Source organism: Macrotis lagotis, chromosome 6, assembly GCF_037893015.1.
Source record: "Macrotis lagotis isolate mMagLag1 chromosome 6, bilby.v1.9.chrom.fasta, whole genome shotgun sequence".
In the NCBI taxonomy this organism is placed as follows: domain Eukaryota; kingdom Metazoa; phylum Chordata; class Mammalia; order Peramelemorphia; family Peramelidae; genus Macrotis; species Macrotis lagotis.
In genome coordinates, this window is record NC_133663.1 from 40,300,786 (window position 1) to 40,444,964 (window position 144,179).

The 144,179-nt window shown below is 38.7% G+C and overlaps 4 protein-coding genes across 4 annotated transcripts in view; 3 read left to right on the forward strand and 1 right to left on the reverse strand.

Moving 5' to 3' along the window:
- The first annotated feature begins 30,943 nt into the window (after window positions 1-30,943).
- On the forward strand, window positions 30,944-62,080 carry ACTL6A (actin like 6A). The gene is made up of 14 exons (XM_074190988.1): window positions 30,944-31,051; window positions 40,133-40,209; window positions 41,876-42,050; window positions 44,170-44,270; window positions 45,626-45,723; window positions 46,863-46,957; window positions 47,290-47,396; window positions 47,511-47,600; window positions 50,110-50,171; window positions 50,542-50,656; window positions 50,801-50,881; window positions 54,690-54,785; window positions 56,107-56,193; window positions 57,571-62,080. The coding sequence occupies exons 1-14, from the start codon at window positions 31,027-31,029 to the stop codon at window positions 57,649-57,651; spliced, it is 1,290 nt and encodes a 429-aa protein (XP_074047089.1). The 5' UTR covers window positions 30,944-31,026; the 3' UTR covers window positions 57,652-62,080.
- Window positions 58,281-72,317, reverse strand: MRPL47 (mitochondrial ribosomal protein L47). The gene is made up of 7 exons (XM_074190989.1): window positions 72,180-72,317; window positions 70,894-71,039; window positions 68,586-68,646; window positions 66,792-66,888; window positions 63,539-63,669; window positions 62,447-62,542; window positions 58,281-58,545 (listed from the first exon to the last, which is right to left on the reverse strand). Exons 1-7 carry the CDS (start codon window positions 72,263-72,265, stop codon window positions 58,431-58,433), a joined length of 732 nt encoding a protein of 243 aa, XP_074047090.1. The 5' UTR covers window positions 72,266-72,317; the 3' UTR covers window positions 58,281-58,430.
- A 217-nt stretch (window positions 72,318-72,534) lies between these two features.
- NDUFB5 (NADH:ubiquinone oxidoreductase subunit B5) lies at window positions 72,535-84,324 on the forward strand. The gene is made up of 6 exons (XM_074190990.1): window positions 72,535-72,707; window positions 72,804-72,892; window positions 75,783-75,849; window positions 78,039-78,100; window positions 80,708-80,814; window positions 84,099-84,324. The coding sequence occupies exons 1-6, from the start codon at window positions 72,572-72,574 to the stop codon at window positions 84,217-84,219; spliced, it is 582 nt and encodes a 193-aa protein (XP_074047091.1). The 5' UTR covers window positions 72,535-72,571; the 3' UTR covers window positions 84,220-84,324.
- A 38,853-nt stretch (window positions 84,325-123,177) lies between these two features.
- Window positions 123,178-144,179, forward strand: part of USP13 (ubiquitin specific peptidase 13) — a 148,298-nt gene continuing 127,296 nt past the window's right edge. The window contains exon 1 of the mRNA XM_074190991.1: window positions 123,178-123,369. Coding sequence (XP_074047092.1) covers window positions 123,178-123,369 — 192 coding nt within the window. The remainder of the gene's footprint in view (window positions 123,370-144,179) is intronic.

The following is a 144,179-nucleotide window of genomic DNA, read 5'->3' on the forward strand; positions in this document are numbered from 1 at the left end:
TGCTTGGACAAAGCTTCTTCCTCTTCCTAAACATTCTGCTCTGGGCAGAATCTTAGGAGGAACAGCAAGGGAAGTTATCCAAGCAGTCTGGGCCTCTTTGGTTCTCACTATCTTCATGAATAAAATAATGGTACTAGACAGATTAATCTTTGAGGTCCCTTTTAGCTACAGGTTCAAAATCATATTCATCAATCAATAAACATTCATTCAATGCTTAGCATTGTGCTAAAAACTGAAAATACAAAAAAACCCAGATAAAATAATCTGCTCCTACACTTAAATAAAGATTATTTGTCCAGCACTATTATTTTAAGCAAGAAGAAAGGGCCTGAGAAGAGGAAGAATCTCAGTCTAGAAATGGGAAATTATAGCCAGAATACTATCTTCTTAATTTCATTGGAGCCATCATTTACTGGACCAACAAGATTGTTATTTTATTTTTTAATTTTTAAATTTAAATTTTTTTTTTAAGGCAATGGGGTTAAGTGGCTTGCCCAAGGTCACACAACTAGGCAATTATTGTCTGAGACTGGATTTGAACTCGGGTCCTCCTGAGTCCAGGGCCAGTGCTCCATCCATTGTGCCACCTAGCCGCCCTAGATTGTTATTCTTAAGAATGGAAAGAAGACTGGGAAAGTCTATAATGAAAGTTGGTGAATGCATAAAAGACATGAAATGAGCCTGGACTGGTGGAACAAGGGTCACCACCTTATCTCCCTGCCCTTGAAGGGGTTTTTTTTGTTGTTGTTTTTTGTTTGTTTGCCAGGCGATGGATTTAAGTGACTTGCCCAAGGTCACACAACCAGGTAATTGCTACATGTCTGAGGTTGAATTTGAACTCAAGTCCTCCTGACTCCAGGACTCTATCTACTGCACTACCAACTTTTTTTTTTTTTTTTTTTTTTTTTTTTTAGTACAAATAAGAATACTACACCACATAGTTGGTAGCAAGCTCATGGAAAGTTTTTCTTTCACCCAAGAGATGGCACATCTGAAAATAGAAATAGTTTCCCAAAAAGGTTAGAGTCAGGCATGACTGATCTATGATGAGTTATAAAAGGAACCTAGGGATGTTTTGGAAGCATATCCTGGCCTTTGGCTCCTGATGTCATTAAGGGCAAATGTGCCCCAGTACAAGACGTCCCTTGGTGCATTTCTTATAGAAAGTGAGTTTTCAATATGTTCTTTCAGGGCAGATTTTCTCAGACATTAATTCTCATCTTTGATGTAGGAAGAGGGAAAAAGCTAGTTTTAAGGTTTAAAAACATGGTGACCTAAAAGGATATGAGTTCGTAATGGTAACACAAACTATACCACCTATTTAGCTGCCAGGAAGTAGGCAAGTTGACCTAATTCTTTATTCATATGTTTCTCTATTTTAGGAAAGCACTAAATTAAGCTTTTATAAATATGATGGGATTCCCCCTTCCCCCACTCCTGCCCTGCCCTTACTCTTCTTTTGCAGCATATAGAATACAGAGACCCTGGGTAGAATTCTAGCTCTAGTCCTTATTAGTGGCATCATTTTAGGCAAACACTTTCTCTTCCTAGGTCTCAATTTTCTCTTAAATATTATTGGCCATAACCATGTGGGTTACTATGTTGACCAAAAGATTCTTTGTTTTTGTTTTGAGAACTTAGAAATATTGGCAAACAAGTCAAAATAGGCCCTGATATTACAAACAGTAAATCTTCATTGGACACATTTTGATCTCACAAAAGGTAACTCAAGGAGATATCCGAAGATGAGAATACAGATGGGAAGGTAGAGATAATAAGGGAAAGTGACCCCCAGATTTCTTTGACCCATTTCAGGAAGAGAAAAGGATTTGAATTTTGCTGAATTAATCTATCAATAAAGCATTTATTAAACTCCAACTCTGTGCCAAATGTTATGCTGGGATACAAAGACAAGAATGAACTAGTCCCTGCCCTGAAGTAACTTACATTGAGGAAGACATGAGCAAAGATAATATTAATGAATATGGTAGAAAAAGTAAATGTGAAGTAATGTCTGGAGAGGAAGACACTCCCAACTTGGTTGGAGGGGAAGGGTCAGGATAGGTTTTGGGTAAGAGGTAGGACTTGGTGGTGGTGGTGATGTTTGGTGGTTGGTGGTGGTGGTGGTGGTGGTTGCCCTTAATTTTTGAAGAGGAGCAGAATGACATCACCACATTAGAGTCAAAGTACAGTGTGTCGATTATGGTTGATTAGACGATTATAATCTTGTAAAGCTCTATCAGATAGGAAACAAACAGTCTATGTGAACTTGGATTGAATCATAAAGGAAGTTAGAGATTCTAAGAGGCAAAGGTGAGGAGGGAAAGCATTCCAGGCATGGAGAGATAGCCACCAAAAGGGCAGAAAATGAACTGAATGATGGAAAGAACATAGTAGCCGAACTTGGTGAGAATATAGATAGTGTGAAGGAATTTAATGTCCAACAAACCTGGAGAGTTAGGCAGCAGTTGGATTGGGAAGGTCTTTTATTGACAAATATAGGAGTCTGTATTTGATCCTAGAGGCAAAAGGGAGATATAAGAACTTCCTGAGCAGAGGAGTTAACATCTTTGAATCTGTGTTTTAGTATGGCATCAGTTTAGATGGATAGGAGAGGGGAGGGATTTGACAAGAGATGAGAGGTCAATAGGAGGCTATTGCAATAGTTCAGATGAGAATTGAGAGAGTGCTGAGGTTGGGTGATGGCCATGTGAATGTAGAAAAGGCAAAGGATATGAGAGATGCTATGCAAATAGAATTGGCAAGCCTTGGAAAATGATCAGCTATGGGTCTGTGGAGAGGAGAGAAGAGTTGAAGATGAACTCTAAGACCGTGAACTTTGGTGAATGGGAGTTTGGCAGTGCCCTCAACAGAAATGGGAAATTTTTGTTTGTTGTTAAGTTTAAAATAAAAATGAATTAAAAAAATAGAAATGGGGAAGTTAGGAAAAGGAGAAGTTTAATGTGAATGATTCATTTTGGGCACATTGAATTTGAGATGACTCTGGAACATCCAGTTTAAAATGTGCAATGGGCAGAATGGATCTCAGGAGAGAGGAAAGGACTGAATATATAGATTAAGTAAAAGGAGAAGAGTTTAGGGTAGGAGGGATTATAGAGTCAAATGAAGATTTTTTTTTTTAAGAATTAGGAGAAACAAAAGCATATTTTAGGCAGCAGGAAAACAGCAGATGGAATCAAATTGAAAATTAGAGACAATAATCTGAATGAATGCTCCAAATCATTAATAATAATACATATCAAAAACAATCCTAAAATTTTTGCTTCATAAATTGGCAAAGATGACAAAAGATGAGAATAGCTAATACTGAGGGACTATGAGAAAATAAGTAACAACAACATTACTGGTAGAGTTATGAATCATAGACATTTTGAAAACCAATTTGAAATTTTGCAAATAAAGTGACTAAAATGTGACTTTGACCCAGAGATTCCATTACTTGGTTTATATTACAAGGAGATCAATGATAAGAAGAAAGTTCCCATAAACATCAAAACATTTTATAGCAGCCTTTTTGTATATGTGTACAAAAAATTATAAACAAAGTAGATGTCTTTCAACTGGGGAATAGGCAAACAAGTTGTAATAAATGAATGTAATGGAACATTACTGTAATAAGAAACTGAATATATTAAACACAGAGAAGCTTGGAAAGATGCAGAATGAAATAAGGAGAGACAAGTAAATAATATACACAATGTCTACAACAATGTGAATAGAAAGAAAAAATAAGAAGTTAAGGTTGAAAAATCATAAAAGAGGCTGCTAGGTGGCCCAGTGGATAGAGCACTGGCCCTGCAGTCAGGAGATTCTGAGTTCAAATCCAGCCTCAGACACCTAATAATTACTTAGCTGTGTGGCCTTGGGCAAATCATTTAATCCCATCACCTTGCAAAAACTAAAAAAAAAAATTATAAAAGAACAGGTAGGGCTCTAAAGAAAAGATATGAAAAGATATCTCTACTCCACTGCATTTCAGATGTGGGATATCTACCAGTATTGTACATTATGCATATTTTCAGACTTGCTTGATATATATTGATCAGCTAGGGTGATTGTCTTTCTGTTTTGTTTTTTAAAAATACTGTTCATTATATAAGGTGGCTCTCTGGGAGGCAAAGGAAAGTTGAAATTCTGACAACTTTTAAAAGACATTTTTTTTTTAGGTTTTTGCAAGGCAAACAGGGTTAAGTGGCTTGCCCAAGGCCACACGGCTAGGTAATTATTAAGTGTCTGAGGTCGGATTGGAACCCAGGTATTCCTGACTCCAAGGCCGGTGCTCTATCCACTATGCCACCTAGCCGCCCCCCAACATCTTTTTTAAAGAAGGAAATAAAAACTTTTTTTTAAGAAGGAAAATGAGAGATAGAAATAGAATGGCAGAGTCAGAGATGGATACAGAGGAACAAACCAAGAGGGGAGACAGAATAAGGGATGGAGAAAGGGAGAGAGGGAGAGAGAGAGACTGAATAATTGTAGGGAAAGTTGCCAGAGCATTTAGGAGGTATGAAATAAAAGATAAAAGGAGAAGAGTTGGCCTTGGTGAGGCACTCATCAGAGACTGAAGCAAAAGTGGAGAAGTTAGAGAAAAATATCAAAGACTTTTGAGATATAGAATAACAGTAGAAGGAATTCACAAACAATGACCTGCTTCCTCAGTGAATCAAGCAGTGAAAATATCTACTGGGAAGAAGGTGGAGTGGAAAGCTTGAGGAGAAAAGCAAAGGATTGGAATGACCATTGTGGGGATGGTCCTGTGGAAAAGCTGCTCATCAGCCTCATTACTTCTAACCTGAGCTATTGGGTCATTCTTCTTTCATTCCTAATCAATGAGGGAGACATCTAGGATCATGCATTTTTCACCAGAGTAGGAAGTCAATCTACCCATGCCACTGCCAGTCCATCCACTTGAAAACTGACCAAGACTCAGGGATTGCATATGGAGAGGCAGGGTCTTAATCAGGTACGTGTGTTTGGTTTTCCACCTTTGATGTCACAGGTGGGAGTTTCTAATGAGCAAACTTACATGAGGCATGAAAGTTTCTAGCACAGCAGATATATGGAAGGATTCCAGCAAAAGAAGTGGGTGCTAGGTAGGAGGAAGGATGTGTCTAGGACAGAGATAGGCTGTTGCAAAAAAACCCAAAAAGACCCAAGAAAGAAACTGAGGTTAGTTTCTGGTTACAAGTCCCTAGATTTTATTTTATTTTTAAATCTGGACTTTCTAACTTCCTCTCAAGCTAAAATATTCAGTATTTCATTCTGTTCTGAACAAAACACTGGAAAACCATATCAAGTAGTCTTTGAATTAATAGTATTCCAGAACTAGATTTGGGATAGATCTCAGAGGCTAATTGGCTTTCTTTTACAGGTGAGGAAACTGAGGTTCATGGAGCTAAATGATTTGCCCATTGTTTTAGCCCAAACTAACCTAATCTCATAACTATATGAGATATATCTGGCTAATTTGGGGGATTCTTCCACAAACCAACAATGAAAATAGAAATATCTATATTATATTCCGAGTAGAAAAGCCAATCTATTGAAAGTAAGGAGTATTTTCCATATTAGCATTAGATTTTCTGTTAACTGGAAAGTTCTAATCCTGATGGTGTGATGAATTTTAAACATATGTGAAACTAAAAGGAACAAAAAAATGAGGCAAAGTGGGGGGGCAGGAATCTATCTGTCTTTTCTTGCAAGCTTATTGCTAGGCACAAGTAGCCATTACCTTGGCAACCCTTACAAATGGCAAATGACGTCAAGAAAGGGGGGAAATACCACTGAGAGCAAAAGTCACCATGCATTAGAGATAATTCTGGGCATTTCAGCTCCTGTGTTTGCTGGCTAAAAATGAGCAATACTTTGCATTTCAAAAAATGCTGGGCAATATGTGTAAGAATTTTTTTTTTTTGCATGGTAGGGAAGAATCCTGGTGTTTTAAATTGATATAGAAATAGGAGCTCTTGCAATCCTGATGAATAATTCAGCTTACATCTTCCACGGTCTCCTTACTGCCACAGCAAAATTCATTAAAATAGTTGACACTGGTAAATCTCTTCTGACAGGAGAAAGTTGCATTTGCCTTTAAATATATCTTTAAGATTTAGCTCAGGGCTCCTCGTTTCTAGGATGCCTTCTTTGATTGAGTAAAGGAGATGTTGGTCTGTTTTTCAATTTAAAAGGAAGGAAACACCATTTTTTCCCAGTATTTAATGGAATTCTTTGACACAGTGGAAAGAGTGTTGGTTTGGGACCCATGAGAGCTGGATTCAAGTCTTGGTCTGGCCATTTCTATCTATCTAATTTTGTTCAATTTACTTAACCCTCTCTATGCTATGGTTTTCTTTACCATAAAATAAAAGAAATTGGGCTCAATGACAATAAAGACTCCTTTTTGGTACTAACAGCTGGTCTCATGTAGGAGGTAGTATCTGAGATGCACAGGTAAGAAGGGAGGGCATTCCAAACCTGGAGGCCATAAATGTAAGACCCAGAAGTAGGAGATGAAATGTCTTTAATAGCAATGAAGCAGCAGTTCTCCTCCTTGAAACATTGTGAATGATTGTCTCATCAGTCCTTGAAAGACTTTGGCAAAAGACAGTAATATAAGAACTGGTATTTGTATTTACAGTTAACATTTGGATTTGTATAAAGTGTTTTCCTCAGGGCATCTAGATGGCACAGTGGGTAGAGCATTGTTCCCTGAAGTCAAGAGAACCTGACTTCAAACCTAGTCTCAGACATTTAATAATTACCTAGCTGTGTGATCTTGGGCAAGTCACTTAACCCCATTGCCTTGCCAAAAAATAAAATAAAGTGTGCTCCTCTAATTTGAGGGAAATATTCCTTTCTTTCTACATGTTGGGATTTCTAGTCTGAATATCATATAGATATTTCTATTTTCCTTCTTGGGGCCAACTAGGTGGTTCAGTGCATAGAGCAATGTCTCTAAAGTTAGGAGGACCTGAGTTCAAATGCAACATCAAACACTTACTAGCTGTATGACCCTAGGGAAACCACTTAACCATCATTGCCAAAAAAAAAATGATTTGCCTTCTTGGTTTGTGGAAAATACTCCTCCAATTTAGCTCAGAACCCTTTGAGATGGAGTATAAGTATGATCAATCCATGTCCATTCACAGTGAGAAAACAGACACAGAGAGCCTAAATGATTTGCCCCTTGTCTCCCAGTCAGTTAAGGACTAGAATCAGTTATTTGAAGTTGTAGCTACAAGATTTCAGAACAGTTAATCAGTTCAAAGAGAAAAAAATGCAATTAGTGTAAATAAAACAGTTGACTTATTCAATGTTTTACTTTTAAGCTAGACGTTTTTTTCTCTTCAGAATATGCAGCTAGATTTAAAAAAAAAAGAAATCACATTTTATGTGAATGTTATTATCTTCTCTTTCCCTAGGGTCTCAGTCTTCCCTCATGACTGTGCATGTAATCTAATTTTTGTTAATGTTAGAATGGAGATGACTGCATCTTCTCATCTTTTCCCCTACCTTCCCTTTAGAGGGTTTTTCCCCCCTTGCTTTTTCTCTGTAGTCTTTTATACTGTTTCCTCTTCATCAGTTACAGGAACTAGGAATGTTCATCCTGAAGAAGGGAAGCCTCAGGGGGAACATGAGAGCTGTCGTTATTTGAAGGGCTGTCACAGGGAGAGATTAGACTTTTTCTATCTCACCCCAGAGGGCATAAATAGGAGCATTGGATGGTAGTTGCAAAAAGGTAAATTTAGTCCAGACGTCAGGGAAAAACACCCAAAACCCAAATGCATAACAATCTAAGCTGTCCAAAAGTAACATGGACTTCCTCTGGAGATGGTGGCTGTCTCCTCTTGGGGAGTCTTCAAACAGAGGCTTGCTAAGTATGTTATAGTGAAGATTCCATTCAAGCATGAATTGGATGAAATGGATGCTGAGATGTCTCCCAACTCTCAAATTCTGCCATTTCTTCTCAAGTGACCATTTTATCCCCAGGAAGCAAAAGAAGCTAGAGATAGTGTAATTTAGTGAGAAGAGTACTGGGACTTAGGAGAACTAGGTTCAAATTCCCTTCTGTTATTTGTAGTTATATCATCTGGGCCAGTTATTCCTTCTCAGGGTCTTAAAGTTCCTTCTTCTACAACAAAAGGTAGGCTCATTAGATGATCCCTAAGGCTGCTTTCTAACATTCTGAGATGGGTAGATGTCAGTTTCTGATTTTCCTATGTAGCAGGCATATTTGGTAACTTGCTTATTTCCTACTTTGGACCAAATGTCCCAGAATATTCTGGAGCAGAAAGCACTAAAATGCTAAAAAAAAACCCAGTGATATTCAAGGGATCTATGCAATCATGATGGGGGAGTGAGTATAAGGACTATAAAGGTGAAGGTCAGAGAGAGATGGTGATCAGGATTTTGGTCAGAAGAGGGAAAGCAGCTAACCACTTCCACAACTTCCCTGCTGAGAAGGCATGGACTAGACTCTGGCATAAGTAGTAGTAGTGGTCATAGCAGAATGATTGAGTATCTGTTCTGTGGAACCAATGAAAGAGAATCATTGATAACCTGTGAGTGTGGTGGTTCCATCTGAATAGAGAAGTCTACCCCTTATCTAATACTGACTTTCATAACTTATTGACACAGCCCCTATGTGAGTCAGGAGACTTGCTTTAAGATTCTGAACTTTTTTTCACCCTATAGGGATATCCAGTCCTGTAAATGGGAGGAAATTGAGATGGTGGTTGCTTCTGAGGATTTTTTATTGGCTTTTATTATGCATTAATTTAATCCACTTAAACCAATTAGTATAGTTATAACCCTTACAAAAGGATTTTGATTGACTTAGCATGCTGGAAAGAATGAAAGGAGAGTGGTTAGTTGGATGGGGAATAATCCACTGAATAATCCATTGAATAATCCACATAAGAAAATCCCAGGGGATGAGGTAGCAGTATAATAGCAACAATAATAATGTTTTTGTCCTTCATTTTCGAAGAAGACCAGGACATCAGGAGTGTGAAGCCATGATAAGCACATGAAAGAACTGATGGACATTTATTCTGGTCCATGGTCCTGTTTGTTTATCCCAGCTACACCATACTGCTAGTTATTTAGGCATTTTCCTGGCTTTCTTTGCACTCATGAGAACACCTTATAATGAGAAAAGAGTTCAGTAGTATTCATCTATGCTCCCTCAGGGATCAGAGACCTTGTCTCTGTCATGAAATGTCAGAGATTTGGTGATCTCTCTCCTCAGGAGAAAAAGGTTGCTTGTTAATTTGGCTACAGAATGTTAATCTAACAAGCCCAGGGACTGGATAATCTGCTTCTCCATTACTCACAGAGGAAGGCAAAACTAAGTGCCTTTCATCCTTTTCATGACAATATTGGAAATAATGTCCAAATGTGGAAGGAAAAAGAATAGAACCTAAGAATCTGCTTCAGATTTATCTCTTTTGACTATAGCAATCCCTATAAAATAAAATACTTTGAGAAGACTTGCCTTTGATTCCCTGAACTTCTTTATTATTAATAGGTCCCAAATGACACTTTTGAGCCTTTGCTAATGCACAACCTTCAATATTCCATCTCTGAAGAAAAAAAAAACCCACCAGAATTGTTTTGAGAAATGATGACGACATCTACTCTATCGAAGCAAATGCATTGACTTGGGTCATTCGGGCTTTGGTGCCAACGGATGTTAGTCTTGTACTTCCAATAACAATCTCCTTTGTTTGTAAATGAGAAACTGCCCTTCACTGATGTCTTGGTGCCATTCCCTGAAAGCATGCTCTGTTTGTAGGCTAGTTTCTGCAGAGGCTAATCGTTGTTATATGAGCAGGGATCTAGTGTGATTGACTAATGTCTCAATCCTTCCCCTCTAGTATCAGAAACAATTTTCATCATTTATTCTACATTTTTCATTTTAATATTATACAAAATTCACATTTTAGCACCAATATTCTTTTTGGTGATATTATATAGCACTCAGATTTCTAAAGCACCAAAACTATGGGTGACTCCAGCAATAACAGAGAGATCTATAGGTGGTATAAACAAAATACAGCACATTGTCAATGATGACAAGTATGAAAAGTGAAGTAAAAGATATTATTAATCAGGAATTGTAAAGTGAGGGAGGGTGAGGAGATGCGATGGTTCTGTAACCAGAATAAAAAGTAACAAATGAATAATTCACTCTCTTGCTGTGATACCTATTGAATGTTAAAAGGCAGTAAAAAATTAAAACTTAAAAAAAGAGACTAAAGGGTGACCACCAGTTCATTGGGTATATACTTAACAGAGGATATAGGGGAAGATATGAACCAGATTCCCAGAAGATGAAGTATGTTTTTATGGGTTTTGATATGTACATTATAGAGAGTGTTTACATGGAAAAGAAATATTGACAGATATATTGAAGTTAAGGCTCACTGGGTGGGTGTGAGAGTAAAGCCAGAATTGACTTTAATGTAAAAAAATCAATAAAACTTTTAAGATATAAGGGTTTCTTTCCCATCATTCAGTTCTCTGCTCTTTTTTGTAACAGATTCTGAAAAGGTTGAAATTTAAGCTAGATAAGAAAGAAGTTAATGCCTAATAATGGGAAGAGAGATATATTACCCTAGCTTTGTTGTTTCTATAAAATGAACATATTGGAAAAGTGCTTATCATATATAAGAGCTATCCAAATAGCATCATTCCAAATCTTTAAACATGATACCAAAGACAAATGATGTGACTGAATACGACTTTCAGAACAAATAAGTTCAAGTATCTTTGACATCCTTTTAGATCTGGTGGCATAATGGAGACACCCTGTGTTCTCATCACTTTCTGAATTAGCTTGGAATGGATTCCAGGTTCTAGGCAGATCTAGATTTCTAAGAGCATTCAAACTTTTGGACCGATTATAGGACCACCAGCCTTGAACTGCTCTGAACCAGAGATAACTCAAGATCAGGACAGTGTCTGCCTTGAATTGTCCACAGGCTAAAATCATTCTTCTAGGCCTCCAAAAGGCCTCCCATTATAGAATGAATGTGATATAAAAACAAAAGCTTTAATAAAACCTTTTTTAAAAAATCTTCCCTTGTTGTTCTTTTCAGTCATCATCCTTTATTTCTTCTCCTTTTTTTTTTGTAAGGCAATGGGGTTAGTACTCATTAAGTGTCTGAGGCCAGATTTGAACCCAGGGACTCCTGACTCCAGGGCCGGTTCTCTATCCACTGCACCACCTAGCCACCCTTTTTCTTCTCCTTTTTATAGCCAAATTCCTGGAAAAGATTGTCTGTATTCATTGTCTCCATTTTTTCATTTCCTACTTACTTGTCAATTCTGGGAAATTTGGCATCATTGGATTGAAAACTGTTCTCTTCAAGTTTACCCATCATCTCATAACTGCTAAATTCAATGATCTTTTCTCAAGCTTTAAGCTTCTTGATCTTTCTAGGGCATTTTCATTTTATTCCTGACATTCTCCATCTCCTGGATGCTCTTTACTATCTGAGTTTTTCTGACAGTGCTGTCTCCTGGTTCTCCTCCTAACTGGATGCTCCTTCTCAGTCTACATTATTTGTATCCCACTGTCTATGTATAGATGCATTCTAGGGCTCTGTCCTTGGTCCTTTTTTTTCTTCACACTGTGATCTAGTAAGCTCTCATGTGTTTTAATTATTATTTCTATGTTGATGACTTCCAAATATACATTTCTATATATCATCTCTCTCATGAGCTCCAGTTCCATCTCATCAACTACCTAATAGACAACCCTATTTGGATATTCCATAGTTAGCTCAAAATTCAACATTTCCAAAATGAGATTCATTTTCTTTCTTGAAAGCTCCTCAAGACCAAGGGCTATTATCTGACAGATAAGGTGCAAATGAGAGGGATATTTCAGGTGCTAACTCCTGATTAGACCATTTATAACTTAATTAAACAACAAAGATTTTTTTAAGTGTCAAATAATGGGTTAGTGTTGGGGCCACAAAGACAAAAATGAAATAGTCCCCAAATAACCACAAGATAGTTAAAAATAGGCAACTGGTTGAATGGTGGTGGCACTTTACAACCATATACAAAATATGTATAGACAATATTGTTATGTTCCCTCATGTGTTTGATCAAATGGAGACTCCTTTCTTTTTACAAGTTCCTATTTTAAAATGCAAATCAACTGTGACCAGAGGTAGGCTTATTAATAATCAGTATCAGAGGATGAATTATTTTGGTTAATTAAATTGTTGTCTTCTTAATACTTAGCTGACTTTGAAGAAGAAAGGTGTTTTTTGATCAAGGGGTAAGAAGAGAGCAATGTTGGTGAACAGAGGCATTTTTTGGGGGGAAGCAAGGCCCCCCCATGGGGTCTTTGAAAACTAGAGGGACATCATGACAAATATTGCATAACTGGAGGGAGAAGAAGAAGAGGGTGGCAGTGACAAAGGCAAATGTTATTGACAGGGTTCCAAGGATGACAACTTTCCCATATGCCACTTAAAATTCTTGACCTTGTAACCAGTCAATGACCGATGCCTCCTTGCTCCAATCCATTTTCCGCTCAGCTGCCAAAGTGATTTCCCTAATTTCAAGTTTGACCATGTCACTCTCCTGCTCAACGAGTCCCCTATTTTCATAAAAGATCAAATATAAAATCTTCTGTTTGTAGTAACCTACCCTACTAGTATTCTTGGCACTTGACTCTTTTTTACTGAGTCTATAATATAGCCTATCTGCTGTTCTTTTTTTTCCTCTGCTATTCTTCATATCTGATTCTCTTTTGTCTCATTTTCTTTACACTGACCATCCCCCTGTTCAGAATGTTCTCCTTCCTCATCTATATCTCTTACTTTAACTGGCCTCCTTTAGGACTAAGCTGAAAGCCTACCTTCTGCAGGAAGTCCCTCCAACTGCTAATATCTCCACTTTGATTATGTATAGGTACAATAATTTACATGTTATATTCTCCACTGGACTGTAACCTTCTTCAGGGCAGGGACTGTGTATTTTTTCCTTCCTTTTGATTCCTACCTAATAGCAGCTAGGTAATATAGTGGATAGAGCACCAGCCCTAGAGGCAGGAGGATCTGAGTTCAAATCTGGTCTCAGACACTTGATATTTAATAGCTGTGTGACCTTGGGCAAGTTGCTTAATCCTGGGTGCCTCCAATCCAAAGCCATCTTCAGTTATCCAGATTCATATCTGAACCCTGGACCCAGATGACTCCGGAGGAGTCCTAGCACAGTACCCTTTCTCTCAAATCCAGTTCACTTTCTTGTCAGGGCATCATCTCTCTGATGTCATAATCTTTGAGTAGGAAGGGCAAACATCATCCCAATAGCATGGTGCCTGCTATTGGTCTGAGTTTGGGGGTTGTAATTGTGCAGGTCTCAAGGTGGGAAAGAATCTCCCCTCCCTAGCCCATGCTCCTAGGTTAGCTTTGGGACAGGGCTTGGAAAAGGAACACATACTTTAGTTTTAGGCTCTGTTTTAGCTTTTGGCTTTTGGCTTGGCTAAGAGGGAAGTCAGCAGGAAGCCCATCCCAGATTTCTCCAGGCAGGCAGCGGATGTTGCTGAAGAACCTCCTATGGGGACCGTCTCCTAAGCATTCATAGGAAGCACTTAGGAAACTCCATTAACCAGTGGCTTCAAAGGCACTTGGCTAACAGCTGAGGAATTTCTTCAGGAAACAGGCCTACTTCAAGCTGAGTTACAGGGGATAGGACTGGCCCAAGGCAGGACTGTGAAGTTGTTAAAGTTTTTCTTTGATGACTACTTCCCTTCCTGACAGTGCCCCTCTCTGAAGACAGGTTGATACTGCTCTAATACTGTTTCTTGTTAGTATCCCTCTTACCCCTAGCTCATGATGCCTATCCTCCCTGGTCTGCCCTAGAGAGGGGCCTAGAAGCCCAAGTAATTGAAGACCAAGGTCACCCAGGTGGTAGATCCAGGATTCAAAACCAAGCCCTAAGACTAACTCTTTCCATTATAACATGCTGCCCCTCAAAGGAAAAATTTGGAAGGGTTTTTCCCCATCATTTCAATATTTTATTGTATATATTTTAATTCATATTGATAAATGTTTTAATGTTGCATTTATTTCCAAATGTCTTACTCAGAGAGCTATCCCACAAAGAATAAAAAGGAAATGAATAAGTTCAACAAAAGAAATGAACACAAAACCCAAACCTGCCAGAAATAGGCAATACTCCATATTCATTCCCTCTCTAAAGAAGGGAGGAAGGCATCTTTCTCATCTCTTCTTCAGGTTCAGGTTGGCCATACTGTTGCAATACTATAGATACAGTATTCTCTTTTAGAATTTTTTTTCTCAAAGATGCAGTCTTCACTGACTTTTACTCAGAATTACAGTTATTCAGATTTGATATCTCCAATGCTTAAGACCTCAGGCAGTTTACAATACAGCCCAATTCTTATGATTTTCTTCATAACCAACAAAATGAGAGAAACAAAAGCATAGCCACACAGAAAAGACCACTTCAGAAAACTAGACTATGCAGTCATACAGATCAGCTCAAAGATCTCTGGTTTGGACTTTTTATTTTCCCTCCTTCCAAAACAATTAGCACTACAGTAACAATATATGGGCAAGTTTAGGAGCACCAGTCCAGAGACTTATAATCTCCCCATTTTTATGTCACTTATTATACAGTGTAAGAGCACTTGATTCCCTCTTCCCCCACAATTAGGATTATTTGACAGCTGCTACTATTTTCTGTTGATTTAACTCCCTAATTGTGCTAGAAGTGGAGATCAAGGATAGGAACCTGATTCTTGGAAAGAGTGATAAAGAGGAGCCAGGATATTAAAACATTGTGAAATAAAAAGAATTGAATTGAGTCACAGGACCTGAGTTTGAATCCTGACTCTCTTACTGACTAGTTCTAAAACTTGGGATGTGTTGCTTAATTTCTGTGACCCTAGTTTCTGGATCTGTATGTTAATACAGACAATACATATTAATGGGGTTGGGCTATATGACTTCTGGTTCCATATCTACCATGCTATGACCAAGGCAGGGATATGGTTACTGAAATAAGAATATAATTATGGACTACAATTTGACAAGTAAAGAAACATTGTCTGTCACATTCTAGATCTATCAAAGAGATTCATTTTGAAGGAGAAACTGTAATTTTCTGTGGGTTATCAGTTGTTAGATCTTTGGTAAACATTTATCTTAAGGAAAAATAAAGATTTTTTTCCCCCTACATCTATACATACATCCACACATACATACATGCATACATATATGTATATATAGTCATGCAAAGCAAATTTCCTCATGTTCCTAAAAAAAAGGAAGAAAAATAACAAAAAAATTTGCTTCAGTCTTCACTCTGTGTCTATCAGTTTTCTATCATCATAAATTCTTTAGATTTGTCCTGGGTTATTGTATGGATCAGAGTAAAGGCAGAGATTTCAAACAGGACCAGGGCTTGTCCCCACTAGCCTCTCCTTCTGGTAAACCAAAGGTGTGCTTCTCCTAAGAGGCAAGGCCTACAAAGAATGCCTTGCCAGTCTATTTCTGGGCACTGGTGAAGGGAGAGTTAGAAAGTTTCAAAAATAAATGGAATATAAAATAAGTTTTATATACCACATGAAGACACTTGCTGCTTCAGGTGCCAGCTTCCAGGTCTTCAGATATTCTTGAAACATATCTTTCAAGAAGAAGTAGGAATTTAAAAAAAAAGTCTGACTTTGCCATTATTAATCTCCTTCTCTGTATACCAAAGAGAAGGATAAGAGCAATTAGAGTAATTCTTTTATATAGTCAATTTACAGAGATAGCTAGATGGTACTGTGGCGATAGCACTGAACCTGAGTTTGAATCCTGTTTAAGACATTTACTATGTGACTTTGGGATAAGTCATTTGACTTCTCTTGGGTATATTTTTCTCACCTATAAAGTCAACCAGTAAACATTTATTAAGCACCTTCCATGTGTTAGGCTTTGTGCTAAGACTGGGTATACAAAAAGAGGCAAAAGACAGTCCTTGGCCTCAAGGAGTTTACAATCTAATGGGATACACAAACAAATATGAAAGAAGCAGATCAGATACAGATAATTAACTGAGGGAAGGCACTTAATTAAAAGGGTTGGCTAAAGCTTTCTGTAGAGGGTGGGATTTGATTTGGGACTTAAAGAAAGCTGGGGAAGTCAGTAGTCACAACAAAGGAGGGAAAACATTCTAGGCAAGGGGGAACAGCCCCAAGGAAAGAGACAAAGTTCCTTACATGTGGAACAGCCAAGAAGAGATTGGTCTCTAAGATCCCTTTTAGTTCTTAACCAATAATCTATAATATATACTATGATAAAGAAAAATAAAATGATAATCTATTAAAGCAAAGCATTTTATCTCTATACAATAATCTAAAATCTATAAAATAATCAATAATCTATAAAATAAATTAATCTACAAAGTCAAAACCTTTTACTCTATACAATAATCAATAATATATAAAATAATCACTGATCTATAAAATAAAATAATCTATAAAAGCAAAGTTGTCTTGATGTTTGTTGACAACATTTTTTCTTAGGTTGACAACAAATATCTTAGGTGCATGGCAGAAGAGCAGCCTCATGAATGCTGGCACTGGAATGAATATCCTTGTAAGCCACTGCCCCCGTTGTAGGCAGCTAGCTAGTATCTAATGTCTGATCTGGCTGATCTTCTCATTTTAGCTAAGGGAAATCGAGATGATCTAGGGGACTCCATTCCCTTTCTCAACAGGATGAGCATATCAGAGTGGATGCTCCAAGGCATTTCTGTAGTGTCTGGGCTCCCTAACTGAGCTGACCTTATACATGAATCTGTATAACTCCCTCTGTATCAGATGTTCAGGAGTGCTTAAAAAAAAACCCCAAAACAAGAGCAAAAGCAAAAAAAGTGAGACATGGCTTATCTGTGTTTCTGGTAGAGTAAGGACTCCTAGATAGAGACTCGTTCATTTGTGTCTCTCTTAGTCTTAGGAAACAATCTGGCCTGAGCTGGTCAAATTATCAGGAATGACAGCCTCTGATGATATCTGGCCTAAGGATGGGTTAATTAGAGCTCAGTTAGCATCTTGAGCATGTGGCTCTCAAAACCCTTCTCAATCTACTTCCAAGGACCAACACTTGGGAAAGAAGACAGTCCCCTTATATTCCTTGGCAATTCCAGTTATATATATCCAAGGGGTATCTACGTCAACTTTAGCCTGGGCCAGGCCTTCCCAAGAGGGTTAAATGCTCCAACCTGGGGGAACTGGAAGATGATAAGAACAGAAAACCAAACCAGTCTTCATACTCAAACTTGGAACTTTCATGGGCAGTCTAGCATAATGAACTGAATCCACATGGCTGGTCTTATAATCAGAAGTATTTACATTTGGATCTCACTCTGGCACTTATGAGATCTATAACCATAAGGCCTCTCAGATCCTCAGAGCCTCAGCCTCTTCCTCTGTTCACATCCAAGGGAGATAATAGATATCTATTATTTTTGAAAACTTTAAAGTGTGGAGAAGTGTTAATTATAATTATTATTTTCTGTTCTCTTCCCTATCACAATCTGTTCTCCCTGATTTTAGTATGGCACCTGCACACAGAAGACTCTTAATAATTGCTTATTGATTGATTTGGAAATACCCCCTCCCCAAATTCATACTATCATGAGAATGACTGATATTAGCTTAACATGAGCTCCCCTTCATGTGCATCTTTGTACTCTAACAATGACTTAAACAAATGCCTAGAAGCCTTAATAGAATTCCAGGAATGGGCCAGGAAATAGGGAGCTTTCTTGGAGACCCTAGAGTTATTCATTGTATAACTATTCATAGGCCAGCAATGATGACAGTATTTTTCTTCCCCTTGGAATAATAACTATTGGATCCCAATCGTTATTCATCATATTTTAAAATAAACAGAGTCATTAGAAGCAGCCTGGTACTGTAGGCAAGAGCTAGCCTAGCAGTCCAGTAGATCTGGGTTCAAATTCTAGCACTTAGCCCTTGTTGTGTCTTTCTTGACAAGTCATTTCGCTCCTCAGTAATCTGACAAACTGACTCCAGTACTTGGCAGAATAAGTTTTAAACTCTTAGCCAAATGGACTTTTTGACTGTTCCTCATATTTGGTATTCTATCTTCAGACTCTTTGCTTTTCTGGTTTCCTTCAAGCTTCAGTTTAAAGCTGACCTTCTGGAGGAGCTCTTTCTTTGTCTCTCTAGTTCCTAGTGTCTCCTTTCTATTCTACTGCTGTCTCCTAGTTTCAGATTAACTTCTATCTACTCTGTATATATATCTTGTACCTAGTTATTTATAGATTGTCTCTTCTGTTAGAAAATAACTCTTTGAGGGCAGAAACCATATTTCTTTTTCTTTGTTTTCCCAATGGTTAGCACAGGGTATGGAATATCATAAGTACTGAATTATTTCCCATCAACTGATTGGTTGACTAAAATATTTAATCAGATCAGAAATGAATAGGAAGATCATTTCATGCACATTCTTGAGTGAGCATACCTTCATTTCTCCTTTCCCCCAGAGAAATGGGAAAATGATCTTCTCTAAGATTAGTAGCCAGGGTAGGCCACAGTTTGGATCTTGCTTAGGGAAATCCAGATGATCTAGGATTTCTCAACCTTGCCATTGCTTACAAAGGGATACTTGTTGGTGTCTCTCCAATTGCTTTTGTTCTTTAATTGTCAGCCAGTCTGTAGTTATCTTAGTGATGTCTTGCTTATGTCTTTGTCCTTGGGGTCTTGAAATTTGGAAGTGGCTACATGCTTCCTCATTCTCGGCCATCACCCTCATGATGTAGTCACCCTGTGTCACAGGCACAGTCTCAGAGGAACTGAAGTCCTGGGAACATGGCCTGGGAGTTATCATACTGTGACTCAGGCATTCTGGGAAATGTAGTCCTTATTTTAGAAAAGCCTATTATATTTACTTCAAATTCACACTCATCTCAGGGAAGTCAGCATTGATACCTCACTGAGAATCCTTCCCCAGTACATGTAATAGCACAGGGGTCATTTTAATTTGTGAGGGAAGATGATGGGATGCATCACAGGGGAAATTTGTAAATAACCTTCCTGGTTTTTCCCCAAATACCATTCTCACAACTGTAAAATACACTTAATACTGTTGGTACAAATGGTAGTAGCAATGAACAGTACCAACAAAAGTAATTTATTTGGAACAGAATAAAATGATCCTTATTATTACTGACAAAATAGAATCTGTATCATTGGCCTGAGCAGGGACATAATATTATATGTTATATTGAATATGTTAGAGTAGAAAGAACTCTTACCTGAGATTTAAAAGATTTAGATTAGGTTCAAATCTCATTGACTAGTTATATGAATCTGGGCAAGTCACTTCCCCTCTGTAAAATGAGACATTTGGATGAGTTGACTTTTCAATCCTCTTTTGGCTTTAAAGTCTAGAAATTGCCATTTGGATCCAGACAGCTAATGATGATTCTTCTATGATTTTTCTCCATTTGGGTTATGTGGAATAATGGACATTATTAGAAATGCTTTAATGAGAAATCACCAGACAGATTTGTAGTTACAGATATGATCTTCCTTACTCTTCATTTAGCTGGAAACTGAAGCTGACAAGAATATCATTTAGATTCAACAAACATTTATTAAGTGTCCATTTTATATACAAGGCAGCCAGGTGATTTGGTGGAAAGAACCCTGAACCTGGAATCAAGGAGACCTGGAGTCAAATCCAACATTATATATTTACTGTATGATCCTGGGCCTATCTGCCTCAGTTTCCTCAACTGTAAAAATGGGGAAAATAATAACACCTACTTCTCATAAAATGAGATATTATTTCAAAAATGATTTTCAAACCTTAAAGTATAAACATTAAGGTTATCATTATTATTGTATTAGTTTCTGGGGATATAAAGTTCTTTTATAAGGTCAATGCATGACCAAAGTCTGTAGGTTATAAGTGACCTAATAAAAGATCTTATCAAATAATGAGGCTAGTGCTTTCCTTGATGTACCGAGGAAGAGAACAGTAATGGAGAACTAGTGTCTTAGCCTTATTGAAGCAAGACCTTATGGAGGATGAGGGATGGGGAGATGGGTATCCCTAGGATACTAAATCTAGAGCTGGAAGGAACCTTATAAGCTATTAAATCTGACATTCTTTTTTTTATTGATGAAGAAACTGAGGTCCAGGGAAGTTGAATGACTTGACCAGGTAGAATCAGAAGTAAGACTATTATGGGGAATAGTTTAATAGTTAAGTTTGAGTCCAACAGGAATTATGTAAAAGGTAATGTAAAATCAGACTGGGAAGGCACCAGACCAGTTTTTCATTTAGTTGACTAGGAATGCCTCTGATTAGTGAGTTTTCTTTTTAAATCTCTGGTTCCTACAAATATTTTCTTTCCTGACTCTCTACACTCTTCTTCTAAATAAATACTCCCCATTAAAGAGATTTTATATGTTGTGATTAGAATATGACTGCTAAGCTCAGAATGAGTCTGGGTCATACATTAATTTATTCGAGAAACACATTTTTAAAAATTATTTTTTTAGAAGGCAATGAGGTTAAGTGACTTGCCCAAGGTCACACAGCTAAGTAATTAAATGTCTGAGGCTGGATTTGAACTCAGGTACTCTTGACGCCAGGATCAATGCTCTATCCATTATGTCACCTAGTTGCCCCCCTCTTCCCCACCCCACGCCCTTTAAAAGCCTATTTTGAACAAGGGACTCTGTTGGGCTTCGGTGGAAATATAAATTAGATGAAACAGGTTTCCTGCCCTCTTGGAGTTTATGGTCTAGTCGAAAGATAAGACATCGACACAGGTAAAACAGCATACCATGCTACATGATAAGTGGATTCATTTTTTAAATCTAGATGATGGCTTTAAAAATATTTTCCTTTTTGTTATCATGAGTTTAACAATATCAACAAACATGAACATTTACAAGAAAAAGGAAGAACAAAAAAGGGGACCACATGTGAAACCAGAAGCAGACATGTATGTATATATTGCTTGGATTTTTCAAATATTTAAAAATTTTAATACAATGGTTGCCATTCTCAAATCAATAGCATTCATGTTTGTTTGGCACTTTGTCAAATATCAAATATCAGTCTCTGCTCTCAAGACAGCAAGAAAGTCTCTCTATATAATCAAGATAGAAACAAGCTAAATTGGAAATGAAGTTGGAAGGCAGACAGTAAGATTAAGGATGACTGAGAAAGGTTTCTTGTAGAAGGTAGGACTTTAGCTGAGACTTGAAAGAAACCAGAGATGCCAGGAGGCAGAGCTGAGAAGGGAGAGTGTTCCAGGGAAGGAGGATACCCGGTGAAAATGCTTAGTATTCAGGTGGCTAGGTGGCACAGTGGATAGAGCACTGGCTCTGAAGTCAGGAGTACCTGAGTTCAAATCCGACCTCAGACACTTAATAATTACCTAGCTGTGTGGCCTTGGGCAAGCCACTTAACCCCATTGCCTTGCAACCCCCCCCCCCCCCCCCCCAATGCTTGGTGTCTAAAGATGGAGTATCTATCATTTGGGAGGAACAGCAAGGAGTGAACACTTTAATTTTTTGGTGTCTTCCTAATGAGTGACAGTAAATCTTCTATATCTGTTGGCTCTGAGTTTTAAACAGGAGTAGAGGCTATACATTTGAAGTACTAGCTCATAGGATAAGACTATGAAAGTCTAAGACAGAAAGAAGACAAGTAGAATCATAGACATTATGGATGATGGCTGAGAGTTCCATGACCCATCTATTTTTTTTTAGCAGCTGAATTAGTGGAAATTTGGGGTTTATACCAAGAGTGGGCTGGTAAGTATTTAACAACTGGCTTTAGGGGTTGCGGGAATACAGGCAGTACTCATTTTCAAGTTTAATATGCATTAACTTTTCCCCATCACTTTCTTAATTCTAGACAATCAATGAAATAATAAATCAAGCTCTGTTTTGTAGTGTTTACTGATTTCAGAAAATTGAATAATCAACTCTTTTGAGCTGGTTCAATCTGGCTCTCATTCATCCCTGGTTGAACTCCAAGAAACAATATATAAGTAATCATTCCTGCAATGCATAGGAATGATCATAACCTGAGGACTGATGTGACAGATGTTTCTTTTGATGATGTGATCTTTTGAAAAGATATTCTAATTCGTAATTTATAAAAATCATTATTATGAATTAGGAAATGAAATTGATCTTATTTCAGAATTACTACAAGAGTTCTATATAGCCAGTGTCCAAAGCAGCGCTCTGACTTCTAGCACCCTGTACCTCCAAGGTTAGTGTTGATATTTCAAGCTGTGGCTGACATTGCCAGGACAAATGTCAACAGTTCATCTACTAATGAGATATTATCTGAACCTGGGCCTGCCTAGTAATTATCCCTATATTTAGCAAGATGTCACTTGACAAGGATGCTTACTTGAACATTAGAGATTCTTTGTCATCTAATAGGTATGATGTCACATAGACTAGAAAGTTAAAGCTAAAGTGTACATTGTTTTAGGACTCATGAGGACCCACTGCAGACATGAATTTGACATGAATGCAGTTCATTGGATTCCAAATTAGGAGGCTGAATTTAAAAAAAAATTACATTCTTTAAAAGAAAAAATTTCTTTTTCCAAATCCTCTCCATCCTTCTAGCCTTCCTCCTACCCCTTGTGCAGACAATCAATATGGTATAAATTATACAACATATATTTCCATATTAGTCATTAGTCATGGTGAAAAAAGAAAAGAAAATCAAGAAAAATGAAGAAACATAAAAAGTGAAACAATATACTTCAGTCTGCAAATCATAAATTCTTTCTCTAGAGATGTATAGCATTTTTTAACATGAGTCTTTTGGAATTTTCTTGGATCATTTTGTTGATCAGAATAGCTAAATCTTTCAGTTGATCCTCATTACAATTTTACTATTACTGTGTATAATGGTCTAGTTCTCATTTCACTGCATCAATTCATATAAGTCTGAATTTTCTGAAACTATTCTGCTTGCCATTTCTTACACGAAAATAATTTTCCATCTCATCCATATACCATAAGTGTTCAACCATTCCCAAATTGGTGGGCACCCTAATTTCCAATTATTTGTCACTGTAGAAAGAGCTGCTATAAATATTTTTATACATGTAGGTCCTTTCTTTTCTTTTTTTGATCTCTTAGGGATGTGGACACATTTTTAAGGCTGAACAAATAAGTCATTTTATTTAAAAAAAATTTGAACCAAGAATTTACATAATCAAATCTATGTATAGTAAAAATAACTTTTGAATAATAATGATTAGAAGGTTAGCTGGTCTTGGAATCAGGAAGACCTCGGGTCAAGGCATGTCTCTGTCACATACTAGCTCTGTGATAATAGGCATATCATGTAATTTCTCTGGGCTCCAAGCAATTCACAAAGACTATGAAGTTATAGATGAGTTGCTGGTTTGTATCAGGGGTGGAAATTTCCATACCTGGAATTTCCCACACCAGAGAAGATACAATTTTTATTTTATTTTACTCCTTGGAACATTTCACTCAAATGATGGGAGAGAGAAAGCATTGCCTAGTATATGAATGCTTCACCACTGTCCTATTATAACAAAGTAGAAGAGATGTGGGGCTCTACCTCATATTACAACTGGCAGAAAAATCAATAGAAACCTTAGATTTTAAACAGGAAAGAAAAAAATTCAGTTCTGGTCTCCTTTCTCTCTATTTTGCTTGCTTCTGATATTGTATCTCTATAGTACTTTGAAAGTATTCAATCCTTCAGGAAAGTAAATGCATATAAACCCCTGGCTTCTCAGAGTTTGTCTCTCCCATCCTTTCCCTTCTTTGCATTCATAGCAACTCCACTCTTGTTCAGGATTCGTCCCCAGGACTGCTTCAACCTCTTCCTAATTGATCTCCCTGCCTCAAGTCTCTCCCTACTCCAATCCTTTCTCCATATAGCTGGCAAAGTCACTTACCTAAAGCAGAGGACTGCTTACCTCACTCCTCTGCTCAGGTTGCTTCAGTGACTCCCTTTGGGCTCTTTAATAAGGTATAAATTTCTCTTGAGACATTCAAAGTCCTCTACTATTTCACTCTAAGCTATCTGTAGGAACTGATTTCATATTACCACTCTTATCTCAATTCACTTGCTACTTTCTCACAAGCAGCTTTGCCCATGTAGAGACATCTCCATTCTGAGATCTGCTCTTCTGATTGCTGAGTTCCTGGCTGGGTCACCATTTTATGACGGGTTAAAGTCGTGGTTCACTTCACTCCCAGTTTGACTCACTCTACTGACTGCTCCATCTTCTCACCAGTAGCCTAATGCCTCATGCCCTTCTACTCTCCCCACCATCATTTTCTAGTTTGCTTTTATGTAACCTTCTTGGTAGTAGGGACCATTTTGTTTCCTTATTTTTGTGTCCCCATTGCTTAGCACAGTATCTGGGAAGCTCTCTGTCTCTGTCTTTGTCTCTCTCTCTCTCTTTTCCCCTTCCTTCCTTTCTCCCTCCCCCTCTTCCTTCCTTCCTTCCTTCCTTCCCCTTTCCTTTCTCTCTCTCTCTCTTTCTCTTTATCTCCCCCACTTATTCAATTCCAACCAAACTGGTCTACTTGCTGTTCCCCATAAACAACATTCCAACCATCTCCTACTTCTACACCTTTGCATAGGCTATCCTCCATCCCTTCTCACCTCTGTATCTTAAATCCCTTAACTCCTTTCAAGGCTCAACTCAAGTGCTATGTCCCATAGGGAGATTTTCTTGATCCTTTATTCTGTTAGTGGGTCCTCTGGCCACAAATTACTTTGAATAATTTTGTATTTACCTACCTAGGTTTTCTCTCAGTAGAATAAATACTGCCTGAGGACAGGGACCACTTTCCTTTTTTACCTTTGAACATCAGCACCAAGGATAGTGTCTAGCATATAACTTTTAAAGGAAAGTTTACTGAAACTTCTTAGTTGAACACTCCCAAATACATCGATCCAAATGGATTTGTTTGACAATGCTCAAGGCCATTTACATGATCTTGCTTGATAATGGTTAATGCTATATGCTTCCCAGCAAGAAATCCAATCTCTCTAAGTGTAACCGGATGAGCTGTGTGTCTTTTTCTCTTGGCTCCAGCTGGCTGCCAGCTCCATGTGATGATTGATTATCCCTGGCATCTGAACCTTGTTTACATTAATGGCTGTTTCCAAATTGAATCACAAAAAAGCTTTCCTTATTTCAACTATGAACTTGGTAGAACTGGTAGAGGCAGCCAGACAGTGAAGTCAGTGGCCCATTATTGGGACTGATCTGGTCTCATAGTTCAAATGCTGGCATAGCTTTTTAGAAGGATAGTGATGGTGCTGGTATTCAGCAGATCCCAAAAGTTGGAGGCTAGCAACTCAATGAAGCAATTAAAAAAAAAACTTGCTGGGGAGAGAGAGAGAGAGAGAGAGAGAGAGAGAGAGAGAGAGAGAGAGAGAGAGAGAGAGAGTTGTGTATGTATGTAATACTCATTTGCAGGGGATTTTTGGAAAGGCAAAATATTATTATAATTATTCATTTTTATAACTTTAGGTATTTTTCACTTTTCTATTTAGATTGAAATTTTTAATAGCAATCTAGAATCATACTCCCCAAATAACCTGAAAGTCAGTGAATAGAACACAATTTAAGACTACAAACAAATAAAATAAAAACTGAAAGACCCTGGGGTTTCTGTCTGTGATGGTGGAGAGACTATGTGCTATGGCTGATGGTATGACTTAACAGGGAGGCCAGAGTGCATACCCTACCTCAGACACTAGATGTGTGATTCTGGGTAAGTCAATCCTTAAGTGTTTCAGTTACCTTATCTGTCAAATTCATGACCTCGAAGATTCCTTCCAACTCTAAATCTATGTGTCTATGATACATTAAGATGTTAGAGAATAAGTTGTGCAAATGTCCACCAAGAAGATATCATCATAAACACCATCTCCTTTCTTTTTGCAGAATAGATTGCTGTATTTGTATCACTTTACTTCTGCCTTTATACAAGTCTGGAATGCCCTTCCTCTTTACCTTAAACTCTTGAGAAAAATGGAGACTTGGAAAAGATCTTAATTTAAAAAGTCCAAGGTCTCACTGCATCCAAGGCCATCTCCAGTCAGACTGATACATATTTGACTACTGGACCCAGATGGTTCTGGAGGGGAAAGCAAGGCTGGTGGACTTTGCACACCCTTCCCTGCCCAACTTAAATCCCATTCACTTACATATCATGACATCACATCCCTGATGTCATGGTCCTCTTTGAGAACAAGGATAAGCAACAACAAAACTTAGAATTCCTAGCTTCCTTTCAAGTTTAACTCATCTATTATCTCCTCCACAAGAACTTTCATGATCTCCCTTACTCCCCAAATTGTTAGTGCTTTCTTCTTTGTGAATTTAAATTGTATATACTTTACATTTACTAATTTTTGAATATATCATATTTCTTCCCTACCTTAACCCACCCCTCAGTAGTAAGAAGCTTTTTGAGGGCAGAGAAAGGTTTTTTTTTTTTGCCCCCAATACTTAACACAGTGTCTGCTGTATAGCAGATGTGTAACAGGTGTTTGTTTAATCGAACTGAGTTTACCATGTCACTTTACATGGAAATGGCAAAAAAATAAAAAATAAAACATAAGATCAATGAAAAGTTAAAATGACTATTTCACCATTAATGAAATGCAGCAGACTCTTTAGTTATTATTTCCCATTAATGCTGAATAAATTCTTACTATAAACCCTTCCACTACTCCATTGCAAATAATTTCATTAGAGTCACATTTTTATATGGAGAATGTAGGAAAGCCCTAAGAGTGCACTTTTATACCATCTGACATATTACAAATCACAGCAGGCTGAATTTCTTGGTTATAACTTAATTTCTTTTGCTATCTCTTCTAATAGCATAACCCACCCTGCTCAGTCGGAGCATTTAAGCTCCATAATGCGTCAAAAAGCAAAATGACCAGAAACTGTGGAAGAATTTTCCAAATGAGAAGAGCATGTCAGTCAGAACACTATATATATCAAATGGGAGAAAACACTTACCTTAAAAGCAATTCTCTCCTAAGGTGGATTTACTGTAGCTGCAATTTACAGCTCTCTCTCTCTCTCTCTCTCTCTCTCTCTCTCTCTCGGTTGTGAGATTGGAATTTCCTCTGGGCGTACCAGTCTTGCTGTGAAGGGAGAAGGCTCAATTGAAGCTTATTCCTACATTTGCTTGTCTGCAGTGGTGCAGCTGGCTGAAAGATGAAGTCTGAAACACGCCCTCTAAACCAACTTTTCTTTCTAGATAAAAGACTGCTAGTGGAATCTGGAATGATTTGAATGTATAAATGCTCTCATTTTAATTTTTATTTACCTTAGTTTCTTCAACTGTAAAATGGGAATAAAAATTGCACCTACCTCCCAGGGTTGCTGTGAGGATAAATTAAGAGAATATTTGTAAAGTGTTATAAATACCAGTTATTATCATCATCATCATCATCATCTATGTAGTGTGTTCCTGGGTTATATTTTTTTCCTAAACATTTTGATAAAAAAAATGCAGAGATTGGACAAAAGATAAGGAAATATGAAAGATATAAACAATCATACAATCTCTATCTATTGGCATTATTATAATAAATAATTGATAATTATAATAAATTATAATACATAAATAAATGATATTATGATTATCCTAATATTCCATGTCTGGAAAGTTCTTTCTCTTTGCATCTGATCTCTTAAAATCCCTCCTTTCAAGCCTCAGCTTTAATACTCCTTTCTTAATTGTCCTAGTTATAATCTCTCCCTCCTACATATTTGTATATATATTTTATATTGTATATCTTTGTATATTTTTCTGTGTACCTGTTGTTTCCTTCAAGTGATAAATATAAGTTCCTTTAGGTCAAGGACCATTTCATTTTTTGTTCTTTGTTTTCACCAGCACCTAGCCTAGTTCAGGGCACAAGAATAGGTCCTAAATAAATACTTTTTAAATTGAATAATTAAAATCAGAATGTAGCCTTTTTCAGGTGATGGGATTTTTGTACATATAAGTTTCTGAGGCAGGAGAGATGCTAAGTGTCTTGTGTCTGTTTCCCATCATTATCACTTATTTTGCTATGCTGTTCAGTTAAATGTCTTACTTTGGCCAGATAGATCTTCTTGTTGGTCTAGTAAAAGTAATCATGTCATAAAGTCTCATGGTGAAGATCGCATGGTCTTATAATTGTCTATGGCTATCTTGTCCAGTAGAGTCTATTTTGTACCAGCTCCAGATTTGTCCATTGACCTGAATGTCCAAAATCATTGACTGGAGACTCCACAGCCATAGATTAGTATATATTGGATAGTCATCTGCTTTTTTTTTTTTTTTAGGTTTTTGCAAGGCTATAGGGTTAAGTGGCTTGCCCAAAGCCACACAGCTAGGTAATTATTAAGTGTCTGAGGCCGGATTTGAACTCAGGTACTCCTGACTCCAAGGCTGTGCTCTATCCACTGTACCACCTAGCTGCCCCTGTCATCTGCTTTCTTGACTCTGGGGTTGGATCAATAGTGGTCTGGCCTAACACTTCATTTTGAAGTTCAAACTTCTGCAAAGTTCTCTCTGGAGATTGAAACTTGTATCCTTGAGGGCCACACCCTCGTATCTTTGGCTGCAGCTTTATTTCAAAATTTGTATCGTGCATTTGTCATCTAAGAAGAAGCAAGGCAAGAATCTTGATTCTACATAATAAAATTCATGTCCCCTGAGGGTCCAGTGACTGGTGGAAGTCTTAAACATTCAGCTATGAGACCACAGCTAGTGGTCCTGCAACCTATGTATTACCCATCACCTTAACCCTTTTGGAAGACTGTCCTTTCCATGGCTGTTGACAAATAGTCATTGCAATAGTTTGCTGCCGGTGTGTCTCCCGTCCTCAAATCTGTCTCCAGACTATGCTCAGTTCAGTTGTCAAAATGATTTTCCTAAAGCAAGATCTCACCATGTCACCACTCACTCCTACTCAACAAACTTCCACGGCTCCCCATCACCTTCAGAATCAAACTCAAAAATCCTCTAGCTGACTTTCAAAGCTGTCCATGAAACGACTCCCTTCTTATTTTTCAAAATCTTCTTAGACCTTAGACCTTACTCCCTGTTCATACTTTCTACAACTCCATTTGCATGTCATGGCATTACTACCCTGACAGTGTCATGGTCTTCTTTGAGAATGAAGGACAGACAGCAACAGGATCCCAGGGCTTAGTACAGAAGAGATGATTCCATGATATATGCGTGAATTGGATTTGAGTGAGGGGGTGCTGTGCTAAGTCACCGGCCTTATTTTTCCTCCAGAGCCATCTGGGTCCAGGGACCAGATATAAATCAGAAGGAGTGGAGATGGCCCTGGAATCACGGCAATTGGGGTTTGTCTTGACCTGAGTCTTCCCCGATGATGGCGCGTTCTTAGCTCCTGACTGTCATCTCTGCAGGCAGCCTCCAATTTAGACTGGATTACGTCAGTCCATTGTTGACTGCTCATATTTGAAAATGATCTCCATGCCCAGTCTCAAGAACTTGTCCAAGCTGGCCTTCCTCAAAGCCAAGGACTCCGATGATTACATAGAACAAGTTTCATTACTAGGAAGCCCTCTACTGGCAAATGCAACGAGTTTCTGTATCCCGTTACTCTGCTGCTAGAAGATTGCTCCCAGGCTTTCTTGGGTGGCTTTTGCAGGTTAACATAGACGTTGCCTTGGCTCTGCCGGTACCAACACGGGTGCTTGGGAGACGCACTTGACCGACTGGTTTCTTTAGCTATTTGCCTGGAGACGCAATCCTTCTAATGTCACATATATGATATATAACATCTGTTTCTAATAAACCAGGGGCTGTTTCCTTCTTATCTTTGAGCTCAGAGTGCCAGGCCAGCAGTAGGTGCTTAATAAGTAAGAATATGGGGAGTCAGGAGGACCTGGGTTCAAATCCGGTCTCAGACACTTAATAATGACCTAGCTGCGTGGCCTTGGGCAAGCCACTTAACCCCATTGCCTTGCGGAAAAGAAACCCTAAAAAAAGTAAGAATATGGAACTTTCTTTGTGTGCGTGTGTGTTATAGGTCTGATTTTGCAGCTTGTCCTGTGCCCCACGAAAGGCAAATCAGCGCTTTCCTGGCCAGGTGGCAGCTCCAAGAGCCAAGGGAGGTTGCCCGGGGGCGCCCCACGAGCTGTCCGGGTGGCAGCCTGGGTCCAGTTCGGGGAGCATTGCCCGGGCCCTCCCGCTTGGAGCCGCTCTGAGGCTGGGAGTGCAGGGGGCGCCCCCCGAGTCTGCCTGCGGGTGGGGGGCTGGAAGGGAGCTAGAGCTCGGGGGCCCCCCACGAGCTGTCCGGGTGGCAGCCTGGGTCCAGTTCGGGGAGCATTGCCCGGGCCCTCCCGCTTGGAGCCGCTCTGAGGCTGGGAGTGCAGGGGGCGCCCCCCCAGTCTGCCTGCGGGTGGGGGGCTGGAAGGGAGCTAGAGCTCGGGGCCCCCCATGGGCGCGGGTTCTGGAAGGCGAGGCGGGGCCCTGTGACGTCAGACGAGCCGCCGGCTCTCGGGCCGGGGGCGGGGCCGGGGCGGGGCCGGGCGGCCTGGGTGGTCCCGGGGCTCCCGCTCCCTACGAGCCCCGCCCCCGCCGCGCAGGCCCCGCCCCGTCCACGCTGCAACCTAGCCCGGTCGCTCCTCCTCTCCCTTCCGCCGCTGGGCCGTCTCCCCGCCCCCCCGAGACGTTCTATTGGCCGGGCGGCCGCGGGCGGGGCAGCGTCTCTCCCGGATTGGTGGAGGCGGAGGCCCGGCCGCTCGCCATTGGCCCGCGGCGCGGCGGCAGCAGGTGCGGCTGCGCTCCGGCCCGGACGGCGCTTTGTTGCCTCAGGGGGAGCCGGGGGGCGGGCGGCGGTTGCTGGAGCCCAGGAGGCGCCGGGGCCGGGCGGGCCAGGGCCGGCGGCGGCGGCGGCAGCAGCCATGAGCGGCGGCGTCTACGGAGGAGGTGAGCGCGGGCCGCGCCGGGAGCCGGGCCGGGGGCCCCGCGTGTCGGGGGAGGCGGGAGCCGCGGGGACGGGGCGCCCGAGGCCCGGGCCTGCCGGCGCGGGCGGCGCGGGGCTCGGGGAGCCGGGCAGAGGCCTCGCCCCGCCCCCGGAGCGGGGCGCCCCGACCTGCCTGCGCCTCCCTGAGGAGGGGGTTCGGCCTTGCCAGGCCGCGGGGCCCGCGCGGGGCCGCAGTGTCTGGGGCCCTCCTGGCCCCGAGATGACGCCCTTCCTAGGAACTCTTCTCCGCCCCCCAGGCCCCGTTTCGGCGGGCGCCCCGGCTCCTCCTGCCGCGCCCGGCCGTCCACTCTGCCCGATGGCGGTGGGGGCACCCCGAGACTGGGCATGGGGGTGGCTGTGAAACCAGCGGCACCTTTGTGCCCCTGGTAGGCCGGGCTGCCCGGAGGCGTGTGCCCAGTCTCTTAATGGCACAGCACGCCCACCCGCTGCCCTCAGGGCAAACAGGCGAACATTGCACACACACACCGCGTTCACCCTATTTACACATTAGTCATATTTTTTAGTTTTTTTTTGCAAGGTCACACAGCTGGGTCATTAGTAACTGTCTAAGGTGGGATTTGAACTCAGGTCCTCCTGACTCCAGAGCTGGTGCTCTAGCCGCTGCACCCACCTAGCCACCCCAGGAGGAGAACTTTTAAAAAAACTGAATGTGGTATTCATTCAAATTCTGTAAGTTTTTGTTTTTGGTTTTGTCTTGTTTTTCTTTCTCTGGATGGGGACAGCATTGTCCATAGCGGCTCTCCCAGGGTTGTCCTAGCGTAAGGATAAATTTCTACATGAAGTTTTACAAGATTGGGTATGCAAGTTATTATTTTAATTAAGAAAACATACTTACAGGCATCCAGCTATTTTTCAAGCTCTAACAGTTTGTATAGGTGTAGTGTAATCCGATGGAAAACAATTTCCCAAAGTTCCTGTAACCACTATGTTAACAGCAAAAACACCCCACAGATAATCCTTTTGTCTATTTCTGGATAATCTATTCAAAAATCATTTTAAAGTAGATTATCTTCAGTGGTATAGTGAACAGACTACTAGGTCTGAAGTTGGGAAGACCCATCTTCTTGAGTTCAAATCAGACACTTAATAGCTGTGTGACCCTGGGCAAATCATTCAACACTGTCTCAGTTTCCTCATCTGTAAAGTGATTTGGAGAAGGAAATGACAATCTACTCCAGTATTTTTGCTTAGAAAACCCTTAAAGAGGTCATGAAAAAGTTGGCATTACTGAAAATGACTAAACAGCACCAAACATATTCTGAATATAGTTTGATAGTTATTACTGCAAAGAACCTGTCAAGTTCCAAATCTTGTCATTTCTGTCCCTCTAACATTCCTTTTCTTACATTTCTCCCCTTCTTTCTACTCACCCATTAACTCTTTAGGCCCTCATCACCTTCATCTATTGAGGTATCCTCCCAACTACCCCCCCCCCCTTGCCTTGGGTTTCTTCAAATCATCCTCTACAGAGCTACTGAAATGATTTTCCTAAAGCACTGGTCTAACCATAAATTATACTCCATTATTGGTAACCACAGTGATTCCCTTTTGCTTCCAGATGAACTATAATACTCTTTTTTGACTTTAAAGTTCTTTGAAACCTGGCCCCAGCTTACCTTTTAGTCTTATGCCACATTCCCTTTCCTACATACAGTACATTTCATCCTTATTAACTATCCTGTTCTTCACATACAGTACTGCATCTCCCATCTTCTATCTCCATTCTTTTGTATGGGCAGCCCTTCCTGCGCCACCTTCAGCCTAAAAAAATTCATAATTCATTTGGAGTGGCTGGTAGTATCCTTCCCCTCCAAATTACTTTCTTTCCTGTCTAAACTTAGATAGATATATGTTGTCACCCCAATATAATATAAGTTCCTTCAAGGTAGAGGTTGTTGTATTTGTCTTTATAACCCCAAAACTGAAATAATGTTTGCTAATTTTATTTTAGTGTGACCTATGATTCTTTTAGTATAGTGACCTTCTAGTGAGTAGTCCAGATAGAGTGGCCACTTCTATGTAATAGCTTCTCTTAGGACCTCAGGCTTCAGGTCCTGAGAGGTCAGAATTCTATCAATAGTAATATATCAGCACAGATCAGAAGCCAGATTTGAATCAGGGCTTCCTCACTCTAAGATTGACCTAACCACTGTGACAATCTGCTTCTTATTTGGTGCTTTAAAAATGTTGATTGATTCATTGTTAGGCCAGGCTATTATTTCATACAAAATTGGTTTCTATAAAATCTGAATTTGAATATATGTCTAAATATTTTTTCTTACAACAAAATTTCAATTTAGGGATGTAGCCTCTATTTGGGTCAGCCTTAATATTTTACCTTTAAAACAAATTGACTTTTCTGATGTATTTTAGATAGTATCCCTCTATTATTTATTTCTAAAATTTTAGTCTCAAATAAGTTTGTAAATACTCTTATATCACTTTGAGGGGGGGGTGTAAAGATTAATATCCAGGAGATTCCTAGGATAGGATGCTCCTAGGAGAGTTCTCCTAATTGGAGAACTAATTTGAATAAAACCCTTCATTTTCACATTATTAATTTTATTGCTGAACCTGTAAAAATTGGGTTTTGACTTATAAAACCTAAGTCATTATAACTTTAAGTGATTTTCAGGAGACAGATGAATCACAAGGAAACAAGCTGGTATCTAGGATTTAAATAATTTGGCAAGAATTAGTACACATTCAGGTTAATCCTCTTTATCATCTAGATCTAGAACCTGAAAAATTATGATTGTTATTTAGGATGATGTAGAAGTATTATAAGATCCTAGGGATAACTGTTTTGGGTATTAGTATGCCCTTGTATATCCCATTCTGTGGTCACAAATATGATAATCATGATAGCACTTCGAAGTTTGCTTTGCAGACCTTTTGGAAACCTTTAAAATATCTCATTTTATCCTCACAACAATGTTGGAATGTACGAGGTAGGTAACTGAGACAAAGGTTAAGTGAATTATCCAGGATCACACATATAGTAATTATTTTAGGTGGAACTTGAAATTAAGCCTTAATAACTCTAGATCTTCCACTCTTTACTGTGTTACCAATAGTTAATGTTATCACATTGATTCTCCTAACATTTATATTTTATCTGAGAAGCAATGAGAGTCACTGGAGTTACTGGAGTAGAAGGACGTTATAGTCAGATCTGTTCATAAGGAAAACCCACTTGCAGGATAGACCATTTTGGGGGAGATTTGAAGTAGGGAGATGTATTAGGAGGCTGTAACAATCATCTAGGAGAGAGGTGATGAGGGCCTCTCCGTGTTAAGAGTCAAGTGCGTCATGGAAGCCAGATGAATATCCTGTCTTTCTATTTCCCTCATCTTTAGGGTTGGTAGGCCTCAGGAAATGTTGAAAAGGGGCAGGTGGGTCCAGGCTGGGAATCATGTGGTGTTCTGTGTAGGACATGAGCATTAGCATATAGGGCAGGAATGAAAATTTTATTGGGGGAAAAGATAAAACTAGTCTGAGTATAAAAGATGTGACCTGTGAAGGAATGCTAGGAGAGAAACCTCGAGAGAAAAAAATGGGCTAGAATGGACCTTGAAGATAAGGCTCAGGAATGTGACTCTGACTCCATGGGTCACAAGTGAAGAATCATTGTAGGTTTCCAAGTCAAGGAGGAAAATGATGAAGATGACTTGGTAAAAAAGTTGATATGGTAATGATGAACAGGATTAATTGATAGGAGAGGACCAGAACCAGAGAATCATTCAGGGACTATTTTAGTAATAAATGTTAGGAGATGAATTGGACTAAAGTTGGTATTGATGAAGGTATCAATAGTTGGAATAGGGAGATTGAATTGGGTGAGGTCAGGTACTGGATATTTGGATTTTGGGAGTCATTTATGTAATAGCTTATATTTATAAGCACAAAATACCTTAATCTTTCACTAAAGTCCTGTTTTGATCTAATGGCTGGTTGATCACTCTTAGATCTGGAGGTTTAATAATGGATTGATGGACTTTATTCCCCATAAGGATTTGCTCAGTTCAAAGGGATTCAGCACTAAGCTGACCATATGATGATGCATTTTCTAGCCAAAGACTCTTCTGAAGAGCATCTAAGTGGTAGAGTGATTGTGATCTGTTTTAATGGAAGAAGCATCTCCTGAGGAAATTGTGAACACTTTAGTTTTTATAGTTTCATACCTTTAGAACCAGAAGTGACCTTAGTATTATAGTATATCCATATATATATATATATGAACACTGTTCTCCTTTTTAAAAATGAGGAATTCGACTCAGAAATTAATTGACTTGTATGAGGCCATACAGTTAAGTGGTGGAGTTGTTACTTTCCCTCAGCTTTTCTAATTCCTAATCTCATGCATTTTTTACTTGACTATACAGTTTCTTCTCCAGTCATTCTACCAAATGAATTGTGTCATTGAATATGAGTTAGTAGACATCTCCTAAGGTCTCTGGTGGGAAGAACAATAATGCTTTAATGGGAACTAATGACTTAATGAGTTTTCTGTTAAACCTCAGACTAACTAAAGATAACTGGTAATAAAAGGCAGAAGACTGAGTCCTAGAGACTCTGAGTTAGTGAACTGAAGTGGTAGCCCGTGAGGAGATCAAAAAAAAAAATGACTAAAGAGGCAAGAGGCAACCTGAGATAAGGAAGTCTAAGGAGATGTTTCAAGGAATTTATCAGGACTGGAGTTGAGCCAAGGATACCAGTTGAGAAATTGTTATTTAATCTGTGGAATTCTTTATTTAGAAGGTAGATAGTATGAAGACTGATTGTTATTTTTGGTAGGCTAGGTGGCACAGTGTACCTAGAGCCTGGCCTAGAGTCAGGATGATCTGAGTTCATAACCAGCCTCTAGACAATTAATAGCTAGGAGACCCTGGACAAATCACTTAACTATTGCTTGCCTCAGTTTCCTCATTGATAAAATGGTGATAATAGCATCTTCCTCCCACAGTTGTTGTGGTGAGGATCAAGTGAGATAATATTTATAAAATAATTTAACACAGTGCCTGGGGTAGTTGCGAGGCTATATAAATGTTATCATTAGCTATTATTGGATAACTAAATTAGTTATTAGTTTAGTTATTTTATTAATTGTAATTAGGATATATTGTAAAAATAAAATAGAAAGCTTTTACTTCTGGATTTATATGTAAAGTTTCCAAAACAAAACTCATCTATATTGGTTTATATAATAGATTCAATTTAAAATAATTTCATTTCATTATTTTTTTGCAGGGTGCTATAGCTATCTATCTATCCATCTACCTTATCCAGCTACCTACCTACCTATACATATATATGTAGAGACAGAGACATACACACACACACACACACAAAATCTCTATAGAATACTTTTATTCTGGATACATTGTATTCTTTTTTGTCAAATGTCTTTACAGGATTTATCATTTTTTCTCATGATAAGTTAAAGTAAGGCCCAGGACAGCTTAATTCTTTGTTTGATTTCAATTGCTAAGTTAAATCTACTTTTGTTTAGAGTTCCATGGTCCATTCTTTTTTTTTTTTAATTTAATATTTATTCTCATTTTGTACAATTTTTTTATACATTAATAAAATATTCTTGTGTAAGAGTAAACAAAATACCCCCTCCCCCCCAAAAATATAGATTCACTTGAGTGATAAAGGGGAGAGAAAAAATTAAAATTAAAAAAGATAATAGTAATAATTGTAAGTATGGCCAGGTGGCACAGTGGATGGAGCACCAGCCCTGGAGCCAGGAGCACCCAAGCCCATGTCTGGCCCCGTGCACCCAACAATCACCCAGCCATGTGACATGCAAGACACCCCAACCCCACTGCCCTGCATAAACCAAAAAAAAAGAAAAAAAACCTCAAGTAAAATAAAATAGTAATAATAGTAGGGGCAGCTGAGTGGCAGACAGATCACTGGCCCTTGAGCCAGGAGCACCCGGGTCCGAATCTGGCCTCAGACACCCAACGATCACCCTGCTATGCAGCCCCATTTTCCCTGCACCCCCCCAAAATAATAATAATAAAAAATGTGCTTCAGTCTGTGTTCCAATACCACTGGCTCTGTCGCGGGTGGATCACATTCTTTAGGATAAATCCATCCATCACAAAAGTTACTTCCATATTTTTCCACTGTTGCTATTGCTGATTGCAACTCCCTCCTTTCGTATTTCTCCACTACCATGTACTATATTTTCTCTCTCCTTTCACTCTGACTCTGCTGTAGGGTAGCTGAGTGGCACAGCAGACAGATCCCTGGTCCTGGGGCCAAGAGGCCTCGACCCCCCCCCCCCCCCCGGCCCAGCATCCACCTGGCCCTATGGTCCTGGCCAGGCCATCCAATCCCAGCCCCCTGCAAGAAGTAAAAAGGAAAATGTATTATATCTGGCCACTCTCCCCCCATGATCCATCCTCTCCTCCATCACTCAAATCCCCCCGTCCCTGTTCTGTCCCCCCCCCTTCCTACTCCAGATGCCTATACCCCATTGAGGGTGTGTGTGTGTGTGTGTGTGTGTGTGTGTGTGTGTATATGTTGTTTCCTCTCCTAGCCATCTCTGATGAGAGTAAAGATTCCCTCATTCCCCCTTGTCTTCCCCCCTTCCATATCATTGCAATAGCTCATTGTGATAAAGAAAAATCTTATTATATGAAATATCTTGGCCTATTCCCCCTCTCCTTTTTTTCTTTCTCTGATTATATTCCCTTTTTTCTATTGCCTCCATTTTTACACCATATTTTATCTTCAAATTCAGCTTCCTCCTGTGCTTCATCTATAAAGTTCCTTCTACCTGCTCTATTAACTGAGAAGGTTCATATGAGTATTATCAGTGTCATTTCTCTATACAGGAATACATGCAGTTCATCATCATTAAGTCCCTCATATTTCCCTCTCTCCTCCACTCTCTATGCTTCACCTGAATCCTGTATCTGAAGATCAAACTCTCTGTTCATCTCTGGCCATTCCAACAGGATCATTTGAAATTCCCGTGGTTCATTGAAAGTCCATCTTTTTCCCTGGAAGAGGACATTCATTTTTGCTGGGTAGTTCATTCTTGGTTGCATTCTAAGCTCTTTTGCCTTCTGGAATATTATATTCCAAGCCCTATGAGCTTTTAATGTAGTTGCTGCTAAGTCCTGTGTGATCCTGACTGCAGCTCCACGATATTTGAACTGTGTCCTTCTGGCTGCTTGTAATATTTTCTCTTTGACTTGGGAGTTCTGGAACTTGGCTATAATATTCCCGGGGGTTGGTTTTTTGGGATCTCTTTCTCGGGGGGATCGGTGGATTCTCTCCATTTCTATTTTGCCCTCTGCTTCTAGGATATCAGGGCAATTTTCCTGTAGTAATTCTTTGAAAATGATGTCAAGGCTCTTTTCCTGATCATGACTTTCAGGTATTCCAATAATTTTTAAATTATCTTTCCTAAATCTGTTTTCCATATCAGTTGTTTTTTCAATGAGGTGTTTCACATTTTTTTCTAATTTTTCATTTGTTTGGTTTTGAAGTATTGATTCCTGATTTCTCATCAATCCATCAGTCTCCCTGAGTTCTATTCTTTGTCTGAAGGATTTGTTTTCCTCAGAGAGCTTTCTTAACTCTTTTTCCATCTGGCCAGTTCTGCTTTTTAAAGCATTCTTCTCCTCAATAACTTTTTGAACTGTTTTATCCATTTGACCTAAGCTGGTTTTTAGCATGCTATTTTCTTCAGCATTTTTTTTTGGATTTCCTTGACTAAGCTGCTGACTTCATTTTCATGTTTTTCCTGCATCTCTCTCTTTTCCCAGTTTTTCTTCTAATTCCCTCATTTGATTTTCAAAGTCCTTTTTGAGCTCTGTCATAGCCTGAGCCCAATTTCTGGTTTTCTTGGAGTCTTTAGATGCAGGAGCTTGTGCTTCCTCATCTTCAGACTGAGTGTTTTGGTCCTTCTTGGGCTCACCGGCAAAATATTTCTCAATGGTGTTCCTCTTGTTTGTTTGCTTGCTCATTTTCCCAGCCTTAGCCTGTTTTTGGGGTGCTTCCTGAGTTTTGGGGACACTCCCACAAGGGTCTCAGTGTGTGAGGCTCTGTCCTCCCTCCTGGTTTGTGAATGACCATATGCGCCCCCCTCTGCCATGGGGCTGAGGTGGGGGGGCCCTGCTGTTCTATGGGGGGGGCTAGACTGTAATCAGGGTTTGAATGTGGTCAGAGCCCCAGAGTCCTGTTCCAGGGGCAGATCTCCAGTCTCTCTTCAATCCCGTTCCCTAGGCTCAATAGGCTCATGCCCTTGGGGGCTCCTGCTTACGGGCTCCACCTGCTTCTGTTCCTGATCTGGGCTGCCAAAAGACCACATTGCTCACTATTTGCCCTGAGGGCTGGGCTTCACAAGCTGGCTCTGGTAGAGGTCCCCTGCTGTTCCCCCAATTTGTACCCGGTGCTCCCCAGGGCATAGCTCAGGAACCCCCCCCCCCCCCCCCCCCACTGTGAGCTATAGCTCCCAGTGTCCTGGGGCTGCCTCCCGGAGGCTGAAGTTCTTTGGCTCTGGCGGGCCACCCCTCCGACCCCGGGGAGCAGAGCCTTTCTGCTCTTTTCCAGGTTACCTTGAGTAGGAGAACTGCCTCACTGTGTCCCTCTGTGGGTTCTGTCTCTTGAAAATTTAGTTTACAGTCTTTAGTTTAGAAGTTTTATGAGAGAGCGCCCAAAACACGATCCGCTCTTGTCACCATCTTGGCTCCCTCCATGGTTCATTCTAATAAATATTTAATTTCTTAAAATATATCATTCCTGAGCGGCTAGGTGGTGCAGTGGATAGAGCACTGGCCCTGGAGTCAGGAGTACCTGAGTTCAAATCTGGCCTCAGACATATAATAATTATCTAGCTGTGTGGCTTTGGACAAGCCACTTAACTCCATCGCCTTACACACACACATATATATATATATCATTCCTTTTAATACAGGGTACATTTCAACTCTTCTTTCATGTTAAAATAAAAGTGTTCACTGGCTACCTACTTATAATTTTTTTTTTCATCCTTCCAGATGAAGTTGGGGCTCTTGTTTTTGATATTGGTTCCTATACAGTGAGAGCTGGCTATGCTGGTGAGGACTGCCCAAAGGTAAGTACAACTATTGAGTTGTAGAATGTGCTTAAAAAATCTTACTACATAACTTCAAATAAATTCAAGAAACTTTTACGTGGAATAGTAAACAGGCTCTATAGTTCAAAAGGATACGATTTCATTCAGCAAGAATTAGTTATTGCTACTATTTGCCCAGTCCTTGTGCAAGGTGCTGAGGATCAAGAGGCAAAGGTAAAACGGTCCTTAAGAAGCTTACATTCTAGTGAGAGAAAATAGCATCTACACAAAATGAAGACTTTAAAAGGACTTCTGGGGAAGAGCATTTGAATCTGTGGAGATCAGGACAAACCTTATATAGGAGGGGGCATTTGGGCAGACCTGAATTGGGATTCCAAGAAGCCAGGTGAAAAGGGAGGGACAATCCATGCATGAAGGATAGACTCTAGAAAGGTAGTGGGATAAGGGAGGATAGTGTACAGGGAACTTCCGATGGGCCAGTTTAGCCCAAGTAGAACTTATGAGGAATTGAAGAAGCATTAACACATTTGCCTAGTGTTTGCTATGTATTAGACCCTTGATAAATACTTGACCATTGGCTACCATTAAATGATAGCAGGTAATTTAGCTTAGTATAAAATTCAAATAGAAAGGGACCCAGAGGGCTTTGTTTTGACTTAGAAAACCACAAGTTATAACATTTTCTATGTTGTGTTGTATTTTTGTTTATTTTGTTAAATATTTCCCATTGACATTTTAATCTGGTTCACTTGGAGTTTGATGCTTCTGCTTCAGCTTATCTTAGTAATAACTGACATTTATATATCAGTTTAGGGTTTACAAAGCTCTTTGTTAACTAACATATGATTCACACAGTGACCCTGTGAGGTGGTAAGCATTCTAGGCATTGTTCAAATTTTAGATGAGGGAACTGGTTCAGAGATGTTTAGAAGCATTTGCCCATGGTAATATGGTTCATTATTATTGGATAAAATAGGAAGCTGCACATCTGCTAATTCCAAGTCTCACACTTTTCCCATGAGGGAAAATATGTCCTATAAAGAAGCCTGGACCCGGGGATTGGATTGGAGTGAAGGGCATTATATGCCAAGTAGAGGAGTTTGTATTTGGTTCTATAGGCAACCAGAGCAGTGCAGTGCCAGTATTAGATAGACCAGGTGCCAGCTGTCTGAAGACTTGGATTAGAGAAAAGGAGAGCTCTGAGTCAAGGAGGCCAGGGAGGAAGCTACTGTAATAGTACTGGAGAAAGGTGATGAGATTCTGTGAATAGGAAGAAGAGGATGAACAAGATGGAATTCACTTTTTTGCCTGATTGCATATTGGGGGAATGAAAAGTTGGGAAAGAGGCAATGATGCCTTTAAGGTTGTAAATCTAAGGAGAATTGGGATTCCCTCAATTGAAATAAGGATATTAGAAAGAGGGAAGTGTTTGAACATGTGGAATTTTGAGATGCCTTTGGTACCATGCAGTTGGTGATGGGGAACCATTAGGAGAGCCACTGGGGCTGGGTTTATAACTTTGGAAATCATCTGCTTAGAGTTGATGCTTGAAACCATGGGATCTAAAAGAGTATACAGAGAACAAGGCAGGACAGAATTGGGGGGGGGGGGAGAGGGGAGAAACACCCAAGATTTTGGTATGGATTGTTATAACTTGTCTCCTCTTCCTGTTTCTTTCTTGCAGGTTGATTTTCCCACTGCTATTGGTGTGGTACTTGAAAGGGATGATGGGAGCACATTGATGGAGATAGATGGGGATAAAGGCAAACAAGGAGGTCCCACATACTACATAGATACCAATGCCTTGCGTGTTCCAAGGGAGAATATGGAGGCAATTTCACCTTTAAAGAATGGAATGAGTATGCTACTTTTTCTTGGAGATATTGACTTATATGGCTTCTCTAGTTCATGTAAAATAGTTTTCTTAGTTAAAAAAAAGTTTATTATGTATTATGTTGTGGATTTGTGAAGAAAAGTTGCTAAATTTTTCCTTAGAAGATCCCAGGTTTCTTTTTACTTATACTTGAAAAATCTTCAGATTACACAAATTTCCCTGTTGAAATAAAATAGAACATAACATACTGTTAAATATATGGGGAGGGGATGGCAGCTAGGTGGTACAGTGGATAGAGCACCGGCCCTGGAGTCAGGAGTACTTGAGTTCAGATCCGGTCTCAGACACAATAATTACATAGCTGTGTGGCCTTGGGCAAGCCACTTAACCCCATTGCCTTGAAAAAACTAAATAATAATAATAATAATAATAATAATAATAATCATAATAAATAAATATATGAGGGGAAGAAATTAGAATGGGGGTTCTCACAGAATATCCAGAATGTCTCTCTATATTTTGTAGGGATTTGGTTTAATTATCCTGCTTAGGTTTTCTCATGGGAAAGCTGAGGACTAGAGACAAAATTACAAGGGTGTAAAGAAGCCAAAACCAGATCCTGAAATTCTCATTCCCTGATGATAGTACATTTGAGATACAGATGAAGTTAAACATCAGCAATGTTGCCTCCAATAGTTGTCATTTCCCCCAGGGCAAAACCAGTGACCTGATTTTATCTAGTGAGCATATTCTTACTGTATCCATTAGCTCCAGTTATTCTTTTACTTCATACTCCCTTGGAGGGTTCTTTCCTTTTCTGAACTAGGAAAAGATACCAGGACTCTGGAAACTTTGTCTCCTCAGCACTTTGAACTTTCCTATAGGTTTTGTTTGTTTGTTTTTTAGGTTTTTGCAAGGCAAATGGGGTTAAGTGGCTTGCCCAAGGCCCCACAGCTAGGTAATTATTAAGTGTCTGAGGCTGGATTTGAACTCAGGGACTCCTGACTCCTGGGCTGATGCTATATCCACTGCGCCACCTAGCTGCCCCTGTTTTCTTTTCTTTTTAAAAGAAGTTTCCTTTATACCATTTTTTCCACTCTAATAATTTTCCTCTTTGTTCCTCCTTTTGGACCAAGAGGAATAATTCAGCAAAAGTTCCCGACAGAGCAGCCCCATCTTACATCATATTCTGTGTTTTGTATTTATAAATCCCCGACCTCTCTACTGAGAGCAGGAGAGTGTGTGTTCTTCAGGATATTGGTTCTTCAATTCATCAGGCTTTTGCAGCTGTATTGTTCAGCCTTTGTTGTTCTTCATCTTTCTGAAAGGTTCTCATGACCATATTGGTATTGTATAGGGATAAGAAGTTCATGGGGACTGACATCTGGATTTAGGTGCCAGCTTTACCACTTTATCCTGTGACTGATAATGAGTTACTTTATCCCCATGGTCTCAACTTCCTTATTTGCAAAATGAGGCCTATATTACTCCTTCTGGTTGTAAACTTATGTGGTTTGACATTCTTGTCACATTTCTCTGATTTTTTTTCCTGGTTTGTTCATTTTATATTAATGACTTGATTGTAAGGTCCTTGAGAGAATTATGCCTCACTATTTTCTGCATTCAGATAGTATTTGCTACAGATTAGCCACTTGGTAGATCCTTGGCTATTGGCTAATGTTAATAACAATGCTTTAATTTAGTGATATGAGACTTAAAAAGGAACCCTGAGGGCCACATATTGAGGGTCAACCTGGGGTTCTGCTGATTCCAAGTCTGGTTCTCTTCCTATTTCACTGTAACGTCTCTAAGGTAGACTTTTCTTCAGAGCTATTTGGGACATGATATGAGGCAAAGACCTTTAAATGTGTGAAACCCCTCCAGAGACCCTATCAGGCATTTCTTGAGCTATATTATGATTTTACATCCTGGGGATGTGTTCTTACCAAGGGGTAGAGGGAACAAAAGAAAGACTTACGTTTTGAAAATGAAGTCTTCTTTTTAAGTATATTACTATAAAATGAGAGTATCTTTGAATTGTTATTGAGGTCTTTTTGGGTTTGTGCTTTGGTAGATAAATCATTAGAATGTATTTTAAAATCTACAGCATATTTGTCTTTAAACTATTAACTTAATTATTGCAGTTGAAGATTGGGACAGCTTCCAAGCTATTTTGGATCACACTTACAAGATGCATGTCAAATCAGAAGCCAGCTTGCATCCTGTTCTAATGTCAGAAGCACCGGTGAGCTAAAGCAAATCTCTCATATCTTCTTAGTCTCAAAAACATTTGAGGAATTTTTCTTTCTCTGATTTAGATTTGAGAGAAGATCTAAATTGATGCTTTGAATATAGAAACACTCTTTCCCCTTTTTTGAAAGCAACTTCTAATCTATTGAACTTTCTTTCTAAAGAAGAGCACTGGGGGGGGGGGGAGCTAGGTGGCACAGTGTATCGACAGAGTGCCAGCTCTGGAGTCAGGAGGACCGGAGTTCAAACGTGACCTCAGACAATTAATAATTACCTAGCTGTGTGACCTTGTGCAAGTCACTTAACCCCATTGCCTTAAATAAATAAAAAAATTTAAAAAAAAAGAGGAGCACTTGGCTTTTAAAGAAAACGATGATTTCATTTAGAATTTTTTAAGGTCTCCTTTATTTTAAGCAAAATATTAAATTAAACTTGGGATTAACTCAATAATGAAATAACATTCGTTTTGAGACTTCTTTCCATCAGACTCTAAGTCTGAAACGAAGAGAAAACAAATGTAATAGTAAAAGTTTAATTTGGATCTTTGTAGTACATCTTATAGAAATGATAGCAAGGTTCATTTTGAATTTGAAAACAAATTAAAGAAGTATTAATTTAATGTTTTAATAACTATTTAAAAGATGAGAAATTTGGAGTAATTCAGTGAAACCTGAACAGAGAGGTGCATAAAGTAGTTCAGCTGTGTATTTAGTTCACTTATGTCAATTAAGTTTTTTCCTCCAAGGATTCCATTTACACATTGATTCATTTGGTGTACTACTTTTACATTTCAGGTTTTAATTTTCTTTATATCTCAAATTCTATTTATTGTCACTTTGTTGAGAAATCTTATATTGAACCAGAAAATTGATATTGTCTGATGTTGAGAATAACATAGTTCATGATGGAAGAGTTAGAGAATAAAAACAATTAGTAAAAAATTGTGAAAATAGTTTTCTGTGATTTCTTTTTACTTTCATGATCACTATACAAGTAAAAGGAGAACTTGGCAACTTTTAGTTGCATATTTTAGGGCTTAGTTACTGGATGCTTTGAAACACTTTGAATACATTTTTTAAAATGTCTCTAAGAAGTCTGATTTCATTTGCTTGGAAGATTTATTTTTATTTTTAAGAACTACTTACAAGAGATAGGCAAATTAACACCTAGTTTGATAAAAGATTTTATTGTCAAACCAGCAATGATATTTGATTATGTAAATCTTGTATATTGATTACTTTGTTTCTGTGGTGGTGAGTCTTGAGATTACCCTTTTTAAATTGGGAACTAAACAGTCAGAATTAAATATTGTTTTTCTCTCCCCTGCCTTTTTTTCACCCAATCCTCAAGTGGAATACCAGAGCAAAAAGAGAGAAACTGACAGAGTTGATGTTTGAACACTACAACATCCCTGCATTCTTCCTTTGTAAAACCGCAGTTCTTACGGCGTATCCTTAAAGTATTGGTACTTTTTTTTTCAGAAGCAATATAAATGTGTTTATTAAAAGCAATACTCCTGGAATTGAGGCATTAATCAGTTCTTTCTAATTCATTGGTTAATTATACAGTTTGTATATTGTCATTCTCTCTTTTTTTCTGCCTTTTTGCTATTTTTACTTGTCATTAGCTTTGCTATCCTAGAATGTGAGAAAAGAGAAAAAGAAAGCTTACATTCAAATCAGCTAATTTGGCTACTTGTTAGCAGTCTTGCTGGCAAAAGTCTCATTGATGGGGGATTTAATAATGTTGTGCATTTTTTCTTAGATTATATTTATTAGCCATACTTTCTTTGTTTTGTCTCAGAAAATTTGGAGCTCAATGAAACACTTATTGAATAATAATTGTACCCAAAAGATTCTGTTCAGGCCCATGGAGGATATAGAGATAAATGAATTATGTTCCTATTCTCACTAGTTTAGCTAAGAAGACAAATATATGAAAAGTTAAGTAATAAAGATTTAGGCAGCAGTTTAAGACAATAATTTAAGAAGTTTATGATTAATTTTGAATTGTATAGGCTCTGATTGCTTTAGAGATAAGAGCAGTAAGGGGTGATGTCATGTTTTCCAGAAGAGATGGTGGTATTTTAACTGTATCTTGAAGGATGGATAGGTAGCACTTGGGGAGGCAGAGAGAAGAATATTCCTGACCTTGGACTGTCATGAATGAAAACTAGTGTAGATGGTTGATGATAACAGCTGATATTCATTTAGCATTTTATAGTTTAGAAGGGATTTTATGTCTATTATCTTTTTGGTTTAAAGTGTCCTCTTGGCTCAGCAAAACAGATGTTTAGTAAATGCTCATTGTGAGCCAATCAGCTAAGTGCTGGTGATACGAGGAGAGACAGAAAACAGTTCTATCTTCAAGGAGCTCACACTCTTAGGATAGAGATATATAAGTTCAAGATACCTATAGAGTAGATGGAGAGTGTCTTTAAAAATTAAAGCATGTCATTTGTCAACAAGAAACAGGTTCTCAATATCATTAAAATAATTTTCATAAACATTTTTATTTAAAGTGGCTTTTATCACTTTGAAGAGGCTTTTAGGCATTTTGAAGTCTTCTCCTTAACTATTTAAACTAGATTTGCTAATGGTCGTTCCACAGGATTAATTTTGGATAGTGGAGCCACTCATACTACTGCCATTCCAGTCCATGATGGATATGTCCTTCAGCAAGGTAAGTGTCCCAGAATAGTCTATATACACATCTACAAATTATTTTTTTAGAAACAAACATCATTAGGAACTTTCTTAGATGTTTTCAAGGGGAAAAAATGTCTTTTGATCTTTTAGTTTTATAAAAGGCTACTCTTTGAAATATTGTGTAGTTAATATAATAATAAATATGCTCCGAAATTGAGAGCTTCATGACACCATGCCTGTGGATTTACTAGTGGGTTTCATTTGAGGTTGTGTGATCTGAAGGGGTGGTGTTATCTTCCTCCTCTGTCCCAGAGAACTTGATGGGGAATTAATGGAACCTGGCTGTTCCTCTTTTTCCCCCCGCAGGCATTGTGAAATCACCTCTAGCCGGAGACTTTATTACCATGCAGTGCAGAGAACTGTTCCAGGAGATGAATGTAGAATTGATCCCTCCATACATGATCGCATCAAAAGTAAGTAAGATTTGGATTGATGAGGGATGATTTTGTTTTTTCTCTTACCACTTTCCCTTGACCATTTACCCAGGTTTAAACCTTTGAATTGATTCTACTCCTTTGCTATCTCAGGAGGCCGTTCGTGAAGGATCCCCAGCAAATTGGAAGAGAAAAGAAAAGTTGCCACAGGTTACAAGGTCTTGGCACAACTACATGTGCAATGTAAGTAGCTGCTCTTCTCCTATTGTTATCAGTGGCTGCTGAGGTTTCTTTAATGGGATGGGGGAAACATGATATTAAAACACCTAGTGTTATAACTACAACTGCTTTGAGATTAGGTGGGTACTTCTGGTCCCTTGAGCTTCTAGTACCTTTATTCCCCCTAAAAAAAATCCTTGAAGTTATTTTGAATATAATATATATATATATATATATATATATATATGTAATACTTTTCTCCCCTACTAGACTATTAGGTTCTTGACAGCATATAGCAGATGCTGAATAAATGTTTGTTGATTATTTGTGAGATACATATTTTCCTGACATCTTACCTTCCTTAGGACTTCACAGGTATTTTTTCTCTTTACTAATGTTTATAAATGGATTAGCTTGTTTGGGTGGACCTGATTCTTATCAAATAGATAGCTTACAAAAGAATAACTATTTGCTCTGGATCTCATGAGTTATAACAATATTTTTATTTTGAGAGGCAGGGGCAAATCCTGAAAATGTATTTCTAGGATATTTATTGATCTGAATCATGTTTTCCTGTGGAATGATTAGCTGGTCTGTGGTCACTGGAAACCTCTCCAATCCTGCTTTGTTTTCTTGATGTTTTGTGTTAGTGATCCAGGTGATAAACACAGGAGTAGTTCTTTACCTCTCCCATTAAAATCAGGACCTGGGAGTAGCCTTAGATATATCTAATACAGTCTCTACATTTCACAGAAGAGAAATCCAAACCCCAGTATGTACTATTTAAATTTTTGAGGACCAGAATGGATCATGCCAGAGTTATGGGCCTCTTTGTTTTTTTACTTCTTAGAATTAGAGATAAGGATATTATAAAAATTTCCAGGGTAGGGATAGTGGGAAATTAACTAATAGGAAAGTGATCAGAGATAATATGAGATAATGGTATATGAGATAATGGTATCATCAAGACTTCTGTTTTGATAACCCAAAGACATTTATTTGAATTCTATGAAAGGTTTCACCTTTTGTACAGACATGAAAAATTTAGTAAAATATGAGATTACATATATTTGTGAAATGTGTGGTGTATTTATTTATGATTATATTAAAATTTTATATATTCTGTTACCTATATATATCTATAATACTCTATTCTATTATAAAAGTTTACTTCCTAGAGTTAAAAATAGCCTTCTTATTTTTGTTTTGTTCTACTGCAGTTCATAGCAATGATTTGATCTGACTTTGGCCCAGAGCTGGACCAATTTATCTATAAAATTGACTAGATCAGAACAGTTCTTTACTACCCTGATATGTGTGAGTAGTGAGCTATATTGCATATGAAGAAATAAAAGGGCTTCTTAGCAAGGAACACCCTATATTAATATAATTGAATTTCCCAATAGTCCAAACTGGAAGAGACAGCTTGTTTTAAACAGTAAATCCAGAGGGGACAAAACTAATTTTTGTAGAAGGTCTTCTTTCTTCAGGGGAGGAAGAGAGTAAAATTAGGTCTTGTGTTTTCATTGCTCTTCAGGGGATTTTGGTATTTCTCTGCTTTCTGCTACTTCCTCACAAGCTTAGAGGATTTTCATGGATAGCATGCTCAATGTGAGCCTGCGGTGTGACTTAGTAACTAAAAAAGATAATGCTGCTTTGAGAGGCTCAGCAGCCAGAATGATGGAGGGGTTTAGTTGTTTGTACTTCACCCATCTCACTTCATGTCTAAATTATTGTGTTCATTTCTGAATTGGATGTGTTAGAAAGGGCATTGATAAATTAAAGAGACCAGAGGGAGGCAGCCAGGGACCTAAAAATGGTGTTATAAGAGGATCTGTTGAAGGAATTGAGGATGTCAGCCTTGCCAAAAGAAGATTTAAGGAAGATAGGATGGCTGTCTTCCACCATGGGCAAGAGGGACTAGATTTGTTGTTTTGCTTTGACTTAGAGGGCAGAGCTATGAGCCATTGCGGGGTGGTGGCAAGGTAGGGGGAAGAGTTAAAGTGAAACTGATGAGAATTCTTTATAAGGAACATTTCTTAACAGGAGCCACCAAACATGGAGTGGGATGATTGGTGGGTTTCTTTTCTGGGAGGTGGGAGATTGGATGACTGCCTGTCTGAAGTGAGCAGGAGAAATTCCTGGAGAGGACTTAGATGGTCTCCAGAGTTATGCTAATGCTGAGATTCTGAGCATTCCAATGTTCCAGAAGAGTTCTAGTCAAGCCTTAGGTTTCCTAAACATATTTTTCAGGATCCTTAACAATTTCTTGTGTGTGTCATGTTTGTTGAAACCTTGATTCCTTCAGAAGGAATTATTCATCAAGTATTTATCTAATGCAACACATCATTAAAGATTTTATATTTATGGCATTTGGTGTGCTGAGCAATAATTTTATACCTTGAAATCTACCCATAGGCATAAGGTCTTGTGACATACAATGACAATTTCCATCAAACAACATAAGATTAAATGAATAAAAGTAAAAATTTGTTTTAAAAAAATCCTAACTTTTAAAAATTTTTTCTCCTAGTGTGTGATTCAAGATTTTCAAGCTTCTGTGCTCCAAGTATCAGATTCAACTTATGATGAACAGTATGTTCTTTTGTTCTGTCGATAAATCTTATGATTTAACTTGAATTAGCATGCTCGTTTTTTAGTGGCCATGCTATTTGTCTGATGATTCACTTGACTATTTGTTTTTAATTTCTTAGCTATACAGATAATTGTGATTTTAGAAGTGGAAAGGAAAGAATTTTGTTTTTAAAGTGAATTGTAGCTTACGTTTAAGTATGAATTAAAATGTACATTTTAAGATCAGTGAATACATTGTTACTTAATACTGCTGAACATTTTTTTCTTAAAGTACTAATGAATTTGTTGTACTAGTAGTTTTCTTCTTGTCCTTAAGCATTTCTTTGCTGCTTTTCTCTCTTTTAAAATTTTTCTGAATTTCTTTCCTCAGAGTGGCTGCTCAGATGCCTACAGTTCATTATGAATTTCCCAATGGCTACAACTGTGATTTTGGCGCTGAGCGACTCAAGATTCCTGAAGGGTTATTTGACCCATCTAATGTGAAGGTAATGATGGAGGGAGCATGGTAACCTGGGTATAGGGATGGCAGTTGAATGCTTCCCCATTATAGTTATAGAAAGCTTGTTGTGAGGCATGTTGTTGAGAGTGACTTTTGAGGGGCTGACCAATGATTGCTCATTTTATTTCAGGGCTTATCAGGCAACACGATGTTGGGAGTCAGTCATGTTGTGACCACCAGTGTTGGGATGTGTGACATTGATATCAGACCAGTAAGTGTCAGCCCATCTTTGTTCATCTGCCACTTAAAGTGATGATTTCTATATTTGACAATTCTGTTGACAATCTTGTTTTACCTGAGCTAAGGTGTAGAAGTCAAATAAGTGTTTTACAGATTCATTTTAGATTTTGGTCTTCATGTCTTAGATTTTTTTTATTGTTCATCTCAAGTCAATATAGGGCAACGTACAAATCAGTTCAATTCAATAAGTGCCTAAGCCTAAACTTAGATTCTGTCTTGGTCTCCACAAAGTCCTGCTTTGATGTTACACCATAATATAAAGGTGTGATTCTGGGTTCTCAAAGACCGACCCAGTGAAATTGGAAGCATTGGCAAGTTTTACCATGCTGGAAAAGCTTTGATTATATCTTGGCAACAGATGAAGTCTACTATTTATGGCCCAAATGAGTATAGGGAGACTAGTGAGCAGTAGGTTGACTTCTAAGAGATGGTTTCTTTCACCATGTTAATCTCTGAATTTGGGTGACAGGTGACACCAAAGATGGAATAGTAGCCCTCTCACCAGAGCTGCTAATCTTCCTTCACCTATGAACACATTTTAGCTAGAACTTGAAGGAAGCCAGGGACTCAGGAGGCAGATGTGAGAAGAGAATATTCTAGTGAAAATCAGAGTCTGGAAATAAGTGTTTTTATGGAAAGAATAGCAAGGAGACCAAGATCCTTGTATTGCCCCAGTATGTGGTGGTGGTGGGGAAGGTGGGAAAAGATTGCAACAGTAGGAGACATCACATGTTGGGATTGTGATTCACTTTTCATTAACCGATTAGGAATAGAAACCATGCTTATCAACCTAGAGTTTGCAAAATTTATTTACTCTTCTCCATTTTCCCTTTACCCCCCTTCCATTAAAAAGAAAATTAGAACCCTTTACTATCTCTAATCTTGTGGCTTCTATCCATAATATTTTTTTTTCTTTTTTTAAAAATGTTTATTTTAGGCAGTGGGGTTACGTGACTTGTCCCAGGTCACAAAGCTAGGTAATTTATTAAGTGTCTGAGGTTGGATTTGAACTTAGGTCCTCCTGATTCCAGGATTGGTGCTCTTTCTACTGTGCCACCTAGCTGTCTCTAGCCATGTTATTTCCAAGATCACCTGCAATGGCTTTGTAATTGCATCCACCACTTCTTTCAGGATCATAGGATTTATTTGGTTTGGGTCAAGTAGCATGAATATTTCATGCATTTAAGGATTCTGTTATTAGTTTTAGGGGTGAGATGAGAATATTCTTAATATAATTTTATTCAAGTCATTCTTGATCTTTATTATTTTGCTTACATTAACTTTTGATTTTTATATGGTTGTTCTTTAACATTGTTTTTGTCATAATTTATATTGTTTTCTTGGTTCTCTTTATGTCATACTGTTTCAGTTCATGTAGATCTTTCCAGGAGTCTCTATTTTCATTACATATCATTCAGTATAGTACAGTAATTGTCACCAACAACAGTTTATTTAGTCATTCCTCAATTGATAAACACTGACCTGGTTTCCATTACTTAGCTGTTACCAAAATGCTGTAAATAATTTAGTCATGTTGTGAAAGAATCAGAATAAAAGGGTAAAAAAACCAAGAGAAAGGAAAAACAAAATTTAAAAATGCTTTGATCTTCATCCAGACTCTGTAGTTCTTTCTCTTGATGTGGATGGCATTTTCCATCACAAGTTGTCTTTGTATTACCTAGAGGAGCTAAGTTCATCTTAGCTGATTCTCACACAATGTTGCTTTTAATGTGTAACACTGTTCTGGTTCTGCTCATTTCACTCAGCATCAATTGATGTAATCTTTCCAGGTTTTACTGAATCCACCTTTAGTAGATATTTTCTATTTCACTTTTTACAATCTAGAGATCATTTTGGATGGAGAAAACAGAAGCAATCAGAGTTAAGCAGCTATGATCATCTGGTTTACTCTGCTTAGATGAGACCAGTTCAATCTCTTCTTTGATCTTCCTTTTGTTTTCAGCCCTTCTCACTAACTTCAGCTCAGTGTGACCCATAACACCTCAGATCCTGTTCTTACAGAACTTTGGTGTCCTTCTTTGTTCTTACTTCTAATGAGATAGTGAAGGGAATAGGCAAGCTTTGCAAATGATTTTTAGTAGCAGCTAACATTGTCATAGAATAGAGTCAAAGGGGGGGGGAGAATACAAATCTGGTCTCTTTCAGTGTTGTTTTTCTTAACATTATTGTGGTGAACATCCATATTGTTCTTTTTATTCCTCTTATTTGGCTCTGTGATCAGTTTAGACAAATCTAATCAAGAGTCTTTGAAATCTTTATAACTGTCATTTCTTACTTCAGCACTGTTTTTATTCCACAATTTGTTTAAACTATTTCCCAGTCAATGAAACTAGCTTTGTTTCTGGTTTTTGCTACCACAAAAAAGAAATGCTGTTATATATTTTGTTATATATATATATATATTTTTTATATATATATATATATATATATATATATATATATATATATATATATATATATATGTATGTGTATATATATATATGAACAAACTTTCCCTTAGCTTTTTTGACCCTTCTTACTGTGGGCCAAAATGATGGTGGTGTCTCTAGATCAAAGTGTATGCAGTTTTTAATTGTTTTCTATGGTAATTTCAAACTGCTTTCCAAAATCTTGGACCAGTTTACACCAGCCCATCAGGGTTTTAATGTTGTCTTCCCATTGCCTCAATATCGAATATCCCCATTTTGTATTATTTTTTCCCAAGTCATTGGGTGTGAAGTGAAACCTAAATTGTTTTAATTTGCATGTCTCTTAAATAACATGGAAACTTTTTCTTGGTGTTTTTTGATCATTTGCATTTCTTCTATATACTGCTAGCTCATATCTATTGACCATTTACCTGTGAAGGAATGAACCTTTTATATATTTTTATCAGTTCTTTCTATATTTTTTGAATCATAAATCTTTACTGGGGATATTTAATTCAAGGTTTTTTTCCCTTGCTTGTTTTATGCCCTCATTTAATTTTATATTTAAATAAAAATTTTATATAAAGAACATATATTTTATTTTTTTGTATATCCTCTTCCATTATTACAAGTAAACATCCCTTGTTTGGTTATGAATTTTAGTCTAATAGATTTTTGGAATGTAATTTCTTTGTCTTGTAAGTTGATGTATGGTATAAGTAGTTTAAAAGTCAAATAGAAATAGATCCCTATAGGCCATACATGAACTTAGAAATCCACAAATTTAACATTATCTATGTTGTATTTTTATTGTTAAAACATTTCCCAATTACATTTTAATTTGGTTCAGGCTGTATTTGGAGCAGGTCTTGAGTTTGATAACTCTATAGAGCAAAATATTGATTTTAATTTACTTGTGCCTAATTACTTTTGCAGTTTTCTTAGCAGCTCTAATTGAATTAGGAGTATTTCCTTTCCTGATTTGTGTTCTTGGGTTTATATATGCTCTTGTTCAGTAACTTTGGGGTCTTATATTACTCAGTTGATTTCACTAATCTATTGTTTGATATTTAAAAACAACAACAATATAATACTGCTAATGGTAGATTGCATTCACTTCTGCTTTTTTCCATTATTTCATCTTTTCCCAAGTTTCAGGTGCTTCAGGTTTCGAGAACAAATTTTGTTACTTACTTAACTAATGTTTATTTGTACGTAAACTTTAGCCTATCAGAAATCATAGAAAAAATTTAGAGTGGAAAACAAGTAGTGGAGATAGCTTTTATTCAAAGTTTATGTTTAAATCTTTGGAAACATTTAGAATAGTAGATTTTGCTTGCCTTTTTATAGGGACTTTATGGCAGTGTCATAGTTGCTGGAGGAAACACTCTGATACAGAGTTTCACTGATAGATTGAATCGGGAGCTGTCCCAGAAGACACCTCCGGTAAGTGGTTAGCTCTCGACCATATGGTATCTTATTCTTGGTGGAGTCTTGAGACAAGACTTGGTTGATTAGTATTGCAAAGTATATTCTCAGTTTTTTCCATCATTAGCTCAAACTATTTGAGCCTTTCACTTGTTACATCAAGATTAAAAAAACTGAAAACAGCAGTAATATACTGTTACTGTACCTTTGAAAAGCACTTGGTGTTGGATAGGTTAGTTTTCTGTAGGAGCTGTTTAGATGCACCACATTTAGTAACTAACCATTCTATACAATTTTTGTCATGCTTTTATCTGTAACATCTCACTTATATCTCTAGTTCCTCAGGGTAGGATGTGCAAGCTCTCCAAAAGAATCTTTTTTGCTAGCTGAATACAATTAGTGGGGAAAAGAGTGAGGCAGTATTTTGGTTTTTTCTTTTTAAAAAATAACAAAAGGCAGTGTACATAATAAAGGGTTGGTCATGACTGCTCTGGTACTTACTGGTTGTGGGACCCCAAATACTCTTTACCCTCATAGTATCAAGCTTTTTCCCTTGGCAGGCATTATCTGTGAATCTGTATGGGTTGGAATCCATATTGCACACATGTTACCAATCCTTCATATAGTCACATTATAAGCATCTTTAAAATTTAGTGCAGAATATCCATGCTATATTTTGTAAGTTTTACTCAAATGGCAGCAAGGAGAGGAGGACACATTGTGATTTATAGCATACTTGAATCATTGTATTTAATTGGAAACCTTAAAAGATAACCCCCCCCTTCATTTAAAAAAAAAGCAACAGCTAAACTCTTGTGCCTCAAAAGACTGAGAAAACCATAAAAATAGCCCAGGAATTTGTTCAGGTTAATTTTATTTAAGTAGTAGCACCCAAACTAGAACAGTGGAAAGAAGTTGTAATTTTAGATACTTGAATATTAAACTTCTCATTTTTGGGATTTGGGGAAGAGGTAAGGGTAGTATTTAATTCTTATAACCAACTATTACAAGTATTTCCTTTACTTTGTTGATTGTTCTAAAATCTACAGATCAAATATATAAAAAATCTTGCCACATGTGAGTCACTCTTTGTATGTATTATAATTTTAGAAGCCAGTGTGCTGACTGATGTTAATCCTATTAATTTCCCTAAACCTTTGTTCTTAGCATGTAGGCAGTGTTTGGACCATGGGGAAAATACATTATTGAAAATGATTCTACAGAGCTATCTAGAGATCTTTCCTCCTTAGGGGTTTAAGTTCCTAGTATTGCCATCTGTTTGGTCTAAGTTTATTGATGTTTCTCTCCATCCTCACCCCAAATCTCCTTTACTTTTTAGAGCATGAGATTGAAGCTGATTGCAAATAACACAACAGTAGAACGGCGTTTTAGTTCATGGATTGGTGGCTCAATTCTAGCCTCTCTGGTTAGTAAATAAGATACTTTATATATTTAGAAGTAGAATTAATTCTCAGTGATTAAATTTATTTTAAATTTTGTTTATAGTTTTATTGAATGCCAAAGCTGCTGTTATATATATATATATATTTTTATAGGGTCTTAGACCCCAGAATAAGAACTCTAGGCTATCCCTCATATTGCTGATGATTCTTCAGATTTGGCTGTTTGTGAAATAAGCTAGATGTCATTGATAGTTCCAGTTTTGGTGCTTTTTAGTTGACACCTAGGTAAAATCATGGAGCCTTATACTTGTGTCAGATTTGAGTGATTCCCCCCTAGAAAATGTGTGGATGTGTACTGTTGGCCATGGTACCAGTGTAACTCAGGTGAGAGTTGCTTATTACAGCTATATTTTTTTTGATTTAGCATTAATTCTGGTTGAGTCAAATCCTTTGGCAAGTGAAAGAAGTAACCATAAAGGATTTAGCAGACTATTTGTAGATTCAGAATTGGCATGGGGAATTTTAAGGTGTCATCTTAATACACAAAATATATAAAAATTATAAAAAGGGTGATCTTAAAGAAAACTTTTTAAAAAGATATGGAGTTTCCCCAGTCCCTGCTAAGAGACTATTAAAAGAATTATATATAAACACTTAAGTCTGCCCTGCACTTAAATGTTTGGTTTTACTTTGAGGTTGAAACCTTATCTTAACAAATAAACCAAAAAAACCTTGCCCTACTCATTATCTTCTGTAGGTTTAAACTCTTGTTCATATTATTTAACCTCTGATTTCTTTTTCTTCCTGTCTTTATCAAATCCCTTGTATCCATCTTGTTAATGAGCAAACAGCAATTTGAATATACTATTCTAATAATGACCCATATCTTTTTTTCACCCATATCATATTCTTGATAAAATTCTTCAATATCCTAGCTTCTTTTTATAATGATAATTGGATTCCTTTATTTTCAAGGTTTTTTGCATTACTTCTTCAGGTCTCTGCCATTTATTTCTTTGAGTACAGCTTTGTTTGTACACTAAAAAATTACCCATTTTTCTAGATTATCTAGATTATTTAGTTTACTAATAAATATAAACATGAACCCAGAATCCTACTATCTCACTCTTTCTCTGGGTTGAATCCAAGCTACTGGTCATCCTCATTTAAGTGTATGTATCCCTGATTAGTACCACAGAACTATGGAAAGGGTGAACAATCCTCTGTAGCCTTAAGCAAGGGTAGGCCTTGTTGGGGGATTCCTCCTCTTCCTGACTACCCTACTGTCCATTATTTTCCTTGCCTAGTGGTTGATTGTTTTAAATGTTAAAAATGGGATCTGACATAAGACATTTAAAGAATAGACTGGATACTAACATGTATTCTTTCCATTCCAACAGGGTACCTTTCAACAGATGTGGATTTCTAAACAAGAGTATGAAGAAGGAGGAAAACAGTGTGTAGAAAGGAAATGCCCTTGAAGCCAGTTCTGAAAAAACTGTGGCCTTCCCTATGATCCCTTATGTTTCATAGCTTTAGTATACTCAGGAACAAAAATGAACGTCTTTTGTAGAATGTTTATACATTTTTGCATACTTCAATTTCCATTTAACAAATTTTAAGCCTTTAAACTGGCCATATAACTTAAAATGAGTTTTTGCCTTCCTTGTAAAGCAATAACTCCTATAAGCATTTTATAATTTTTGTATAAATATCTATTTTCTCTAAATATTTTCCTTTTAGTAAACAGCTTTCAACCCTGATTAGCATACTGATTTTCAAATGACTGGTAGAATTGATTTTTACTGACTAGGAAAACTTACTGCCTATACCTTTACCTCATACTTGCAAAACTAAATAATAAAGATTTCTATCCATTATAAGAAAGAACTTTTTTGGTTAAGATCACAAAATTGTGGTGACTTGCTTTTTTCTTTGGACCATCAAAATTCTTTTAACTAATTTTACAATCCTATATTCCTGGCTAGGTTATAGCAACCTTATGTTGCTAGCAAGAATGAAGTTGAAAGGTACTTAGAAATTAGAATAGAATTTAAGATTTTTTAGTTATGATGAACACTGAACGGCAGAATTACAAAGTCAAACTTCATAAGATAGAAACAATTTTTTAATAAACAACTTACCATAAGTTAATCATTTTTATCAGCCAGCCTTAAATTACAACTGAAGTGAAAAGTTCAGTTTTATCAAGGTGAAATAGATAATACTAGAAAGAGTCCACCACATCCTTGGTTAGATTTCAGTTTTGCGCTTCAGCAGACATCTGTGGAAATTTCTTTTGAAGCATTTTCTGCTTCTTTGACTGCAAATTTTTCTTCTTGGCTTCACCTCGCAAGTACTTCTCAAGCCTCAGTCTAAAATAAAAAGTAGAATGGCAACTGAAGAAGTACATCTAATGCTTTCTTTTCTCATAATCATCAGTAGGTCTGGATCTCTTTAGGGGAGTCATTTTCCTCTCCCTTCACATGACTTGACCCTTACATGTATTGACACTGTTGTCCAACATCTAGAATATTTAGTGTAAATGAACAAGTTTCTTGGCTAATGAGGTTGGTAAAATATGAGATGTAATGGATTTTTTTCATACTGCCTCAATTCCACAAAGATTTCAATACCTAGTACTGTGACATGTGCCTTTTTCCATGTAATAAGTACTGATTTTAAATCACAAACCCAGCCTTGAACTGGTCTAAAAATGAGTCACTGTGACTTCTTGTGTTTCCATAACCGAATTCAATCTGGTGCATTTTCTAGAGCTGTTTTTTGGAGTTGGGGAAGGGGCATGAGAGAAATTTGCCATTCTTCTTGCTACTCTGCCACCTTAGCTATTTTTCAAAAAGTAAATCCACTGAAATGGATGAAAATGTTGTCATTGAATAGTTTTTTAAAGGTAGCATAGATCTCAAAGACGGTTTCAAGATGAAAATCTAGAAAAATCTAGAAAAACAGCAATCTCATATGATTATTGGAAATATGGATCAAATTTGGACAAATCAGCAGTGCAAATTTTATTCAGAGTAGACAGTTACCTAGTGGATCCCTTAAAGGAAGTCACTGTAAAAATACTGTGGGAACAAAGTCTGAGAGATAAAAATGAATAAAGCATATTCAAGAAAGAATGAGCCTGCAAGAATTAAGAGGAACCATATCAAATAAGTAATGGGAAATAAAGATGGGTTAGGCAGTGTAGAACTGCATTGTGGAGGGCTTAGAATGGCAGAACAGGAAGTACAGATTTGATCCTGTGAGCTGTGAGTAGATCAGGGTGATAAGTCAGGATGGTGGTGGGTTTTTGACAACATAATAGTTAATAGACTTACAGTGTTGCTTGAAGGGATTGGAAGAGAAGAAAAAAGGATATAGGGAGGTCAGCTGGGAACTTTTCCAGTAATCCACTGTATTGTGATAAAGATTTAATGGATTAGACAAGAGTAATGGCAGCATGAAAAAAAAAAGATGAGACCTTTCAAGGACATCAATAGGATTTATCAATTAATTGGCTTTAGGGGAAGAGTCAAGGCTGAGTTGAGTTTTAAGCCTAGCTTAAAGAAGAGAGCTGGTTTGGTGGTGAAGATAATGGTAATGACAAAAGCAGGTAAGTGGCTCAGTGGATAAAGTACTGGACCTGGAGTCAGGAAGACTCATCTTCCTGAATTCAAATCCAGTCTCTGATCATCGGCTGTATGACCCTGGACAAATCACTTAATTCCACTTGCTTGCCTCAGTTTCCTTATTTATAAAAAGAATTGGAGAAAGAAGTGGAAAACCATGGCAGTATCTACCAAGAAAACCCCAAATGGGTCATGAAAAGTCAGACATAATTAAAAATGACTCCAAAAACCTCCCCCCATCCTCATTTACCAGTTCTTCTTGGTAAAGTTGGTATTAGTTGCAGGTTGCTAACAACCTTGAATCTTAAACTACAACTCTATTTAAAATAACTAATAAATTGAAATCATTGTTGAAATCAAATGTTGAGGGGTGGAGCTGAAAGTTTTTTCTTTTCTGAGGAAAACTTGGTGGTGGTGGGGAAAGGAAGTTCTATATTGAAGGAAAGAAACCCTTTGCATTTTTAATCTTGATCTCTTCTTTAGAAGAACCTTTTTAGTTCATTAATAAGAATCCAAAGATAAACTAAGGTCTTTTATCTTAAAGAGCCTAAATGAGTGAAAAGATTATTATTATTATTATTATTTTTTGCCTGAAATCACCACCATTAGAAACTCGGAAGGTCCTAGGGGCAGGGTGTGTACACATTAATTTATATTCCATCCACATAATATAGACTGCAAACATGCATAGATGAGATCTAGAAGTAAACTGAGGTCCAATTTTGAAAGGATTTGATGGTAAAGTTCCAGTTTCCCAACAGAGTTAAATTTAGAGGTCAGTATTTTCAAAGCAAGAGATTAAGCAAGCAAGTAAAGAGCAATTCATGTGTTTTGGAGTTTTCTGAGGTGAAGACTCAGCATGAGACATTGCAGCTGAAGGAATCACTGAGGGAAAAAAGGGCTGAATGATGGAGAGAATGGGATCACTGTCTAAGACCTGGCTAGGAAATTCTAAAAAGCAGAGGTTGGTGGTAATGGGGGAAGAAAGCTAGAAATGGATCGTTAACTTCTGTTTTCTTTTTTCACAAATGCCAACTTGTAACTCAGCTACATTTCACATTCACCTGGCCAGGAGTTGACTTATCTTTCTGGGTTCAAATTAGCTTCCAGATACTTACTAGTCATGTGGTCCTGGACAAGTCACTTCACTCTCTGCCTCAAGTTTCAAGGAAATGGCAAACCATCCAACTATCTCTGCCAAAAACTCATAAAGAGTTGGACCTGACTGAAACAACTGAACAGCAGCAATGGTTGCTGGTGTTTAGTAGTTGCTTAATTCACTTATCCATTCAATGGGAATTTAGTAACTGCTGTGCCAGAACTGTCCCAGGTGCTGGGGATAGAAAGCCTTTAAAAGAACAAGTTTACACTGAATAAGAACACCACATTCACAAGTCAGTAATAGGGAGTAATTTGGGGAAGAGACTTATTTACTTAGAATTAATGGTAACTGGAGTGATCTCTTCAGATTTTGTATAACAACAGTACTTGGGCTTTTCTGAAGGAAGCTTGGGGGTCCGACCTTCTAGGAAGCCAAAGTATACTATGGCTGTAGAAAGGCAAAGCTGCTGGCTGTGGGAGTACACAAAAAAGAGTAAAGTCTAATCTAGAAAAGTAGGCTGAGTTCAGGTTGTAAAGGCTGTAAGGTCCACCAAAATGAATGTGTGCATACATGCAGTAATGGGGGGGGGAAGAGGAGTATGCTATGACTATAGAGTACTTTCTGGGAATAACATTTTGAGAGGAGGAGGAGGTGGAAGAGAAGGAATAGCCTTGAAGCAATGAGGAGGCTAGGTAGTAGTCAAATGAGGGTAAAGATTCAAGAGAAGATACAACTGACAACATTCAATGACTGATGAATTGGATATGGGAGAGTGAAGAATCTAGAATGTCTCCAAAGTTGTCACTCCAAAGAGTGACTCCAGTCTCTCCTACTAAGCTGCTTCAGCAATTTATTTAAAAACTAAAACCAACCCATGCCAACAGTTTTCCAGGTTTATTTCACACCATTTCCATTCAAGAATTCCATCTTCTGCCTCCAAGCCTTTGCCCAAACTGTGCCTCCTACCTAGAAATTGCTCCCCCCCCTCCAATCTGTAGCTCTGCTGAGGCTCAGCTCATACCTCTTCTGACATCTTTCCTATGAGAACTACCCCATTAAAAAATGTATTTTGTAATTACTATTTGTGTATACACTACTTCCCTCCAACGGAATGAAAACTGTTAGCAGGAATGTGCCTGGCAACTGGCAGCTCTCAATGAATGGTGACAAACCTGAGAAGCCCAGATTCACTGGAGGCTCAGCTCCCAGGCCGCCTCTGATGGGAAGGTATTCTTGCCCTGCCCTGGAGTTAGCACTCTTTCCTCCCTTAAAGCATGAGGTGTAGACTTCTTTTCATCTGTTCTGTCTTTCCAGTAGAAATTCTACTCCTTAAGAGAGCACTGATCATTAAGTTTCCTTTTTATAGTCCCATCACCTAGGATCACACCTTACACCTAGGTGATAAATGAATAGTTGTTGGATTTAACTCATTTCTGATATTTCACAAGATACATCTTAAAAGGTGGTCTCATAAGGAGTTAGGTCCTTACAATTTTTTCCTATGATTTGCAGATGTTTCATTCACAAAATTGTTGTGCCTACCTGACAAACTTTTCCACGTAAGGCATTACATAGTACTTCTTCCTGTTGTATCTTTTATTTAGGTACCAAGGTATTGGCCACTGCTTGTACTTGTACCTATGGAAAAAAACATGAATGGCATCATCTTTTAGGTAGATCATTTCCATTTGTTTACTCTTCTTTGTGCTAAATACAAATTTTCACTTAAATGGCCTATTCGATTCTTGAGTTAAAACAGAAGTTTCTGCTTTTAGATATGGGTGAGGGTAACTGATTACAAAGCGTTGTTCTAAAATCCACAAACTCTCATGTGATCAGTCATTTCATTTTTGTGAGCCCTGCTTCCACTAAGCTGGGTCACTACTCCTCTGGCTTACAGCCATCTTTCCCACGGTATAAGTACTACCAATTAAAAATGTGTTTTGTCATTATTCATTTGGGTACATACTGCTTCCCTCCAACTGAGGGATAAGCTACTTGCCAAAGTTTGTACCCAAAAGGTATGAGTTGAGAATCTAGGGTTACTTCAGCAGCACAATGAAAGATCAAAGCTTCGGGAGAAGAAAAAAATACCATCAAAATCTAATTTCAGATTCCATTCTAATTTCTGTTCTGTGGAGGAGGTTGAATGTTCAGAGTGGAGAGAAGAACCAATGAATAAAAATTTGACCCTACTTCATAACTTGGTACAAACTTATGAGAGTAGCGGTAGGTAGACAGATAGTAGGTAGATAGATACTGGTGAAAGAGTATGTGACCTTGGGCATAGAAGCACCATGAAACGGTCTGCAGTGTCAGGTCACCAGGGGTCACCTGGAACTGGAAATGTGAGCTCTAAGGTGTGATAATTACATATACTGATCACATCTAGAAAGATTCTCACAGAGTCAAAGAATTACATTACATATTGAAGAAGGGTCTCTTACTATCTCTTCTTATATTACAGATTTCCTAAAAGTATGATGGACTTGAGATTTCCCATCCCCTGATTTGAGGTTGTTTAGGAAGCTCTGGGTGAGCACAATAAGGGCATGGTCCCCAGTACATACGGAAAGATGAGACACAGGCTTATCCTCACCTAAGAAGAAAACAATGAATAACTTCCATACATACCAGATGATACGTCCAAAAATGTCTCTTCTCCAATCACCTGGTCTTGGTCTTTCTTGACCTGTCTGAAGAAGTCTCAAAGCATCATCTCTTTCCTGAATAACTTTATCCAAAGCATCCATAGACTCTGACACCTAAGAAAAAAAGAATAGGTCGTGACCTAAACAGAATCTTCTGTTATTGAATTCCAAAGAATGAGTCAAGTCAGTTTTATACTTTGAATTAACAAATACTCTCTAATTGACCTAGTAAATGTAACTAGTTTCATTATTGTGTTCCTTTAAAACAATGTTATAGTTACCTTTGGGAAAAACTTCCATTTAACTCATGCTATAGCTCATCATTATGTGGTACGTTCTGTATCATAACTAAGCTTACTCTATTAACATTATCAATGTAGATTTGGTATGAACCTGGTCTATTAAAACTAATGAATTTAGTAGCATGTAAGAGACTTCTAATCTCTGAACCTTAGATATTTTATTTGTAAAATTAAAGAATTGGCTAAACTGTCTTTCAACTTGAACGATATGTTTTCTTTCTTATAAATTTAAGTTTTTGTTTGTACAATATTTTTGGGGAAGTAAAAAATGGAAAAAGCACGATCCTATATTTAATAAGAGATAAACTTCAGCTAGTAAAGAAGCAAGTAAGTGTATATACAGACCTATGAGTCTTGTGGGCACTTAGTATCTGCCTGTAACCAACTCAGACCAATTCCAAGACTTCCAGCTCAATCCTCCTGTTCCCTGGTCTCCAATTCATGAAACTAACACTCAGTTATCTGTCCTAACTGGAGAACAATCAAGTGGGAAGTACAAATAGGACATGATTTACTAAAAAAGTCTTCCTCTCCAGTTTCTGTTTACTTTCTTGGGAATAAAAGATACTGGCAGAATGACTACACAGCTGCTGGCTTTGCTGTTGACTTTGGGATAGCAAGCAACTTACATCTATGCCTCAGCCTACTCACCTGTAAAAAAGAAGAGGTTGGATGACCTTTTAGGTCTTTTCCAACTCTTGAAACTATACACTTGTTTAATCTCTAGGCAACAAATACATTTCTATTTATAATCAGGAACTAAAGTTACAAGCTAGAATTATGGCAACTTCAAAATGTAGAATGAGGCTGTAAGCTTGTAACATTGTTAAGTAGTGTCTATGATTTCTGTACCCAGATCTAAAAATCTTATATACTTAAACTGTTGCTACAACAGGGAGATGAATAATTTGGAATATATTCAGCATGAGTATTACCTAAAAGCTCAATTACATATATGGGGCTAATCATAAAGCCAGGATTACAAAATTACTCAAAATACTCAAATGCTATAAATAAGCCAACATGTACTGTGCCAAAAAAAATACAAAAACATGAATATTGGACAGACAGGTTAGACAAATACAAACTAAGAAATCCAGAGAGGAAGCAGTGAATTTAAAAAATCCAGGGATCAATTCCCAAGGTATTTCAAAGATCTTAAGTGTTTCTTTTACTCTCTGCACAAAAAAGGTGACTAAAAAGGCAAGAATAATTATTAACTTTGCTTTCTAATCTCTAGGAAATTAGTCTATATGCACAGAGAAACTCATGAAAAAGGATTTTTTTTTTAAACAGGACATTCTATAGGAGAGTCATTCTATCTTTATATTCATACATTTGATCCTGTGGGATATAATAAACATAAGTCAAATGTTTACGGTTTAAAATTTTTTTTTCTTGATAAAGAAAAACACATCTTTGGAGGCTCTCACCAGACAATCTATCTTTTGTGAATTCATGAACAATACATGAGAGATTCCATAGATTCCAGATTGGTCGAGCTCTCATCAAATCTTTCAAAGGAGACTTATATAGAAATATACTGAAAAATATAATAATAGGTACCATGTAGGTTTTATACAAGTTGGATTTGGAGAAAAAAAGGTGTGCCATATATTCAGATAAATGCATATTTGTTTAATATCCACTAGGTATTTACATCAAGTGAAGTAGATATACATATATCATTTCCAAACAAAAAAAAAGGATTTCCCCTTCTGATGGCAAAGTTTTTCAAATATTTCCTCAGTGAAATGCATAACACGTAAACTTCATTTAGGTAAGCACAGTGGAAAAACAAAGCTGACCACAGATACCACTTTTACAGACCATTTTAGGGGATGTTCAAAGATTACAAGCAGTGTCACTTAACAAAAAATGAAAAACAGTTGAGGAAAAAACAGTGGAAAGTTAGGGTTGAAACCAAATTAAACTAGCTTGTCTCCAAGAGCATCTGTAGATGCTGAATATAGGTGATATTTAAAACCAAGGAAGCTCATGAAGTCACTAGGACACATTGTAGAGTGAAAAGGATCAAAATCAAGGAATGGGTTAAGAATAATGATCCTGTAGCATTCCCAAAAGAAAAGGGGTTTCTGTAAGGAGAAAAGGTCATTATTCATTTGGGTATTTGATTATACTTGGAATCTTGGGGAAAGCAGTTTCAGTTAATGCTAAGGTCTAAGTCCCAGACTACAGGGAATTAGAGGAGGGAGGGAAATGCATGAAGACACACAATCTCTTTTGAAATGCCTACTTAGAAATTTTTCATTTAAGCAATAAAGTGGTATTCACAAAGAGTTATTATTTGTTCTTTCCTTCACAAGATGTTCTCAATCAGTGCATCTCAATCTTGTTGATCTTAGGATCCTTTTATGCTCTTAAAAATTACTGAGGATTCCCTCAAAGACCTTTTGTTTATTTGAGTTATATCTATTCGTACTTACCATGATAGAAATTAAAATGTTTCAGTAATTAGAGGAAAAACTTCTTTTTGGTGGATTCCCTGAAAGAATTTTGGGGACATATTTTTCCTTGTCAGAAGGGCTTTATATATACACACAGGTTATCTTCAAAGTCTCAGTTTTAGGCTATTAGAGCATAGAATTTTCAAGTTTTAATAGTTCAAAACTGCTCTCAGATTTTTGGGACATCCTGTATCGAAAATGATAAAATTACATTTCTTAAAAAAACTCTCTGTAACTTAAGAATTTTCACTGAGTGAAGCAGTTTTTCTCTAGAAGGCCTAAAGTCTCGGGTTTATTCCAAATTCTCTTAATTTCTTCCATGGATACTAGGTTCCCTTCTCAAAAAAGAGTGGTGAATGAAAAAAAGTTATGGTTATAAATAATCAACTGAACCAAACAAAAGAACCACTACCTGCTTTTTCAATTTTCACACCAAACACCTTTTTATCACTTCCCCTAGTCCTACCTTGTCTAATCGCTCTGGACTTGGCATTGGCAGTCTCTGTCTTTTAGCCTCCTGCTCTAAGGTGAGAAGCATATTTCTTTCTTTCAGTAGGATATACCTAAATCAAGGAATATAATAAAGTTAGTAACTCACCAAAAGGTATTTATAAAAGCAATAATTTCTAGAAAACCCAAAAAGTCCTCTTCTGCTAACTACCACACCTAAGGAAAATAACTTATTATTATAAAATAAATATTTATTACCAGATGCAGGGTTTTTGTGCTCTGAACAAAAAAGGCTAGCTTTAATTTTTCCATTTATTCAACATGTATTTATTCAGCTTCTACTTTGTAGAAAGTTGTAGGGAATATAAACATGCAAGAAGATGACACATTGACTTTCCCAAAGGCTATAATTTGGTTGGGGAGACAGCTATATAAACATGTGTGAAACACAAGACAGTATTGGATAAACAGTCCAGCAGCAGAGGCAAATACTCAAATAATACAGGAGTCAGAAGGAAGTGCAGATTTCTCAGAGAAGGAAGGATTTAATTTGGAACTAAAGGATGGGGAGGGATTTATCTGAGCAGAGATAGCGGGACATGTCAAGTAGAGGAAGCAGCATGAGCCAAGCAACAAAGGTTTTTTTCAGGAACCCTAAGTAGCACAATCTGCTTGAAGAGAATTTATATAAGCAAACAGTGTCTGGAGAAAGGGCTAGACAATTCTCATAAGGGCAGATTGTGGAAGGTCTCAAATATCAGAGTAAGGTAGGGAAGGAAAGCATATAACTTTAGTTTTAGACCTATTGAATTTAACTATGACCCAAATCAACAAATAAATTTGTTGATATGATAATTCTTTACAAAGACTAATCCTAATAAATAAAACAAATGGTTTTTCTGAGCCTTCAGTTATTTTATCCACCCATTAAACTACTTATCTTCCAACATCTTTTATTTTCTCTACTTCAAATTAAAATTATAGGTAATTATGAATTAATGTCCACCTAAATTCTCAAACCACTCAGAAAAATATAGCATATAAAAAGGACTCAAAACTTGAAGTGGTAAAGAGGTGGGAATGGAGCTGTGTTCATGAAACCAACTATATTCCTACTTCTTTCCACTTATTAATTATCCACCACAAAATTTTAAAAAATCTTAGGATACTATACAGTTTGTTGTTATGGCTTTTAATACATATAAAACAACATAGTTCATTCCCCATCCCAGTGAATCTTTGTCATATGTCCACCCTAAGTATGTAATAACAGGGGAATTTATGAGATTACCATAATTAAAGAAACTCCAGCTAGAAAAAAGATCCCTTTAACTAAATGATAAATAATAATCTTGCACTGGATGATATATGGTATCTAAGGTCCCATCCAGCTCTAAGATTCCAGATGTTTCAAATGATTAGGTGTAAATTTGTAGCAGAACTACTAAATAAAGGATGTTACCAAAGATATTTATGAATGAACAATAGGGAATGGTCATATGAGAAGAATAGTACTAACCAACCACTAACAACCAATAATAACTTATGTTATTATTGGAAGTATCTGCAATAGTAAATCACATCTACTTGGACATGTGGATTTGGATTATATGGCTGATCCTACTGAGCCAGAATGGTTTGAATTTAGGTTCAAAGAGAGTCATTATCAGAAGCTTGGTCACTACAGGATGAATTTTCTCAGGAACAGCCAATTCTATTAAGGAATAACATAGCAAGGATGTGATCCTCTTTTAGTGGGAGAATATACAACCATGATAGGAAAGTACTTAAGTAGATTAAATATACCTACCAAAGCTTATGCAGATCTTCATTACTCTTGCACCTTAACTGTTCACATGTCCATGCAGCACCTGTAAAAATAGGGTGATGAAGGTATTTTTAGAAGCCAAAATATTTAAAAAGTTTTATCTCATTTTCAGTTTTCCACTATATCATCGATAATATGAGTTTATTGATCAATCTTCACTTAATATTTTAGTGCCATTTGTTAGCCTCTCTGCTAGGTGCTGGGGTTATAAAGAGGAAAAGTGAAATAGTCCTAGTCCTTAAAGAGTTCACATTCTATTGGGAGACAGCATGTATATTTATAAGTATATAGAAAATAAATACTAGGCAGTTAAATTAAAAACTAGTAAGGGAGGACATTAAAAGATGGGGGGGGAGGGATCAAGAAAGGCATTGTGTAGAAGATGGTGCATTAGTTGTATCTTGAAGGAACTAAAGAATCTATGAAGTGGAGGTGAGGAGGGCATTCTTGGCATGGGAGATGGCCTGGGCAAAGGAATGCTGACAGGAAATGGAATGAGAAACATAGACTCAAGTTTGGCTGAACCACATGGTGCAAGAGGAAGAACAATATAAAATGATGGCTGGAAAGATAGATTGGGACCAATCTGCAAAAGGTTTTAAATTTGACTCAGAGTTCACCTTTGATCTTAGTGGCAACAGACTGCCACTGGGGTTTATTGGGTAAGGGGGATTAACATGGTCAGATTCAGTTAAGGAAAATCATTTCTTCAGTAGAAGGATTGGAGAGAGGAGAGGCTTGAACAAAGAAATGAATTAGGAGGCTATTTCAACAATGTAGATGCCAGGTGATGAGAGTATGGCCCAAGCCAATGGCTATGTGAAAAAGAACCAACCAGGAGATATGGGAAGGTTGAAATAGCAAGATTTGGCAAATGCCTGGACGAAGGAGGATAAGAAATCTTCTAAATTGTAGGTGTCAAACAAGCTGTATCCTGAGTATAGCCAAAACCAGATCAAAATGTTAATTGGGAAATTGGCCTGCAAGGCTCTTTATCTTTTTTGTACCATTTAGTTACTCCCCCTTCCAATTTGAGTTTTGACATCACTAGTCTCAACCTTTTTGCCAGAGCAACAAATAACAAAACTGATAATTACATCTCTTTTAGTTTATTCTGGTAGAAGCTTCAAATGGCACTAAACCAGGAAAGGGAAGCAAAACCAGACAGGATTTGGATCAAGAGCTCTTGAACAATGAGAAGTCAACTGTTGACATTTATTTTTGACAAAGAAGAACTGAAACCTTTATTATCTGATGGCTCTGTAATGTCCTTGGTGTTTGTGCTCCCTCTACTGGCACAGATCATAATATCTATGCCAGCCTGTTCACTTGTAGGATTCTTGTCTCTGTTGGAGAAATATTCTCTGGTGTCTCTATCCTATGTGCTTGAGGCCTTCTCCTGACTCTTTTAGTATTTCATGAATACCAGGGCTTCTTTTAGGCAGCCCATTTGCTAACTCTGATTTCCTTGGGTAATCTAATTTCTTAATCTATATATGCATTCACGAAATCTTTTATTTATTTATCCCAGGACAGTCATCTCTAGCAATATACTGCAACTCACTTATGCCCCAAGATGTCTTTATAATAAGATCTGGGTCAATTGCCCTTTTGATTCTTTGAAGACATAGTAGTATTCTCTGACTTGCAATCACATAGCAACAAAGGGGGGCAATATTAGTGTTTAAAAGATGAGTATTGGTGACAAGGGGCAGTTTGGGATTATCAGAAAGCACCAAGCAATTTTCTGAAGTGCTATTCAGCCTATTTTCCTCTAATTCAATTCAAGCTCCTGCTTACAAGGTAGCTGGAGACAAAAATGAGGGAGTAACTCAACAGGCTATTCAATTGTATGAGACAAACTAGGCCAGATGCATTCCACAGTCACTTATTTTTCTGTGTATATGAATTACTTTTTTTTTTAAGTTTTTGCAAGCCAATGGGGTTAAATGGCAAGGCCACAATAGCTAAGTAATTATTGTCTGAGGCTGGATTTGAACTCAGGTACTCCTGACTCCAGGGCTGGTGCTCTATTTACAGTGCCACCTAGCCACCCCCTGAATTATTTTTAAATGACAACTCATCCAGGAGGGATTTATAGAACTCCAGGATTTAAAGCATGAATCAGCATGTAAAATCTACATTCAACTATAAAAAACTTTGAGTTTTATATATTTCACACTTATGAAGAGAAGGCATTGTCTTAGGGATATAAAGATGAAAATATATTCTGTTAGGGGAATGCAATACGTACAAAGCAAAATTTTAGAACTTAAAATGCAAATCTTACCTGATTTAACTGTTTCTTCTCCCCAATTTTTTGGGTCATCAAAAAATTCTTCTAGTCCTTTCCTTGTCAAAGTGGTATGAATTAATCTATATTGGTGGAGGGGTGTGATGTTGGCTATATTCTTGTTTAATAAACTGACAGTAAACCTGCGAATGAATACAAAGAAAGGCGAAAGACAATCCATACTCTGAAGGGGGTGAGAAAATGCAAAACACTATATGTAATTAAGATATGTATACATGGGGTAAATCATAGATTTACCGGAGGATTTGCAAAAGAATTAAGGAAGACTGGAAAAGTTTTCTTGTAGAAGGTATCATTTTAACTAAGACCTGAAGAAAGTCATGAAATCCAGAAGGTGGGAAAGGTGAGAAAAAAGAAATTTCTAGGTTAAAAAAAAACAGGGGGCAGCTAGGTGGCGAAGTGGATACAGCACCGGCCCTAGAGTCAGGAGGACCTGGGTTCAAATCTGACCTCAGACGCTTAATAATGACCTAGCTGTGTGGCCTTGGGCAAGCCACTTAACCCCATTGCCTTGAAAAAAACAAGAAAAAAACTAAAAAAAAGAGAAAAAAATAGTCTGTTAAAATGCTTGGGGTCAGGAAATGGAATTTTATATATCTGAGGAACAGGAGATAGGAAAAGTATGCTAGATCAGATTTCAGTGTCCATGAGAGGTTGGAGACAGCACTAAAGTGTCAGAAAGCTGGAAAGGTAGGATGAGGCTGGGTTGGGAAGGTTTGTAAAAGCCAAACAATTTTACATTTGATCCTGGCGTTGGATTTTATTGGAATTGGATAGTAGTTTACTGAGTAAGGAGGTGGCAGAGTCTGCTCTGCACTTCATTTAGACCGATCCGAGTGGAGGATGGATTGGGGAGCGGCTGGGGCAGACCACTGCAGCGGTTTCGGCCTCGGTGAACGCGGCACGGCCCGCGGTGGGGACGTGAGAGGGGCCATGTGGGAGGGAGGTCGGGGGGCTGGCACAACAGGGCTCGGCGGCCGCCGGGTCAGCCCTGGGAGCCCGGACGCGGCCGTAGAAGGGAGGCGATGGGGGGTGACTTCCGACTCGGGCCGTCGTTCTCTTCATTTGGCTCGGGGAGACTCGCGATCAGGGCCGGCCCACCCAGAGCCCCGGACAAGCCGGCGACTTTCCACCTGCCGGGGCGCGGCGGCAGCGTAGGCTCCCCGGGCCCGGCTGCAGCGGCGGGAGGAGGCCCGGACCGGGATGGGCAGAGGGGGAGGCCGCCGCCCGCTCCGAGCCGCCCCCCTCGCCCGGACACCTACCCCGGGTTGGCGGCGGGGGTCCGCCCCGGGACCTTCAGGGCGGAGGCGAAGCCCCGGCACAGAGACAGGAGGCGCCGGGCCGCCATCGTCTGGCCCCCGCTCCGACGCCGCGCTTCCGCCGACCGCGAGCATCACTTCCGCCTCCTGCGGCCCGCCCCATCCGGGCCCGCGGCGCCTGGAGTGGCGGAGCCCGCCGGGGCCCCAGCCTCTCATTGGCCGGAGGCCGGAACCTCTCATTGGTCGGACGCGCCCCGGGGGCCTCTCATTGGCCGAAGGCCGGAACCTCTCATTGGTCGGACGCGCCCCGGGGGCCTCTCATTGGCCGCAGGAGCCGCCTCGGCCCCCGTAGCCGCTCCGGGCCCGGGCGTCGTGACCGAGGGCCGGGGGCAGCCATGGCGGCCATGAGCCTCCTGCTGCGGGCTTCGGCCTGGGCGGCCGCGGGCCCGGCCCTGAGTCGGCGCGGGCTCGGGCCGCAGCTGCGCCTCGGCGGGCTGCTGAGCCGGCGCGCCCCGGGCACGGGCGCCGCGGGTAGGTGCGGGCGGCGCGCGGGGCCCCGGTGACCTTGGCGGGGCGGCGGGGTGGGGGCGGCCCGGCGCGCGCTGACGGCTCCCTTTCCTTTCCCAGCCCCGGCCCGGCACAGCGGGGGCCACGGGAGGAGAATGTTCGTCATCAAGCCTTCCGAGTTCTACGACCGGAGGTTCCTGAAGCTGCTGGTGAGCTCGCTCCCCGCTGCGGCACGCCGACGCCGGGCCCAGGCGTGCGCGCTTTGCCTCGGCCGGAGCCGGGGGTTTGGCCTTGTAGACCGTGCCGGGGCCCGGGGACGCCGGGCCGGGCGGCGCCTCCCCCCCGGCGCTGGGGCCGTGGGCAAGCGCTTCCCTCCATTTGCCTCGCAAAAATCTAAAAAAACCCCAAACCTTTAAAACCCAGTGAGAAAGAATAGAAAATGAAATTTCATGTTTATACCGATCGGAAATATTTACTCCGCTCCCTTAGTGCAGGTAAGACCGGATGCTGTTTACAGAGATTTTATTCACTGTTTTTTTAGGCTTTTTTTTTGGCAAGGCAATGGGGTCAAGTGGCTTGCCCAAGGCCACACGGCTAGGTCATTATTAAGTGTCTGAGACCGGATTTGAACCCAGGTCCTCCTGATTCCAGGGCTGGTCTCTATCCCCTGCACCATTATTCACTTTTTTCCCTTTTTTTTTTTTGCAAGGCAAACGGGGTTAAGTGCCTTGCCTGAGGCCACACAGCTAGGTCATTATTAAGTGTCTGAGGCTGGACTTGAACTCAGATGCTCCTGATTCCAGGGCTGGTCTCTATCCACTGCACCATTATTCACTTTTCTTTTTTTTCCCTTTTTTTTTTTGCAAGGCAAATGGGGTCAAGTGGCTTGCCCAAGGCCACACAGCTAGGTCATTATTAAGTGTCTGAGGCCGGATCTGAACCCAGGTCCTCCTGACTCCAGGGCCGATGCTTTATCCACTTCGCCGCCCCAGGGCCATTATTCACTTTTCAAGAACACTTTATGAGAAGGGAAATCACACTGATATCAATAGCAAAAAAGGCATTCCATCTGAAACCACATTTGAAGATTCTAGATTTGAGACTCGGGAACCTCCCCTAGCTCATAGTGTAACCTCGAGCAAATTGTTGAACCAATCTATGAGACTTCAGCTGAGGATACCACAGGAAAGTTTTGTATACCCTAGAACATTATCTAATTGTGAGTTTTTGCTGATTGGATCGAAAGATCACATTTAAATTTAGTTCAGATTTCAAATGCTCTTTTGCTTTCCAAGATTGTAACATCTTAATATATAGGGTGTGTACTTCCTGCTTTAAAATATGTTTTATATATATATATATATATATATATATATACATGTATATATACATATATATACACATATATACACATATATACATATATACACACACACACACATATATATATATATATACTGGGGCAGCTAGGTGGTGCAGTGCATAGAGCACTGGCCCTGAGTCAGTTGTATCTGAGTTCAAATCGGGCCTCAGACACTTAATAATTGCTTAGCTGTGTGGCCTTGGACAAGCCACTTAACCCCATTTTCCTTGCAAAAACCTAAATGTGTATATATACATACATATATATGCATATATATATATATATATGTGTATATATATATATATATATATAATACCAAGAAATGAACTTAAAAGCTGATAAATCAGGCAGTGAGTAATTGCATTATAAACATATAGCTTATTTTAGTGATCTCTATTGTAGATAAGAAAGATTCTATTTACATTTTCTTAAATATGAAAGCAACTTATTACATGGCAGGGAGACAGCTAGTTGGCTCAGTGGATTGAGTGCCAGACATAAAGACAGAAGAACTTGAATTCAAATTTGACTTTAGACACTAACTATGTCCCTAAGGAAGTTACTGAACCCTGTTTGCCTCAGTTTCCTCATCAATAAAATGATCTGTAGAAGGAAATGGCAAACTATGCTAGAATCTTTACCAGGGAAATCCCCCGATACGGTCATGGAATCAAACATGAATGAATAAACAAAACAAATTAATGCATAATTTTGTTTACAAAACAGTGTAAATACAGGAAGATGAAAACTGGTCATTATAATTTTTGGAGCATCTAGAAGGTCTGGGACAGGTATTCTTGGAGGGAGGTCCTGCCCTGAGGAATCACAAGGTGCTTGGAGTGTTCACTTTTCAAATTTAGGAACACTGATTTATAGAGTGAAGTAAACTGATGTGTTTTTAATCACTAACTTGATGCCACTTGAGAGGGTACTACCTCTACCCTAGGATAGAGCTGTTTCCAGGGGATACTGTAGGGTCTTTGAGAACTAATTAATAGCAAAGACTCTTGACTTACTGCCATTGCTAAGAATCTCATAATTGATCAAATTTTCCTTTTTGCCTCTCCAGCCCTCATGCTTTCCTGAAGATTTGACTGCCCTCAATCATCTCTTTTATCAGGATCCAATCTTGTGATTAACAATCAAAACCATAATCATAGTAAAGTTTATGGACAGAGTCTAGGCCCAATTATAGACTGGCTGGGGACCAACTTTGCTCAGGAGATGAAGGCCCTTCACCAGAACTGAGTGGCCATAATCTGAATTTTTTTTTTACTCCAGCAGCTTCTGAAAGTGTCTTCTGAAGCTTAGGGATCAACAAAACATTGCTTAGTCTTCTCTTACAGTTTTTGTGTCTAAAATGAGTCTTAAAAATGTATTTAATAGGAGTAAAAATAATGGAACTACCAAGAATATTAGCTTTTGCAGACACTGAATAATTTGAAAACATGGGGGAGGGGAGGAAAAGGGACAAATTATTCAGTTTTTAGATTTGATCAGCCTCACAACATACTTTCCCTGCACCTGCTTCTATTGTTCTGCTAGCTTCCCTCAGTCCCTGTTTTTATCTGCCAATGGTGCTGAAGGTCACCTTGAAGCCAATGAATGGAAAACAGTGATTGGTTGGGGCAGGGTGGATAGAAGAGGGTTTGGGATAGCTGTATGGAAAGATCTCAGATAATATGTGGGACATAGAAATCCCTTATGTGCTACATTTTGTTTTCTTTTTCTTACAGAGATTTTATTTATTGCTGACTGGGATTCCAGTAGCAGTTGGCATAACATTGGTGAATATATTCATTGGTAAGCTTTAAAAATAGTTAAATGTGTAATAAAAAATATTTAAATATTTAAAAATATTTAAATATGAATAATAAAGGGCTTTAGAATAATTAGATCCTTGCTCTGCCATTCGCTGTGGGGCCTTGGGTCTTCTTTCCTTATTTGTAAAATAAGGCAAATAGGATTATAAATATATGAGTTTGATTTTGTTTGTTTTGGTCAGTAGGGGTAAACGAAGAGAGGATTGATCAGATCTACTGCTCATCTTTCCTTGTAGCTTAGTAGCAATTTCTTTTTTTTTTTATATAGTCAGTTTTGTGTAATCTAGCAGCCCTGGCTAGAGAGAAGATAACCTAGTCACAAAATTTCTATATCTGACTTAATGAGATTATTGAAGGATATTGTTTTTTGTCCAGCTGAGGAGTGGAGATGGACAGGCTGCAGTGGTCTTCAGGTTTGCATCTCCCCTCCACTATCCACCAGCTCCCTAGTCAGCTGCCCACTCTGTAGAGGAGGCAGCCTTTCCAATGGCTATAGAGGTTTGAAATATCCAAAATAAAAGGTCAGTGCAATTTGAAAAATTTTCCAGTGCAACTGGAAGATATCATTGCAGTTTGGACACTTCCTTGTTTCCCAGGGGTTTGAGGACCATGCTTGGTAGGTAAGCAAACTGTAGTGTCTAACTTTCTCCCTGATGTTTTTTTTGGTGTCTTTGAACATTGTAATTGGGGAGGGGAGGGGAGGGGAGGTAAGAGAAAGAAAAGGGATAGGGATTGGGAAAAAGATAGGGGAGTAGGAAGTGGGAGGGAGGACTCTGGCTCCAGAGCTTATTCTGGAAATGTGTTGATCCTTTTTTTTTTTGAGCCCAGGGACTTACTACTGCACCCAAGTGACCATGAACTCATAATATTAAGTTTGTTCTTAGCCTTAATTTCTGGCCTGCTAACTGTCCTGGGTCAGTGTCTAGACTAAAGCTTGTCATTAGTGCTGGCTATGGTTGTGCAGGCCTTTGGCTCAGTTCTTCACTTCTTGCGTTTCTGGGGTCTGTGTGTGAGTTGGACTTAAAGACTACCACATTGAGCCAAAGCAGGGACCCCCCAAGGCCCCTGCCAGTTCCAGTTTCTCAGGTGGAGCAGGGACATCAGTCCTGGAGTCAGGAAGACCTGAGATTGAATCTGGAATTGATCATCTAAAGGTAGACTCTGCAAATCTCTCTCTGTAGCATTCTTTTAAAACCTGGGCTTTTCCCACCTCTTGCCTATGGTGTCACTGATAGAGGAGACATGCTTTATCGACCAGCATAGATCTTCAAGTTTGAAACTTAGTGCATTGCCTGGGCCCATCCACTGCCCTTCCCAAGGCAAGGTGAGACTTGAGCTGATGTATCTCTTTTACTTGCTGCCCTTAAGATTCTAATTTTACATTTCAGGAACAGGCCCATGGGAGAAGGTTGGTACTGTTAAACCCTTCTGTGGCAGCACAGCCATTTGTCACTGTGGGAAGGCCTGACAGGTCATCCTGACAAGTCATTTCATCTCTGAGTCAGTTTTCTCATCTCTAAAATAAGGAGTGGGGGAGCTGAAGTGGGAACCTCTAAGGACCCTTCCAGCTCAATATCTAACACCTGGTGATCTCTGATCCTGTGGTGTTTACATCTATGAGTTGTGAACCAGAAATGCTATAGAGAAGGTATCCTCAAGGTCATGTCTATGGAAGTAGAGGTAGGCTGGTCATGCCACCAGAATAGATGATGATTTTGGAAGAGGTGCTTAGGATGGCCTGCTGCACCTGGGGAAGACCCTTTAAGGAAGATTCAGGGAAGGAAATAGAAAAGTGGCATATCACAATGATGAAGTCATGCAGCTGTCCCCTACGAAAAGGAACAAAATGATTTGTTATACCCTTCCCCCACTCCAAAACTGGTACTTCAATAAACACTACACATTTGTAGGAAATGTTGCTGAGGGACTTTGTCACCTTTGAAACTCAGAATTTTATCTCACAAAACTAAAAAGGAAATCATAAATATCCTATTGATTTTTCTCCAGTTTGAAATGAGTCAAAAATTTCAAACATAACTCATCAGTTACCAAGTAAAGGGAAAGTTTGCCTCTTGAAGCTGTAGCAAGTTGATTCTTGCTTAAATTGGTGAGGAAATAATAATTGAGTTTCTGGTGAACATTTAAAAAATCTCCACTGTCTCCTACCAGGTGAAGCTGAATTAGCAGAAATCCCCGAAGGCTATGTTCCAGAACATTGGGAGTACTTCAAGGTTAGTTCAGAACACCAGATATTTTAAAGTATAGTTACTTCAGCTATTTTAAAGTATAGTTATTTCAGCTACTAATAGTAAGGCTTGTCTTTCATTCTTGAAGAAGACCAAGACATCAGGGAGGTGATGTCATCACAACACTTGAATTGGATTTGAGTGAGGGGGGGGCTGTGCTAAGTCACCAGCCTCACTTTCTCCTCTGGAGCCACTGGAGAGATGATCCCGGATGTGAGGCAAGCAGGGTTAAGTGACTTGCCCAAGATCACACAGCTAGTTATAATCGTCCCAGGCTGAATTAGAGCAACTGTCCTGCCTCTAAAACCAGTGCTCTATCCACTGTGAACAGTGATGTTAAAGGGACAGTTCATCCATCTTTTATTCTAACTTCCTGTGCACAGATCTATCAGGATATTCCTTCTGAAGGTTAAGAAATCTTCAGTAGCTCCCTCTGACCTGTATAATAAAATATAAATTCCCTGGTTTGGCTTTTAAGGCACTTCAAGAACTAACCAGCACATGCAGGCTCCAACCAAAACACTCCCAGATTTAATGTAAATCCTTTCCTGTCCTCAGTATTCCAGCCAGTGACTAGTTTATAGTGAGAATACTTTATAGTGAGAATCCATTCCCTCCTCATTTCAATAATACTTACTCCCAGGGTTCTTGTAGGGATTAAATGAAAGAATATTTGAAATGTGCTTTGCAAAAAATGCTGACTTGCTTTTACTATTTTTTCTACCTTTCAATATCTCTTCTTTCAAAGTTTAGTTCAGATACCATGTCCTCCATGAAGCCTTCCCTTCCATTTCACCTATCTCCCCCCCCCCAGGTGTTCTCTCCCTCCTCATAGTTTCCTAGATCATTTTGCCCATATGACAGATGATCTATATTACAGGTACTAATGCATACACTATGACTTATTCTAATAGAATTTAAAGATAGGGGTAATCTGTAAAGCTTGGTTTCTTAACCTTTTTTATGTTACGGACCTTTTGGCATCTGGTGAAACCCTCAAAATGTTTTGATGCCTACATTAATGATTGAAGGAAGTGCCAAATTTCAGTTAGGCATTTGCAAAAATAGATTTTTCTTTTTTCCTATACAAGTTGCTTTGACCCCAGGTTAAGAACTGTCTTAGAGGTAGGCATTTTTCAATTAAAGGACATCACACACACACCCACACACACCTGATGAGGTGACTTGAATGTGTTGGGTAGGTAGATCTCTGATAGCCACACACAAGTTAAGTGTTTACTTTGTGCCAGAAACTTTGCTAAGATAATTAATAAATGTTCATTGCATTAAATTTTATTTTTACTTAGATTTTGATGAATAAGAGGTTGTAAATAGCATTGTTATGGTTTCATTTTTGTTGTTTGTAGACTAATATATTTAAGTGTGTCTATTTCCTCCTTTTCTAGTTAATCTGCTGGCATTCAAGTTTTTTTAAAGGTCTCAAAAATTTCTATAAAAATTCTATATTGCTATAAAATTCAGAATGTTGTGTTTCCATTTCAAAGTCATATGAATTAAATAGGATATAAAAACCCCATTATCTTTAAATGAGTACTGTTCTTTGAACACTTCCCCCAAATAGTAGGGAATTGTATAAATCATAATATATTAGTACCAAAATATTCTTCTGGCAGCAAAGAACTGGAAACAGAGTTTCCATTGATTGGGGGTTAGCCAAACAAATTGTGATACTTGAAGATAATAGAATATTACTGTGCTGTAAGAAATGATAATCACATGGGAGAATGCTGTGAACCAATGCAAAATGAAGTGAGAGCTGGGAAAACATTGTAAATCATAGATACAAACCAGGGATAAGCAACCCAAGAGCAAACCTCATCCAAAACGCTGTGTCCTTACAATGACCTAAGCTGACCTTGGGGAAGAGCTTTGCCCATGCACTTGAACCCTTTCTTCTTTGCAGAAGAGCTAGGGTAGGGCACTGGGGAGGCTGTGAGATCTCTTTGTATCCCTTAAGACTTGACTGGAATCTGGGGGTGATTTTGCTGAATTTCCTTTTCTCCCATCTTACTAGGGGATGGAAGGGGGAGAGATATATCACAAAATATAAAGTCATGTAAAAAATAACTAATACAAATTCAAAAGATGAATTCCTGTATTTGTCAGCTGAGGTTTTAACCCATTAGACTAATTGTTAGCTATTTTACAAAGACACAGGAAGAACTGGGAAGAGCCTCAGAATTTGATTAACAAAAACTAAAGATTATAGTTTTTTAAAATTGTTTTTACATTCATTGTAAAACTTTATACCTAAAAGAATCAAATGGTTATTTTCTTAGTCAAAATGAGTTATATTGAAGAAAAGAAATAAAATTTAATATTAATCCTTTGGATAAAGTTTCTTGTCTGCTACTTTTTTTTTTTTTTTTTTTTTTTAGTTTTTGCAAGGCAAATGGGGTTAAGTGGCTTGCCCAAGGCCACACAGCTAGGTCATTATTAAGTGAGACCGGATTTTGAACCCAGGTACTCCTGACTCCAGGGCGGGTGCTTTATCCATTGTGCCACCTAGCCGCCCCTGCTTCTTATGTATCAGGAATAATTAATTAATTTGTGTAACACTGTCTCTTATAGCACCCTATAACCAGATGTATTGCTCGTTATGTTTATGAGCCTCCTGAAAAGAATTATGAAAGAACCATGGCAATCCTTCAGGTAGAAGCTGAAAAGGCTGATCTGAGGTAAACAGAGGAGGCCCCTGGTTGGGGGAGAAGGGGGAGGGGAACTCGGCCCTTGCCTCCCTAGGCTGCTCACATCCAGAAGGAACCAGAACTGGGTGATTCAAGGGCTGGGGGAAGGCCGTTTGATGACTGGGCCAACAGACTTTGAAAGCCTGTGGACTTAAGTTTCCATGAGATGGATCTGGTGGTGGGGAGGATATTTCAATGGCTAGACTTCATTCTGTTCTGATCTTGCTGGTTTATATACAACTGATCAGTGATTAAAAGATGGAAATAATTAAGAACTTTTTCTACAAGCCCATCTATCACCATCATCAAGGACACGAGTGCATGACACTTACCTGGGGCTAAAACATAGCTTTGAAATTCCTGTTATTTAACTCTGCGTAAGACTTCAGAGAACAGGGGTTACTCTTGAGTTCTCCAGATTTTGGCCCTGAGCAAGACCAGGAGAGCCTGAGACCCACCAGCCCAGATGGTGAACAAGAAGGGAGGAAAGAAAGGTAACATGCCCCCAAACTAAAGAACAAGTGCCTGCCTGGACATGGACATGGGGAGTGGAAAGAGCCTTCTGGCTTTGTTATTAGTGATGACACACTGGATAAGTCACTGAGCATCTCAGCCTCAGTTCCTTGTTAATCTAAGAATAAGACTTGTCCTATGTACCCCATTCCATTAATTAACAAGCTTTTGCTTAGCACTCATATGTCAGACACTATGTTAAGCACTGGAGATTCAAAGATTAAAAAAAAAAGACAGTCGCTGCCCTTGAGGAGTTTACACTTTGTAAGGGAAGGCAGTTTTATACATACAGAGGTAGAAGATAATTTTGGAAGTGATGGGACTAATAGCAAGAAGAATTGCATATAGGGAAGCATACTTGAGTGGAATTTTGAAGAACTAGAACTCTAGAAAGGCAGTGGCATTCTTATGGATTTGACAAAGTTCTTTATGTATTTAAGATATGGGAGTGTTAGTTGAGGAACTATAAAAATTTTCCCCCAATTTTCTGCTTCCTTCTGATGTTGGCTACATTTGTTTATTTGTACGAAACATTAATATTCAGTGTAATAAAAATTAATCCAGTTTATACCTCACTCTGGTTTCTCTTTATATCCATATTTTGCTCAGCAGTCCTTAAGTCTGCTAGGTAATATGTTCTATGTTCTTCAGATTTTTTTGTAGGATTTCTCTACATTTAGGTAATGTATCTATTTTGACCTTATTTTGGTAAATGGTGTAGGATGTTGGTCTCCCAACTGTGTTCCAGCTTTCCCAACGATTTTTACCAAACTATGAATTCTTATCCCCAAAACTTGAGTCTTTACAAAGTTTACTATAGTCATTTGCTGCTATGTATTATATCTCTACCTTGTTCTACTGCTCTACTTTTTTCTTAACCATTACCAGTTAGTTTTGATTAAGTGACTTGCTCTAGGTCACACAGCCAATAAGTATCAAGTGTCTGAAGCTGGATTTGAATTCAGGTCCTCCTGACTCCAGGATTGGAGCTCTATACACTGTGTCACCCAGCTGCCCCTAATTACTGTCTTTTAATATAATTAAAGATCTGATACTCCTATTAACCTTTTTTTTATCATTTGCAAAGTTCATAAAGAAATTTGTCTGACCAATAAGAATATATGAGTCAATCCCCAATTGATGAAAGGTTAAAGGATCAATAATGACCTCATTAGACCTGTACTAAATATTTCTGGCAACTGTGGGGAAAATGGATTAAAGGGAGGAAAACGAGTTTATGGCTTTAGGTGGTAACTCTGTAAGGGGGGGGGAATTGGGGACACCTCAGAGATGGGGCTGTGGAATTGATAAGATGAGGCTATTGTAGATGTTAAAGAGTGAAAGTTGACACCTGACTGAATAGAAGAGTGGTCATGTTATCATTGGCAGGGATAGGAAAGCTAATAAGAGTGTGAGTTTTGGTGTGATGGGTTTCAGTATGAACATGTTGAGTTAGAGCCACCTGTGTGGTGATGTGGGACTGGAGTTTAGGAGGTAGACCAGGACTTAAAATTTAGATCTGGGTGTCTTCTATGTAGATCTGATAATTGAACCCAGGGAAACTGATGAGGTCACCTGGACAAGAGGTCTTAGGGATGGAGCCTTGAGTTAAATCCAGGTTAGGGGATTTGGATGAAGAGCTAGCAAAGGAGATGGAGGTGTGTTCATACAGGTAGGAGAGCAAGGGAGAGAGGAGTGCTGTCTTAAAATTCCACAGAGGAGAGATTATTTGAGAGGGCAGGGTGGTCAGTAGTGTTAGGTGCTATGTAGAAGATCGAGAATGAGGATTGAGATTGAGAAATTTTGGTTTGAATGATGAGGTAAAAGAAACCTGATTGCATGGATTGAGGGGTGAGTAGGAGAAGAATAGAAAGCAACAAATGTATATGACTTTTTTTCCCAGGAGTTTGGTTGTGAAAAGAAAGAGCGCTACAGTGGAATTCATAACTTGAGGGGATGATAGACTCAAGTGAAGATTTTTAAGGATGGGGGACTGGCAGTGAATGTGGAAAATAAATCATTGGTAGGGAGATATTGAAGATAAGTGTACAGGAGAGGACAGGATCAAAGTTACATGAAGACAGAATGGTAAGGATAAAGTCCATCCAATCAGGAAAGGGAGAGAGAATTGGAGAGTGGAGGTGATACTGTGGGAGTTTGTGCTATAGAGTTTGGGGAAAGAATGGGGCCCACAAAAATGATCTTTATTTTCTTAGTCAAGGGCAAGGTAAGGTCTAGTACAGAGAAGATGAGTATTGGGTGGGAAAACAAGGAGAAAAGAATAAAGATAATGAAGTATACAATTAAGAGTTTCAGTCTCAATCAGGGTGATCCATAGGGAGCTAGAATAGGCATAGTCTGACCTCTGGTTGGGGAGAAAGATGACTTTCCTTGTTTGACTTGATCTAGATAGTTGAGTAGGCAGACTGAAAGCAGGTGTGACTCCATAGAGATGACCATTACCCTTGGGAAAGTGACGGTAATAGATCGAGGATTGGGTTAAGTCAGATTGTTTCACCATCAAGGCCTAAAGGTTGGGTGGGCTACCCTGAATGAGCAGAAGAGAAGTTAAAAATTACTCTTAAGATTTTGTGTAGAGTGGTCTACCTTTCATGCGTATGTTCATCTGCCCTTGAAGAGAATCTAGTATTTTTCATTACTAGCTAGTGATTGTATTTTGTGATGTATGGAATTTTTTTTACATTTATAATGGGAGGTGTCTTGATGCTTGAAGTTTAATTTAAGGATTCTGTTTCTTACAGGTTAAAGTTTCGGGAAACAGAAAGACTTATGCGAGGAAGAGGGGATGGACCCTGGTTTCATTACCCAACTGTTGATAAGGAACTTATTGATAATGATCCTAAAGCAGTACCTGACTATTAAGTTATTGATTCTACATGTCTGATGTAAAACTCTCTTTTTAAATGGGGGTTAAATAAAGAAATGCATACTATATTGTTTTCTGAATAAACTAGTCATTTCCCTTTGGTCTTGTAGTTAGTTCTTGGTATACTTTGAGAGAATTGCAATTATTGTTAAGGGGTGATTTTCTTTTTTTTAAGAATGTCATGAATATGACAACTAAAATTAGATAGGATCTGAGTTTGTAAACTTCTAAAGAATAGTATTGTTTGGAAATAGATTCTACTTTATGTCCAATAAATGAAAATTGTAGAGAGGAAGTATAACTATTGTGTACCAGAGCATGTAGAAGACAGGCATCTCTGGTCATCATTGAGAATTCATCTATTTCAATTGACTCTGGAGTTTTTAACCTGGGTTATGTAAAAGATTAACACCTTAAGAAATCAAAAAAATGAAAAACTTCAGTAAGCAAGTCTTGAAAGTTAGCTAAGTTTTTATGTTTTCTTTTTATACCCAAAAAACTTTTGACATCTCTTTAAAGAATGTGAGTTTTTCAAAGATCTGAACTGTTGACATCTATTAAAATTCTTACTGGTAAATACTGGAAAAATTAGTGTCAAGAGTAGCTTAAGGTAGAGTTTTAAGTGATAACAATTATAAAGTATAAATTGGAATGCCAAGCATAGACATAAAATTGAAAAAATGAACATCCGGAAATTCTCTTTAAAATAAATGTAATTTGTTGGGTTCTTTGTAGAGGACAAAATTATTTTTTTAAAAGGCAACATTTGAATATTTTCAGTAAACATTTCTTAAAAGTAATTTTGTATTGACTAAGACCATAAAAATATTTTACTCATTTGTTAGTCTGATTTAATTACTAGTTGCCATATTAGTGAAGATAGAAATTAAATTTAGTCATTTTGTTTTTCTTTAAACATAAAAATCAAAACTAGTCTTTTAGTATGGGAAGATTCATATAAACCATAAATAAATACATAAAAAGAACCATACAGTGCAGATACAGTGAACACACACAAAAGATGACATAGATGGTGTAGTTACAAATTACTGAAATTATAGCACATCTTTCCTTTCTGTTAATAAAGTTCAACTAAGAAGGGAGTTGTATGAACTAATCACTGAATCATGTCTATTTTAATTCTTATTAACAAGCAGGAGCTGGGGAGGGGATTGGGAAATGTTTCCAAATTATCCAAAATAGAAGCAAAAAGTCTTTTTAACTTCAATCATTTAGCAAGATTTTTTTTTAAAGGAGTCATGCGGCAGCATTTCATTTGGTGCTGGGACTATCCTCACAAAAGTAAGCTGGTCTCAGACTTTCCTTCAAATCCATTAGTCTTTTGATAACTGCCCCAGGGCACTTAGACTTTTCTCCAAAACTGAAGAAGAGCTCTGAGCCCCAGAGATCATTGGACACTGCTGACATTTCCCTAGACAGCTTCCAGAGCACCTCTTCTTTGCCTTCTATAATGCTCATTTTCAATTCCTCAGACACATGGGTCCCATTGCTCCCCACCCTAATTGGGCTTAGAAGTGAAAGAGGCATGGGGTCAGTAGAGGAGCTTGGCGATTTTCTGAAGGCAGTCCATACCACTCTTTGTCTCTGGTCCCAGCTCATTTGTACCATGATGGCCAAACTGCTGTCCCTCCAAATAGATGTCATAATCCCTGCAGTGGATGCCCTGACCCACACACTGGTTGGACCAGGTCAAACTCTTGATTTCTTCTGGAGGTTCTGGGACTTCATGCAGCCAGCACGAGGTCATCTGCAAACATCTGGGGAATCTCTGACTTCGGCCCTGTGTTGACCCTTCGGTTACTTTAGCAGTCCATTCTACCTTCTGGAGCCTTCCCTCTGAAGTTACCTTCCATCTCTTTGTCTGTATATGTTGTATTCCCTATCAGAATGTAAACTCTTTGAGGGCAGGGATTATTACTTTGCACGGTCCCTTTATAAATGTCAATTGATTTTGTCTCAATTGATGTTTCTGATCCCGATGTTGTCGCATCTTTTGTGTACCCTTGGATGGCCGCTAGGTGGCGTAGTGGATTTACTGTGGAACATGGAGTCTGGAACACCTGAATTCTAAAACAGTGTCAGACTTAACTGGTTGTGTGACCTTGCATGCCTCAGTTCCATCATCTGTAAAAGGAGGGTAATAATAGCACCTGTCTCTCAAGCTGTGATGATTTTTATAAAGTTCTGTGTAAATTCTACCTTTTTATGTATGGATTGGAAGACACATTGTCAAAAGAGCCTTGAAGCCAGGATTTTGCTGAATCAAAGACTCCATAATAAATATCAAATGGAATCCAATAATTTCTGCATAATTCAGGCAGTTGTGCAGTGGTAAAGATGTAATCCATTGTAAAATGATGTTTGTAAAATTCTGTTTTCTTAAAATGTGTGGTTATTCAGAGGAAAATAATGTTCAAACATTAATTGGGATTATTTAAGCCACAAAGAAGTGGCTTTGGAAATGTTTTGTCTTTATCTTAAATTCTTAAAATAAAATTTACTTATATAAAAATGTGAACTGTTTAAAATGTCACCTAAAGGCAACAATCAAGATTTATGTTGACTGACTTTACATCAGTATAAGGAAGGAATTTAAAAGAAAGGGAATGGAACAGATCTACCTGGTGAGGTAGTGCCAGAGCCACAGATTGTGAGTTGGAACTGACATCTCATGCCTACCAGGAGTGCCTTCTACAGGATCTTAAACAAGTCATCATTGGACCTGGACCTGAAGACCTCTCCTGAGGGAAGAACTCTTTTCTTGTAAAGTGGTCCCTTCTACCTAGTGATGAGGAACTCTCTGTTAGTCATTTTTCTCTTCAGTTCAAAGATCATTTTCCTTGGCAGGAAAAAAAGTAAATCTCATCAGCTTCTATCATTAACTGAAAAAAGAAATTGCTTTAAATTCATTTTATAATCTGTATACAATATACATACATGATGTATATTCTTCCCACTGGATAGTAAAATCATATCCCACTGGAAAGTAAATTCCTTGAGGGCAGGGAATATTTGACCTTTGTCCTTGTATTTCCAGAGCTTGGCACAGTAACTTAGCATACAGTGAGAACTTAATAAAGATTAAGTTTATTATTCTTTGGTATTATGTTGCTGTCCAAAAAGGGTACTGGTCCTATATTCTCTCAATATAACAAAACCTACCATTTTTATTATCACAATCATTCTGCATAGGCCTCCCCCTTACCCTTTCTGCAGAATCAAATTAACAGTAATTACATCTGACAATGTTTATAACTGTGTGGTGTTCTGCCTGATTAGTTCCCTTTCTCTCTGCCAAGAGGAGGAAAATGTGTTTCATGATCTGCTCTCTGGAGTTGTTACTGGTTTTCAGTTACACCAGTTCAACTTCCTTTTTCATGGCTTTTGCAATTACATTGTTAATCGTGTATGTTCTGATTCTGTTTATTTCCCTCCATCAATTTATACAAATCTTCCTATGTTTCTCCATCATTTGTTGTGTTTATGATAGGACCATAATTTCTTCAGCCATTCTCCAATCACTGGGTACCCTCTGTTTCTCTTTCTCTGCCACAGCAAAGAATGCTTCTGTGGACATTTTGTTTTGGTTTGGATCTTTATTTCTGTCTTGGTTGTCCTTTCTTTTCCAGTATCAGGTCTTAGATTCAGGACCTACAATAGAATCCAACTAGGCTACACTTGTATCATTCATCCTCCATCATCTGACCTTGCTTCCAAATTCTATTTGTGTCTTTAAAAAAAAATGAGTTAGGAAGCTCCCTGCCTATCCACAAATGTTTCTTGAGAAAATTTCCTCTTTTCCTTCTACCTGATAACTTTTCTTTTTGTGTTTTAAAATATCTTCATTCTTGTGAGGTTCCTATCCTTCCTGGGCTGATTCCGATGGAATTTTTGCCATGGTGACCTGCTCATTTCTCTGGACACCTGAAATCTCTCCCATAATGTAGGATGTATGACATCCTATGCCCAGTTATTCAAGGTTTTCGTCATTTCCACCTCAGCAGTAGGTTCCTCCTTTTTGACAAAAATTGAATTTCCTTTTTCTAATTCACTCCTGTTATCTTTGAAGGATATCATCAAGGTTGGTCAGACAGTCAATAAGGAATTATAAAGTACTTATTATGTTTCAGTTTCTTCAGCTCTAGAATGGAGATAATAACAGCATCCACTGCTTGGGATTGTTGCCAGGGATGAATGAGAAAGTTTGTAAAGCCCTCAGCATAGTACCTGACTTGTAGTCATCTAAATATGCAGATGTACCTTGTTTATTGTGCTTTGCAGAAATGTTCGCAGAAATTGAAGGTTTGTGACAACCCTGTTCTTGAATTATTCAAACAATCAGGTAGTGGCTAAGAAATAGTGGTGGATCAATGGAATAGATCAGATACACTATAAATGACAACATTAATCTAGTGTTCAACAAACCCAAAGATCCTAGATTTTAGGACAAGAAATCACTAGTTGACAAAAATTGATGGGAAAACTTGGAAAGTCATTTGGCAGGAATGAGGTACAGACCCAATTTCAGACCATGAACCAAGATAAAATCACAATGATCAAGGAAGAATTTATAACCAAGCAAAATATGTAGAGCCTTACAGGATGTAAAATGGATAATTTTGATTACATCAAATTGAAAAGGCTTTGTATAAACAAAACCAATGCTGCCAAGATTAGAAGGAAAACAGGAAACTGGAGAAATTTTTATTTCAGTTAATAGTATTTTATTTTTTTTCCAATTACATGTAAAGATAGGTTTCAACATTCATTTTTGTAAGATTTTGAGTTCTGGGAAATTTTTCTGAAGCATGTTTCTCTGATAAAGACCTCATTTCTCAAATATATGGAGCTAAGTCAAATTTATAAAAACACACACCATTCCCCAATTGACAGATAGTCAGAGGATAGGAACAGGCAGTTTTGAGATGAAGAAATCAAAGCTATCTATAATCATATTTTAAAAATGCTCTAAATCACTATTGATTAGAGAAATATAAATGAAAACCCAGTTAATGCCTCACTCCTATGGGATTGGCTAACATGACAGAAGAGGAAAATGACATATGTTGGAGTAGCAGTGGAAAAATAGGGATACTATGATCCAACCATTCTGGAGAGGAATTTGGAACTATTCCCAAAGGGTGTCCAGTAATATCAATAATAGGTTTCTATCCCAGAGAAGTTAAAGAAAAAGAAAAGTACTCATATGCACAAAATTATTTAATGAAGATTTTTTTTTTGTGGTGGCAAAAAATTGGAAATTGAGAGAATGCCCATTAATTGCGGAGTGACTGAGCAAGTTATGGTATGTGATTTTAATGGAATACTATTATACTGAAAGAAATAGCAAGCAAGACATTTTCAGAAAAACCTGGGGAAGTCTTATATGAACTGATGGAAAATGAAATGAACAGAACTAGAAGAACATTGAAAGCAATAACAGAAATCTTAAAGTGATGATCAACTGCAAATGACTTACAATATAACAAACCAAGATAAATCCAAATGATGAATTTATCTATATTTACATATATATGAATTTATATATTTATATATAATGATTTTATAATGAAAAATGCTATCCATTTCTAGAGACAGAACTGATGGAGTTTGAATGCAGATTGAAGCATACTTTTAAAAGTTTTTTCTTCTTTTGTGTCTGTCTTTTACAACGTGGTTAATCTGAAAATGTTTTGCATGGCTACTGCAGTATAATCTATATCAAATTGCATGCCTTCTCAGGGAGGTAGGTGGGAGAGAAAGAGGGCAAGGATTTGAAATTCAAAATTTCAAAAGATCAATGTTAAAAAAATTTTTTTTACATGTAATTGAAGAAAAATAAATAAATGTAAGAAGAAAAGGCACCAAGGCAGGAGATAAGAGTGTTATATATGAAGAACAGTAACCTTGTGTGTGAGAATCCAGTGTTTTTGGATCAAAGAGTATGTGGAAAAGTAAAGGAGGGTGGGAAGGTAGGAAATGATCAAGTTCAAGACTTAAAAGCCAAATGAAGGATTTTACATTTGATCCTGGAATACCCTTCGAGGGGAGCCAGTGTCACTCAGCACTAGGGGTAACAATACCCTTGACTGTTTTGTCAATAGGGCCTACCATGAATCCAATAATTAAAAATATGGGGCTTTAAGTTGATGCTTGGCCATTTGGGCTACTAGTTCAGTAGTGCTACTTCTGCTGATAGGGCTCTATCTTATTACCTATGTGACCTTCCCCTCTCTAGGACTCAATTTCTCATCTATGAAATTTAGAGTGGGGTTGGACTATGCAGTTCAGAGAATCAATTCATTGAAATGGCAGCCCAGGGAAGTTCTATGATTTATCCACATTCCCTAGATTTCTGAAGTCTTCCCTCTGCAGATGGGGTCAGATCATTGGGTTGATTGGACCTTAAAGAAGGAAAAGTTATTGAGGGGAATTGGTAGTAAAATACTTTGGAAGCTGTTGATGCAGGATCGGCACTAATCAAACCCTCTTTTCCGGCCCTGGGAAGAAGGCTCTGAGATTCTAAGTTATGCGAGTTTGCAGAAATAATTAGAAAAAAATGACAAGCAACTAGTAATCTTTGTTAGAGAGAAATGCAAGTGAAAGGTGGAGAGTTGTTCAAATCAAAGTATGAAGGGTGACTGTGACATTTCATTCTCTTCAATCAAAGAGAGAATATTTCACAGTGTCCCTGGGATTGAATTGTGCACTAGCTCCCTATTAACCATTCTTTCCCCTGCTCTTTCCAGTCCAAAGATTATTTGCCCTGGCAGGACTAAAAAAAACAAACAAAATGTGATTAGCTCTTTCCATCAACCTTTCCTGATGTATTAGTTACTTGATAACTAAGTCCCCAGTGATCAGGACTTAGAATACTTAGAGGCACTGAAAAGTTGCTAGGATACTTGATGTGCTGAAGAACTCATTTGAATGTAAATGGTCACTGAGCAAGTTTAGTCCATCTTATGGATGTTGTATAGATAAGGTATTTAATTAAAAACAAAATGAGAGGATTGTAGGTCCTTTACAGCTCTAAATCTCTGATTCTATAATCTCCAAACATGTTTCCTGTTCAACATGCAGTTGTCTGACTCTTTGAAGACCTCTAGTGGGAGAAAACCTAGCACCTAGTTCTGATTCTCCCTATTTGTGTAATCTTGCCCAGAGTAGCTCGGTGGCACAGTGAACAGGGTGCTGGACCTGGAATCAGGAAAACATTAGGGCAAATCCAGCCTCAGATACTTATTTAGCTGTATGACCTTGGGCAAGTCACTTAACCTCTGTTTATCTCAATTTCTTCATCTGTAAAATGAGCTGGAGAAGAAAATAGCAAACCACTTTGGTATTTTTGTCAGGAAAACCCCAAATGGGGTCATGAAGAGTCAGATGTGACACAGCCACCTCAGTCAAGTTGTTTAACCTCTGGGCTTTAGTTTAACATTCCTTTGTAAAATGATGGGATTAGACTCTATGACCTGTTAAAGTCCCCTCTGGCTCAAAAATCTTTGATGCAATGATCCTGGTTACATTTACAAAGGATCGGGTCCTTTGTAAATGATAATGTGGTAAATAAATGTGAGCTAGTCTTTGTGTTTTAAAAGTAAATTTATTAATATATTCTATCATAAAAATAAAATAATGATTTTTTTTTTGTATAGGCAATCAGGGCTAAGTGTCTCACCCAAAATCACACTTAAGTATCCAGTGTCTAAGGTCGGTTCTGAACTCAGATCCTTCTGACTCCAGGGCCAGTGCTCTATCTATTGCACCAGCTACCCTAAAACTTATTTTTTGGAAACATAATACATCACCTACATTTCCCAACATTTCTCTCCCCAACCTCTCCCAAAGAACCACCCCACATAATATTTGAACAAAACAAAAAAGCAAAAATTCTGCAGAACTAAAAAATAAAAACATATCATTTCTAACATTTTTAAAAGTCTGACATTATATGCAATATCTCACACCCCTAGTTCATACCCTCTTCCGGAAAGGAATCTTCTCATGTCTAGTTTTTTTAGACCAAGTTTGATTTCATAGAAATTAGTTTTAAGCATTTTATTGACTACTCTCTGCATTTTCATTGTTTTCCTGTTTCTCTTGATTTCTTCCTGCATGAGGAAATCTGTCCTTCTCTGCATTCATCATATCCATCATTTCTTTTCTTTTCTTTTCTTTTCTTTTCTTTTCTTTTTCTTTTCTTTTCTTTTCTTTTTCCCTTCCCTTTTTCTCCCTTCCCTTCCCTTTTTCCCTTCCCTTCCCTTCCCTTCCCTTCCCTTCCCTTCCCTTCCCTTCCCTTCCCTTCCCTTCCCTTTTTCCCTTCCCTTTTTCCCCTTTTTCCTTCCCTTCCCTTTTTCCCTTTTTCCCTTTTTCCCTTTTTTCCCTTCCCTTCCCTTCCTTCCCTTCCTCCTTCCCTTCCCTTCCCTTCCCTTCCCTTCCCTTCCCTTCCCTTCCCTTCCCTTCCCTTCCCTTCCCTTCCCTTCCCTTCCCTTCCCTTCCCTTCCCTTCCCTTCCCTTCCCTTCCCTTCCCTTCCCTTCCCTTCCCTTCCCTTCCCTTCCCTCCTTCCCTTCCCTTCCCTTCCCTTCCCTTCCCTTCCCTTCCCTTCCCTTCCCTTCCCTTCCCTTCCCTTCCCTTCCCTTCCCTTCCCTTCCCTTCCCTTCCCTTCCCTTCCCTTCCCTTCCCTTCCCTTCCCTTCCCCTTCCCTTCCCTTCCCTTCCCTTCCCTTCCCTTCCCTTCCCTTCCCTTCCCTTCCCTTCCCTTCCCTTCCCTTCCCTTCCCTTCCCTTCCCTTCCCTTCCCTTCCCTTCCCTTCCCTTCCCTTCCCTTCCCTTCCCTTCCCTTCCCTTCCCTTCCCTTCCCTTCCCTTCCCTTCCCTTCCCTTCCCTTCCCTTCCCTTCCCTTCCCTTCCCTTCCCTTCCCTTCCCTTCCCTTCCCTTCCCTTCCCTTCCCTTCCCTTCCCTTCCCTTCCCTTCCCTTCCCTTCCCCTTCCCTTCCCTTCCCCTTCCCTTCCCTTCCCTTCCCTTCCCTTCCCTTCCCTTCCCTTCCCTTCCCTTCCCTTCCCTTCCCTTCCCTTCCCTTCCCTTCCCTTCCCTTCCCTTCCCTTCCCTTCCCTTCCCTTCCCTTCCCTTCCCTTCCCTTCCCTTCCCTTCCCTTCCCTCCCTTCCCTTCCCTTCCCTTCCCTTCCCTTCCCTTCCCTTCCCTTCCCTTCCCTTCCCTTCCCTTCCCTTCCCTTCCCTTCCCTTCCCTTCCCTTCCCTTCCCTTCCCTTCCCTTCCCTTCCCTTCCCTTCCCTTCCCTTCCCTTCCCTTCCCTTCCCTTCCCTTCCCTTCCCTTCCCTTCCCTTCCCTTCCCTTCCCTTCCCTTCCCTTCCCTTCCCTTCCCTTCCCTTCCCTTCCCTTCCCTTCCCTTCCCTTCCCTTCCCTTCCCTTCCCTTCCCTTCCCTTCCGTTTTTGCAAGGCAAATGGGGTTAAGTGACTTGCCCAAGGCCACACAGCTAGGTAATTATTAAGTGTCTGAAGTCAGATCTGAACTCAGGTACTCCTACTCCAGGGCTGGTGCTCTATTCACTGTGCCACCTAGCTGCCCCATATCCATCATTTCTTACAGAGTATATATATTCCATATCATATTCATGACCCACAACTTTAGTCATTACTATGTCCAAAGGTGCTGTTCAGAAGGAGTATCCTCTGATTCTAATAATGCCCATTATCTCTTGTCTAGATGGAAATAACCTGGAAAGAACACTCATATTTACTTTGGACCAGAGTAGAATGATATGATGGTGAGAACTTTCAACTTAGAGACAGAAGATCTGGGTTCAGATTCTGACTGCTAGTTACCAGCTTGTTTTTTTAGCAAATCACTTACCCTTTCTGAGCTGGTGAGTTCACCTGCTCATTTGGCAAATGAGGAGAGATGAAGTGATTCAGACATAGGGCAGAGCCAGCATTTAAACCCTAATATTCTTATTTCCAAACCAAAACTCTTTCCCTTCTTGCCTCCAGGACTACACTAGGAACTTCCTTTACTAAAGATCCCATTAGCTTCCTGATCATTGTTATTTCATGCTCCAAATTAAATTTAAGGTGACTGCTTCATCTTGTAATACCACAGCTGTCTTGGATTTGTCATTGCTAATCTTCATAGATGAGTACACTTTGTTTAATTGTCCTTCAGGCATTTTAAAGAGAGAGTGCAAGGTAAAGTAAAGAAAGGAAATATGCATTTATGAATTGCCTACTATGTTCCAGGGCACTTTGACCTAGACAACAACCCTGTGAGGTGGGCACCATTATTAACCCTGAGCCAGACAGGGTTACACAGTTACTAAGTGTCTGAGGCAGGACTTGAACTCTGGTCTTCCTGACTCCAGGCCTAGGGCTCTATTCATTGTGCCACTTAGGAGAAGGAGAGGAGCATTATGATCTCTTTTTGATACACTAAGCAGTATATCAAAGGAAGCTCAAGAGTTACTCAAATATGCATTTTATTTTTTGGAGTCTAGTGCATCACTGACATCTTGGATTCCTGAGGAAATGAGGAGTCCTCACAAGTTAGCCCAGAGGACTGGACTGGTAATGGACCTCTTCTTTAACAGTGAATTCCTGTTCTTTCAACCATCTCTTTGCTCCATGCTTAGTTCTCTCAGCCATTCACTTTCCTCCTGAGCTAAACAAGGGAACCAATCTATCTCCATATCTCATAGAGTTCCTTGAGGTCAGGGTCTGTTTCAGTTTTGTCCTTATATCTTTAGTCTAACACACAAAGAACATTTAACAAATGTTTATCGATTCATAAAATCATAGAATGAAAGCTAGAAGGTCCTTAGAGACCAGTGAATCCAACTTTTACAACTGAGTAGACGGAGGAACAGCAAGTAATCGACTTGTTCAAGGCCACACAATATGTGTGAGAGGTGAATTTGGAAATCAGATTCTCTTGACTCCAAATCCAATTCTTCATCCATTATGACACATTGGCTCTCCATTGATTGATTCTTAATAGAATAGAAATCTTGTAACTCTTTGGAAGTGTGCTTTGCTCAGTCTAGACAAGCTCATCAAAGTCTTGGCTGCAGGGCAGGGTTATATTCTTTGCCATTTGGGAGAAAATCCACACACTAATAAACTAATAAAATATTCTTGAAAGATAATTATGGGAATATTTGAAATCATACATTTGTTTGCTTTGTGAAAGCCATACTTTTCATATTTCTACATTTATAGAAACAACTCAAAAGGAAACAATTGAGGTCCTTCTAGAACTTATATGCATATGTACATATAACACATATGTTGTAGATTTCTCTATGCATAAAATGCATATCTATGTAAGAGTGGGATGTTGAGTAAACCATTCTAGTCACCTCATCCCACTTAAAATAAGTGATTCAATCATTTAATCTCAATCTTAGACTTTAGGTAGGTAGAATATAAAGCTTTTAAAACTATTGGAAGAAATGAAATTCTGCTAGATAGGAAATCTATTCCAACTTTTTTTTTTTTTTTTTTTTTTTTTTAGTTTTTGCAAGGCAATGGGGTTAAGTGGCTTGCCCAAGGCCACACGGCTAGGTAATTATTAAGTGTCTGAGGCCGGATTTGAACTCAGGTACTCCTGACTCCAAGGCCAGTGCTCTATCTACTTCGCCACCTAGCCGCCCCTATTCCAACATTTTTAGAGATTTTATCTTATCCACTACATCTATGTTAGCTGGAATCTGGAAAGTGAGTGCCAAGCCAGGAGAGAGAAGGATCCCCAAAACCCCCTGAGAAGAAAGGGAAAGGGAAAAGAAAGGGAGAAGAAAGAAGGGGAAGTATTTTTAGCCTTGACCTAGGTCTCCTTCCTGTCCACCTCTTTGGCCCAAGGAGGATCTTATATAGAGCCGGGCCCAGAGTGGACTTTCTACTTTCCTGTTGATGTCCCAGTGGTACCCTTAGATTAGTTGATGGCAGCACCTGCCCTGGCAGCTACAGATAGGCTCAGAGCCGCAGTTTTACAAAGGAGCCCAGCAAAGAAATTATACCATGCCTGAGGGGAATTTTTTGAGCACTCCCAGAATTGGAGAAAAGGGCTGCTAGCGGCAGGGAACCGTGAGTCACCCCTTTTGCCACATATACTTTATGAGTTTGAGCCATTCCTTAAAACATACATGTCTTTTCTTGTATTATCTTAAGAATCCCCCTCCCTGCTAACTAAGCTGATCAATGAAGCTGTCTTGAGGGGCTAATTCTACTCTTCCAGGTAGCAAAGTTTGTATTTTGACAGGGTCTGGGTCTGCCTGTTAATCCTAAGGATTGATTAGAACCTTGGGAATGTGACAGGCTAATGGGAGAGTTATTTTGGGGTGAGCCTGTCTTTTAACATCTCTCAAATAGACATGCCTACTCCAAGAGCCAGTCCTAACAACTTAATCCTCTGAGAAAATCTAGCCTTAGCCCCTGTAAATCCCCAATCCTTTCCACTCCCCTGGTGTACTGGAAAGATAAATGAAATGGGTTTGTGATACTCAAGAGTGTCACATTCATTCTGTTACTGCTGGAATCTTATACCTTCCTGTATTCAGTTCATTGGGGGAATCCCACTGAAACATTGCCCCCTTTGTCTCCATAGATGCCTAGTGTCTGACAGCTGGACTGTGTTGCTGTGGTCTCCAAATAAGCAGCAATTCCCTTCCCTTGTGACCTATTGGGAAGATCTCTGAAGTCTGGCTTGGAATTCTGATGTACTAAAAGTTGACTGTAATAATAGCAGCGACCATTTATATCCTTTACTTAGCGGCCAAAGTGATTTTCTTAAAACTCAGGTCCAAGCATGTCACTCCATCTTGCTCAACAAACTCCAGTGGCTCCTTTTTGCCTCTAGGATCAAAAACAAAATCCCCTTTTGATATTCTAAGCCCTTCATAACCCAACTCCCTCTACCCTTCTAATGTCCTTATACTCCGTCATGTATCCTTCGATCTGGTAAACAAGTTTCTGACCAAGACACCACATCTCTTAGCTTCAGTTAATTTTTGCTGGTTTCGCCCACCCCACTCCCCCAGCCCCTTTTCCTATGCCTGGAATCCTCTCACTCCTCATCTCTGCCTTCTAAGATCTCTGGCTTTCTTCAGATTTCAGCTTTTAATCCCACCTTCTATTGGAAGTCTTTCCCAACCTTTCTTAATCTCAGTGCCTTCCCTCTGTTGGTTTGTACATTGTGATTTTCAAGTTGTCTCCTCAGATTATGAGTTTATGGACAAGGATCTTTTGCCTTTTTTGCTTAGCATAGCCAAGCACAAAGGGATTTAATAAATGCCTATTAATAGACATATGACTTTAGGTTTGTCAGTTGCTTTTCAAATTATCATTCCCATTTTACAAGTGGGGAGACTGAGACAGAGACTTATTCATGGTCACAGTTGCTTCAGGCAGAATTTAATTCAGTTGCTTCCCAGATCTTCTCAGACAGACAAGAACCCAGGGAAGGGCAGAAGCAAGAATCCCTGCTGAAGAGCAAGGGATTAGTTTTGCCGGATTTGACCTGAGAGGGCAGACTTTGCAGTATTGGATGGAAATTGTAAAGGAGGAAATTTTCACTGAAGTCAAGAAAAAGGTCGCATTTCTATGACTTTACTACTTTCTAACCTGGGTGCTAAGTGTCATCCCACCAAGGCTTGGGATTGTTTTATCAACAAACTGAAAAAGTTAAGCTAAATGATCTCTAAATGTCCTTCCAATTCTAAATCTATGATCCCATGATTCTGTTATGTTGTTTTAAGACCCAAGGTCACTTTTATTTGTTCTTTTTTTTTAAAAAATAATAAAAAAGTGGGTCTCCTGATCTCATCTAGGATGGAAGTTCAACAACCACCCAGAAGCTTTGACTTGTTCTGTTTCATCTAAGATGATGTCATCTATGATGGAAGCCCAACAACCCCTCAGAAGCCTTGATTTGCTGTTTCATCTAAGATGATGTCATCTATGATGGAAGCCCAACAGCCACTCAGAAGCCTTGACCTGCTCTGTTTCCAACCTGGGTTGGGTTTTGTCTTCTTTGGCAGGATGGTCCTTGGCTCCCAGAGGCTCATCATATTCCTGAGTCCTACCGTATTATCACATCAGCCCTATTGTAGCTCAAAATACCCGAGCTCAGGCAATCTAATAACCTCAGTTTCCTTGTGTTGGTGCCCACCTTTCACCCAACTCTCACCTGTGACTCCAAGAAGCTGGGGATGTGCAGTGGCCACACTCCAGAAAAACTGTCTCAGAAGATAGGCTAAACCAGGTTGAAGGTAATTCAAATCCATTTGTGAGTTAGGAGAATGTTTATTCCAAAGGTTGTGAAGACATGTCCTGGTGACATGGACTGATTATTACTGTTTGTTCCAATAGCCAAGAAGGCATCTGAAGCAGGTACTGTGAAGTACTTAGAGCTTAGTCAGACATCAAAGACTCCAAGGTCATTTGCTGCATCATGAACCATTGCCAGTCATCCTGACTTTTGTCATGCCACTGGACTGACTCTGGAAGAGAGTGAGGCTGCAATTTTGTGCAATTCAACCTTACTTAAATTCAATTTGCTTACGAGCCAAGATATCACCCTATGATCTCATTTGATCTTTGAAAACAAAGTATGAACAATAGCAATCAAAAAATCACAACAACCACCCCCCAAAACAAAACAAAATAAAGCAAAACAAAACAAAACAGGCTATATACTTCCATACCAGGTCCCAGGATGATTAATATTCCATCCTGAGTCACAGAGAAGAATCCCATTGTAGGATCGGCCCCAACAACTAACACCCCACCCCCACTCTCCATTTCTTTCTTCCTCCAACCTCTCCTTTATTCCTTTTCTTGATGTTACTGGCATCCCTACGCCTGGCTTGTTTTCCCTGATAATAGCCATGCATACCCCTCCTGTCTACTGCTTCTCTTGAAATCCTGGCATCTGTATACATGAAAGGGATTGAGTTCCCTGACAAGCCGGGGATCCATTAACCTCCACTTGAGGGGCTGCCGAAAGATGTTCTTCCTGTCCACCCAAATGGAACGTTGAAGAGGCACAGTCTGTGAATTTCAGAGAGAGAGAGAGAGAGAGAGAGAGAGAGAGAGAGAGAGAGAGAGAGAGAGAGAGAACTGCTTTGCAGCCATCATTCTTTTTTTTTAACCCCTAAACACACAAATCTACATAATTCCAAGGGGTGTTGTTGTTGGGGTTTTTTTTTTAATTAAAAATTTAACTTGTAGAATGTAAGCCCCTAGAAAATAGAGACCATATCAGTTTTCATCTTTGTACTTCAGACATCTGACACAGCAGCGCCTGACATCTAATCAATGTTTAAAATATGCTCAGTGAATGATTGTTAAAACTGAGTTAGAGCCTTCATAAAAGCCTACAATTCAGTTCATACTTATTTTCTTTTTCTTAAATACTAAGGCGCGTGACCTCAGTTTATCTCTGGACCTCTGCCTGAAGACTTTCCTGCTGGGTAGGACCTCACTCTTCACTGGTGGAGTTTTTGGGAAATCAAGTGGACCCAACTCCAGTCAATCTTGAGACTTTGGAAGAGGGATCCATGATTAATTTAGGGGACCTCCCTTCATTAGTAGATGCTTAATCAATACCTATTGACTAATTAAAGAATAAAATATGTGTATGTGGGTTGCTGAGCAGTAAAAATGATAGAACTTTTGAGTTTTGGAAGGATGGCTTATCTAATTGATCCTCATCTGTCTTTGGAAATGGTGCATTCACCCTCCATGGATATCTGCAAGTAGAGGCTAGATGACTTACTTGGGTATGTTATAACAGAAATTCTCTTTTTTTTTTTGTATGTCATAGATTCCCTTGGCATTTTAAGGACCCCTTCTCAGAAGACTATCTTTAAATGCAGTAAATAAAATACATAGATTTACAAAGGAAACTAATTATTTTGAAATTCAGGTCTCATTTAAAAAAATTTTTTTCTAAAAGTTCACAGATTTCTCCTGCCCTAAAGGCAATCAAAGAGGATCATAGACTTAAAGCTCTAAGGGAGCTCAGGGGCCATCAAGTTTAACCCACTCATTTTATAGTTGAGGAAACCCAAGGATATGAAATGGTTTCCTGAGGTCATAGAACTGGGTAAAACATCAAAGATAGATAGGATTTGACCCAAGTAAACTAATGCTCCTTTCTTTGTACCTTCTAATACCTTAATCCCCTTCAATCTGATTTTCTTCACTATTATTATTGTTCAAATATTCAGTCATGTCCTACTCTATATAACACCATGGACTTTGTTCATGGACTTTTCTTGGCAAAGATTCTATAATGGTTTGTTATTTCCTTCTTCATTGTGTCTCCATTTTACAGATGAGGAAATAAGACAAATAGGGCTTAAATGACTTGCTCAGGGTCACACAACTAGTAAGTATCTGAGGACAGATTTGAACTGTGTTCTTCCTGATTCAGCACCTATCTACCATATCACCACTTTTCAGAAATATAGAAATGGTCATTTCGTTTAATAACGTTTTGTGGTTGTTTTCATTTATAATATTGTAGTCATTGTATATATTGTTATTTTATTTCTGCTTTCCTACCTCTACATCAGATCATATAGCTTCCATATTTCTCTGAATCCTTCATTCATTTTCTTAAAGCTTAATTTTCTACTACATTTGTAGGTTGCATCTTGTTCAGTCATTCCCCAATCAATGTCACTATTTCCATCAAGTATTCAAAGACAGTGAGTTTAAAATAAATCATATGATCTAATTTTTACTCAGTGATTTCTTCTGTGTAATTTGAAAAGGCAGTAGAACATAGCAGATAACAAGCCAGCCTAAGAATTAGGAAGTCCTGAATTCGGATCCCACTAATGAGGCATACTGCCTTTGTGACCCTGGGCTAGTCATTGATCCTCTGAGGTCCCTTAGGCAACTCCTTTAATCCTATAAATTACATGGAACTATGTCCAAAGGCAATAGAACTGCATTCTCTTTGATCCAGCAATATTAATACTAAGTATGTATACCAAAGAGATATTTTTTTTAAGGGAAAAGAACCCGTTTTTACAAAATTATTTATAGCAGCTCTTTTTGTAGTGGTTAAGATTTGGAAACTGTGGGGCTGTCCCATTGAGGGAAATGGCTAAACAAGTTGTGATAGATGATTGGAATGGATTTTTATTGTGTTATAAGAACTGACAAACAGAATGATTTGAGAAAAGCCTGGGAAGACTTCTATGAACTGATATCAAGTGAAGTGAGTAGAATAAGGAGGATTAGGGGTGGCTAGGTGGCGTTAGTGGATAAAGCACTGGCTCTGGAGTCAGGAGTACCTGGGTTCAAATCTGGTCTCAGACACTTAATAATTACCTAACTGTGTGGCCTTGGGCAAGCCACTTAACCCTGTTTGCCTTGCAAAAACCTAAAATAAAAGAATCAGGAGGATTACTCATTCACTTACATTTTGAAAGACTCAACAAGTATGATGAATTCAATGACTAACAATTCCTTCACAGGATCAGGTATGATTCAAGTTTCCCATCTTGTAACAGAGAAGGGATGGACTGCAGGTGCAGAATGAGGTGATAATTTCAGAGATGGCCAATGTATAGATTTGTTTTGCTTAATTTATTACAAAAGAAAACTTGTCTGGGAAACAACTTTTATAAGTGTTTCTGATAAAAGTCTCATTTCTAAATGTATAGATAACTAAGTCAAATTTATAAGACTACAAGTCATTCTGCAACTGATAAATGGTTAAAGGATATGAACAGACAGTTTTCAGATGAAGAAATTAAAGTTAGTTATTGTCATATGAAAATATGTCACTATTAATTAGAGAAATACAAATTAAAACAGTTCTGACAGAAAAGGGAAGTGATATATGTTGGGAAGGATGTGGAAAAGCTGGTAGAGTTGTGAACTTCCTTCTGGAGAGCAATTTGAAACTCTGCCCAAAGTTCAATAAAACTATGCAGACCCTCTGATCCAGCAATATCATTTACTAAATCTTTATCCCAAAGAGATTACAAAAAAGAGGGAAATACCCACATGTACAAGAATATTCATGGGAGCTCTTTTTGTAGTGGCAAAGAAATGGAAATGGATGGGATGCCTATCAGTTGGGAAATGGTTGAACAAGTTGCAGTATTTGAATATAATGGAATATTATTGTTGTATAAGAAATGAGGAGCAGGCAGATTTCAAAAAAATCTGGACTTACATGAACTGATATTGAGTGACGTAGCAGAACCAGGAGAGCATTATACACTTTAACAGCAACATTTTGCAATGATCAGCTGTGATAGAGTTGGCTCTTCTCAGAAATAGAGTGATGGAAGACAATTATAAAGGACTTGTGATAGAGAATGCCATCTGTGTCCAAAGAAAGAAATGCAGATCAAAGAATACTGTTTTCACTTTTTAAGATTTGTGGGTTTTTTTTTTTTTGGTTTTTTCTTTCTCCTGGTTTTTCTCTTTTGTGCTGATTCTTCTTTCACAATGTGACTAATATGGAAATAGGGCAACTAAGTAGTGCAATGAATAAAGCACTAGCCCTGGAGTCAGTAGAATCTGAGTTCAAATCCAGCCTCAGAAACTTGCCACTCTTTAGCTATGTGACTTTGGGCAAGTCACATAACCCTGATTGCCTTGCATCCAGAACCATCTCCCATCATCCTGATTATCATCCTAATTCATCATATCTGGTTGCTGGACCCAGATGGCTCTGGAGGAAAAGGTGAGACTGGTGACTTAGCACAACCTCCCTCACTCAAATCCAATTCATGTGCTTATCTCAGCATCACTTCCCTGATGTCATGGCCTTCTTTGAGAACAAAATCCAAACATTGATTAATATGGAAATATGTGTAACATGATTGTAATGTATACCCTATATCAGATTATTTGATATCATAGGTTGAGGGAAGAAATGAGTGGGAGGGAGAAAACTTTTAAAAAATGTTAAAAAAAATGGTGAAATTGGTAACAATTACTTAAAAAAGGAAGGCCAGTGTTTACTTTGGATTGGGATTTAAGAAAAAAAGTAGGGTGTTATGATAATGTAAAAAAGAATAAAAGAAAGAAAAGAGGGGCGGCTAGGTGGCACAGTGGAAAAAGCACCGGCCCTGGAGTCAGGAGTACCTGGGTTCAAATCCGGTCTCAGACACTTAATAATTGCCTAGCTGTGTGGCCTTGGGCAAGCCACTTAACCCCATTTGCCTTGCAAAAAACATAAAAAAAAAAGAAAAGAGCATCAATAAAACATTAAGATGCAGAAGATGGGAATTCAGAGAAGCCTGGAAGGATTTTCATGAACTGATATTGAGCTAGATGGACAGAACTAGAAGAAAATTGTACACCCTAACAGCAAGATGGGGGTGATGATCAATCTTAAGGGACTTTCTCATTCCATCAGTACAACAACCAGGGACAAGTTTAGGGTGTCTGTGATGGAGAATACCATCTGTATCCCATGAAAGAATTGTGGAATTTGAACAAAGACTTAAGACCTTTAATTTAAATTTTAAAAAAAGGTATCCTTTGTAATTTTGCTATCTCATATTTTTTTCCTTAAGAATATGATTTCTCGGGGCAGCTAGGTGGCACAGTGGATAGAGCACCGGCCCTGCAGTCAGGAGTACCTGAGTTCAAATCCGGCCTCAGACACTTAATAAAATACTTAATAAAACACTTAAAGCTCTGTGACTTTGGGTAAGCCACTTAACCCCATCTGCCTTGAAAAAAACCTAAAAAAAAAAGATTATGATTTCTCTCTCAACACATTAAATTTTGATCAATGTATAGCATGGAAGCAATGTAAAGACTATAAGACTGCCTTCTGTGGGAGGTGGGAGGAGGGAAGCAAGATTGGGGAAAAATTGTAAAATTCAAAAACCAATTAAAAAAGAAAGATGCAGAAGAGAACAGAAAGAGTCTCAGAAGGGGACCCACAGACAAGCAGAACAGTGTTTAAAATAATTAAATTTAACATATACTTTTTAAAATGATATTTTCCTCCAATTATATGTAAAAACACTTTTAGCTTTTTTTAGTTTTGAGTTCCAAATTCTGTCCCTTTTTCTCTTCCTTCCTTCCTCCCTAAAATGGTAAGCATATCTTATACATGTACAATCATGAGAAATATTTCCATATTAGTCATTTTGAGCAAGAAGACTTGAACAAAAAAAAGTTAAAAATAGGATGCTTTAGTCTGTAATTCAGACATCAGTTCTTTCTCTAGAAATGGATAGCATTTTTCATCAAGAATCCTTTGGGATTATCTTGGATCATTGTACTGCTGAGGATAGCTATGTCATTCATAATTAATCACACAATATTGTTATTATTGTGTAGAATGTTCTCCTGATTCTGCTTCACTCGCTTTGTATCAGTTTATGTAAGTCTTTTCTCAAATCACCTTGCTTGTCATTATTTTATGGCAAAATAATTAAATCCATTATAATCATATATCATAACTTGTTCAGTTATTCTACAATTCCTTCAATTTCTAGCCACAAAAAAGCTGCTAATTTTTTTTTTTGCCCTAATAGGTTCTCTTCCCTTTTTTAAAAAAAATCTTTTTTGGTATTGTTTATTTATTGCTAGATTAAAGAGAATGCACAGTTTTATAGCCCTTTCAGTATAGTTCCAATTTTTCTCCAAAATGGTTGGATCAGTTCACAACTCCACCAACAGTACCTTAATGTCCTAGTTTTCCCATATCCCCTCTAACATTTATCATTTTCTTTTTTTGACATATTAACCAATATGATAGATGTGAGGTAGTACCTGAGGATTTTAATATATTTTTTAAAGTTACAGGTAATAAAAAATGCATAGTATCATATATTATCTTCTTTTTCTATTCTTCCTTATATATTTATTTTTTTTGATGTATGTCAAAAATCTTTTTTTTTTTGCAAGGCAAATGGGGTTAAGTGGCTTGCCCAAGGCCACACAGCTAGGTTATTATTAAGTGTCTGAGACCGGATTTGAACTCAGGTACTCCTGACTCCAGGGATGGTGTTCTATCCACTGTGCCATCTAGCTGCCCTTGTGTGTCAAAATCTTAATAAAAATTAAAGAAATTTTAAAAAAAGGTTTTAGAACAAGAATTGACCTGCAATAGTAAAAGAGATTTGTTCACTAGGAATTACTAACTCCAATGAATCTTAGATCTGGTGTAAAAAAAAAAATAAAAAAATTTATATTTTAAAATTGATTACTCTCATTAACATCTGGATTCTGTAGTGTAAGAGTGGTTCCGCTGAATGCCTAACTGGAAAGCTTGTACTTATTGTTTCTAGTTCTGTACAAATGAATTTTAGAGACACATGCTTGAGGAGGCACAGATTCTCTGGATTATATCTCTACAAACCTTTGGAGTCCAGATTGCTTTAGTACTTGAAAGAGAGGTCCTGACTATTACAATCAGAGGGGATGCACTGAACATAAAGCAGATGGAGTTTCTCAGAACCTCGGAATTTTTTTGGAAAAAGTAACAACAAACAACAAAATTGGGAAAGATAATCTGGAAGAAGAAAATGTTGACTGATAAAACTGGTCCCCATTGGGACTAGTGGTAAAATCGACAGTGACACCAAGGCAGCGAGAAGAGGTGTTAGGTTCTCCCTCTGGGAGATTATCTTCAACAGAGCTCTCCTCCTAAGAATCAAGGTTGAAGGCCTCAGTGTTTTGCAATTCTAATGTTAAAGTTTCCTACGCCATCTCAAGAGTGATAATAATACTAGCATACACGTATTGCTTTAAGAGGATATGTGTTATATCACTTGATCATCAGAAAAAAATCCAAAGAGCCGCTGTTATTCCCATTTTAGAGATGAGGAAACTAAGGCCAAGAGAATTTAAGTGATCTAAGTGCCCATAATCACACCATTCATAAGCAATATTTGGAAGCTGGGGTACCCAACTGTTTGACTGCATGGCTCCCATATAATAAGATGGAACAGGAGACACCTCTGCAGCATTCCAATCCTGATGCCTCTCAGAAACACTCATTACTGCATAAACTGAATGGCATGCAGTGAAGATAGAATAAGAGGAGACAGGGGACCGACTTCATGATATCAAGGAGGAGGAGGAGGTGATTTACTGTTGGAATGTATGAGAGAGGGTGGCCATGAAGAGAGGAAATTTTTGGTGTCATCTTTTTTGCTATACTCTTTAATTAAAGAAGAAAAAGCATGGTGCAGTCCTCATCACACTGCAGTGAATGGAGAGCTGGCATGGAAACCATAGACTTGGGTTTGAGTCCTGACTGACACCACACTGGTTGTGAGACCCGGGGCAAAGCACCTCAGTTCTTAGTATTCTAGGTAATTCTCTGAGCAGAATTTGTTAACCTGCATTAATAGATAAAGTTTTGTCAAAGAGTTCCTTTTCCCAATGAAATCATAAATTAAACCCTCATTTAATTAAATATATTTTGCTACAAAATAATGTGTCCTCCTGGCAGAAGAAGCACACTGGTGGGGCCTTGTGAGCTAGAGGAGATATGGGTCCACACAATGACTTGAACTTGGGGTAGGCTTCAGGATCATCCTAGTATGACCTCACTTATGATGCAAATTTAACTGCTATCTTAGTCCACTGAGTGAATTTTTGGCTTCTTGGCCTTGTAGGATTCCATCTGTAAGCCACTTAGTCTCTTTGTTTTCCATAGTATGTGCTATTCCATTATTCCTAGTTGGGGTATCTAGGTGATACCTTGAACACTCTTCATTTTTTCTTGTATAGTTCAGCTAGGAATAACAGACAAGCGCCTTGTTCTATTTTGTTGATTTTCAGAACTGGAGCCATGTTTAAGCTGATGACCAAGGATATTCATATTGTGTTGCCAAAGATGAAATTCTTGAACTTGTGCAAGATGGACCAGAGTGAAAGCAGTTGCTAAGAATATTTTCATTAATAAAGAACAAACGTTCTTCAGGACAATCAGATACTATTGTAGTTCTGACCACAAATAATGCCGCCAAATAATCTGGTGGTGTTAATCCCATGTCCCACTCGGCAGTTTATGGGAAACCAGTCTTTGGGAGGTGAGTAGAACAACTCAATTACCTTACTAATAATTAGACCATTGAGAGACAGGTTAGCTATACCATGTTGTTAAGAATTTGTTGCGGGGGCAGCTAGGTGGCTCAGTGGATAAAGCACCGGCCTTGGAATCAGGAGTACCTGAGTTCAAATCTGGTCTCAGACACTTAATAATTACCTAGCTGTGTGGCCTTGGGCAAGCCACTTAACCCCATTTGCCTTGCAAAAAAAAAAGAATTTGTTGCCAGAAATATGCCTGGCTACCATGGGAAGGAACCATATCCAAAGGACTTCCATAGCCTCTAGACCATCACCACGAGTCCTGTTACCTATCACATCAGACCATGGGGTGAAATCAGCTCTGGAAAAGCAGTGAGAAGTATGTCTTTACACAACATTCCCCTCACTATAATAAATATATTGTGCAAGTCATACCATCCTTCATTTGATGTCATGGTCTTCTTTGATTACAAAGGACAGCAAAACTTTCTAGTTAAGTTCCATCTTTGCAATGTCCCTGATCTTCTAGGTCTGTGTAGCTATTCATTTGTCAGGAGACCCCAAAGGAAGCTTTTGCCCTCATCTTTAAGACCAACCCATTATTAGTTAGCATCATGCTAACATAGAACATGCTAGAGACCATTTTGTATCAGCTGGTTTGTCTTCATCCATTTCTGTCCAAATGAAAAAAAAAACCCAACAACTTGTTTTTGAGGCCACAAAGATGTGTAGCCACCTGAAAGGCAAATTTGATTTGGCCTGTGAAGGGGAGAATTTGTTGTCCCCTGCCCTGATCTGACCACACCTGGAGGCATGTGTTCCATTCTGGACATCACAGTTTAGGAAGGACTTGAATAAGTTGTATGGAAAGAAGACCTCAGGAGCGTGCCACGTGAAGATCAGTTGAAGGGAATGGGAAAATTAATCCTGGAGAAGAGAAGACTCAGAGACTTGGCTTCAAGGATTTGAAGGGCCGTCATATGTTAGAGGGATACAGTTGTTTTGCTTAGTAGCGGAGGACAGGGGCAGCTAGGTGGCACAGTGGATAGAGCACCAGCCCTGGAGTCAGGAGTACCTGGGTTCAAATCCGGTCTCAGACACTTCATAATTACCTAGCTGTGCCTTGGGCAAGCCACTTAGCCCTGTTTGCCTTGCAAAAACCTAAAAAAAGAAATCCCTACTAGCAGAGGACAGAATTAAGAGCCTGGGTCAAAGTTGCAAAGAGGCAGATGTTAGGAAGAAGTCTCTAACAATATTAAGCCATTCCTGCGGGCCATGGGTTCCCCTTTCCTAGAGTTCTTTAAGCAGGGCCAAATTGGGCTAGATGGCCCACAGATCTCTTCTCACTCTCCATGTCTGAGATTTTAGGATCCTTCTTAAGTTGTCAGTGGAAGTCAACATCTTCTAGTACCCATTGCAGCTCATAGCTGCCTCCTGGCATGATGATTTAGGATCATAGAATTCTAGACCTAGAATTGGAAGGGATTTGCTCAAGGTTACACAGGAAGGTGACAGGCAAGATTTGAACTCATCTCCTTTGATATCAAGTTCCATATTCTTTCTATAGCACCATGTAGCCAATCATTGTCTCATTTATTTAGTTCATTTCATAAAGTTTTACAGGTTCATAAATTTAGAGCTAGAAGGTACCTCAGAGGTCATCTTGTCTACCTCTCTCACTTTACACTTGTAGAAACTGGACCCAGAAAGGGGTCCTGACTGAGATTACCCAGCCCACAAGGGTCAGAGGCAGGATTTTAACCTAAACTCAATAGTCAGGATGCTTATTACTAGAGCACACTGCCTCATTTCTGAACTAACCACCTGGAATGCCCTTTGCTGGGTAACATTCCTGGGGGCTCCTGGGTGGCATTTGCAAATAAACTCTGTCATCTAGAAAAAATTCATTGTGTAAGCAGTTCTGCATCAAATCCGGATTCTGATTTTTTTTTTAAGCCCAGCTGCTGCAATCTTGCTTCCAAGTCCATCTCAGCTCTGATAAAACTGAGCCTTTAAATCACCCTGTTATTGTAAACCATCTCAGTGAATATGGGTTTGAAGGATATGTCTGTGAGGAAAATTGCCATGAGATGGATTTCCCTTCATCTAGAGCAAATTCTAAGAATTGCATCCTGGCCCCAGAAGCTCAATGCCTTCCCTGAGCCAATGTTTGACCATTAGGTTCTCATCCTTCACAGCCTGGCTCCTTGCCCTTGTTATACATTGCTGTTTCACCATCCTGACCCTCACAATAGGGTGGTGAGAAAGCCACTCTTCTTTGGAAACTATCTCCTCTACTCTCTTCTGGGACATGTTGGGAGGGAGAAGGGAGTGGTCTGTCTTTCCTTCTTGGAATGTAACTCAGGTTTCCAGCCAAGACTGTAGTATTTTGCATGAGATTCTCCTAATTGGTGGGGGAAAAAATGCTGATGTGATACTGCATGCCTGCAGTGGGACAGAGTTAGTGTGAGGACTTTGGAGAAGAAAGACATTCCTCAATCTTTCTTTGTGAGAGACACTTGTGGGTCAGGCTATCTGCAGGACCAGCTCCAGAATGAAAAGAAAAAAAAAGACTCCCTTGCAGACATGCAACACGTTCCTGATATCCAAGCAAGTTGCCTCTCTAGAGATTTTATGGACTTTCCCCTTGGGGGGAGATTGAGATTTCTCTCTTAGTTGATTAAGATCTCATCTCACTCTCATCTAAAGAGCACATTCACTCTTTGATGTTTTCTGGTATATTCGGATTTGTATTACTTCTCCAATTTTGGTTTACTATTTACTTGCATAAGCAAGGCCACTTGCTATTCACTACTTATAATGATTTTTGTGTAATTTACATTTGAGTGAAGGAGTCAAACTGGCAATAGAAGCTAATACCACCCCCTTTAAGGGATAGCAATGAGAAAAAGCTTATGATTTTTTGTTCTGAACCAACTGGGACATATAATGTCCTCGAATGCAGAAATAATTTCATGCTGATCACAGTGCCTGTATTTAGTAGGTACTTAATAAAGTGTGATATTGTTTGTTGAATGAATAGATGAATGAATGACCTACCTCTCAACCTTATCACCTTCTATTCCACTCATTTCTATGGTGTAGCAATGTTTATTAGGAAAGATATTAAAACTTTTTATTTTCAGTGGAAAATATAAGGGAATTTTTGACTCCCCCAGTACCAACCACTACCCTATGTTCATTATTCTGGATATCCTGGCAACACCTGGAGATTAGGCATTTAGGGCATCTGAGACAATGGACCTACAGGAAATGCCAGAACAGAGGAAAGGTACATTGGAATAGAAGTAGTAGTAGTAGTAATAGTAGTAGTAGTAGTAGTAGTAGTAGTAGTAGTAGTAGTAGTAGTAGTAGTAGTAGTAATAGTGGTAGTTAGTAGTAGCAGTAGTAGCAATATATTTTATTTTATTTTTTAATTTTGTTTATTTACTTTTTGCAAGGCAAATAGGGTTAAATAGCTTGCCCAAGGTCACACAGCTAGGGTAATTATTAAGTGTCTGAGTCTGGACTTGAACTCAGGTACTCCTGACTCCAGGGCCTGTGCTCTATCCACTGCACCACCCAGCCACCCCAATTGAGCCACCTAGCCGCCCCAAGCAGTATATTTTATAAGTCCTGAGGGGGAGGGCAAAGGTCTCCTGACTCTTTAGTCAGGTTCTTTCTTTAGGTTTCTGGTCTACCCGGAGAAGTTAGTACTCAAATAGGCTTTCCCTATTAACCATGATCCTAATATAGTTCTGTTAAGTTGAAGCATAATGATTATTTATTAAATTGCAAAAAAAAAATGCTTCAAATTGCAGAGAGAAAATGCAAATTAAAGCAATTAGAGGTTCCAATTCACACATCTACCTCTCAAATCAACTTTACAATTCACGATTTGAAAAGATTAAAGAAAGTAGATAAGACAAATTCAGTTGAGTGGAAGAGGAGACTACTTTGGATAGAAGGAAGACAAAGCCTCAGGAAAGCAAGCACCCCACACTGAGTTGCTGCCAAGGGAGTGTGCTTCCTATCATGGAACAGGGCAGACTTGAATCGGGTAGAAGCTCTGTCAAATGGGCCACTAGAGAAATGAAGCAGTGCCAGCTAGTAGCTTGCTGGTTTATCTATTTTTACCAACTGGATGCTAGTCTTAGTTGTTTTTATGTTGCTGAAAGAATAAACGAACTGTCAAATATGAGAAAAACATCCCTTTTTTGAATTGTCATTTAGAAATATTGTGCCCTTTAAATTTTAGTGCCTGAGGACCAAGCCCCAGACACTCTACCTAGTTACATCTCTGCAACTCTGTTTTTGGAATTAGTCAGAAGTCTTCATTCTGTCTTCCACCATAGTTGTTCAAATGTCATAGGTGTAACCATAAGGGTTGAACGCTTTTGTTGGTATGATTTATTCATTCAATATATATCACTTACTATATGCACAACTCTGTGGGAACAGCAATCAGTTGTCATTCAACAAGAATTTATTTTTTTAGATTTTTTTTTGCAAGGCAAATGGGGTTAAGTGGCTTGCCCAAGGCCACACAGCTAGGTAATTATTAAGTGTCTGAGACAGGATTTGAACCCAGGTCCTCCTGACTCCAGGGCTGGTGCTTTATTCACTGCGCCACCTAGCCACCCCATCAACAAGAATTTCTTAAGGCTTACAGTGTGCTAACAGTTTTATAAATGGTATTTAATCCTTACAACAACCCTGGAAGGTAAGTGATGAGGGAATAGGGAGGTAACCTAGGAGGTAACAGATGAAGAAACTAAAACAAAGGTTAAGTGACTTTCCCAGGATCACAATGCTAGTAGGTATGAGGGCAGATCTGAACTCTGGTCTTCCTGATTCCAGTCTAATGCTCTATCCATTGAGCCACCTGGCTGCTTCCCTTCCGAGAATGACAGAGCAATGACATCTTAGTTCTTGGCAAATAAGGGTTCTCCTAGTCCATCAAATTTGGAGTTTCCCTGATCACCACTGCTACAGCTATTTAAATGTGAATTATTATGATTAGGGACAGGGTTTTAGAACCGTGATTTTATTGGCAAAGGGAACTCATAGATAATTGAATTTCTCTCGTAATGCAGGTCTGTACCTTCTCTGCCAGCTCTTAAAGAGTTGCCTAGGACACCGAGAGATCAAGTGATCACGAAGCCAGAAAGCATGAGAGATGGGATTTAACCCAGGCTTTCCTGTCTCCAAGCTTAGTTCTCTATTTACTCTGGCTCTTCCTGCCTTTCCACTTTTCTTAGGTCTTTCCTCTAGACTCTATATTTTCCAATAACACTGACCTATTTTCTGTCTCTTACACACAGCACTCCATCCTTTCCATTGGTGCCTTTTCTATTAGCTGTACTTCCCTTACACCAGGAATACTCGTACCCCCTCACCTTGCCAAACTTCCTCCCAAACTGCTTAACTCCCACCTGCCCCAGTTGCTAATGCCTTCCTCTCTCAAAGTGATCTCTTTCTACTTTGTATCCTATTCTCCCCACATTGAACAATTAAAAAAAAAGCAAATATCTCTTTCAAAACATGCATACATAGTCTAGCAATACAAATTCCCACATTGACTATATCTGAAAATGTATGTCTCTTTCTGCATTTTAGGTTCACCATCTGTCTGGTATGAGGTGAGTATCACATTTTATCTTCATTCTTTTGGATTTATGATTTATCATCACATTGATAAGCATTCTAATGTCTTCCAAAGATTTTTTTCTCTTTATTGTTTTCATTAGTATTTCTTATGGATTGTTCTGCTTATTTCACTCAGTATCAGTTCATAGAAGTCTTTCCAGAATCTATTAAAACTGCTTATTTTTTCATTTCCTATAGCAAAATAATTTTCTTTTACATTCATATATTACAATTTATTTAGCCATATCCCTAGTTTTCAGTTTTTGTTTATCATAAAAAGAACTGCTATAAGTATTTTTGTACACATAGGTTCTTTCCTTCTTTGTTTGATTTCTTTGGAATAGAGACCTAGTAGTGGTATAGCTGGGTCAAAAGGTGTGTACGTAGTTTGTAGTTCTTTTCAGGCAAGTTCCAAATTGCTTTTCAGAATAGCTGAACCAATTCACAATTTCACCAATACTGCTCTTGTATATCTGTTTCCCTATATTTTCTTTGATGAAATTTTTCTAGCATTTCTATCATCTGCTTTTTGACCAACCAGTTCTTTAGAATTGGGTTAGTCTCCAATTTATTTAAATGATCTCTTTTTTATCCTATCTATATTTATTATAGCTTTATATGAAATCAAGATTGCTTCTCCCTGCTTTTTTTCTAATTCAGCTGAAGCCCAATAGATATTGCTCCAGTCCCTTATTTTTAATGCTCTCTGAATCTTTGGTTTCAAGTATTTCTTGTAAACAACATTGTGATTACGTTTTCTAATCCGTTCTGTTATCTTCTCCCATTTTGTAGGTGAGTTCATCCCATTCACACTCACAGTTATGATTACTAATTCTGCATTTCCCTTCATTCTGTCCTCTAGTCCTTTTTCTCTCTCTGTTTCCATTCCTCCTTTAGAAATAAGATGGTGATAAATGAAAGAAAATTTGCTTGACAACTGTGATGTTATAAGTGAAACAGCTGGTTTCCTCTCTGTCACAGCTTTTTTCACACTTATTCAGTGTTCTTGAACCAGGTGCTTAATCTTCCTTTTCTTTTAAATCTCCTTTTGTGATCCTTTTCCCTACATTTGAGTTTGTTTTGCTTATGACAATTTCTTTACCTATCTTGCCCTCTCTGTTAGACTCCTCCCTAATCTCCCTTGTTTGTATTTTTAAAAATTTTTCTTCAGTTTAATGTATTTGTATATCGAGGTCTCTCTCTTTCTCTGTTATTGTGTTCATTCTTCCTTTATCTGGTTCAGATGAAAGAGACTTTGATGGCAAGTCCATTCCTCTCACCCCTGCCGCTACATTTTTCATTTTATATACAACTATTATGCAATGGTGATTTGTCTTGCCTTCTTCCTATTTTCCCTGGTATAGTTCCCCTATGCCTCATGTTTTTATTTTCTTCTAAGATTATCAAAATAGAACAAAACCACCTGAAGATCATCTTTATTTTATTTTATTTCATTTCACCTTTTTCTTAGATCCTCAGAGATATTAGGGTTCTAAGAGTACATTTGTTTCTTATCCTTCTGTTAACACAGAAACCATTCATCCACACATATTCCTTTTCAATTAAATGAGACTTTCTGTGTTTCTACTTGGAGCCTACATTTCCATTTCAAAAATTTACCCATTTCTGACTTTTTCATCAGAAATGCTTGGAAATTCTCAATTCTAGGGATCAGCAAATGCTAACCCATGGGCCAAATCTGACTTCACTGTCTGCTTTTGTACAACCTCCAAGCCAAGAATATTCTTTCTTTCTTTTTTTTTTTTAACATTTTAATGTGCAGGTTTAAGTTTAAAAAGGTAAAATGTAAAAATGTAAAAATCATTCTTAACTTGTAGCATATACAAAAAACAGATGGTGGGCTGAATTTGGCCCTTGGGGCTTAATTTGCCTACCTTTCCTCTATTCCATTAAAGATCTATCTTTTCCCCTGGAGATTTATACTGGTTTTCCAGGATAGGTTATCTTTTGTCTTAAGTTTAAAGTTTTACGGTACCTCAATTTTCTCCTTTAAGGTGGCAGTAGCTGTCTCAAGTGATCCTTACTGTGATTCTTGGGACTTGAAGTCATTTTTCTAATGACCGCTTGTGATATTTTTTCTTTGACTTGATAGCTCAGGATTTTGGTTATGATGTTTCTGGTAGTTGTAATTTTGGAATTTCTTTCCAGAGGTGGTCAACAGATTATGGTTTCACTTTATACTCAGTTTCAGATTGTTCTGAGCAATTTCTATGTATAATTTCTTGAAATATCATATATATTTTTCAAAAGCATAGTTTTTAGATTATTCTTTTCTCTCCCTGAATTATTTTCCAGGTTCTTTTGATACATTTTTTCTTATATTTTATTTATGTATTTTTCAATTTCTCTAGCTATTACCTGTTGTCTTACTGATTTAAGGTTTTCTGTTTGACCCATTCAGGGAGTTCAGTTCTTTTTGCTGTTGTTGCTGTTGTGGGTAACAGAGTTAAGCCCAAGATCATCCAGCTAGTATCAAGTGTCTGAGATCAGATGATTTGAACTCAGGTCCTCCTGATTCCAGGGTTGGTGCTCTATTGCTGGACATTCCTGTTCTAAGACTAGACTTTCCACTTTGTATCTATATCATTTCTCCCAGATACTCTTGTGATCCTCATAGTGAGAATTTTTTTTTTTTAATAAAAATCCTGTACCAATTTTGTCTCCATAATTGAAAAAGTTTATAGAGCTTCACCTATTCAGTACTGGAATACAAGGCTTATTTAAGTGAGAACAAATTTTGCACCAACAGTAGAAGTTATCTAGTTTAGGGGCGGCCAGGTGGCGCAGTGGATAGAGCACTGGCATTGAAGTCAGGAGTACCTGAGTTCAAATCTGGTCTCAGACACTTAATAATGACCTAGCTGTGTGGCCTTGGGCAAGCTACTTAACCCCATTGCCTTGAAAAAAAATCTAAAAAATAAAAAAGAAGTTATCTAGTTTAAACCCCTCATTTTTATTGAGAAGGAATTGAGCACAAGTTTGAACTCTCAAGTGAGCCTCTTGTCCCATGTCTAAGAGGAGGGCAACAGAGCAGAATGGAGTTCTGGGAGTGGAGGAAAGTGGACTTGAGATTTGAGCCTACTTCTTTCCTCCAGTGTGGGGTCCCTTCCTGCTCAAGACTAACCCTGCAGGAGTGAAGAGAAGCTCCAGGGGAATAAAGCCCCTAATCACTTGGGATGTCCCTTTATTTACTCCTACTATCTCCATATTTGTCAAATATGGAGACACAAATCTAAGAACTTCAGTTATGGCCAGAGAAAATTGAAATGGAGTTCAGTATATACAGAAGTTTTCATTCAAGCGTTTAAATACTCTGTTCCAGATAGGATGCTAGGTCCTGGGAATTCACAGGAGCACACATTTTACTGAGGAAAACAAGATCCACTCCTTTAAGTAATTAGATTATATAAAGTAAATGAAAAGTGATTGGGGAAGGTATGAGGAGGGAGAGCAACAACAACCCAGTGGGTTGGAAAAAGCTAAAGGACAAAATGCCACTGGAATTGAGACTTGATGGGATTGAGCTGCTAGAGAATGGTTTTTTTTTTGTTTGTTTTTTTTTGCAAGGCAGTAGTGACTTGCCCAAGGCCACACAGCTAGATAATTTATTAAGTGTCTGAGGTTGGATTTGAACTCAGATCCTCCTGACTCCAGGACCAGTGCTCTATCTACACCACCTAGCTGCCCCTAGAGAATTTCATGTAAGATCAGCAACTTATACCTCTGATACAGAAGTGGTCTATACAATACTCATCTTATCCTAACAATATTAAACAGTCTAACACCATTCATTATCTATTTTGGGAGAAATGGATGTTTATGTAGAATAGCATATATATGAAGATATGAACTAATATGGAGATTTGTTTGCCATATGAAGTTTGCCATAGTGATACTGAAACTCAGAAAACATTCCAAAGGAGGCCAAAGGAGAAATGGCATAGCATCAGAAGCTGAAGTGATTGTCGGATACACTTTTTATTTTTATTTTTATTTTTTTTAGGTTTTTGCAAGGCAAATGGGGTTAAGTGGCACAGCTAGGTAATTATTAAGTGTCTGAGGCTGGAGACTCAGGTCCTCCTGACTCTAGGGCTGGTGCTCTATCCACTGCACCACCTAGCCACCCCCTTGGACATGCTTTTTAAAAAAAATCATTCTGATTTTCATTTTCTCTTCTTATTTTGAACAGATAAAACAACAAGCTGAAGAGATCACATAGCTGTAATTGACCTTTGAAGGCATCTAAGTGAATGTCCCTCATTTTACAAATTTAGAAACTGAGGCCCAGAGGTATGAAATGATTTGCCCAAAGATTTAAGGGGAATAAATAGCAGATAATCAAGCTTTTAATATTTGAAAGATATGCAATGGGTTTTTTGCAGGTGAAAATGAAGTTAGGAGCCAAACTTCACTTCTAATGGTGACTAGCTTGGTCACCATGGACAGATCATTCAACAAACATTTATGATGCTCCAGGGATGGTATTAGACACAAAAGATACAAATCAATTTGCAATGTCATATATTGCCTTCAAGCAACTTACATTCTTTGGGATGGGATGGGGAAGTGCCATTTATATTAAAGAGTATGGGTTCCTGATTTTTCAGCTGGAAGTGCAGTGCCTCCCTGCCTTATTCTGTAATAATAATAATATTAGCTAAGAGTTATGCAGGACTTCAAGTTTTATAGAGTATTTTATTTATTTCTTCACATTTTTGATTTATATAGTAAATATACATTTTTGCTATGCTTTTCTATTATTGTATAAATTGTTCTCTTGGTTGTGCTCACTTCACTTGGCATAGGTGCATACAAATCTTCCCAGGTTTCTATGAAACCATCTCCATCATTTCTTATTACATCTAAGTATTCCATCACATTTCTATACCATAACTCAATTAGACGTTCTCTAATTTATGGCCACTCCCTTAGTTTCCAATTCTTTGCCACCTTCCAAAAGCCACTATAAATATTTTTGTACACATGGGTCCTTTGTCTTTTTCTTTGATTTTTTTGGAATATAGACTGATTAATGTTATCCTTGTGTCAAAAGATTTGCACAGTTTTATAATTTTTTGGACAAATTGCTTTCCAGAATAGCTGAACCATTTCACAGCTCCATTAATAGTGCATTAATGTACCTGCTTTTTTTTTCAGATTTCATTTTCCTGTTTTGGTCAGATTTTCCAATCTAATGAGAGTGAGGTGAAAGTTAGGATTTATTTTAATGTATATTTCTTTATTAGTTTTTAAGAATATTTTTCATATTGCTCTTGGTAGCTTGGATTTCTTCCTCTGAAAACCACCTGGCTGATGACCTTTGATAATTTTTCAATTTGTGGAATGGTTCTTATTTCAAAAAATTTAAATCAGTTCCCTACATAGCTTAGAAATAAGAACTTTATCAAAGAAATTGGCTGCAAAGACTTTCCCTAATTTACCTACTTTTCAAATTTTAGTTGCATTTTTATTTGTACATTCAGAGTTATAATTAATTTTTTATTTCCCCTCTCATACCTTTATTTCTCTTTATTTACTTTTTATAAAGAAGAAGAGGGTGATGAGAAAAAAAGTTGTTCAGCATAAATTTCTAGATTTGGTAGAATTTGTTTCTGCTTCCTTACTCCTCTTTTCTTTCCTGCACTCAGAACCCAATCCCAAATTCTTATCTTTTCTTTTAAACTCCTCTTTTAGACTCTCCTTAATTTGAATTTTTTGCTTAGGGTTGTTCCTTCCTTTAATCTATCCTCTCTCTTCCCCTTTCCTCTCCCTTCTCTTCTTTCTTTTAGATTTGTTGAATGAAGCATATTTCTGCCCCTAACTGTATGTGTATATATATTTCCCCCCCTTATTTGTCTAGTGCAGCTAAGAGTGAGGTTTAAGTGACATCTGCTCTCATTTGCACTCAGACTATGTAAAATAATTTATTCTATCCTTACTTCCTCCCAAATATATTTTCTTTTCCCTCCTTTTCTATTATTGTAAAGATCATCAAAGTAAAACAAAATCAATCCTGGACCTTTTCTCTAGTCAGACTCTGACTCCTAATGATAAGACTTTGAGGGGACATGAATATCATCTTCCCATAGCAGAATGTAAGCAATTTATCTTTGTTTAGTGGTTTATGATTGTTTAATTTTGTTTAATTTTTTATATTTTCTTAACTCCTGTATTTGAGCTTCAAAGTTTCTACACAACTGTCTTTTCATCTGGAATGCTTAAAAGTCCTCTATTTCATTTAAGATCCCTACCTCCCATCCCCACCCCCCCTTTAGGATTATACTCAGTTATTCTTGGTTGTAAGCCTTTTTTTTTTTTTGCCTTCAGGATATCATATTCCAAGCTCTCCACTCCTTTCTAATGCTGGCTGTTAAATTGCGTGTGATCCTTGGATTCTTTCTTTCTGGTTGCTCATGGCATTTTTTTTTTCTTTTTTAATCTAGAAGCTCTAGATTTTGACTCTACTGTTTCTGGGAGTTTTCAGTTTGAGGTTTATTTCAGAAAGTGCTCAGTTAATGCTTTCATTTCTTTTCTAATTTTTTCCTTAGTGCTCTTATTTAATTTATAAAAAATTTTATTTAAAAAAACAACTCTTATTTCATCTCTATCAGATTTTCTAATTAAAGTTGTCTTTTAAAGCTGTGTTTTTCTTTAAATCTTTTCTTGTAGATGTTTTGGAATTATTCTCTTCTGGTTGTGAGTCCCTGTCACCATAACAACTCTTTATGGAGGGATTATTTTTTTCTTAGTTCAATTGTTTGTTTTTGGCCAGGTGTTGGGGTTAAGTGACTTGCCCAAGGTCATATAGCTAGGTAATTAGTAAGTGTCTGAAGCTAGATTTGAACTCGGGTCCTTCTGATTCCACGGTCAGTGCTCTATCCACTGTGCTACATAGATGCCCTTCTTTGGTCATTCTTGCAATACACTTCTTGACTTTGTTAGGTCTAGGCTCTGTGCACTTTTGGGGATATTGTTTGGATTGAGTGTTGTGTTAATCTAGAATCTCAGGGGCAGTTCAGGCTGGAGATTTATAAGCTTTCAAGTGCTCTTAAAGTAGTCTGATCTAAGTCTGATTGTCACCCTTCTGGTTTGAGCTCTGCAAATTCCTGACCTTGGTTGGGTGTCTGAGCAATATAACTGTGAACTTGACCCTGGATGGAGTTCTAGTTGGAATGCTGCTATGTTCAGTCAGCTGAAGAACTTTATTGGTTCAATGACAGAACTGTAGGCTTCCCTTTGGTCTGGCTTTCCTTTTCTGTGTATTTGACTGCAGGATTCTGCCTGAAGAGAAGGCTGGAAATGACATGCTGCTTCACTCCTGGGGTCAAAGTCATACAGTTACAGTTTGGATCTGAATTTATACACTGCTCCATCTTTAGGTTATGGCCCATGGTGATTCCTCTCCTTGGACCATCATCCCCTATCAGTCCTCCCTAGATCTGTGATTAGGATCTGGGTAGTGAGCAACAGAGCAGCCAGTGAAGAACATTTGTACCTAAAGGCTTCACAAGATCAGATGGTTCTGGATGGTCTAGGATCTCCTCTTTCCCTGTGTACAACCTCAATCTTCTCTTAGTCTTTGAACTGGAATGTTTGGTGTAGCTGTTTCCTAGCTGCATCCCCAGTGTCCACAGATCTCTCTCTGTTGATCTGTCCTGAAAAAAATGATTCACTGAGATCTTTTCTTGGGTTTCCCTAATAGGACTTCGGTTCATTTTTTAGATCTTTGTGGAGGAGTTTTGGAGGAGAACGAAAATGTACTTCTTCCCCCTGCACTATCATTGTCTCTGTGGAATTAGGGTTAGAAATAATTATAGTATGGGAAGTAAAACTGATTGAAGTGGACACTGTGAGTCAAAGGAAAGTATCTTCTGCCATCACTAAAGTAAGAATCATTATCTCAGCTGATAGAGCTTTGTAGGACTTTCAGTCCATCAAAAGAAAAAAAAAAAGAAGCCTGTGTTCTAGGAAGAACCCAGTGAGTGAACACCCCACTCAACTCAGAGGATCCTTGTGAAGAGGCTGAATACCCACCTAGTGCCTCGATTGCCCCACACAACAGCAGACTGACCCTTCCAGGTGAGACACTGCATCCAAACTAAAGCAGTCCAACTGAGCTGCATGGAGATCTTGCCAGAAAATGGCTCTTCAAAGAACCATCCAAGCTGAACAACAGTGGAGCAACTTGAAGGAAGCTTTCTCCGGTGAGATAAAGGAAGTCCTGGGATTCTGGAATTATGAATGGCCTTGCTCAGCTGGGTCTCATCGCTATCCATCTTGAAGTTCATGCTCATGATTTCCCTCTCTTAGCATGTGGGTGTGTTTGATGGAGAGCAAGGCCCTCATGGTTGGGGGAAAATGCTGCCCTTGCTAGTTATTAGAGTCAATGTCTTTGCCGAGGACTAGATTCCACTGGCTAATTAGGGTGACCTCCCTGCCACCCCTTCCCCTACCTCTAAGAGCTAACATCTAGGAGAATAGCAACCCAGAATGACCCTTAAATCTCTGGAAGTAGCAAAGCCCACCCTTCTGGGGACCTAAACCAGTGCTGTTGCATGTGTGTCCTTGGTTGGGGTCGGTTTCATGTAGATGGTGACCCAGACTGAGAGGTCACTTCAGCTCTGAGATTGAATTCCATCCTCTGTAAAATGAGCAAAATACCATTAGCTCCCCCCCTCCCCCATCAAGTGGGGGTGTTTGTCCTTTGCTCTCTAAACAGAGAGGTAATAATAATAATAATAATAATGATAAATAATGTTTGTCCTTCATTTTTGAAGACGACCACGACATCAGGAAGGTGATGCCATGACAAGCATGTGCATTGGATTTGAATGAAGGGGGGCTGTGCTAAGTCACCAGCCTTACTTTCTCCTTCAGAGCCATCTGGGTCCAGTGCAGATATGAATCGGAATGACTGGAGATGACCCTGGATGGGAGATAATCAGGGTTAGGTGACGTGCCCAAAGTCACACAGCTAGGAAGTGGCAAGTGACTGAGGCCGGATTCAAATTCCTGTCCTCCTGAATCCAAGGCCAGCGGTCTGTCTACTGAGCCACCTAGCTGATGCCATGACAAGCACATAAATTGAATTTGAATGGGGGGGGGGTCTGTGCTAAGTCACTGACCTAGGTTCTCCTCCAGAGCCTTACATGAGTCAAGATGACTGGAGATGGCCCTGGATGGGAGGCAGTCAGGGTTAAGTGACTTGCCCAAGGTCACACAACCAGCAATTGTCTGAGGTTAGATTTGAACGCGCAACCTCCTGACTTCAAGGCTAGTGCTACATCTTCTGGGCCACTTTGCCGCCCTGTGCCCTCAGGTGAGATGACATTCGAAAAGAACTTGCACTCATTTCTTCCAGATGCCTACTCTGTGTCCCACACCTATGGCTATGGCCAAGGATCCCCTCCCAGATCACGGGATCCTAGGGACTGTCTGGCTCGCTTGTTCGATTGAGATCCAGAGGGGGAGAAATGACTTGGTCACGGTCACTCAGGTAACCGCCAGCTGCTTCTCGGGGCCCTCAGCTGTTTTTCAAGCAGTCCCCAAAGTTTCTTTGGCTCTTTGGGTGCCCCCCCCCATTTAGACACTTTTCTTTGTCATTTCAGAGGGGCAGGGGCACACGGTGACCCCAGCTCCGGGCGTTGCTGCTCTGCCACTTTCCCCTCTTGAGGCCCCATTGCCCTCTCCTGTCAAATGTGGCCAGGAGGGGCGGGGGGCGGGGACCGGGGCTAAATGACCCCTGAAGTCTTCCAGCTCCGGATCTGTCTTCCTGGCAAATAGCGCTATTGGAGAAAGGGGGCTGATGCTGAGAGCCCCCCCACTACCCCTCGCCCGGCCCCCCGCTTTTCTCCGCCCCCCCCCCCCGGCCCATCTCTGCTCGGGGTCCCCCTGCTTCCCGGGCTGAGCCTCCCTGGCGCCTCGGGGAGCAGATCCCCCTCCCCTGCCTCCCTCCCTCCTCTCCCTGCCCTCCCCATCTGGGCCGCCGCGGCCGCTGCAGCTGGTGATGCGATTCGCCATTGGATTAAAAATAGCCTGGTCCCCCTCCCTGCGCCCCGCGCCCCGCCCCGCCCGGGCTCTGGCCGCCTCGCGCCGCCCGCCCGCCCGCAGCCCCGCCGCCCGGCCTCCGCCTGCCCGCCGGCGCCCCCGCTCCGGTGCCCCCGCGCCGGTGCCCCCCGCGCCGGTGCCCCCCTCCCCGGCCGGCCTCCGCGCGCGCCCAGGCATGCAGCGGGCCGCCCTGTTCGGCAGCCCCGGCGGCGGCCCCGGCGGCGGCCCCGGCCCCGGGCCCGGGCCCGGGAAGATGGCTGCGGGAGACCTCGGAGAGCTGCTGGTGCCTTACATGCCCACCATCCGCGTCCCCAGGTCCGGGGATCGCGTCTACAAGGCGGAGTGCGCCTTCTCCTACGACTCCCCGGTGAGTGCCGGCCGGGCGCGGGCTGGGGGAGGGGGCGGCCTGCCCCCCCCAGAGTCCTGGGTCCCTCGCGAGGAGTCGGGCTGCGGGGATCCCCCCAGTCCCGAGCCCTCTCGGGGCACCCGCCGCGCGCGTCCACTTCGGAGCTCAGCGCCCGCCCCCCAAGCCCCCAAGCCCCAGGGAGCTGCGGCCGGGGCAGCGCCTCGCTGCCCGCTCCATCCGGCCCCCACCCCGTGAACCCCCCCGAGTTCAGCCCCTGCTTTCCCGGGACCCTGGACCAGCCCCCCGGAGTCCGGAGCTGTGTGATTTCGGTGGTGCTCCTCCACTCCCCCTCCACCCCCCCCCCCCCGCTTCCTTTCTGAATGACAGGAAAAAACAGGGCTCCGGCCCCAGAAGTTCTGGGGTTTGGAGCTTCGCGATTACTTTTCTTCGACTAAACTTCCTCCCCCCCCCCCCCCCCCATGAGGTTTGGGGCTCGAAACACACCGACACAAATGAGACAAACTTTAATCTGAATCTTGGCCGCAGTGGCTAGTTGAGGAAGGGAGGGGTGGGTTACAGCTCCCAGGGCCAGGAGGAGCCGGTGCTTGGCTGGTGCCTCTCGGATTTCCAGGGTTCTTGCGACTTTGGGTGAAATTAGAAAAGCAAAAGATAAAAAAAGAACAACCGAGTCCCCCTTGGAGGAGTCAGAAAGCACTTTCCCAAGTCACTCAGCTGTGTGGCGTTCATCATGTCTTTTTGAGGACTGGTTATTTTTACCCACACCCTCTGGAGCTCATATGTCATGTATTAGGTCTCCCTCTGGCTGCAGAGGGAGTCGTATTGGGGAGGGGGTGGCCTGGCTGAATCTCTCCTGCGCTCAGTAACAACCTTAGTCGCACAGACAGTCGGGAAGACGCTCCAGAGACACATCTGGCCGTCCTGCCCCACGCTGGGGGGCTTCAGCGGACGTTTGGCTCCCTGGCTAAGGAGGGACATTCATAGCTTGATGATCTTGTCATCTAACCCTCTTATTTAGCAAATGAGAAAAGTGAGGCCCAAAATAGTTTTTATTTGTGAACTGTTAATCTATTTTTCTTTTAAGACTTTTGAGTGAGATTACAGGAGCAGGAGAGCTCATAGGGCCTGTCTTCTGCCTTTTAGTGTTTGGCCTATGGTAGGTGTTTAATTATCATTTATTGGCCAACGGACTAATGAACTGGAAGGGGCCTAAAAAGCATTTAGTCCCAACCTCCTCATTTTACAGGCCCAGAGAGGTTAGGTGGCTTGTCACTTAGCTAGCAAGCGGTCTCTGCCTTGAAATCACTTTTCCCTTTTCATCCAAATAAACTGCTCATTTTATTTTAAACTCGAGAAGGCTTTCTGAGCCTTTCTAGGACCATCCTTTGAAAACTTGGTAGTGATTCTTTCTTAATCGTTGAGGCTCTATTGACCACAGTATCTGAGGCCACTGCCAAGAATGCCATTAGCATTTCCTACTATTAGCAGCATAGTTTAAAATGACAGATTTTGTGTCCTGTGATGACCCTGGTTCCTCACCCGAGCTCCTAAAAGGGTCGAGAGGGGATGGTGATGTCCATGAGGCAAAAGCAACCGACATATTAGGAATTATTGGGAAAAAACCAAACTACCCAAATTTCTTAAAATATTAACTTGGTGGCAAGGTGAATTGGAGGGAAGAGGCAGGGCCCTGGGTTCAAATCCCAGCTCTGTCACTCATTACTTATGTGGCTTTTTAAAAAATTAAATATTTTGTTTATTTATTTTCCCAACCACATGGAGCAGCAGTTTTCAACAATCATTTTTTAGCTAGCCTTTGAGTTTTGTATTTTTCTCTCCCCCCCCCCCTTCTTTCTTCTTCCTTCCCTCCTGCCCCCTAACAGAAAGCAATCCAATATTACCTCTGCAGCCTTGGACAAATGACTTTATTTCTCTGGGACTTAAGTTTCCTCTTTGTTAAAATGGAGGGTTTGAATGAGATGGCTTCTAAGCTCTTCCCAGCTCTCAGTGTTCTGTATTATCCAACCTTTATTTAATGGAGAATAGGATGCTCACACACGAGTGTTTCTTTCAATAAGAGTTAGTTAACAAGTATTTATTAAACACTGACTTTGAGCTGAGTGTTCAGGATACAAATAAAGGCAAAAAACTCAGGTCATTCTCTGAAGTGGCTCACAGTGTAATGGGAGAGACAACATTCAGACAAACAGGCACAACCAATAGATATTCAGCTTAAACTGGAGATTGTTTTTAGAGGGAAGGCACTACTATTAAAAGGGAATTGGAAGTAGCTTCTTGCAGAGGGTTGGAGTTTATTGAGACATCAGGGAATCAAAAAAGTGGAGAGGGGGGAAAGAGACTGAGAGAGATAGTAATAGAGAGTGGAGGGAGGGGGACATAGAGTGGAGACAGAGAGCTAGAGATAAAGGAGGGAGAGAGGGCTAGAGAGAGAGAGACAGAAACAGAGTGAGAAAAATAGAGAAACAGAAATAAAGAGGGGGAGGAGGGGAGAGAGAGAGAGAGAGGAGAGTGAGGGGGATTAGATACAGAGACAGAGATGGAGAGATTGAGAGAAAGAAAAAGAGACAGAAATAGTTAGATGGAATGTTGTATCCAAGGAGGCTGATGTCACTAGACTGAAGAATAAGAAGATACAAGTGAAATAGAAAAAACCGGGAAAGGTTGGAATAAGTGAGGTTATGAAGGGCTCGAAAAGCAAGAAGCTCTTTGTATTTGATCTTGGAGCTGAGATTACTCAAGTTTCTTGACCAACAGGGAGACATGGTCCATCTGGAGTTTTAGGAAGACCAACCTGAGCAAGTAAACCGAGGCAGGGAGAGCAGGCAGCAGCCCAGGAGGAGGCAATAGAACCCACACCCAGGTCCCGGGAGAAAAGGGAGCCTGTAGAGGAGGTGTTACAAAATTACCTAGAATGACACAATGTAGCAAACAACTATCTTGGAAATAAACATTTTTGTGACTGTCCTGGCCTGGCTGAAGAGAATGTTTGTAAGAGAAAAGCATGTTCCATTCAAATCAGCAGTGATCTTTTCAGCACTTACTATTTGCAGGGCTATCTTGCTGGTGCTGGGGACACAAAGAGACTTAAAAAATCAGTCCCTGCTGTCAAGGAGCAGAGTGGAGCCCGCACAGAGATAAGTAAATGCAAATTACATAACAAGTGATTGCCCAGTGGTTGGATGGAGAGGGAGAGAGGGCTAACAGCTAGGGGATCCAGAATGTTCTCTGAAGGCTATCTGAAGGGGGCTAGGGATGAGGTGAGAAGGGGGTGGCGTCCTGGATAGAACTTTGGACTTGGAGTCAGTTTGAATAAGACACTATGTAGGGGTGTGGATCTGGGCAAGTCACTTCTCTGCTCTCAGTCTCAGCTTCTTCAACTATAAAATGGGAATACTAATTAATAACAGCACTAAAGTCATAGGGTTGCTGTGAGGATCACATGAGAGAATAGAGGCAAAGTGTTTGGCAAACAGAAATAATGGATACATACATACATTATATATAATATTGACATACATAGTTTTGTGTATATATATATATATATATATATACATATATAGTATATGTTTTCTATTGCTGTTCATGTGAGCTTGGAACCAGATCAAGGTAGTAATAGTAATAGTAGTGGTGGTAGTGGTGATAGGAGTAGCATTGGCAGTGGTGGAAGTGTTAGCAGTGGCAGCAGTAGTAGTAGTAGTAATGGTTGTGGTGGTAAAAGTAGTAGTGATAGGTAGTATTGGCAGGGTTAGTAGCAGTGATGGTGGTGGTAGTAGTAGTAATAATAGTCCTGGTAGTAGTAGTAGTAGAGTGGTGGTGGTGGTGGTGGTGGTAGTGGCAGTAGTGGTGGTGAGATTTGAATCCACTGCTTCTGATTTCAAATAGGCTAATCTTGCCAAGGTCCCACACTTTCTCCCACTTCCCAGGGGATGCGCTTTGACAGAGATGCTGAACCAGCACATTTTGCTAATCTACTGGTCAGACAAGGAAGAAGAAAAGGGAGTTTTCTGTTGTGTTAAAGTAGGTAGGGGAAGTTTGGTGGAGAAGTTAGAGAATTGGTTTTGGTTGTTCAGTTGTGCCCAGCTCTTCATAACCCTGCAGGCCACACAGCGGGCCAATACAATCCAGGGAGTTTTCTTGGAAAAGATATTAAAATGATTCGGTCATTGTTTTTTCTAGTGGATTAAGACAAACAGGTTAAGTAACTCAGCTAGTAAGCATCTGAGTCCGGATTTGAACTGGTCTTAGAATTAGATCTGAATTCAAACTCTGCCTTTGTGAATTTACTGACTGTGGAAGTCTGGACAAGTGACTGCATTCTCATTGCCCCAAGAAACTCTTTCAATTCCCAAAGATGAAAAAATAAAGTTACATAGTACCAAAGGACTGATAAAGTATTTTTTTTTTTATAAAAAACCAGTTTTTTATGGAACTCTTCAACTCTAGAGAACTATTTGGAATCCTATTTCCTCATCATTTCTTTCACTGCAATGGATTTTTTGGGAGGGTTAGATAATAGGATTTAGAATTGGAAGGAACCTTACAGATGATTTTGCCCAACCCTTTCATTTTTATTGCTGAGGAAATCTAAGCCCAGGAAGGCAGGTCTGGTAATAAGTAGCTGGGATTCAAACCCTAGTCTTCTGACTTGAAATCAATCACTCTTTCTGTGACCTCCTGGTACCTTAGAGAATGTGAAAGCTGCAATTTTGGACTAGTCTCCATCTTCTCATAGAACTATCTCTTGTGTCAAATCATCTTGTGATTTCTTAAATAAGAGCTGAGCTCATCTGTTTACTGATCTTTATTTACTAAGATCAGTAAATTTTATAGCCATATCAAGCTGTGTTCCACCCCTGTTGGACTACCCTGTTCATTTTCAGACTGTTACTTTGAGATGAAAAATTGGTTTCCTTGAAGATGTGTGTATGCAATGTCTAAAGGGAACTTGTGATTCCTTTAAGGTGTGTATACTATTTCTGCTTTTGGCTATCATTCTCAGTTTTATGAGTTAATAGGGGAGACTTGTGGCATACTACTACCACTGCTAACTACCACCACCACCACCGCCACCATCACCACCACCGCCACCACCACCACCACCACTCCTCCTCCTCCCACTGCTACCACCATGCTACTGCTTCTGCTACCACTGCTATTACTATTACTGCTACTGTTACTACTACTAACTACAATCTACTACTGCTACTACTAACAACTACTCCTCCTCCTGCTATTTTTTTTGCAAGGCAGTGGGGTTAAGTGGCTTGCCCAAGGCCACACAGCTAGGCCATTATTAAGTGTCTGAGGTTGGATTTGAACTCAGGTCCTCCTGACTCCAGGGCTGGTGCTCTATCCACTGAGCCACCTAGCTGCCCCCTCCTCTTGCTGTTTCTACTACCATTACTGCTAGCTACTACTATTAAGTACTGCTGCTACTACTACTGCTACTACTACTACTACTACTGCTACTACTACCAACTTCTACTACTACCAATTATTGCTGCTGCTACTAACTACTACAGCTGCTGTAGCTGCTGCTACTATACTCTTATTATCGCCATCACTACCACCACCATTACTACTACTGCTGCTGCTGCTGTAGCTGCTGCTACTATACTCTTATTATCGCCATCACTACCACCACTATTACTGCTACTGCTGCTGCTGCTGCTGTAGCTGCTGCTACTATACTCTTATTATCGCCATCACTACCACCACCATTACTACTACTGTTGCTGCTGCTACTGCTACTAACTACAACTGCTACTACTGCTAATGCTGCTTTTGCTAGCACTTTAAAATTTCTAAAAATGCTTTACAAATATGATCTCATTTTGTCCTCGCATTAACCTTAGAAGATAGGGTTATTGATCTCAATTTACAGAGGAGGAAATTGAGGCACAGAGAATTGATATGATTTGCCTAGACATGACACAATTCATAAGTGTCTGAAACTGGAATTGAACTCAGGACTTTCTGGTTCCTTGATCCTCTCTGCTACCTGAAAGCTACAAATATTATGGAATTGTCTGCATGGCCCTGACATCAGCAGAGGCTGTGGTGACCTTGATCACTGATTGTCAGACTTCCCATCAAACTTGATTCTTCTAACTGCCTGTATTTCCCCCTTTTCCACCCAGGACATGATTGCATTCCCTTCCCTAGCCTTCTAAAAGTTATTCCTCTCCATTTAAACATCTACTGAAATCCCTCCCCCAACAGTTCTGAAGTTGATTAGAGGAGTGACCACTTTTTCATCTCTGTTATTGGTGGCCATGGATTTGTTTATATTCCTTAATCATAATTCCACCAGCAGAATCATAGAGTTGGAAAAGGGCCTTAAAGGTCATGCTTCCCTCAACCTAACCCACATCTGAACAAGAATTTGCTATGGTTAGAAATATTGACTTTGGAGATAGAAGAGCCTCTTGTAACATGATCTCATGAAATTTGTTAGTCAGTCAATAAGGTTTTATTAATAACTTCCTCTGTTGAAAAAATGGTCCCTGTCCTCAGGAAGTTTACAGTTTGATGGACTGACAGCCTGTGAATAAAAAGCTAGATGCAAACAAGATCTAACCAGAACAGATAGATGATAATCTCAAAGGGGAAGATAGAAAGATTAGGAAAAGCTTTAAAAACCAAACAGAAGACTTTATATTAGATCTTTTTTTAAATTTTTTTTTGCAAGGCAAATGGGGTTAAGTGGCTTGTCCAAGGCCGCACAGCTAGGTAATTATTAAGTGTCTGAGACCGGATTTGAACCCAGGTACTCCTGACTCCAGGGCTGGTGCTTTATCCACTATGCCACCTAGGCGCCCCCTTTATATTAGATCTTGAAGGTGATAGAGAGCTATTGGAGTTGGCCTTGAAGAGTGGGATGACATGGTTAGGTCATGCACTATAGGAAGATCACTTTAGCACCTGAGTACAGGATGGACTGGAGTGGTAAAAGACTGGAAGTAGGGAGATCAGCCAGCAATCCATTGCAAATGAGATGATGAAGACCTTTACCAGAGTGGAGGTTGTGTGACTGCTGAGAATGGGGAGATTGCAAGAGATGTTGGGAAGGTAGAAATGACAAAATTTGGCAACAGATTGGAATGTAAACTGGATGTTGGTCTCTAATTCTTTTTTTTTTTTGCAAGGCAATGAGGTTAAGTGACTTGTCCAGGGTCACACAGCTAGGTAAATTATAAAGTGTCTGAGGTCAGATTTGAACTCAGGTCCTCTTGACTCCAGGGCCAGTGCTCTATCCATTGCACCACTAAGTGCCTCATGGTCTCTAATTCTTAGTTAACTCACTTGATTTATGTTTATTATCTAGACTAAGAATTAGTAGCTTATATTTGCAAAATGAAGTGTGAGCTATAGTAGATAAAGGGCTTGGAGTCAGGAATCATAAGGCCACAAATTTAGATTAGAAGAGACTTTAAAAGTTACTGAGTCCATTCCTGTCATTTTCCCCTCAGGGTTAACAAGAGGCTTGCTTATCCATAGCAGGGGAAAGATATTCGAGTAGGGTGGGAATATTCACTGAGGGTACAGCTGATTCAAGTGAGTAAAGTTTTCTTGTCCTGATGTTGATATATGATCTAGAACCTGAAAAAAATATAGCACCTTAGAGGCCTTTCCTGCATTGATAAGGAATCTCAGAATGAGGGAAATTGAGTTATTTGGCTCAGAGTCACACAATTAGTAAATGATTAGTGGTAGATTAGTAGTAGTAGTAGTAGTAGTAGTAGTAGTAGTAGTAGTAGTAGTAGTAGTAGTAGTATAGTAGATTAGTAAATATGAGTTGTAGTTATTGTTTTTAGTACTGTCTGATTTTTTTGGATTTTTTTGGTAAAGATACTGGAGTAGTTTGCTTGTTTTTTCTTCAGTTCATTGAAATTTTTTTTTTTTAGTCTTTTTGCAAGGCAATGTGGTTAAGTAGCTTGACCAAGACCACACAGCTAGGTAATAATTAAGTGTCTGAGGCAGGATTTGAACTCAGGTACTCCTGACTCCAGGGCTGGCGCTCTATCCACTGTGCCACCTAGCTACCCCCGTTGAATTTTTTAAAAAAATATTTTTATTTAAAGTTTGGAGTTACAAATTCTATCCTTCCCTCCCTTCCTCCACTCTCCCCCCCCCCCCCCAGATGGTAAGCAATTAGACATAGGTTACACTTGTGCAATTATATAAAACATTTTCATATTAGTTATTTTGTGAAAGAAGATTAAAATGAAAGAAGGAAAGTGGAAATATAGCATGCTTCACTTTGTATTTAATTAACATCGGTTCTTTCTCTGGAGGCAAATAGCAGGCATCATCCTTAGTCCTTTGGGATTGTTTTGGATCTTGCCTTACCGAGAATAGCTAAGTCGTTCACAGTTCTTTATCAAACAATATTGCTATCACCATGCACAATGTTTTCTTGGTTCTGTTCCCTTCACTGTGCATCAGTCCATGTAAGTCTTTCCAGGTTTTTCAGATATTATGCTTCTTGTTATTCTTACAACACAATAATATTCCATTACAATCATATATCACAGATTATTTAGTTTATCCAATCCTCATTTGTCATCCCTTTGCTTTCCAATTCTTAGCCACTACAGAAAGAACTGCTATAAATTTTTTTTAGGCTTTTGCAAGGCAAATGGGGTTAAGTGGCTTGCCCAAGGCCACACAGCTAGGTAATTATTAAGTGTCTGAGGCTGGATTTGAACCCAGGTACTCCTGACTCCAGGGCCCGTGCTTTATCCACTACGCCACTTAGCTGCCCCTATAAATTTTTTTGTACAAATAGATCCTTTCCCCTGTTTTTGTATGTCTTTGGGATATAGACCTAGCAGTAGTACTGATGGATCAGATGGTATTCAGTTCTTTGAGCATAGTTCCAAATTGTTCTTTTGAATGGTTGGATCAATTTCCAACTCCATCATGTATTAGTGTTCCAGTTTTCCCACTTTCCCTCTAACATTCAACACTTTCCTCTTTTGTCATATTAGCCATTTTGATAGGTGTGAGGTGGTACCTCAGAATTGTTTTACTTTTCATTTCTCTGATCAATAGTGATTTAGAGCATTATTTATGATTATAGATAGCCTTGATTTCTAGAAAATTTGAAAACTCCTTGTTCATATCCTTTGACCATTTATCAATAGGGGAATGACTTGCATTTTCATAAATTTGACTTGAGTTCTCTATATATTTGAGAAATGAGATCTTTTTCAAAAATACTTGTTCCAAAACAACCCCCCCCCCAGGTTACTTCAGTTTTGTTTGTACAAAAGCTTTCACATTTTATTTAATCAAAATTATCCATTTTACAATGCTCCCTATATCTTCTTTGGTCCTAAATTTTCCCCTCATCCATAAATATTACAGATAAATGTCACTCTTTATGTGTAAACCTTTTACCTATTTTGACCTTATCTTTATATACTATGTGAGATGTTGGTCTATACTTAATCTCTACAATGCTATTTTCCAGTTTTCCCAGCATTTTTGGTCAAATAGTTTTTGTTCCAAAAGCTTAGGTCTCTGAGTTGATCATATTGCTATAGTGATTTAAGATATGTAATTTGTTCCTAATATATTCTACTCTATTTCTTAACAGTACCAGATTGTTTTGATAATTGCTGCTTTGTAATACAGTTTGAGATTTGGTTTGGCAGACTACTTTTTTTTCACACTTTTTTTCATTGATTCCTTGAATCAATCCTTAACCTTTTGTTCTTCCAGATGAATTTTGTTATTATTTTTCCAGCTCTAAAAATATTTTTTGATTATTAGATTGACATGGCACTAATTAAATGCATTAATTTAGGTAGAATTACCATTTTTATTATATTGGCTTGGCCTACCCATGAACAATTAATATTTTCCCAATTGTTTAGATAAGATTTTATTTGTATGAAAAGTGTTTTATAGTTGTGTTAATATAGTTCCTGGTATTGTCTACAATTATTTTATTTTCCATTTCTTTATTTTTCCAACTATATGTAGTGGTTGTGTTGGACAATCATTTTTTTTTTACATTTTTCTCCTTCCCTCCCTTCCCTCTCTGTCCGCCTGACAGACAGTCATGTAATGTTGTCTGTAGTAATTTTAAATGGAATATTTCTTTCTGTCTTTTTCTGCTGTACTTTGTTGGTAATATATAGAAATGCTGATGATTTATGTGGAATTATTTTATATCTTGCAAGTTTGCTAAAGTTGTTGATAATTTCAAGTAGTTTTTTCATTGATTCACTAGAATTTGCCAATTAAAACATCATATATTTACATAGAGTAAGAGTTTTGTTTCCTTATCTATTTTCTTTAATTTCTTTTTTCTTTTCCTATTGCTATAGCTAATCTTTCCAGTACAGCATTAAATAATAGACATGATAATGAGTATCCTTGCTTCATCCCTGATTATATTGAGAAGACTTCCAGTGTATCCCCACTACAGATAATGATTGCTGATGGTTTTAGATAAATAATACTTGTCATTTTAAGTTAAATTTTATTACTATGTTCTAGTGTTTTTTTTCAGAAAGATTTTATTTATTTTCAGTTTTACAATTTTTCTCTAATCTTGCTCCCCCCCCCCCCACAAAAGGCAGTCTGTTAGTCTTTACATTGTTTCCATGGTATACGTTGATCTCAGTTGAATGTGATGAGAGAGAAATCATATCTTTAAGGAAGAAAAATAAAGTATAAGAGACAGCAAAATTACATAATAAGATGATAGTTTTTTCCTAAGTTAAAGGTAAATAGTCTTTGGTCTTTTTTTAAATTCCACAATTCTTTCTCTGCTCGCAGGTGGTATTCTCTATGGCAGAGAGCCCCAAATTGTCCCTGATTGTTGCACTGATGGAATGAGCAAGGCTGATCATCACCCCCATGTTGCTGTTAGGGTGTACAATGCTCTTCTGGTTCTGCTCAACTCGCTCAGCATCAGTTCATGCAGATCACCTCCAGGTTTCCCTGAATTCCCATCCCTCCTGGTTTCTAATAGCACAAAGTGTTCCATGACACACATATGCCACAGTTTGTTAAACCATTTCCCAATTGAAGGACATTCACTTAATTTCCAATTCTTTGCCATCACAAACAGGGCTGCTATGAATATTTTTGTACAAGTGATGTTTTAACCCTTTTTTCATAATCTCTTCAGGGTATAGATCCTGGATCTATTTGCTGGATCAAAGGGTATGGTCATTTCTGTTGCTCTTTGGGCATAATTCCAAACTTCTCTCTAGAAAGGTTGAATGAGTTCACAGCTCCACCCACAATGTATTAGTGTTCCAGATTTCCCACATCCCTTCCAAACTTTGATCATTGTCCTTTCTGGTCATATTGGCCAGTCTGAGAGGTGTGAGGTGGTACCTCAGAGATGCTTTAATTTGCATTTCTCTGATAAGTAATGATTTAAAAGTAATATTTCATATGACTATGGATTGCTTTGATTTCTTCATCTGTAAATTGTCTTTGCATATTCTTTGACCATTTGTCAATTGGAGAAAGGATTGGTTTTTTTAATTTGACTCAGTTCTCTGCATATTTTAGAAATGAGTCTTTTGTCAGAAATACTAGTTGTAAAAATTGTTTCCGAATTTGCTCCATTTTTTTTGATCTTGGTTACAGTGGTTTTGTCTGTGCAAACCCTTTTTAATTTAATATAATCAAAATTATCTAGTTTGTTTTTAATGATATTCTCCTCCACTTCTTCCTTGGTCATAAACTGCTTCCCTTTCCATAGATCTGACAGGTAAACTACTCCTTGATTTTCTAGTCTGCTTATAATATTGTTTTTTTATGTCTAAACCCTGTATCCATTTTGATCTTATCGCGAGGTGTTGGTCTAATCTAAGTTTCTTCCATACTAACTTCCAATTTTCCTGATAGTTTTTAATCGAAGAGAGACTTTTTAATCTCAATAGCTGTACACAACAGATTACTATAATCATTTCCTGCTATTGCACCTAGTCTATTTGTCTGATCCATCACTCTATTTCTTAGCCAATACCAGACAGTTTTGATGACTGATGCTTTATGATATAATTTTAAATTTGGTAAGCCTATGCCACCTTTTTTTCACTTTTTTCATTGAATCCCTGGAAATTGACTTTTTTTTTATTTCTCCATATGAATTTACTTACAAGTTTTTCTAACTCATTAAACTAATTTTTTGGAATTTTGATTGGTAGAGCACTAAACAGGTAGTTTAGTTTTGGTAGAAATATCATTTTTATTATATTAGCTTGATCTATCACGAGCAGTTGATATTTGCCCAGTTATTTAAATATGATTTTATTTACGTGAGAAGTGTTTTGTAATTGTTTTCAAAAAGTTTTTGAGTCTTCCTTGGCAGATAGACTTCCAGGTATTTTATATTGTCTGAGGTTACTTTGAATGGGATTTCTCTTTTTAGCTCTTTCTGATGTGTCTTGCTAGTCATATTTAGAAATGTTGAGGATTTATGAGGGTTTATTTTATATCCTGCCACTTTATTAAAGTTGCTAATTATTTCTAGTAGTTTTTTAGATGATTATTTTGGGATTATCTAAGTGTACCTTCATTTCATCTGCAAAGAGTGAGAGTTTTGTCTCTTCCTTCCCAATTCTAATTCCTTCAATTTCTTTTTCTTCTCTTATTGCTGAAAGCTAACATTTCTAATACAATATTGAATAGTAGTGGTGTGCTCTAGTGTTGTTTAATAGGAATGAATGCTATATTTTGTCAAAGGTGTTTTCTTCATGTATTGAGATAATCATATGATTTCTGGTGGTTTTCTCATCGATATGGTCACTTATGCTGATAGTTTTCCTAATACTGAACCAGTCCTGGATTCCTGGTGTAAATCCTATCTGGTCATTGTGTATAATCTTGTGATATTTTGCTGTAATCTCTTTGTTAGTATTTTATTTAAAATGTTTGAATCAATATTCAATAGGGGAAATTGGTCTACAATTTTCTTTCTCTGTTTTGGCTTTTTTCTTGTTTGAGTATCAGCATCATATTCATGTCATAAAAGAAATTTGATAGAATTCCCTCCTCATCTATTTTTCCAAAGAATCTATATAGTATTGGAATTGATTTTTCTTTAAATGTTTGGTAGAATTTGCTTATGACTCCCTCTGATCCTAGGACAAGTTGAAGGCTTGTCCAATTGTTTTTTCTAATGTTGGCTTATTTGTTTTATTTTTTCTTCTGCCAATCTGGGTAATTTATATTTGTAGATAGTCATCCATTTCACTTAGATTGTCAATTTTTTTGGCATTATAATTGGACAAAATAGCTCCTAATAATTGTCTTAATTTCCTCTTCATTGGTAGTGAGTTTGCCCTTTTCATTTTTGATATGGGTAATTAGGTTTTCTTTCATTTTTTAAAAATCAAATTGATCAAAGTTCTATTTTATTGTGTTTCTCATAAAACCAGTTTTATTTATTAGTTCCTTGATTTTTTTATTTTCAATTTTGTTAATCTCTCCTTTGATTTCTGAATTTACAATTTGGTGTTTAATTGGGAATTTAAACATTTGTTCTTTTTATAATTTATTTTAGTGGTATGCCTATTTAATTGGTTTGCTTTTTCTCTCCATTATTGTTGTAAGCAAATTAGAGATATAAATTTTCCCTTTAAGTACCACTTTGACTGTATCCCATGTGTTTTGGTATGTTTCTCATTGTCATTTTCTTTAATGAAATTATCTATTGTTTCTACGATTTATTCTTTAACCCACTTGTTTTTTAGAATTATTTTATTTAATTTCCAATTAATTTTTAGTCTCTCTTTCCATTGTCCATTATTGAATTTCATTTTTATTGCATTATGATCTGAAAAGGTTGCATTTACTATTTCTACTTTTCTGTATTTGGTTGTGAGGTTTTTATGTCCTAATAAATGGTCAATTTTTATGTAGGTGCCATGTATTGCTCAGGAAAAGGTATATTATTTCCTATTCCCATTCATCTATAATAGCTATCATATCTAACTTTTCCAGAATTTTATTAACCTCCTTAAACTTCTTTCTTGTTTATTTTTTGGTTAGATTTATCTGGTTCTGAGAGAGGAAAGTTGAGGTCCCCCAGTAGTATAGTTTTATTTTCTCCTGTAAATAATTCACATCTTCCTTCAGAAATTTAGATTCTATACCATTTGGTACATATATGTTTAGTTTAGATATGACCTTATTCTCTATGGTACCTTTCAGCAAGAAATAGTTTCTTTCTTCATGCCTTTTCATTAGATCTCTTTTTGATTTTGCTTTGTCTGAGAGTATGATTGCTATCTTGACTTTCTTTGCTTCAGTTGAAGCGTAATAACTTTACTCTGTGTATATCTCTCTGCTTCAAATGTTTTTCTTGTAAATGAGATATTGTAGAATTCTGGTTTTTAATCCTTTTTTTGTATTATTCTGTTTTATGTGTAATTGTATCTTATTCACATTTATCATTATGATAACCATATTTCTCTACATTCTGTTTTTCACTTGTTTTTCCCTCTTTCTGTCTTACCCCATCATCCTTTCTCCTCCTCATAAGTGTTTTAATTCTTTTAAAATTTTTTTTTCAAAAATTTATTTTAAGTCAATGGGGTTAAGTGACTTGTCCAAGGTCACGCAGCTAGGCAATTATTAAGTGTCTGAGTCTGGATTTGAACTCAGGTTCTCCTAACTCCAGGGCCAGTGCTCTATCCACTGCACCACCTAGCTGCCCCCAAGTGTTTTACTTCTGATCACCACCTTCCCCAATTTACCTTCCCTTTTCTCAGTCCCACCTTCCCTTTCTATTTTCCCTGTCTCTTTTTACTTCCATATTCTATATCCAATGGAGTGTTTATGTTATTCCCTCTTTGAACCAATTTAGATGGGAGTAAGGTTTAAGCTTTGCCCATTACCCCACCATCTTACCGTCCATTAAAATAGCTTTTTCAAGCCTCTTTTATGTGAGATACTTTACCCCATTCAACCCCTTCTTTGTCTTTCAATGCAATTTTCTTTCTCACTCCTTTATTTTGTTTTAAGTATTTTCCCATCAAAGTCACCTTATATCCACACCTTTGTTTACCTATATATACCCTCTGTCTTCTAATTACTCTTATAGTATTAAAGTTGTTGAGTTATAAATATTATCTTACTCTATAAATATATTTGTTTCTATATTTAACTTTATTGAATTTCTTATGTCTTTATCTGGTTTCTTTTTTTTTATCTTTTTGTGTTTCCCTTGAGTTTGTATTTGGAGATTTTTTTTTATTCAGCTCTGGTCTTTTGGTTAGAAATACTTGAAAGTCCTCTATTTCATTACATTTCTGTTTTCCTTCTCTGAAAGATTATATTCAGTTTTACTTGATAGATGATTCTTGCCTTTAATCCCAACTCTTTTGCCTTCTTGTATATTGCATTCTAAGTCCTTCATATTTTTTTTTAAAGTTTTTGCAAGGCAATAGGGTTAAGTGGCTTGCCCAAGGCCACACAGCTAGGTAATTATTAAGCATCTGAGGCCGGATTTGAACTCAGGTACTCCTGACTCTGGGGCCGGTGCTCTATCCACTGCACCACCTAGCTGCCCTGCTTATATTTTTTAATGCAGAAACTGCCAAATTCCAGATCATATTTTAGTTGAGGAAACTGAGGCAAACAGATTTAAGTGACTTATCCAGGGTTACACAGCTAGTGTCTGAGGTTAGATTTGAACTCAGAAAGATGAATCTTCCTGATTTCAGACTGGGTGCTCTATGCATTAAAACTCTGAGCTGTCAGGGTTCAAACTCCTTCTTCCTGAGGTGGTACAGTGGATAGAGCACTAGCCTTGGAGTCAAGAGGGTGGGAGTTCGAATCCAACCTCAGACACCTGATGCTAACTAGTTGTATGGCCTTGAGCAAGTCACTTTCACCCTGACTGCCTCACATCCAGGGCCATCTCCACTTGTCCTGATTCATATCTGGCCACTAGACCAAGATGGCTTTGGAGGAGAAAGTAAGGCTAGTGACAGCATAGCACCCCTTCACTCAAATTCATGAGCTTGTCATGGCATCGCCTCCCTGCTGTCAGGGTTCTCTTCAGGAATGAAGGACATTCATTCCTGACTCCAGGGCTTTATTTGCTACTATTCTCTGAGCTGTATCTGAAGAATGTCCATAGTCCAAGGCTAAGCCTGAATAAAGGAAAACTGTGTAGATCATAGAGAGCTGGAAGGTATATTAAGAATCATTTATGGGGGCGGCTAGGTGGCACAGGGGATAAAGCACCGGCCCTGGAGTCAGGAGTACCTGGGTTCAAATCTGGTCTCAGACACCTAATAATTACCTAGCTGTGTGGCCTTGGGCAAGTCACTTAACCCCATTTGCCTTGAAAAAACCTAAAAAAAAGAATCACTTACTCCACTGTTCTTATTTTACTAAGGAGGAAATTGAGGTTTCTAATGGTAAGGTGACTTGTTTCAGGTCAGATAGGTAGAAAGTGGATGGCAGAGCTGGGATCTGGTTCCTTTGACTTTCTGACCACCTTGGATACCGTTAGAATCCAGCCCCAACATCTTGTTTTGTGGGACTATCATCTCCTTTGAAGAGAATCTAAAAATAAAATTAAAGGTACATTCTATATTCTTCATTAATACTTAAAAAGAGGAATAACTTAATCAGCATGGACCCCATTCCCTTTGGGAAGAAAGAGGTCCTTATGAACTGTCCTGGGCAAAAGAATTCATCTCTTGCTGGTAGACCTTTTGATAATGAACCCTCCAAACCTGGTAATACCAATCTTCAGATGACAGACTCAAAGCCTATTGCTGGATTAAATAATGATAATAATAATGATGATGATGATTAGATTTTATATTGTGCTTTAAGGTTAACAAACCACTTTTTACAAATATTATTTCATTTGATCCTCCCAACAACCTTGGGAGGTAGGTACTATTGTTATTTCTATTATACAGATGAGGAAACTGAGGCAAACTTGTCCAGAATCACACAGTATCTGAGACTGGACCTAAACTCAGGTCCTCCAAACTACAGGCTCAGGGCTTTATCCACTGTGGCACCAACTGGCCAGTTTTAATGCCTTTTAGCTTGGTAGAAACCTACCTATATTTCTTCATTGACATCTCTGAGAATTCTGGATCATTTTGATATTGCAAGGAGGAATCAGAATCAGACTTTAGGAAATATTTTATTACTCCCAGAACATAAATTGATACTTTCCTCATGAGGGTTGCTATTTGAGAACGTTTCTCCTGATTTTGTCATTTAAGTATGGAAACTATAATGAGATAATTAATAGTAATAACATAATTATACTACTCTCGGTCAGGCATTGTAATAAGCATTTTTCAATCTTTATTTCAATTTTATCTCATTTGATCCTCATAACTATTCTATAAGGTAGCTGCTATCATTACCCATTTTATAGTTGATTAAATTAAGGCAAACAGGTAAAGTGACTTGCCCAGAGTCACACAACTAGCAAGTATCTGAGGCTGAATTTTAACTGAAATCTTCCTAATTCTAGTTATATGTACTGTGCCACCTGCCTTCCCCTAATTGTATTCATGACTTTTATTCATTTAGATTTTCATACCTGTGATGGATCTGGAACATTTTTTTTTTGCTTTTTTCTTAACTTCAGTATCAACAAATTCATCATTAAAGCGTGTAGTTGTCTAAAAGTTTATATAGTGGGTGTAGCTTCCATTCCTCTCAATTCTCTGGGTTTATTCATTTCCTCAACTTGCACCTGTGCCAGCAAGTTCAGTCTTTAGAAAGCTAACTGCTACAACTCTAAAGGTTCTAGAGATAATTTTGGTCAATGGCTATTCCCCTATCAATATGATTCATGGGTCCCTACTAGTATGTTTCCAATAATAAAACAGCTAGCAGACTCAATTTTTAATAAAAGCATTTATCCAAGAGACAAAGGAAGAATAATAATCACATAATATTTTGCCCATAAAATTTCAGGACACACTCCTCAAACACAAGCTCTTGGGAAGAGTGAACCTAAACTTAAAGTAGTATGAAGGACGTATGTGAGAAGCACTTGTGGCCAGGTCACCTCACAAATCTGGAACTGTGGGCCTCAGTTATCTTCACAACTTCATCACTGGACAAGCTACTTCACCATCAGAGGTAGTTCTGAGTTCTTTCAAAAAAGGCAAACAGAGGCAGCTAGGTGGTATGGTGGACAGAGCACTGGCCCTGGAGTCAGGAGGACCTGAGTTCAAATTTAATCTTAGACACTTAATTATCTGTGTCACCTTGAGCCAGTGACTAAACCCCATTGCTTTGCCTAAAAAACCAAAACCACTAAAGTGCAAACATTTTTGCCTTGGGAATTACAGAAGCTTCTCCAATTCTGCTCCTTTGGGTTAGTCTCTAGGTGGCAGGTATTAGTATGGAAATGCCAAGTCTCCTTTCCACAAATATTTTCTTAGACCAACTTTTCTTGTTCTGAACTGAAGAGACCTCACTCTAGGTCAGGTTAATTAATCAGAATCCTCAATTCTGCTGACTAGGCTATAACTAGATAGTAGTCCAACAATCACAAAACAGGTCTGAGGTTCAGGATTCTCCAGCTATTTTCTCCAAGGTTCTCTTATTCCTATTCTGCAAATGAATAGCTGGAAAATAAAAACCTGTAGCAATCTTTGGTCTGGATTTCTTTGATGAGACATCTCACTTAGCATATTAATGCCTTACTAAATTGAGTTCCTTAACTAAGAGCTAAGCCATAATCAAACATTATACATTTGCCCAACAGTCACAAAATATTTCTGGGATTTAGAGTTCCCCAACTATTACATTCAAAATTCTCCTATTTATCACATGCAAAAGTGCTGGGAAGCAGATCACTAAGTAAGTCTTTGCTTGGGAAATATATCATACTTCTCATTTTTTTTAAATGCAAGTCTCACATTTGTATTTGTCATTACTCCTTTCTTTGAATCAGCACCATCTTAAAGGTACATATCCTTCCACTTATAATTGGCAAAACTCTCAAGATTTATACTAGCTTCTTATTAATCTCTTTGGATCTTAATTTCATCATCTGTAAAAAGCACGTGGTTGGATTAAATGGATTTTGAATTCTTTTTTCAGCTTTAAATGAATCATAGAATCTCTGAGCAGAAAAGGCCTTCAAAGACCAACTAGTTTAACCCATATTTGCTTAAGAAATTTATTCTGCAAGATCCTTTACAAATGGGTCCAACCTCTCTGTATGAACATCTCTATTAAGAACTTGAGACAATCCATTCTTCTCTTGAATTCCTCTATTTGTTAATAACTTTTCCCTAACATTAAGACTATATTTGCTTCTCTATAACTTTCATGTATTACTTCTAGCTCAAATTAGGTCTTTTCTTCCTGGTTCTAGAGATTGCAGATGTTGAAGATTAGGCTTGATATCAGGGAAAAAATACTAATTTAACAAATTGGGCATGACCAGAATGAGTCATCTTGAGTGGTAGTGAATTCCCTGTTGCTGGAGGTCTTCAAGGAAAGATTGGGTGAACACTTGTTGATACTGTAGATAAGATTCATGTTTGGGTACAGTGCTAGAACTGACCTTAAAGCAGCGAGTTCTAACTTTTCAGGAATTTTGATGTCTTATCACTTGATTTCAAGACTCATTTTCCCTTTTTTGAACAACTTTGATACATCTAGGATTTCCTTAATGTGAGTAGTCTGTTCAATGTTTCAGATTATAATGCAGCCATGCTTGCCATTCTTGGCTAGGTCTTCTTTATGTTGTCCAGAAAATCCTCAACTTGAGGGTGCCCCCTCCCCTGTTGGAAGTCATTCTTCTAGATCACTTGATATTTTATAGGTATCAGGAGAATGCATAGATTAACTATTATATATCTTTTACTTTCATTTTATGTCTCATAGTGTGATGTATTTTTCATATCTTCTCTGCCTCCTTTGATGAATAAATCTAAAATATCTAAATATATATCATAATAAAATATTGCATCTCATATATGCTCATATAGTCAAAGTGATTTAATATTCATTTTACTTCAACTGCTGGGGAATTCTGGTCTTTTAAAAAATAATTGAGAGCATTATGAGTTTTGGAACTCTTCATACAAATATCACCTGGTAGAGGTAGAGGCAGTACCATGTTGGGATTGGTTGAAAAAAATCTGGGTGATTAGTTGGAAAAAAAGAAGAATTGGGGATATTAAATAGCAGTGATCAAGTTTTAAAAAACAAACACATCTAAGACTTGTGTGGCTTTAGGAGGCAAAGTGAGGATCAATGAGCAGATTGCAGAGAGGCAAATTGTCAGGAAAGAATGACAATTAGCTGGTCTGAGCTATCCAGTTATGGAATGGGCTACTTTGAGAGGTGTCATCTTCTCTATCTTGGAAGTCTTCAAGTAGAGGCCTATGGGTATATTTCAGATATAATTTTTATTCAGAAGTTGGTGAGAAGGGATAAACTCTAATAAGTTTCCCTATATTTCTGTGATTATTTGGTTTTGGGCATATAATTTAGAAAGGACATTTATGATCTGGACAAAATGGCTTGGGATATGGTCAAAGGCCTTGGGATCATGGCATGTGATCATCTGTTTCTTCTTAAGGATATGATTTCTCTCTCAATACATTCAATTTAGATCAATGTATACCATGGAACAATGGAAAGACCTACAGACTTCCTTCTGGGGGGGGTAGGGGGAGGGAAGCAAGATTAGGGGAAAAATTGTAAAATTCAAAATAAATAAAATCTTTCAACAGCAACAGCAACAAAAAAGAAATTGAGGATGTCTAACCTAGAGAGGGGAGTATAAGGGCACATAACATTCT

Excerpts from the sequence above, each read along its gene's own strand:
- MRPL47 (XM_074190989.1), bottom strand. The coding sequence starts at position 72,265 with ATGGCGGCCCGGCGCCTCCTGTCTCTGTGCCGGGGCTTCGCCTCCGCC. Across the intron at positions 68,647-70,893 it reads AGAAGAAACAGTTAAATCAG|GTGCTGCATGGACATGTGAA; the intron begins GTAAGATTTGCA and ends CTATTTTTACAG. Across the intron at positions 63,670-66,791 it reads GTCCAGAGCGATTAGACAAG|GTGTCAGAGTCTATGGATGC; the intron begins GTAGGACTAGGG and ends TTTTTTTCTTAG.
- ACTL6A (XM_074190988.1), top strand. The coding sequence starts at position 31,027 with ATGAGCGGCGGCGTCTACGGAGGAG. Across the intron at positions 45,724-46,862 it reads AAAACCGCAGTTCTTACGGC|ATTTGCTAATGGTCGTTCCA; the intron begins GTATCCTTAAAG and ends TATTTAAACTAG. Across the intron at positions 56,194-57,570 it reads GCTCAATTCTAGCCTCTCTG|GGTACCTTTCAACAGATGTG; the intron begins GTTAGTAAATAA and ends CCATTCCAACAG.
- NDUFB5 (XM_074190990.1), top strand. The coding sequence starts at position 72,572 with ATGGCGGCCATGAGCCTCCTGCTGCGGGCTTCGGCCTGGGCGGCCGCG. Across the intron at positions 72,708-72,803 it reads CCCGGGCACGGGCGCCGCGG|CCCCGGCCCGGCACAGCGGG; the intron begins GTAGGTGCGGGC and ends TTCCTTTCCCAG. Across the intron at positions 75,850-78,038 it reads ATTGGTGAATATATTCATTG|GTGAAGCTGAATTAGCAGAA; the intron begins GTAAGCTTTAAA and ends GTCTCCTACCAG.